Below are 121896 nucleotides of genomic sequence, written 5' to 3'. Positions count from 1 at the left end.
TGCTGAGGATTACATTACAAGCCTTGGTAATGCCACAACCCTGACAGGGAAACTGGGTGAGATTTCAGTTTCATTCTTTGTCAGTAAGATAGGTTTTTCTTGGAAGAGATTTTTCCACCATTGGAAGCAGAGGCTTTCCTCTGTGTGGAATCACAAGAAATAAAACAAAGGTTAAAGGGCGGGGAGGCTTTAACTCCTCTGCCTTAAATGTTTCCTGGAAAAACGTTTCTGATTAACTCTATTTCAGCTACATCAAATGCCAGTGCTACATGATTCTGAGCATCACTGAAGCATGAACAGCACCAACCCTTGTGGCTGCCAGTAAGCATAAAGGGGAAGTGTTCGTTAGCCTTTGGCAGACCTGCCCCATTCAATCCACTGGTTGAGAATTAGCAGTGAAGGTGCCTTTTGGACAGATTACAAGGAGGCATGTAAAAGTTTCAGTGCTTGAAATTGCTCTTTCAAGGAAATTCCCTTTTGAAAAAGAAATCTGGAAGCGTGATACATAACATGATAAGCGCCCCAGACATTGGCCTAAAACGTAAACAGATCGACTAGCCTAAGGCTTAAGTGGTAAGTCAGCTTAGATGTGTTGGGAATGTTTTCATGCCTCAGATGCTGCAGCCCAGCTAGGAGCATCCTTAGGCAGTGAGAGAGATCTGCGCTCCCCTCCCCTCCCCTCCCCACCCCTGCCGCCATTGCCTTCTCGGACGAGGAATCTACAGTGTTCATGTAATTCCATGACACAGTCAGTGATAGATCTGATAATTTATTTGGATTTGGGAAGGGCGTTTGTTTTTAATCAGCCCTACTGCTTTCTTTTCCAAACAACTGGTTGATAAAATTGCATTGTTTTTCCTGCTTAGCCCTCACTACTGTTTGTGAAGCAGCAGCAGAAGTTGGACCCTATAAGGCAAAAATGTATGGCCAATAAAAACCCAGATGGGCTCCTCAGCATCCTTCCTCCCTGCTGACAAGCACCTCATTGCCCTGGCACCTGGTTTCCGAGCATCCGGTCAGGCGGAGACACACACTATGGAAGCAAACATGGGCAGACAAGGGAGGGAAGAGAGCATCCTAGGAGGCTGATTTTGTTGCTGTAGTATAGCCAGTGAAGTCAACTAACAGAACTTGATTCACAGATTTTTGTTTTTAAAAGAATCCAAGCAGAGATCAGGAAAAAAAAGGCCCTTTAATTATTCTTTGCTGGCAAGAACAGGCCAGCAGCTGCAGGCTGGAGCTGGTCTGCTCGTGGCCAATAATTGGCAATCGCTGACAGAAAAGCTGGCTGGCCTGGCTGGCCTGTTCTTTGCCGGCAAGCAAGGAACAAGATGTGCTTTGGCCGTATCTGAGCATGCACCATGATGTCACTGTGCCAGCCCTGCCCTGCTGCAGGGTCACAAAGCAGGCATATAAAGTGGGTGCTTGCATACCTTATCCTGCTTTGCTAGGGACACCCCTGGCAGATGAAGAAAGTGCTGCAGGGTTATGGAGGGATTGTGGAATGGAAATATGGGTGGTGTAAGAATGTCATTATGTATCAGCCCTGGATTCCTTTTTTAAGTATGGCCTTCTTTTGAGAAGTACTCCTGTTCCAAAGCAACAGTTCAGTTCAATAGAAATGTTCAGTGTACAGAATATATTGGCAAACTTTGCACCAATTTTAATGGCTGGACCTTTTTTTAAGATCCCTTCCAGTTCTACAACCAAGACAGTGCCCATACAGAAATCCACAGGGCAACGTGGACAGCAAAAAACTATTCTGACATTTTGATTCATCTTGGCTAGGACAGTTAAACTAATGAGAAATGCCAGTAGGAACTGAACGTTCTTAGCTCTAAGAAACAGTTCAGTCCCCGCCATCAACTGTTCTCAGTGACTGCCCTGGGTTGGCCCTCAACAAGAAAAGATGCTGTAGGAGGATTTTTGTGAGACATATCAGGAGCTGAGTTTAACTCAAACAAGATTTTACCATTTAGGTAAGACCAACCAGGAGCAACAAGATAAACATGTGCTGACACTGTCTTGCAACTAAAAAAGTACAGTATTGATCAGTTATTCTCCATGTAGAATGGTGGAAGTGTACTTTGCAAGATTAAATCACCATCTAGGAAACAGGTATGGTTGAATGACTGTTAGAATGTAGAGCTTCCAGTTTTCCCCATCTATCCACAATACATGAGTGTGACATTGTCCCAGGATGACTGGAATTCTAGGTACATTTATCTGGGAGTAAGCATCGCTGAAAACAATAGGACTTCTGAGTAAATATGTATGGGATTTTACTAGCGGATGCCCCAGTGAAGTTTGCACCGTGGCAATTAGCTCTAGGGAACTCCAGAAGCATCTGAATTGCAATACTGAATCTTAGAGCCTTGGCCAGGCAAAAGGGAAAGCCCGCCCCAAGAAGCAAATTTAATTGAGCTATTGTGCAGCTAAGGGGAAAATGCATGGCAATTTTTCTGAAAGTTTATAAAGAAAGCATATATTATTTGATAGAAATAGATAGATGATGATTAGATAGATGATAGATGATAAAGAATACTTTGCCCATGTCTATGTGTACATGTAGATAGAAATACAGTAGATGTAGATGTACTGTAGATGTAGATGTAAATATAGTTTTGATGAAGTTTGTCTTTGGGCCCAGAAATACACTGTGCTCAGGTATCTAAAGTATGGAAATAACAGGATCAAGTGATCAGTAAATGAAAGGAAGAGAGCTTTTTAGAAGGAATCCCACATGGGTGTTCTGGTATCAGAATTAAAGGGGAATGTCCACTTTCACTTGCCTAAGGAACTACTTATGAGCTGGTTCTCTAGGTGTGGCCATTTTTCATTATTATTGTGTGACTTACCCTCAATCTCTTCGGCATTCACATTTTGTAACTGACATAAAGATAGTTAGCTGGGCAATCTTTCATGTAAACAGTTAAAATCAAGCAGTTCTTTAATAGGACAAGATGAATCAATGGTACAGCAAAACATGTGGGAGAGGGCAGGATGCACCTTAATCCTGTCATCCTTTTTCTTTTTCTCTGCACACCCTGCACTTGCGGATCTAAACAATGGTTGCTAGTACATGTCTCATGCTGCTGCATTTGAAAGAAAAGGAGGAAATAATTTGAGTAAGGAAAGTGCATCTAAAAGGTAGCATCTGAAGTGAGTGAAAATTCTGTCGACAGGCAATTAGTGTGTTACTCATCCAGCACATAGAAAAGGAACAGATAAATGGTTGGTTTACTGCTCACAATTCCAGATGATTTTTGAACAAGTTTAAAAGCCCAAGGCCTCGTGCAGATTCTTGGAGGATCCCACTACGTACCTGTTTTATTTTGAGAAGTACTATTTACTTCTTCTCTGTACTTGTGTTCTTTAACTTGCTATAGGTCCTTGAGAAGATTCCTTAATCTATGGCTACTAAGTTTGCTGAAGAGCCTTTCATAAGGAGCTTTGCCAAAGGCTTTAAAGTCCAAGTAAACATGGAACTCATTCCGAAGAGTGAGCTGGCACTTTTCTGGCATTCCTCTAATTTATTTGAAATTGGAGCAAATGCACTTTCGAGGAGAGGCAATGCTGGGGTTTATAGGTACTGTTTTTCTATTTGTTTGCAGAAATTTCACAAATTGCTTTTAAGAAATCTTGGGTGGTCATCAGACTTAGTGGTTTGGAATGCAATAAATTCTGCAAATGCCTGATGATTGTAATTTTCACAAAAATCTTTAGATATTCACTGCTTGTATAGTGCCACAACAAGCTGGTGTATTACATTACTCCCTTATCAACATTTATTTCTTTATAGCATTTATAGGCTGTCCCAATTACATTGCCAAAGAAAGAAAGTCTGGGGGGAAAAAATTAATTGCTAGTCAAAGGACCAAGACATCACGCAGGGTTCCATCAACCAATCTAATCAAGGGCATGGGGATAGAATGAGGTTTTAAGAGCTTGTTTAAATAGGGCCATGGTGGGAGCCATGTAAATCTTGGGGGGAATGATATTCCAGAGGGCAATGCCGTGATGGGGAAGGCCTGCTTCTTGGATCCCACCAGGTAACCTTGTTTAATTGATGGGACTCAACAACACTGTCAGAGCATATGGGATGAGCAGCAAGTACAGGGGTAGGCACTTTCCACAAATAGCCAGGCCATATGAAACTTTATAGGTGATAACCAGTACCTTGAAGCCTACTGGCAGCCAACATAGTTCATGAAGAGGTGTTATGTGGTCATTCTTTGGCATCCCATCCTACTACATTCTGGATCAGCTGCAGCTTCTGAGTGATCGTCAAGGGCAGCACCATGTAGAGTACATTGCGTTAGTCCAATTGTGAGGGGTTCTCAGTCTAGGTATGGGTGCAACTGACACACTAGTTGAATTTGTACAAAGGCCTTCCTAGCCACAGCTGCCAACCATGTTAGCACTGCTGGGGCAGTTTTTGACCTTCTCATACAGCACAGTAGTTTCTAAGATTCCTATGTCCCGCTGTATACAATCTCCTTTTTTGGACAGAAGGTAATATCTGAACAACAGGGTTATAAACTGTCAGGTATTTATTGGAATAAAAATAAATTTATTTTTACAATTCCCATACAGTAAGTAGCCATGTACAAAAATACCACTGTTTCATTAAATGCAGGTACAGAGGATTATTATTTCTTTTTTTAGAAGAAAAGTGCACAACTTCAGTTGATCAGGTTTTGAAGAAGGAATCAGGCTGGTCTGCATTTTTATCTGTAAAGCCAGAAATGTAAGGAAAAGGCTTGCTACACAAAATCTGAGTAGATGCAGATATATACGGTGATAATTTGCACATGTACAGAAAGTGAGACAGATGTTTGGCTACAGTAATATTTACCTTAAAATGAGCCTAATTTACTTCAAATGCATTTCAAAACTATACCCTATATGACAGAGGAAAGGAAATGACCCTCACAGTATGAATGTTGAATAGGTTGACTCAAGATTAAAATACTGGAAATGAGAGCACAGAATAGGACAAAGCCGCCCTTATATCCCATGATTATCAAGTTGAGGCAAGCGAGGGAATATGCATGCTTGCTTCAGCCATTTTTTTTTTTTTTAACTGAACTGGCCCTTGACCCATGTAGACCACTCCAGACCAGCAGTTTGATTTCTCCAACTGTCTCCTTGCGTTAGGCAATGCGTCTTCAATACTAGAGAATGAAACCAGCTGAAATTTAGCACTGAGGCATGGACTGCAACAACCAAGGCACCCCGAGAACTGTTGTTCTGTGTGAAGGTACTCCAGAAATCTCCAATAATTCAAAGAACCCCTTCATAACCATTTGCAGCAGTACTATATGCAGAGTTGTTTAGACAAGTAGTAAGCAATGACAGTTAGACGAGATCTACAAGGTTTACACTAATTATTTGGATGTGACCAGTAATACAGGATGATTTGGAAGGGCCTAGCTCATGTTTTTTTCATAATATGCTGGCATCCCCAGTTCAAGATGTCAGAGGTATCACATTGAGGAAGTTTTTTGTTGACTCTGGAAAGCTTGGAAAAAGATTCTGGGTCAGGGAAACAATTTATCTGGGAAACAATACAAGATCTTATTTTTTTCTTAATGGTTTTCTCAATGTGGTTTAATATGCATAAGGTACATAGGATACTGTTTTAAATCAAGTCTGACCCATTGGCTTTTCTAGCTCAATATTATCTATACTGTTTGGCAACAGGTGATCAGGGTGTCAGACTGGAGTTGTTTCCAGTTCTGCCTGGAAGCAGAAAAACAAAGTATACATTATCAATGTATTGTCGAAGGCTTTCACGCCCGGCATACGATGGCTGGTGTGAGTCTTCCGGGCTGTGTGGCCATGTTCTGGAAGTTTTGTTTCCTAACGTTTCGCCAGCACCTGTGACCGGCATCTTCAGAGAGCAGAAGCACAGACAGGAGCACAGAGGCACAGAGAGAACTGCTCCTGTCTGTGCTCCTGCACTCTGAAGATGCTGGTCACAGGTGCTGGCGAAACGTTAGGAAACAAAACTTCCAGAACACGGCCACACAGCCCGGAAGACAGCCATATACATTATCAACTTAATTAAAAATTATGAAAGCATATACTTGACCATTGTGCCAAAGTACAGAGACACCATCTTTCTTTCTGGGACAATGATAACCTTCCTCTCTTTTTTCTTCTCCTTCAGTGATATAATCCCATTATTATACATAGAAGAGTTACAGAGGGCAATTAGTTTTGCACTTATAGTAAGAGGGAGAAAGACAAAGAATGTTACTTCTAATTACAATAAAAGTACTAATGGTGGGCAACTCAGTGATTTGGCTTAAGCTTCAGGGTTGCCAATATTAACTTGAGTTACTTCAGTTTAACATGTAGTTGTTTTACTGTATATTGGGCCATTCCTTGTGTTAAAATATCCCATAGAAGAGCATGGATTAGTGGTTTGTACCCTGAGATCAGTACTGATATATAGTCTGATGGTTTCTTTGATTGGTACTATAATGCAGTACATGAGATGTTCACACAAGTTTCCAGCATTTTAGAACTGTAGTGCTGTTCATAATTGCATCCATGTATTTTCCATATTCATTATTTTCAGAAATTCCTGAGTGGCAATTATGTCTAACTGATGTACTTAAAACAATCACAAGTGCTTCCAGATGGACTACTGCTATTAAAAAGCATTTGAACAGTTATTCCACCTTTCTCTCCTTAACAGTTTTTTTAGTAAGAAAAAAAGAAGAAATTGTAGAGAAGTAGGTGAGGGTTGCAAACAGAAGACAAAATCATCATCTGGATCTCCTGAAAGATTCTGTTAGACAAAGAAGCATCTGGAAGCACTGAAGTTGCTTATGCTATCGTAAAGCATGTCCAAAATACTAGTTTGAGACACAATTTCATCAGATACAATAAAAAAGATTAATACCATAATTTAGTTGTGTGACTTTAAAGATATAATTTCTACACTGAACTGTTTTGCAAACGATTTCCCCTGACTGGAAACATTTTGTACATTATTTTCCTGAATATATGCATTTTTGTGAAATATTTTCAATAACATTTATACTTATTGATAACCAGTTTTTCAAAATATAGGGATTACACATTTCAAGGAATATTTGTTGGAATTTACATATTTGTACACATTTGCATATTCATTGGAAAATGTATAATTATATTAGTTTGCATTAAAACAACCAACATTAATTTCTTCTCCATTCCTATTTGACATGCTTTGCAATGAAAAACTTTAGAATATGTACTAGAATGAATGGCTAAAAATTCTGTAAGATTTGTCCCCGGTTTTTCTAATCTTGGAATGCCAATCATGGATGCAATGTTGCCAAGGTGGAAGTGGGGAAATTCTGCTCCAAATCTCCATATCACATCATATTAATCATATATCATATCATATCATATCATATCATGATGAGGTTCCTCGATCTCAGAATTCTTTGCAGCCAGTCAAATTATTTGAATTAAAAACGAAAAAGTTTAAGCTGCACAGATAATGGTACAGAACATCTGATTATGCAGATGGGTGAGGGGTAAGGAAAACAAAACCAAAACCAAAACCAAACTAAGTAACCAGTTTATACATTTGAGCTGTAGATCCCTGGTAATTTATCCATAAAAACTTTAGCATCCATAATAACTTCAGAATGATACAGTATTCAGATTAAAACACCAGGAAGCCAAACCTGATATAAAAAGAATATCACATCCAGTAAAATTCCAAGACAAAAAATAAACATATGAGAACTTAATGTTCTTTCAAAAGATAGGTCTTAGCAGAAGGGGAAATTTGAATAGTACCTTTTCTTCTTTTCTAGAAAGCATTGTCCCCTTTTTTTCTGCTAAAAGCTGCACACAAAAGTTATATGGGAGTGGAATGTTACCTTTTTAAAAACAGTACAATTATGACCCTTGCTATTATATACTGATCCCAGCTACCATTAGGTTCTGTTTACAGAGCAGAGAGATATGCGTATCTGCAGACCAGTCCAAAGCCTGCAGTGTTTTAATCTTATTGGAGTTGACAAATGGTATGCTTAGATTTGTATCAGGTCCTCTTTCATAAAACATAAATATGGGTACAGGCTCCAAAGGTAAAAATGAGGAGGATGGAATAAAACCACTTGTCCCTTTTCCTTCAGGAGATTCTCTGATTTTCTTGGAACCCATTGATATTGATTTCACTTATTTGTTTATAAAAAGCTTGTTACAAATTCTTGTTACCCCAGGCAGCTGGGGTAACAAGACATTGCTTTTTCATTTGAGATAAAGATCCTATGTGAAGATTCCTAAATGGGGTATTTTTCACAGATTTCCAGCAACTCTCAGGAAGTCTCAAGTTCAGCTTTCAGAAATTGAGGCTGAACCTCAAAAGGAACATCACATTGTTTAAGCAGTTTGTAATAACAATGAACATTAGAGGTCAGTTTCTTGGTATCTTGAGTGGAGCTTGAAAAAGAAAGTATGAGAGAGATCATTATTTGTTCACCATCCACAAAACACTGGAGAATCTCTTTGGGGCACTTTTACTTGCTTTGAAGGCATTGACTCAGCCTCTACGTCTTCATGCCTTCTGAGTATGATAGCTAGAGATTATGAGTTGAAATCCCAAATTTTTGAAGAACATCAGACTGATTTTGATTATAAACATAATCTCTTGCAGTAAAGACTTCATCACAGCAAAGGGAACAAACTGCAATATATCACCTTTAACCTCCTGAAAAAAAACCTCTCCATCCTATGACACTATAATTAAAAAGCACAATAAGTATAAAAATGGGGTTATCTATAGCAGAATTAGACAGAAGGTACCATGGGATCTACTGGTAGATCTCTTGTAGACCTGCAATAGACAGGTGAGTGTTTCTAATTTCCAAATATTAACAGCAGCAATGTGACTTTGTTCCACCTGAATTATTTTTTGTTTGAAAGGACTGTGAGCTCAGCATTCTTCTGGTACTAGGCTCAGAATGTACTAAACACAGGCACACATCAAACACCCTTGTGTTTTAGTTCCAATACCAGGTTCTCCACTGATCCAAATCTGGGTCTACTTTTTAAGAAAAAAAGGTGGGAATTTCTAATAACGAGAAAGCATACATATTAGCAGCATTTTTAATAATGTTTTCAAAATTCTACAAAAAGCCTTGTATAATAAAAACAGAAATGGGGCAAAATGAATACTTGAATATATAAGAAGAACTGCTGCCTTCTAATTGCTTTCAGTTCAATGATTTATAGTTTAGCTTTTCACTTCTGATGCTCATGCTGAAGTCTTGCATCTTCTTTTTTCCTTGGATTCTTACCTTCACCAGTAATATGCAGATGCTTACAGGGAGTAATTGACACAAATATGTGATGGGTGTTGGCTCTTTCAATTGTTAATACAGAGCAGAGTTTCTCAATCTTGGCAACTTTAAGATATGTGGACTTCAACTCCCAGAATTCCCCAGCCAGCCAGGCTGGCTGGGGAATTCTGGGAGTTGAAGTCCACATATCTAAAAGTTGCCAAGATTGAGAAACACTGATATAGAGAGACTAACAATAAGTTGCTTGTCTTGTGAATCCAACATGCAATTATGATGGTGCTGGTCAGGTTACAGGTCGAATTAATGTTTTGAGGGTAAATCTTACCCTTCAGGGACATCTGATAATTATTTAGTAAACATAAAAGTTTTCAATTAAACAAAACTAAGACTCATTTTAAAAAGAGAGGAAGGCAGATTGAAAAATAGATGTTTTTCTCCTCTCCAAAATCAAGACTGTAGCAGAAGCCTTTTCCAATTTTATAGAGGTATAGTGGAGAAACAGTGGGTCTATGTGCATGTTCCATTTACATTATGCACACACAGCTAACTTTAACAATGCAAAAGATTTAATTCCACAGGATTAAAGCAATAAATGGAAGGCAAAGCCTGTGCAATATTGAAAATGACACACTAATCAACAGAAGGGGGATTAATGACTGTAACAACTAATGTGATTGCAGCTTCAGAAGGCCAACCATATCTAGGCTTTGAGCAAGCAGACGTGAGTGAAGTTGAACATCAGAATATATGGTTTAATGCAATAAAGTGACATGCATTTGAGCAGCTTCAGTCCTCTGCTTAAATCATTTGAAGCAGCTTATATGCAGAACAGCCGCTGCTCTTAATCCACAGTAGTAAAAAGTCCAAAACCCAGTAAAGACACCTGAGTTTTCTTTTAAGCAACTGGGGGGAGGATCGGAATCTAAGAAAAGCTCTGGCACCTTAGTGCCTTACCAGTTTAGTGTGGAAATTAAAATGAGAAAGGCAACTGCTTTAGGGAGATGTACTTCTCCTGGCATGGGTGGAGGACATGATGGGATTCTATATTTCTGCTGGGAAATTTGCAGAGATGCCAATCCAGTTTAGCAACCATGGATAATGATACTATAGATAACGAGACCTTGAAAAAATATACTTTCTGAATACACAAAAGTTTGCCCATCATCTTGCATATGCATAAAGTTTTTAAAAATTTCAGGAATGTGAAAGCTGTTACCACTGAAGTCTGGTCTCTTTTTAACAACTACAGATACATGAAACCACAGGTAATGGAACCATGAGTAACAAGGGCCATCTGTGCATTTGTGCAGGTCAGATTCATTCCAACACATGAATACTAAAACTACTTATTGCCTAGCACTGAATAAAGTTTATTTTAGTAACTCAAAAGGGCAACTTCAATCTTTACTGCTGGTCTCACTGCTATAAACAATGGTAAGCATAATATCTTCCACTTTAGCAGGTGCACAGGGAATCTTTTGTGGGTCTGAGTGGAGCTAGATTGAAGCTTGATGAAATACCCGAGAAAGGCAGAAAGTATTTTGACAGAAAAATAATGTCATTGCCCAGAAGCCTTGTCTTATAACAGCCAAATTAGCCTACAAAGTTCTGTTATATTGCTGAGCTGTTGGTATGCCTGGATACATGCTTGGCAGATGTAGATATATACAGCCGCCTTTGAGTCAAGTTCAACTCCTAATGACTTCATGGACACATCCTTCTTTGCAACAATATGGAAATGGTTTGCAATTGCCTTCACCCAGAAAATTTCTGACTTCCTGGTCCAGTTCACAACCCTGGTAGTCTCCTGTTCAAGTACTAATCAAATTAAACCCAACACATCCTTTCAAGGTCAGCCAAAGTCAGATAGGTACTAAGCCAGACAGAATACAGAACAGAAAATTGAGGCATGCACGCAGTCCATAGCTAACTCACATCTGTGTCAAAATGAAGGGCTAGGCAGGGGTACAAAAGAGCAGAGGGAATCTTCTGTATCAGGAATAGGCAACCTGGCACCCCCCAGTGGTATGGACTAACATTTACCAGTCCCAGTCAATGTAGCCAATAGGATGGAATCGTTAATAAAAATATCAAGAGGATACCAGATTGCCTACCTTCCCTGACATACAAGCATTTTGATCATGCAAGGCCAAGCTATATTGTTCCAGAATGTTTTCAGAGAGGAGAGCACAACTTCTCCACTCTAAGTTTTAGTCTCAATAAAATTTAGTATAGTCATAATTTCTGGTTAGAACCATAGTAGTTTCTATACATGGGTATGAAGCAGAATAACATTTTTCTCTTTTGCTGTTTCCAAGACTGGGGTTGGTTTTTATATTGAACTGATCATGCAGTTTGCTTATTTCAACTAACAGGCATCCTGGCAGAGGATTGAGCATTCAAGACGTGGATTAAAAAGCAACAACAAATCAAACACAAATATTGCTTTTCAGCTTTCATATGTTTGCATTCCCCAGAACTTCAGGAAAAGCTATTTTATCTTCATAAATATTCTGAGTTACAAAAGAGAAATGCATTTGCATGCAAAGAAGAAGAGAAAAATACCTGAACTCATCTGAATGCTGTCTCAGTTCAGGTCTACCTCTAATAATAATAATCTATGCAAAGGATAATAGATTGCAAGACACACATTCTAGATTAGTGTGCACTGAAGAGTGGCCTATTGCCACTTTTCAGCTGCCTCCTGCATTTCAATGTTTATTTCTGTATTTGAGATAAAAGATTGGAGTTGCCAAATGAACTAGTAATACCCATTTTCGTTTTAGACTCTAAGCCTTCAGACTGAATGTGCTGCAGCTGGTCTTGTTGTTGTTATTAACAATGGATACAGTGAATTTTCCTGCAAACACAAGCTTTGTACAAAGGGGAGGGAATCACATAAGCCTTTATTTTCTCCCCAGATGGCCTTTGATGGCACATATTCACAGAATGCAGCCATTATTTTCCACAGGAGATCCATACATCCTTCCAATATGAATATCTGGATTTCCTTTCCAGAAAACCTAAGCACTGTATATTAATTAAAATAATATTAAGATTCCCTGTAAAGATGTGTGTGGAATATCAGCTGGGTTCTTACATCATACTAAGCCACAGTTGTGGTTTACTGAATAAAACATAATTAGCTTTGCCCAAATGCTAAACCACAGATCATGGTTTCCAAACCACATAACACATTAAGCAAAACCTTAACACAGCAATAGCTAATTGTTAGCTAGGGAATTACTGAAACAACAGCTGTGGGAGATAAATTAGCTTCTTCCTTGCATTGAGGTTTGGGTCAGGTGGACACATCTTTTCCTCCACCCTATCAGCTGCTTCCTTAGCACAGTATCTCATATGATCTGTCTCTTAATTGTATTTGGGTAAGGCCAAATGCTTGGTTTCTGGACTGTAGGAGATTTACAGAGACAAGCTGGAGACTCTGGATGTGTTGCACCATTCTGCACAGGACATTTTTATGCTCTGTAGGGGATTTGGGGTAGCAACTCAAGCTGCGGAAAGGCTTTTTTCTTAGAGAAAAGGAAGAGGGATAGGAAAAGGAAAACAATTGGTCCAAGGTTCAAAGGGTTGTTTTTGGCTAATCTGTTACCAACATTGTTCTGCAGATGTAATTTTGCACCCTGCCAACTACATCAATCTGCAGTCTGAAACAGAGAGGGGTAAGAAGAATGCATCCTATCCTATGACCCCTAGAGCAGAGTCTTACCTAGGGTTGCCAGAAGATCAGTCCTGGCTTTTCTTGTACTCTTCTACTTGATGTGTAGAAATTGACAGATGAAGCTTTTCACATCTTCGAGAGAAAACATTATCCCCTACCAATATCTGCATGTCTATCATGTTACTGTGAAAGGCAGAGGGCCACTGAATTGTTGGAGAGTCAGCAGCCCTATTTTGAACTAACTGATCCCAAGATGATACATTTCTCTTTTGCCTGCCAATTTGCCTTCCCCATCATTCCTCTTCTTCATTGTCTTCCCCCCTCCCCCGGTCTCCTTTTCATGCCCTTTCCTGTATCTCCCAGATGCACTGCAATGTCTTTGCAGATTCAGAATATGGCTCAGGGTTCCAGCTGCACCATCCATACCATGTTCAAATATCTTTAACACTTCTTAAGATTTAAGAAGGCAGTGAGTAGGTCCTCCACTGGGTTACGTATCTGGTACATAAGTGGACTGGGTTCACACATTGCACTAAATCATGGCTGCCATTTTTTTTACAATGCTGTCTGAAAAAGCCAAATTGTGCCAAGCCATAAACCATGATTTACATACTATAAAACCTTGCACAACATATTAAACTAAAATCAAAGAAAACCACACTATGACTTAGCATGATTTGTGAACCCAGCTGAAGTACACACACACACACACACACACACCATAAAACTATAGTTGACTTCTCTCCTTTTCGCAGAACATTAAAAGCACACTATATGATTCTATCTGAACTACAATGTGCCAGCTCTGATTTGACTATGCTACATGGAACAATCAGATAAATATTCTAACTGCCTGCTTACTATGTTTACTATTTATGAGAACTCCAAGTCAACCAAATCTAGATGAATAGTGGGAAATTGAGGACAGACAAAAATAAATCCTTCTTCATGCGGTGCATAGTTATATTGGCATGCCTTTCCACAAAATGGAGAAAGTACAGTTGTGTGAAGTTTTGACTTCAACAGAGATTTGCATAAAGCACCATTGGAAAGCAAAGTGGTCCTGACGGTTCTAAGAGTGAAGCGACCATGTTGGTTCACCTCACTGTACTTTGTTACCACCTCTCAGCAATCTCCTACAGAGCTTTTGCTGTGGTAGAAGGCTGAAAGGAGTTCCTTGTGTGAGTACTACAGGAGAAGGCTGAAAGAAGCCTTCTCCTACAGCACTGTCCAAGGGCTTCCTGATATGGCAGTTTCAGTGAATGCTGTGACTGATTATAGTGTACACCAAAAGCAGTCACTTGGCACACACTGAATGAAGGTTTTCCAGGCTGGGACATTTTGGCAAACACTGAAGCTGTCCGGCCTGGTGTGTTCTCTTGATGATCTGCCAGAAGCTTTTGGCGTATGGTTTCGAGGAGGTAAGTGATGTCTTCTCTGCAATCCTTGCCAAAGGAAGAGGCAAGCAATCCTGAGAATGTGGTACTTGCCTTGTCCAAACTACTTGCCAGAACCTCATCCACTGAAGTCTTCCAGGCCAGGCAGCTCTGGGGCATACTGTGGACAATCCCAAAACTGCCCAACCTGGGAATTCTCCAGCTGGCACTAGGAGAGAAGTCTGAGAAGAATCTTCTCCTGCAACACTGGCCTATGTGGTTTGAGGCCACTCAAATTGTTTTGTTGAGGCAAATCAGATCATGATTCACTTCAGCTATAGTGTGAACTTAGTTTCATTGAAAATATTTCATATTTTCATGAAATTTTCATGAAAATATTTCATAGTATGAACGGTTTCACTAACGTGAACCTAAGTCTCATCACCTAGGCCTTGTAGAAAAGGGATCAGACAAGCTGATAAGACAAATAAGGCTTTCAGGAGCTACTAATTATGCTGGCTATATCCTGCCTCCAAGATCAAAGGCTTTATGCCACCTAATACTTGCTGTTGGGAATATGACCAGGAGGGTGAGGTGGGTTGGGCTGAGAGAGAGTGACTGGCCCAAAGTCATCCAGCCAGCCTTTTTTATTTATTTTTATGATTGTATACCATTTGCTTCTGCATTCTCTATGAATTTTTATATCACAAGATTCCCTTGTTAATTTTGTTAGTTTCTCAATGTTTGAGCATTAGGTATATTGAGATGTGATTAAAAAATCTATCATGGCTAGGATCAAAATGGCAACCCCATGATGGTTTCCTTTTTCTGCTAGTAAGGTAAACAGATAAAAAAAAAAGTGAGATGAGGATATTGGCAATAGCCATAATGATCAGTAGGATGACCACATTTGATTAAACAATTAATATGGGGAAATAGGAAGCAGCAACCTATTTAGTCAGACCACTGGACTATTTAGTGCAATGTTTTCTGTAGCAAATCTCCAGAGATTCAAGCCAACTCAAACTTATGCTATAGATTGGAACTGGAATCCTTTGCATGCAAAACTGTTATTTAACATTGAGCTATGGTTCTCCCTTTAATAGTAATCAACTATAATTAACTGGGCAGTAGATTTTTAAAAATATACTACTTTTAATGTAGGCATACGTAAAATCTACAGAGGGCGAGTGGCACCTTAAAAGAGGGGTCCCTCATTCCCTTCCCAGGATATAAGTTAATGCCTTCTCCAGCATATGTGTGCATCTTCTCAAACAGGGCTTGGGCACATCCGTATTTTGTCAGATGACATATCCTATCAGCAACAGCCATGGTGGCCAATGGGAAGGGTTGATTAGAAAATCCAACTACATCTGGATTATTCATATTGCATAGACTCAATAAGAAGTTAACTGGTTAATGCAATTAATCAATTACTATTTTTTCAATCGGATGGCAATCAAAAGTGTCATAATGATGTGTGTACAGACACAGGAAGGAGAATGACACATGGCTGCTGCTACTTTTGGGTGGCAAGTCAAGTTTTCACATCTTCTTATATCATTCTTTTCATTTTTGTGCTCAACACAGACTATTTTGCAACAAAGACATAGTCAAATAAAGAGCAGGATTGGTTGAAAACACTGATTTCAGGACATTTTTGATATACATACATATATAAAAAAATCATATATACAATATAAATATAGTCATATATTTTAAAAATGTATTTTAGCTCTAAATATGAATACTTCATTTCTCTAGCCTGAGCATACATCGGATAATGGTGGTCATTTAACCAAATTTCCAGTTTAAACAGGCCCCTTAGCCATCACCATGATTCTGGAAGGACTTACACAAACAAGATAAAGATCTGCAGGGGAAAGCCACTGGGAAAATGCAATCCATCACCTTAGCTGCATCGCAGGCATGGAGAACTTAAGTTGGCGGTGGGCGATTATATCTCAACATTAAGTTGAAGGAGTGTGCAAAGTTGTTGGTGAGCTTGCAACTGTGTGTCTCCTCCACTAGAGGGAGCAGAAAGGCAAGGAGCAGCAGCAGCAGCAGCAGCAGCTGGAGGGGTAAAGCTGCACAGCACACACGACGTAGGAAGGAACATGCACCTGCGGGTCGACCCTGAAATATAGAAGTCACAGGCATTAATGAAAGCTAATACAAATCTGAACTGAATCAGGCTTTTCCCAAGTAGTGGAAACATAAAATAATAAGGGAATTCGCCAAGGCCAAGCTCAGCAATTTGGCTGGCTTTCTGGTAGATGTCTGAGCATGCACTGCTTTGTGGGGTGTTGAGACAGGAGTGAGAAATACGGTACCCAAAGGCCCCAAGGGAGCTATCATCTTCCAACATGCCACAGCACCCACAATCCACTAAATATAACCATCATTATTACTAGTATTACTATTTAAAGATTTAAATTTCAAATAATCCCAAATATGTTCTACAAGCATGGCAACATCTTGTGTCATCTTGTACTAGGTCTTGTGAAATTTCAGGACTCTCATGTGAGATTTCATTGCTGAAATCTTGTGAGATTTGTTTTGGTTTTGGTTTTGTTTGTTTGTTTTGCAAGAGTTCCAGATCTGAGAAAGTTGAAGAAATCCTGAAAAAAGATTTTGAAGAGCACAGCATCATAGCACTAATCTTGATATCTTGAAAAGGTCCTTCCTTGATTCAGCCAACTTTGACAACTTCTTCCCTGTCTCCAGTCTCTCCTTTTTAGTGAAGATTGTTGAGAAGGTGGTGAGGAATCAACTATAGAGGCTGCTATACCTGTATTCCTGCCAGTAAGCATTCAGTGCAGCCTCAGCCATGGGATAAAAATAGCACTGGGCACTTTGGCTGATCATTTTTATCAGAATATAGATGGGCAAGTGTCTTGGTTCTACTAGTCTGTTTAGCAGCATTTTATAATATTGAGTGTTGTATCTTTTTGGACCATCTGCAAGAGTTGGAAGTTGGGGCACCCTTTTATGGTGGTTTTGCTCCCACCTGAGTAGATGGTTCTAGTTGGTAATAATTAAGGGGAAGAACTCTAACGTTTGGTTATTCCAGTATAGAGTTCTTTGGGGCTCTGTGCTCTCTGCCATTTATATGAAATCACTGGAAGATATCTGTTGGTTTGGAGTGAAGTGTACTTTGCCACTCCAGGCTGTGCCATAGATGCTGAGTAAACCCTGAACTGAAGGTGTCAGGACCTGAATGGGATGAAACAAGCTCAAATTATACCCTTCCAAGACAAAGTTGCTTGGACAGCATCAGGGCAATGTGATAACATCAGTCCTAGCACTCTCCCCTGAAGAAGTTAGTTCATGACTTGGTGGTTCTCTTGGCCTCAGGTTCCTGTGCAGGCAGCAGTTCAAAGCTATGCCAGGGAAGCCCTTGTTCAGGTGATGCACCAGTTATGATCCTCCCTAGTCCATGACACCCCAGGGATAGTGACTTATACTTCAATTGGGCTACAGCAAGGTACTGTATGTTAGGGTGCTGTTGAAGATGACTCGGCACCTGCAGCTGGGCAGAATATAGTAACTAAAATGCTGGAGGGCTAAGCCCATCTCTGCAAAATAACACAAATTCTCAAATTGCTGTATAGGCTCCAAGTAAACATCTGAGTCCAATTCAAAGTGCTGGTTATCACCTTTGAAATCCTTTATGGTGTAGCTCTGGGTTATATCAGGCACAGCCTTGCCAGAATTGAATGTGCCAGTCTAGTCTGAACATCAAGAAAAGGTCTGCAAACAATTCTTCACCCATGAAAAGTGCATGGGGGATGGGCTAGGTGGCCAACTTTCTCCATCATAGCATGCACTTTCTAGAACATGCTTCTTTGGGAGGTATGTTTGACCCCTCCCTCCTCACATTTCACAAGACAGTTAAAACCATATTATTCCACTGTCTGTTCATCTCAAATTATGAGCATTTCTTTTGGACATGTATCGCTGTTTTTATTTGACTATTACTATTTCTATTTTGATTTCTTTGCTGCCCAGAGTCTTAATTAATTGGGGTGGCCTATAAATACTGTAAAGAACAAAATAAACAAACATCAGTCCTTTTCTTCTCTGCCCCAATTTGATTAACTGCTATCTCTTCAACAGATGCAATTTCCCCTTAAAAACACTGCACATCAGATGCATTAATCATAGGTAGTTGGCCATGTACATTTATAAGACATTTGATTTTTAACCAACTTTCCAACAATTACTGAATAAGGCAATCTGTTTTTAAAAATTATGTTGGATAGTATCTTCTGTGCAAATAAGCAAAGCTTCTGTAATGGCCTAGTCCACGCCCTTTAGAAAAGAAATAGTGAACATAAAAGGCAAACATTTCTGGGTGCCTAAAACCTCTTTCCAGGAGCCAAAAGCCTGGATCAACTCAACATTAGCTTGCCAGCCATTCAATCTCTAAGAAAACATTCTGTATTATGAAAGAACTTTTCCAGACAATTTTTCTCCCTTGAGGGAAAACACAGGATATTTTAAGCATTCATTTTGTGATTGCCAAGCACTAGCTACAATTTTTCCAAAATGTTTTCATGCCAAGCAGGAACTTGATGTCTCTTGGACAAACTGACTCATCAAAGTGCAAGTTTCACACTCTTTACTCCTAGCAGAAATGTTTCTTACTTGTATGCATTTCCTGCATTTGAGGAATCTACCATGTTGGCTTGTTCAGCATCTGAAGCACGCCATTGTCTTTCTCAGCTTAATCATAGGAGGACATCAGAAAGTTCCCCCATTATAAATAATCATCTTTTTTTCATTAATTCTTGTACAATCTTACATTTTTCCAGCTACCAGGGAATTAAAAAAAGGAAGTAGAACAGATGATTAAATCTGAGTTCGATTCAGTACCCTTAATGGCTATGTCTGCTGCTCAGCAATGCCTCATTATAAGGACAAGTGAAAAAAATGTGGACCAAAATCAAAACATGGCCTGTCCCACAAGCATGATTTTGCTCACACAACAGCAGAGCTGCAAAGAATAAACCATCACAATGACATGTAGTAACACCTTACACACATTGAATACAATGGTATCACAACAGGTTGCCTTGGAAGCTACGTTTGCCATTTCAGAAGCACTGAAGAGCTAAGAGCGAATCTAATGTGCTCTGCCCCCCATTTGGTTGCTTTACCAAACTCTTCCCTGGAGGTGAAATTCTGCAGCTTGCTTGTCACAGAATAGTATCAAGGGGACAGCAGGCGAGACAGTGGCCACATTTGCACAATCATATCTCAAATTAAATGAGGTTATATGAATCATTTGGCTGGTGCATGCATTTCTTTTGTAAACCAGCTGAGAAGGCTTCCATTAATTATAATTTCTCATTTTGCCTGAAAAACTTAGTGAACTGTTTTGGAATAAATCAAGCAAGGTTGATATTATGGCTAACTCTCTTAGTTTTTCGATTCAGAGGAAATGGGATGTGATAGTTAACAAGCTTCCTGAATTGTTCACTTGTGGGTACAAATGGAGGATTGAAGTGGCTGTATGCATAGTAAAAGGTTAATTCAAATCTAGACTTATTAAGCCAGGATGCAATTGCCCAAATGTTATAATGTAAGTTTTCTTGGTATTTTTCAAAGGTATGACATTTCCGAGTTAAGAACAAAAGAGATCCTCCAATCTCAATTTGCTATTTGACTTTATCAAGAATAGGCAGAAGGCAATATGAAAGGGCTAACTTGATTAGGCAACAGAGGCCATTTTCAACTGGATGCTGTCCGCCCCACTGAAGATATCTATACGATACTTAATGCTTAGATTCTCACATCATAGTAAGCCACAATTTTGTTAATTATTTTTTCTTGAGTAAGCCACAAGGAGCCTCTGAGAGCTAAAAAGGCAATCTGAAGAGCCCCAAAACTAAATATATTTTGAATTCCTTTTTAAAAGGCTGAAATCCTAAGACGTGTTGGTGCTCTTGCAGAAAATCTGAATCCATATTAAAAAGCTGAAATCTCATGTACATGAGATTTTCATGTTCTAATGTGTCATTTCAGGGTTGAGATCAATAAAATCTCATCATTTGAAAAGATTGCTGATAGCAGGCATAAACCATGTTGTAGCTAGGAGCCCTGCGTAAACCTAATCAGCATCTATACATTCTAACAAGACTGATCTACAGAAAGCAATACAGAAGAGGCTGGCAGAAAGCTTATTCCAGCCATGATTGGTTAGATATGCTTTGGAAGTGTTTGATTTTGTTTTCAAAATGCTGCTAGACCAGGTGAAGGAGAGGAAGTAATTTCTAAAAACCTTCAACTAAATAAATCTTGCCCCTAAACCAAGAGGTACATTCGAAAAATGTGAAGGCCAGGACTCAAAATGGACAAATTCTTCATAATTTCTTATTTTATTTTTTTAATTTTTATTTAAACATTTCATTATACTTTGCAAGTGTGTGTGTGTGTGTACTTCTGATGGCAAAATTTCCCAACTAAAGTTGCAGGTTTTCTTCTTCATCAATAGAGGGTAGAAAAATATCTACTTCTGCTTCATTGACTATGCAAAAGTCTTTGATTGTGTGGATCACAACAAACTGTGGCAAATTCTTAAAGAGATGGGAGTACCAGACCACCTTACCTGTCTCCTGAGAAATCTGTATGCGGGCCAAGAAGCAACAGTTAGAACCGGTCATGGAACAACCGATTGGTTCAAAATAGGGAAAGGTGTACGACAAGGCTGTATACTGTCACCCTGCTTATTTAACCTATATGCAGAGTACATCATGAGAAATGCCAGGCTGGAAGAATCACAAGCTGGAATTAAGATTGCAGGGAGAATCATCAACAACCTCAGATATGCGGACGATACCACCCTAATGGCAGAAAGTGAAGAAGAACTAAAGAGCCTCTTGATGAGGGTGAAAGAGGAGAGTGCAAAAGCTGGCTTGAAACTCAACATTAAAAAAACTAAGATCATGGCATCTGGACCCATCAATTCCTGGCAAATAGAAGGGGTAGAAATGGAAGCAGTAACAGACTTCATTTATTTGGGCTCCAAGATCACCGCAGACGGAGACTGCAGCCATGAAATTAAAAGATGCTTGCTCCTTGGGAGGAAAGCTATGGCAAGCCTAGATAGCATATTAAAAAGCAGAGACGTTACCTTGCCGACAAAGATCCGCATAGTCAAAGCTATGGTTTTTCCAGTAGTAATGTATGGCTGTGAGAGCTGGACCATAAAAAGGCCGAGCGCCGAAGAATTGATGCCTTTGAACTGTGGTGCTGGAGAAGACTCTTGAGAGTCCCCTGGACTGCTAGGAGGTCAAACCAGTCAATCTTAAAGGAAATCAACCCTGATTGCTCATTGGAAGGATCGATAATGAAGCTCAAGCTCAGATATTTTGGTCACCTAATGCGAAGAGAGATCTCTTTGGAGAAGACCCTGATGCTGGGAAAGATTGAAGGCAAAAGGAGAAGAGGACGGCAGAGGATGAGATGGTTAGATAGCATCACTGAAGCAATGAGCATGAAACTGAGCAAACTCAGGGAGGCAGTGAAGGACAGGAAGGCCTGGCGCAATATGGTTCATGGGGTCACGAAGAGTCGGATATGACTTAACGACTAAACAACAACAACAACAGGTCTTTACAGAAGAGACACAGTCTCTCCCCCCCCCCCCGTAGTCAAAGAGCTGTGTTAGTCTATGGTGGTAAAAAAGGAGACTGGCAGCACCTTTTCCAACTAACAAATTTGATTAAAAGGCATAAGCTTTCATAGCTGTAGTATCTTCTCTTATTGCATTTGATGAAGGAAGTTGCAGATCATGAAAACCTATGGAGAGAGAGGGATCAAAGGGGCTCCAAAGGGAAAAGGCTTTCCAGGATCCTATTAAACCTGAAGTCAGTCTTGATTTCAACTAAGAACTCTTAAGGCAGTCTTCCAGCCCTGTTTCCAAATAACAAGAGTGATAAAATAAAACAAAGGTCCTGTGAGGTAATAGTAAGAGACCCTTCTACTTGCGCTACTCAAAGATCACTGTACTAATTCTATAAATGGATAGACAAGTTTCAGGAGTTGGCCTACTAGCCTCTTGGACTATAGCTATAAATAACATCTTCCAACTTCACTGCGAAATGATAACGCTACTGCTTTTTTAAATATCTTGTTGTAATACAGCTTATGGCTGAAATAAGCAAAGATGAATGTCCAAAATAAAATGGGCTTCTATGGGATGGCTATGCTAAAAGACAAGGAATATTTCCAAAGTGTACACCAGCTTCTCATGACCTAGTGTCCTCCTTACGTGTTGAGAGCACATTTACATGACTTTTGGGATTCTGAAAACTATAGTCACAAACATCTGACAGGCATTAGGATGAAGGACATTGGTTCATAAGAAGTTGAAGAAACAGAAGTTAAAAAAAAAAATCTGTCCATTTCAAGTTGGCAGTTTTGCTTAGATAGTGTAGGGAAAAGGTTCCAACTGTGTGTGGGTGGGTGGGTGGGGAATTCCAAGATCAAAGGGTTATAATACTTGCTCTCAGGTAAAATTCTCAGCTGAGAAATGAAATATTCCCATGCTTTAAAAGGTTACTGCTATTTTGGGTGCATTGCCCTTCCTATGTTTCTTTGACTCGATGAAATTTCAGAAAGAGTGGGTCTTAATTTTAAACAGAGTCTGGGAAACTTCAACTAGCATGTAAAGCATCTGAATCAAAGTTGTCTTAATCTTGAAGCATAAGAGGCAGATGCTCATAGGATGACCTATCTATTGAACACTGGATTCTTTGATGTACCCGGTAATAATCTTTTGTGTCTTCTTTGCAACACCATCCTGAATCTCACTGTGGTTTTACAAAGTAATGACCTTTATGTCCTTGACAACTGGACATGAATTTTCCTAGCCTTAAATGAATGAATAAGGAAGCTAGTTTCTTAACTGGTTTGCTCCTGTGACCATTGAGAAATAAACACCAAATGGTTAAGCTGTTAGTGGTAGAATTTTGTCAAATTACCATGAAAGACCAGAAATCGTTTGGAGTGGGTGGCTATACTAAATGCAAATGAGGATCATGAGGCAAGGAGCAAAATCAGAAAACAAGGCATATGAATTAAGGGTCTGAATTTGTATCATCAATATATCTACAATTGTAAGTTGTAAATTGAACCAGACAAATTCAATCAGCAGATAGAAGCTATGGAATACAAAATCCAGCAACCTTGGGACAGGAACAGAAGACAACTGTATTGGTTATGAAGGAGTGCTTTCTTTAGGAATCTAACACATGATTAATAGTTAAGTGGCAACAGCTACCTATAGAATTTCCATGACTGCCAGCTGTGCTCTCTGGCTGGCACATAATGTCCAAGTTGCCAGTTCATGAAAGAGCTGCTATCCTTTGGGTAGATCTAAATAAGCAACTTCCTTTTCTTCAGCACTGTGATGGGGAAGGTTATACCTGGCCCCACTTTTAATATTAAACTTAATTTTAAGATCCTGATTTTATTTTTGATTGGGTTGATTTTACAGTGTTGTTTTATATTCCTTAAAACTTTGTTATATATTTTGTATTTTGATTTATTGTTGTAAGTTCCTTTGAGTCCTCAGATAAACTGAAAGGTAAGGTATATATTTAATAATCAATTAATAAACATAATTGCCTATGGAAGAGTAGGTTGTATTTCCTCTGGACAGTATTATGAGCACAAAAGAAAGATGTAAAAGGGAATGGCCCCCAATCAAGGAGGAAGTAGTCACCAAAGGGGGTGAGCTGTTTTTCAAGATATTTCTGTATTAGTGTCTCCCCATTTCAAATTATCCTGGATCTTAGCAAGGTAAACAGCACTTCTTACTGAAGTTTCAAGATGATTAGAGACTGGGACTTTTCACATTGTGGGGAAAGCCCTGAGTTAAGCCAGAACAGACAGACATAAATAATGGAAATGTTAATTCAATTTATATCCCTTCTTTTTATTCAAACAAGTATGCAGGGTGGTAAAATCCACAAGAACAGATTTTCTATGCCTACAATCTTCTTTCATGATCAACCTGCATAGAATTAAATGTAGTATGAGTCTAATCTGTCACTGATTTTTAATACAGTTTGTGAGTTCCAGATTGATTTTCAGTCTTATTCCCAAACATGGCCATTATGAGATCTATATATCTCTATACTTCCACCTACTTGCACAGAAAGGCAGAATATAAACAGAAATGTTCTTTCTACTTCTATTTTGCCTTCAGGATATAATTTTCTGGCACATCTCTGCTATCCTGAGGCTAGACCTACAGAAAAAGTCTTTACAAATTTAGCATTCCTGCAGTACTTGGCCTCCTACCCTCTCCCCTGGTTTTTGCCAGATCATCAGCAGAGCCTGTTATCTTGTTTTAATGACTTGGCCGGCTGCCATGAAAATGTCTAGGCTGTCACAACTTCAGCACTGTGATTCCTCTGCAGGATCTAGGAGTAGGAAGCACACATGCTTATTACAAATTGAGACTCAATCAAAATGTTACTTTCTTAGTTTATAGAAGTGAGCATAAAACTGCAGTAACTGAAGCCAAGAGCTTCTTTTGAAGGCCAGTGAAAGCAGCATGTCCAGATGCAAAGACAGGCATGATCTTTCAGCCCATGACCAGGGGGGAAGATAGATGCAATATAACAAGGGCTTTCAGGATCACAGAAAGCTGCTTTATACCAAGTCATGTCTTTAATCTGCATAGATCAGAGTTGTCTACAACAGCCTCTGCAACCTGGCATTCTTCAGAAGCATTGGGAATGCTAACTCCCAGAATTTTCAGCTATCACCTTCTGGCTATACCGGCTGTGTATTCTAAAAATTGCAGATTCAACACATCCAGAGGACATTGGCTGGGGAAGACTGGTCTTCATTAACCTTCCTTAATTCCTGTCTCTAGATACACCAGAACACAATTCCTGTGGGTAAAGAACATCATTCAAATCTGCCATGAAGTTCACTAAAATGCCAAGAAAAGGGACCTCTCAGCTAATTGCTCTCAAAAGATTGCTGAGAATGCAATGAGATTAAATACAATAAGATGTATAACAAAATGTTACAATGGATAACTGATTCTCCTATAAAATCAGTACAGTCCCTTAGGTAGCAAAAGCATGCTAGTGGTACTGTCATGGTTCTACAAGTACTCTGCGCTAACCTTCCACTAAACTGTAATTCCTGCAACCCCAACTAACATGGCCAATGATACGGGGTGCTGGGAATTATATTCAGCCACATTTGAATGGTCACAGATTCCCCATCATTGCCGTATTTCTTACTTTTCAAGAGGAGAAGAAACCCCAGCTAAGTGACAAAGTCTCTGCTTTGAATGCAGCAGATATTTGGAACTGTTCTGAATGTATGACAAAGCCTACTACATTTCTCACCACTCTTGGGGTATTTTTACATGGACGCCTGAACTGAATACCTATTAGATAAAGAAGGGCTGTACTAATATTACTCCTGGACAGCTGGACTAATTTCAGTGATAACACAACATCTAAATAAGATAAAATTGCACATCATTCCTTTCAATCTACATTGTGAGATGACATCCTGTAGCATCTCAAAGAAAACCAGTTAGGCAACCATGAATTTAATAAATCCTAATTATTGCTACAGTAAAGAACTTTAATAAGTTTGTACATTGCACAAAGCAAAGCAAAGCAAACTTCTGAAACCCATAAATACCCTTTCATTTTTTACTGATGCTAAGTACACTTTGGCAATATTTTCCACAACAGGGTAAACCTTGAAGAAACATTTATCTTCATTATTTTTATATTTGTGTTCGCAATGCTCTGAAGTATGCAAGGAGCGAATGAACTATTGATCACTGTCAATTTACAGAAAAACTACAGGATCCAGAATCTTCAATTTCTCATTTTAATCTTCTAATCTCTTGTTTATGATAACATTACATTACTGTACATTTCTAATTTGAAATCCTATTCTCTGTACCCCATTTATTCAGGCATGATTGTTACAGTCAGGACTGATCACCAAATCTTTCCTCTAGGTTATGTTTGTACAACATGCTAATCTATAATTAATTAAACCATTATTTATCAATTAATTCAATTGCCTGGCTTAGCACTGTACCCTGACCCCCCTGAACCATGCACCAACCAACTGCTGAATTGGCACAGCCCACTGATTTACAAACTACCCAACTGTATTTTATACCAGTGTATTGTACAAACCCTCTCTTAGAATTTCAGCCTATATACACAAGCCACTGGATTTGCTCAGTGGAAGTTATTTCTGACTAAAGATGCATAGGACTGCATTGCATTTGGCCATTTCTATTTTTTAAAAATCCTGGTTATCTGTTAGTGGATGTGACTATCACCTCTCAGTCAGAACCACAAATCCAAATAAAATACATAAATCTTACAATAAATAATGAAAAATGGCCTTGATAGGTTCTTTGAACTATGATTTGGTGCCCCTTTCATAAGACTTTTGTCTCAATATCTGGCAGTCTTTCCAACCAGAATTAAATAAAGCAGGTTTTTCCCCCATGCTAGAGACATAAGGCCTGACATTATCTAAGGCTTGTTTAGAATGTTGAAATAAGCAAGCCCCTCTTGAGTCCCTTGTAAGTTGATTAAGATTGAAATTCTATACCTCCTTACCTGGGAATAAGCCCTACAGAATTCCAAGACTCACTTCTGAAAATAAATAATAATATATACCAACTGCACAGTTTGCAACCCATGTTCCCCATTTCTCAGATGTTCCTAGAAGATCCCCCACCCCCAAACAAACAAAAGTAATAGAAATATTCATTCTATCTTAATATGGATGCTGAGTAAGATCAAACTGCATACATTTCCTGGTTCCTCTGTGATACATTGAGGTTTTGTAACAGATACTCAGAGATTTCTCAGTAGATGGCAAGTCATTATGGAAAAAGTTATTTGAAGGCAAGGCATCTAAAGCCCACTGGCTTACATGTATCCATTTTATGATTCTTGGGACAAGTGTGAAAGAAATCTCCCTAGACTTGAACTTCCCTTTGGGAAGGTTGCTAGCAATCCTACAAAAACAATGAATTCTAGGAATGTATGCTCTCTATTCATTTTTATACCTTACTAGATTTATAACCTCTCTATTGCATTTCTTTCTTGTATTTTTTCCATAACAACTTTGAGATTTATGTTCCATATGTGGCATTGCTTCCTTGTATTGTTCCCCACATCGAACAACCCTTTGGGTATTTGGGCTCAGAGACAGTCCAAAGTCACCCAGTAGGCTTCTTGGCTGAAGGTATACTAGAGTCTTGGGCTCCCAATCCTAGTCTAACATCTGAACTGTCAGACCACACATTGGAAAAGCCACTGGAAAACAATTGGGGTGGGGGAGGGGGAAATAGCCATATGGAAAACTCATTATGTAATGCCTATAATTGGATATTGAGATATTTGACTAGAGGTTGTGACTGGATGGTTAAGATCAATGTTGCTGCTCCTATGTGTTCTTTTAGAGATGAAAGTATTAAAGCATGATAAATTGAGTGACTAGAAAATAAAGCCCCTTCATGGATCACTGCCTTGTCGTGGCGAAGGGGCTTGCGTAACTCAGTGAAGCCATGAGCTATACCGTGCAGGGCCACCCAAGACGGACAGGTCATGACAGAGAGTTCTGACAAAATGTGGTCCACTGGAGAAGGAAATGGCAACCCACTCCAGTATCCTTGCCAAGAAAACCCCATGGACAATGTTAAAAGGCTAAAAGATATGATGCCGGAAGATGAGCCCCTCAGGTCGGAAGGTGTCCAATATGCTACTGGGGAAGAGCGGAGGGCATTTCCAAGTAGCTCCAGAAAGAGTGAAGCGGCTGGGCCAAAGCCGAAAGGACGTTCAGCTGTGGATGTATCTGGAAGCGAAAAGAAGGTCCGATGCTGTAAAGAACAATATTGTATAGGTACCTGGAATGTAAGATCTATGAACCAAGGCAAGCTGGATGTGGTCAAACATGAGATGACAAGATTGAACGTCGACATCTTGGGAATCAGCGAACTGAAATGGACGGGAATGGGTGAATTTAATTCGGTGAACATTATATCTACTACTGTGGGCAAGAAACCCTTAGAAGAAATGGAGTTGCACTCATAGTGAATAAGAGAGTGGGAAAGGCAGTAATGGGGTACAACCTCAAAAACGACAGAATGATCTCAGTGCGTATCCAAGGCAAACCATTCAATATCACAGTCATCCAAGTCTATGCCCCAAATCCACTGATGCTGAAGAAGCTGAAGTTGACCGCTTCTATGAAGACCTACAACACCTTCTAGAACTAGCACCAAAAAGATGTCCTTTTCATCATAGGGGGATTGGAATGCTAAAGTAGGAAGTCAAGGAGTAATCGGAATAACAGGCAAATTTGGCCTTGGAGTACAAAATGAAGCAGGGCAAAGGCTAATAGAGTTCTGTCAAGAGAACAAGCTAGTCATAGCAAACACTCTTTTCCAACAACACAAGAGACGACTCTACACATGGACATCACCAGATGGTCAATGCCGAAACCAGATTGATTATATACTTTGCAGCCAAAGATGGAGAAGCTCTATACAGACAGCAAAAACAAGACCAGGAGCTGACTGTGGCTCAGATCATGAGCTTCTTACTGCAAAATTTAGGCTTAAATTGAAGAATGTAGGGAAAACCACTAGACCACTCAGGTATGACTTAGATCATATTCCTTGTGAGTACACAGTGAAGGTGATGAATAGATTTAGAGGATTAGATTTGGTAGACAGAGTGCCTGAAGAACTATGGACGGAGGTCCGTAACATTGTACAGGAGGCAGCAACTAAAACCATCCCAAAGAAAAAGAAATGCAAGAAAGCAAAATGGCTGTCTGATGAGGCTTTACAAATAGCTGTGGAAAGAAGGAATGCGAAAAGCAAGGGTGAAAGGGAAAGATATAAGCAACTGAATGCAGATTTCCAGAGAATAGCCAGGAGAGATAAGAAGGCCTTCTTAAATGAACAATGCAAAGAAATTGAGGAAAACAATAGAATGGGGAAGACTAGAGATCTCTTCAAGAAAATTGGAGATATGAAAGGAACGTTTAGTGCAAAGATGGGCATGATAAAGGACAAAAAGGCAGGGACCTAACAGAAGCAGAAGAGATTAAGAAGAGGTGGCAAGAATACACAGAAGAACTATACAAGAAAGATCTTAATGTCCCTGATGTCCACGCTGGTGTGATCACTGACCTTGAGCCAGATATCCTAGAGAGTGAAGTCAAGTGGGCCTTAGGAAGCATTGCTAACAACAAAGCTAGTGGAGATGACAGGATTCCAGCTGAGTTATTTAAAATACTAAAAGATGATGGTGTTAAAGTGCTGCACTCAATATGCCAGCAAGTTTGGAAAACGCAACAGTGGCCACTGGATTGGAAAAGGTCAGTTTACGTTCCAATTCCAAAGAAGGGCAACGCCAAAGAATGCTCAAACTATCGCACAATTGCACTCATTTCACATGCTAGCAAGGTTATGCTCAAAATCCTACAAGCTAGGCTTCAGCAATATATGAACCGAGAACCACCGGATGTACAAGCTGGGTTTCGAAGAGGCAGAGGAACTAGAGATCAAATCGCCAACATTCGCTGGATCATGGAGAAAGCACGAGAGTTCCAGAAAAATATCTACTTCTGCTTCATTGACTATGCAAAAGCCTTTGATTGTGTGGATCACAACAAACTGTGGCAAATTCTTAAAGAGATGGGAATACCAGACCACCTTACCTGTCTCCTGAGAAATCTGTATGCGGGCCAAGAAGCAACAGTTAGAACCGGTCATGGAACAACCGATTGGTTCAAAATAGGGAAAGGTGTACAACAAGGCTGTATACTGTCACCCTGCTTATTTAACCTATATGCAGAGTACATCATGAGAAATGCCAGGCTGGAAGAATCACAAGCCGGAATTAAGATTGCAGGGAGAATCATCAACAACCTCAGATATGCGGACGATACCACCCTAATGGCAGAAAGTGAAGAAGAACTAAAGAGCCTCTTGATGAGGGTGAAAGAGGAGAGTGCAAAAGCTGGCTTGAAACTCAACATTAAAAAAACTAAGATCATGGCATCTGGACCCATCAATTCCTGGCAAATAGAAGGGTAGAAATGAAAGCAGTAACAGACTTCATTTATTTGGGCTCCAAGATCACCGCAGACGGAGACTGCAGCCATGAAATTAAAAGACGCTTGCTCCTTGGGAGGAAAGCTATGGCAAGCCTAGATAGCATATTAAAAAGCAGAGACGTCACCTTGCCGACAAAGATCCGCATAGTCAAAGCTATGGTTTTTCCAGTAGTAATGTATGGCTGTGAGAGCTGGACCATAAAAAAGGCCGAGCGCCGAAGAATTGATGCCTTTGAACTGTGGTGCTGGAGAAGACTCTTGAGAGTCCCCTGGACTGCTAGGAGGTCAAACCAGTCAATCTTAAAGGAAATCAACCCTGATTGCTCATTGGAAGGATCGATAATGAAGCTCAAGCTCAGATATTTTGGCCACCTAATGCGAAGAGAGATCTCTTTGGAGAAGACCCTGATGCTGGGAAAGATTGAAGGCAAAAGGAGAAGAGGACGGCAGAGGATGAGATGGTTAGATAGCATCACTGAAGCAATGAGCATGAAACTGAGCAAACTCAGGGAGGCAGTGAAGAACAGGAAGGCCTGGCGCAATATGGTTCATGGGGTCACGAAGAGTCGGACACGACTTAACGACTAAACAACAAGAAAATAAAGACAGAAAACTCTGTTTGAATCAGCAAAGACAGGCAGTATGATGCGAAAGGGCACCAACGTAAAATATCCATTTTACTTCAGCATTGCTAGCTACTAATATGTACTTTAGCAATATTTTTCTAAACAGGTAATGTTTTCCACATAACAGGTAACTTGTGACAGACCCACAGCATGCTTTCAAATATAAACATTAGCCCCCCAAATTTGACTGCCTCTGGCTTAACTAGTTAGAGATTGCAGTGGTCTGAACAGTTTTTCTCCATGTGATGCCTTCCAGATCTATCCGACTTCACAACTGTGGCACCATCTTGGGATATCTAGACTGCAAAGTCCTATGAACTGACTAGTCTATAAGGCAATTCCCTACTTACACCCGACAGGCTGAAAACTCCTCAAATGATTAAATACTACTAAATAATATGATCTACCACAAAGCATGTTAAACTGGAGCAGTTATGACCACAGCAGACACAGAGGGTGAAGCAGGACATAAAGTTACTGAAATATTACACTGACCAGTTGGCTGAATCCAAGCCAACGTGGAGGCTTTGAAGGTTAAAGTATTAGGATTACATGGCCGATCTACTGAGAACTAGAAGTTATTAACTGCTTATCTGAATATTCTTCAGGCAAGCTGCCTGTTAAAGTCTAATTTAGTTCCTCTGCTATCCACAACATAAACTTTTGGGAACAAAGAGATAAAGGCCTGATGCAGGTCTATTGCCTAAGAAAAGCCAAACTTGCACTACAGTTTATATGTACTTAATCTTAAACAAGCAAACAAACAAACAAACACCTTCCATAGCTCTAGGCAAACTATTCTTCTGACTTTATCAGGAACAACTCTCTTTTTCAACTCTGGAAACACTGATCAAGAAATGTATGCATTAACTGTAATTATGAGCAAAAAGATATAGGCACCTAACTTATGGTTTAAAGAAATAATTCAACAGTTACATCCCTTCTTCCTTTTTCTTGTTGACAAAAACAGACTTACCTTTCTGAATGGGGTTGGTTCTTTGAAAGAGCTTGTCATCTGTTTAAAAAGATACAATTTTAAAAGCATTAATCAAGAAGGTTCCTGGTATGATTTAAAATGCAATTCACAGGATGAATGCTGTTTTAAAAACTGTCTTCATTTGGACAGCTTAAAGGAGCAGGCAATTTCTATTTAATGAGTTTTGTAGTACCCGTACCACTTAAATTCTAACTGGATTTTGTTTCCTAACAATTTAAGTAAGACATCAGCTTAAGGCAGAAATAACCTAGGTATTACTGACCCCTATTGATATGATATTACTTTGCAGGAGGCAAGCTGGTTAAAAAATATAGATCCATAAAAAAATGCAAAATGTTAAGTTTTCCTGGTATCATCTTATTAAGCATCCTTTTTTTGAAAATATGTTTCATTCAAACATTTGGGTACCGAGAAGAACAAAACACACACTGCCTAATAAAATAAGTTCTACTTTCTATATATAAGAAAGCAAAGATTAAACCAGACCAGCCAAAGGCTAAACTGGCTGAGAATCCCAAGATTACAGTTCCAACAATCTGGGCAGTGCTGGGTCTAAGGACACTAGAGTAGACAATACACGCATTGCATAGAATATATACTCTGTATCTCTTTTTCCTGTCTTTCCAAATGACCTGTACTATATAAAATAAAAAGGCATGGTAATATACAATAATTTCTATAGTTTTACAAGGAGCAGCCAATGGAATAGATTTAATATACTAAGGTAGAAATGTTATGCAAATCACATTCAATCATAGATGGAAAGCTGTGTCCCTCCAAGTAATGCAAATTATAGCTCTTAATATCCTTCACAATTGCCTGTGCCAGCTAGGACTGCTGAGTGCTACAGTATTAACAATATCTGGAAGGATTTGTATTCTCCACCCTTTTACTGGAAAGTATGTACGCTGCTGTCTTTGATGGCAGTCAAGTAATGTGTACTCATAACACTAAACAGTAAAAATAAGAATAACTTTTTTGGGGCAGAGGACATGGTAGATTTGTTTATAGAGAAGCTATTTGCTGTTCTACTATCTTAAAACTGCTAAGGATTTTGCATAAGCATTATGAGATGAAATGTTCTATATTCTCTGTAATATTTGATCCTGGACAATATTTTTGAGTGGATTGACCAGATTTCTATTAAACATAGCTATGTATCTTCTCTTATTTATATTCATGTTTAATGTTGTTCTGTTGGGCAGAAGGCAGTATACACAGATCATAAGACCTACCAATGTGTTGTTAGAGTTATTCAGTTTGGATTTGTAGAGCATCCATTGGAAGCGCAATTCCTCTAGTTCATCCCAGTTCCGGCCAGCTGGTTGAAGATGCAGAAGCTCTTCAAAGTGATACTGACCTTCAGGAACCCTAAGCTGAAGCTCCTGTAGGGAAAAGAGATATCAATGTTGAGGGCTTGACAGAGTGAATGAATAGAGCCCTACAAACTTTGAAAATGGTATAGGAATTTGTATTTATGGGTAGCTTCCAGTATCAGTACATATTGGAGGTGTTTCAGAAATATCTTCAAGCAGAAAAATGTGTAACAGGATTATCATTTCCACAAATATGTTAAAGCATAAAAAATATAATATGATGTTATTCCCTGACTTGGTACTTCATGTTTAGTATTTATCAGACATTCAATTACCTTAAAAATATAGAGTGCAAGGTGCCCTTGGATCCATATTAATCAGAGGATCAGATCTAAAAATGAGCCATGTCCACTTTAGGCTGGTCGCTTAGCTATGCAATTTTTAGGAAAGAAAAATCTGATCACAGATTCATAGGTCTATTTGGATTATTATAAAGTACTTGACTAGAAAAATTATTGTAAACTGTAGCCAATACAAAATATAGCACTATTTTTTTTTCTCCAGCAAGGCACTTTGTAGACCATCAGTTCAGCCATCAATAGACACACAGAGATAAACCATATTTACACACCATTCAAAAGAGACAATAAAAAAGTTAAGAAGGAAACAAAAATACCAGAACACATCCTCTCCAGCAGCCAATACCCAGATAAGCAGGGATTAAGACCAGACAAACAATCACGCAGAAAACAATGCCCTGATCAAGGAAGTACCTAGGAGAAAACCACCCACCCACCAACACTGGCAGGGCATGCTTCTGTACATAAACAGGGAGCAAAGCCCACACTCATTCACACTGATGATCTTACCTAGTCAGGTAATGAAACGTCTGCAAGCAAACAACCAAGCCCACAGACCACCAAGGATTCCACTTTGTAGACCACTTCACACAATTCTTGGAATATCCTTACTGGCCTCCAATTTGTTTTTGGGAAATTTGCACACCATTTAACAAAGCTTTTTCACCTTTAAAGTCCTAAATCAGAGTTGGGGAACTTGTGTCTCTGATTGTTGCTAGAGTATAACTGCAAGCAAGCCCACCTGCATGACTGGACATTGAAGCTCGGTAACAACTCAAGAGAGATGGCTTCAAGATCTCTCTCCACACCGTGCCCTCCTTGTTTTCTTCTGTTTGTGGAAGTTTCACTAATCAGAGTTTTTTAATGATGCTATTGAAAACAATTTAACATTTGCTTGCAGAAGATCCCAGTTCAGTTATGGCATTTTTAAGGAGAGATAGGAAAGACTCCTGCATAGAACTCTGGAAATGTACTGCTAACCAGTTTAGTAGTCAAAACTGAATTAGATGAAAGAATTGCATAACTGGGTATAAAATAACCTTGTACATTCTTATCCCTTTGTTACAGACTCAGTCAGGATGGCTTCATAAGCACATCTAACAACATGGTACCAAATTTGATGTGAGGTTAATATGGAATGCTGGGTTCAACAAACCTTTAGCTTGCTATATCTTGCCTTGACTTCTTCATTGCTGGATGAATTCATGGCAAGAATTTTAGATAGCTTGTTGTTTTCTCTTTGCAACCATTGTTCAAAGTTCTTAATAAGTTGGAGCTCATTAGTATCTTCACCCTTAGCCACTTTCCCCTGAATTATAGAAAACAAAGAAAAAGACATAACGTAAATGCAAACAAGAAAATAAAACCTCCCTTTTACATATATATGAAAGTAAATGATTTTTCTTGAATAAATAAGATAAAGGGGTTATTTCACACTGAATGATAGATTGAGTAGGGGAGAAGTGACAGATTTTTCATAAAGATTTCAAGTACCATCTTAGTGCATATACACAATTGAACTGCCAAATAACTATAAATAAATAATTTGCTCTAGTTACTTCTGAGACTACAATGTTTAAACCAGGGATAAGCAACCTGTGGCACATCAGATGTAACAACAACAACAACAACAACACCTAGTTAGCTGCTGCAAGAAGATCGCACAGACTGACGACAACCAACAGCATGACAAAGTAGCAACAATGGTGCATTGGAATATCTGCAAGAAATACCATTTGCCTGTAAGCAAGAACTGGTGGATACACAAAATGGACAAAGTGATAGAAAATGAAGAAGCTCAAGTGCTCTGGGATGTTAGAATTCAAACAGACAAGCACCTGCCACACAACACACAACTGATAAGAAAGACAAAAAAGTCTGGATGGTGGACATTGCAATACCTGGAGAGAGCAGAATAGAAGAGAAAGAGCTGGAGAAAACCACAAAATACAAAGACCTGCAAATAGAAGAAGAACTATGGCAAAACAAAGCAAAGATAGTAACAATAGTAATAGGCACCTTGGGCGCAATCTCAAAACATCTGGAGCACCATTTGAACACCATCGGCATTGACAAAATCACCACTGGTCAGTTGCAAAAGGCAGCTTTACTTGGAAAGCCTAATCCCGCGACAATACCTTTAACATTATTAAAGAACAACATCTGCCTATCCCAAGTCCTTGGGAAGGTCTTGATAGATGGACAAAAATGCCAAATCCAGTCTAAACATCTAGCTGACTGTGCGACCAACCATAATGTATCAAATATATGTGTTGCCGGACTCCTGGTGAATCTGGCCAGTTTACAATTGTTAAAACATTTAAAAACAAGGAACAATACAAAAAACACAAAAACAGCACAAGGCAAAAAACAATGATGGCAAAGGGGGACAACAGAAAGGGGCAAAACAACACAAAGGAAGAAAGGGGCATCAGCCATCCTCTCCAAAGGCCTGGGCAAAGAGCCAGGTCTTTAAGGCCCTTTGAAATACCAGTAGGGTGGGAGCCGTTCGAATTTCTTGGGGAACCTCATTCCAGAGGGCAGGCGCTGCTACAGAGAATGTGTGCCTCTGGGGTCCAGAGAGATAGCATTACTTAATCAGTGGAACCCGGAGCGTCCTAACCCTGCCAGATCAAACTGAATGGGCAGATACTATGGGAGACAGACGGCTCCTCAAGTAATTAGACCCTATGCCATGTAAACATAAGCCATGCTTTCTATGAATACTGGGAGTTACAATTCAGTAAATCTGGTGTGCCAGAAATTAAAATTAATGAATTTAATTACCCCTGGTTAGAATTAATTTTTTTTCTAAGTTTGGTCTGTCAACCTTTGATTTTTCTTGATGAGTACAAAATTAGGTTTGAGACTTATTTTTTAAATTCATGCTGGTTGGTAATGTCAAGTGATGGAAAATAAGATTTTTCCAGTTTAGCAAGATTGATTGAAAAGGAATAGAATACGGTTACAGAAATCTTAGCAATTGGATTCCTTTAGAACCCAATTCTTCTGTCAGCTAGTTGAGGTAGGAACTTTTTCAGTGTTTTACTAATGGACTCTGTAAAAGGGTAAAGAGGGTAATGGTTTGCCTGATCACAAAGAAATGTCAGTAAGTGAGTCTCTCTCAGGCTCTGGACAGACCATTCTGAGTGTTGTAGCCCCTGCACATCTGGAGTCCACTAGCTGAGGAAAGCTGGCCTGAACTAAATGCAGATGTGAAATTAGTATCCATGAACCAGCCAATAACCTGAAATTCTGCAGGTTGGAAAACTCGTTCAGACTGATGTAGAGCAGAAATGATACAGAGCGTTTGGGAGATTTGGGCTAAAAATTCATTTTTTTCCCTAAAATTGCTAATTTCTTTATTTTTACTAAATATCTCATTTATTTTGTGGTTCATTGGGAAAAAAAATACTTCCTTCATGTGTAAACATTTAATTTGCTGCAGTTCTTACAATAAGTGACAAATACAAATGGTTAAAGTAATGAAAACACATTTGTGACCTTTTAGCAATTACTTCATTTTAAACTAAACAAACATTTAATGAAATAGGCATTGCTTGTTTACATTTTCATTTGTTCTAAAATGAATGCATTCACACCCAATTTAGGAGAGAAGCTTAAAATAATTTAAGGAGCTGGAAAGAACAAAACTTTCAGCATTCAAAATATTTTACATCTGAGAATGGACTTTGTTTCCAAGGTCAAGACTGTCTACAACGAGGAGACAAAATGGTGGGTGTAAAACATGAATCAAAGTCCTGTCCCTTTCTATGTGCATTGACATTGTAAGCATGTACAACGGTGGCAAAGATGCTCAAGGAACATTTATCTCATCTTTCTAGAGTAACACCAAGACCCCGAAGAAATCAGAAGCCCTATCATTTGGGAAATTCCACAGGAGCATGGAGACAGACTATTCTAATGTGTCTCCCATCTTTACATGCTGAGAGGCTGTGTTCATCAGTTCAAATCTCATCATAAAGTGGTCAGACTATGACAAAAGGATGATGGCTAATGTCTCCACTTTCATATGACTCTCTTCACTCCTTGGTGCAAAATCCAAGTGAAAAGGATGTCCTACTTTATGTTGGGTCAGTAACACTTTTCCTATTAACCTAAAATGGCAGACTTAAAAGCCCCTAACAACAACAACAATTTTTAAAATTTATATACCGCCCAAGTCCCAGCGACTCTGGGCAGTAACTTATTGAAATGGTCCCACAGTTGTTATGGAAGCTGTGAAATCCTGAGCCAGTACTGATAAGGCAGCTTATATCTTGATACTGAAGTCCCAAAGGATCACCTTCCCAGGATATTTTGACAAAGAAAACACAGGACTCATCCAATCCTGTTTCTATTCAGGAAGCTGGCAAAATATATTTCATATGGCGTTTGGAAATGCTACCAATTAAATAACTGCTGCAGTTTTGTAACTTTTCTGTGATTATTAGAGATAATTATGTTAGTAGGGTGAGATATTTATTTTTAGGCAGTGTACTTTTACTATAGAATGTGTGGTAGAAATGCGGATGAAGGAAAGCAAATTGTTCTATTCATGCATGGCATCAACCAGTTCATCTAGGACACACTAACATCATACATGCATAGTGTTCTAGGATACTCCTGCAGATATCATGGGAAGGTCTTTCCAATTAAACCTTTATATAGTAAAATTATTTCATTATGCCTATATGGTTTTCTCACCCATGAGTGGTTGGAAACATCCCCTTTCACCTGCCTGTTGCCCACACAGGTTATCTTCTTACCCACATCAACTGCTGTCCTATTTAGATGGAAAGAGACTAAAATTAGCAAAACAGCAACTGAAGAGGGAGAATTCTTAATTAACACACAACATTTGTAAATATACTGACTCTGGGTTTTGCTTCACGTATATCACTAAGCCAGGATTTTTAACCATGGTTTACTGAACAATTCATAGTGGTCTCACATAACAGTAAACTACAAAGGGTGGGACCATTTAGGTTAGCCAAAAAGAAACAAACCATTAACAAACCATTATGACCAGATTGTGTTTCAATCTGCACGAGAACCCAAATCAAGAGTAGATTTCACAACTTACTGTATAGTGTAATGTGTTTTTATGTGTCTGCCCTTCAGATAGTCTACTTGTGCTGTGATCAGCTCATGGCCTGACTACTACAACACATTCTACATAGGGCTGTCCTTGAAGACCAACCAGAAGCTTCAGCTGGTCCAGAATGCAGCAGGGCAGGCATGCTTCTGTACACCCATGTAACACCTCTGCTCTGCGAATTGCATTGGTTTTTGGTTTGCTTCTGGATGTCATTCAAGATGCTGGTTCTTACTTATACCAGGGCATGGAATGGAGACAGTCTTGGTCATGCTAGCAGATTACTTCTGTTGGGATCTGAATGGAGATAATGCACCTGCCCTGAGTCTGTCAGATCCCTCTGCAGCTTTCAATACCATCAATCATGGTATCCTTCTGGACTGGCTTCAAGGGTTGGGAGCTAGGGACACTTTTTTTACAGTGGTTCTGCTCCTTCCTCAGTGGCCAGTTCCAGTCAATGGTGGTGGGAGAGGAGAGATTGACTGGGTGGCTGCTTCCTTGTGGGATGCCACAGGGATCGGTCCTCTCCCCACTATTGTTCAATAGCTACAAGAAATCACTGGGTGAGGTTATCTGTCAGTTCAGGAGATGACACTCATCTCTACATCTCTATCCAGGCTGTACTGGAGAGGCTGCTTAGGTCCTGTTCTGGTGTCTGGAGGTTCTGAAGTTCTGGATGGGAGAGAACAAGCTTAAACTGAATCCTAGCAAGACAGAGTTACTGTTTGTTCATCAGGGTGCTCAGATGGCTCCAGTGATGACTCTTGATGGGAAAGTACTAATTCTGAAGGAGCAGGCCCATGACTTTGATAGTCCTCTTAGTTCCTCTAGATCAGCAGGTGGAAGCTATGGCTGTCCCAAGCTTCACCCTGTATGCTAGTTACAGTTATACCATGGGTGAGAAGACCTGGCTGCCCTCAACACTAGTTAGACTATTGCAATAGCTCTACATACCATTATTTAATTATCATTTGGAAGTATCAGTTGGTCACAACTGCAGTGGCCTCTGCATTATCTGGGCAAAGTATATTATACCCATGGTACAGGCTGTGCACTGGCTCCCTATAGGCCTCCAGGTGCAATTTAACATGCTGTTGTTATAACTTATAAAGTTGTTTATGGCTTGGTACCAGGTTATTTGCAGGACAGCATTCACCCGCTAGAACTGGCCCAACATATTTGTTCTTGCTGGGAAATGCAGCTGGTGGTTCCCCACTTTGGGACATGCGGGGGACTGAGCCACAAAGGGGTTCCTTTTTGGTAGCAATGCCAGCCCTCTGGAATGGTCTCCCACTGGGTTTTAGATTAGCCCTGACCTTAGTGCCTTCCATAAGCAGTTGAAAACAAAGCTCTTCTAGAGAATATTTGGGCTTGATGCCTCTTTGTTTGTACTGTTTTGGATTCTTTTTGATCTGTTTGATTTCTGGTTGATGTGTTTTCTGTTCCTGGATTTTATTAATTGTGATGTTTTAATGTTTGTATTCTTGAAAATGCTGAGAGTCCAATAGGAGTGCAGCAGGATAGAAATGTAATAAATAAATAATAAAAAAGGTGCTAGACCAGTGTTTCTCAACCTTGGCAACTTTAAGATGCGTGGACTTCAACTCCAGAATTCCCCAGCCAGCATGCTGCCTGGGGAATTCTGGGAGTTGAAGTCCACACGTCTTAAAGTTGCCAAGGTTGAGAAACACCGTGCTAGACTGTAGCCTGCATTTAGTAAAGCCACAATCTGGAAAAAAAACCTGCACACAACTTTTAAATATTGAACAAGTAGGAAATGACAATATACTCATTCCTATTCCTATTTCATTCCCCCCCCCCGCCCGCACAATCCTTTTGTCTGCTCTTTTCACCAGCCAGCTATAGGGTTAGCCTCAAAAAAAGCCCTGAAATGAAAGTGCAAGAACCTCTTACCTTGACATCAGGTTTTCAAGGAACTCGAATGAGTCCTTCAGCTTCTTCACCTCAGCCTGGATATTCACAGCTCCCTCTGAAGAAGTCTCTTTTACAACCAAATGCCCATGGGCTTCAATGAGATGTAACTGGATCTCTCTACCTGGAAACTCAGTTTGCAATCTCTAAAAGGCACAAGACACAAACACATCAATGTACATGATACACTTCTGTAGAACTGACATTTAGGATCATTATTCTACTTGCATACTGTATTTAGCTCTGATTCAGTTTAAATTTTGTTAACATGTATGGCATCTGTTTCACTAATATAAATGAAAGAAAAAGTACACATCTGGAGCAAGAACTTTGTCATTTACTAAGAAAAGCCTCCAAATACTATTCATGGAATCTTATCCACTGATGACAATATTATAAATGAATACCTAAAAACTATATGTCTAAGAACAGAATACTCTTCTGATCAGGCCAAGATCCCCTTTAAACGAGGAATGGAGAATGTACTATCTTAGGGCTACAAATGACTTTTGGCCTAATTCCCAAGAGTCTTTGAAGTAATAACTTCAAGCTTCTGGTAAGAGTTTGTATCTTTGCAGCCTGCCACAATATGCAATTTTGTCAGATCATTAAAGTCCTTCATAGAAAAATGTATGACATTTTGTTTCCCTTGGTGATATCAGATGTGCTGTCAAGAAGTCAACCAGCAAGAAATGGAAGGTAACGAACTACCTATAATATGGCTTCTGAGCAATGATATTCAAGACCATATCGTTTCTAAATCTGGAGATCCCATGTAATTATTTATACTGTCGTGTGAGTTACATATGAATTAGACCTCCACAATACAGGCATATATAAATTTCTCTTGCTTTTAGGTGTTCATACAGCCTTTGAAAAACAGTGTAATGCAAAATAAATACAGTGGTACCTCGGGATACGAACTTAATACGTTCCATGACTCTGGGCGTATCCCGAGTTGGTCGTAACCCGAAGGAAATTTCCCCATAGGGTTCAATGTAAATCCGGTTAATCCGTTCCGCCCTCCGAATTTGGTCGCACCCCGAGGCAAATATCCCCATAAGGTTCAATGTAAATACGGTTAATCTGTTCCGCCCTCCGCCCGAATTTGGTCGCACCCCGAAGCAAATTTTCCCATAAGGTTCAATGTAATTACCGTTAATCCGTTCTGGTGTCCGTGGACCACACGTCAGGGGCGGGAAAATGGCCGGGCGCCGCACAGCGCGGCACGAAAACGGCCGGGCACCGCGCTGTGCGGTGGGAAAACGGCCGGGCGCTGCGCGGCGCCGCGGGAAAACAGCCGCGGACCACATGTCAGGGGCGCAAAAATGGCCGCGGACCACGTGTCAGGGGTGGAAAAATGGCCGCGGACCACGTGTCAGGGCGGAAAAATGACCGTACCCCGAGGCGGAGTTCGCACATCGAGGTAAAGTTTTGCGGCCGGAGCTGGTCGTAACCCGAAAAGTTCGTTAGTAGAGGCGTTCGTATCCTGAGGTACCACTGTAGTACTTTCTAAGAACAACAATAACACTGGCCTCTTGCTTTTCTGATCCCTAGACCCTGTGAAATTTAAGCTTCAGCTGAATCCTCATATTTCTGCCCACTGTAAAGCTCACTAATAACCTTACAAGAGAAGAAAGCTTCTTCACCTCCAAGTCCAAAATTGCAGTGTGACTTTTGGCATCGCAGTAAGATTCCAGTTTCTGTTTGGTCACTGTAAGCCACTGTCGGAGATCTGATACTTTGTCATTAAAAGCCCAGTGTTTCTGAATGTGTTGCTTACTTTGTGCAATCATGATCTAAAAAGAACCACAAGAAGAACCATCACTATTAATAAGGGAACACCATTGGAATTCCTTCTTTGGATCAAAAAGCAGGTAGAACGTTTCCTTGCAAGCTCCAAAATGCACTTTATGTATCTCCAAAATGAAGATTCCAAGACAAAGGCAGGATATTACAAGTGGCTTATAGCATCTTCTAGAGTCATTCAGACACAGTTGTGCTGATATTAATGACAATTTTATCATCTCAACAACTCTAGAGGATGCTATAAATCATCAGAAGAGAGATACAGATAATCCTCGCTTACTGACCACTTGTTCAACGACTGTTCAAAGTTACGATGGAGCTGAAAAAAGAGACTTACAACTGGTCTTCGAAGTTGCAGCCATTGCAGCATCCCTGAGGTCACATGATCATGATTTGGACACTTGGCAACCACTGCACATTTACAATGGTCGCAGCATCCCATGATTATGTGATAGCCATTTGTGACCTTCACAGCTGACTTCCGACAAACAAAATCAGTGGAGAAGCTGGCAGGAAGTCGCAAGTGGTGGTCACGTGATGTCACACTTAAGTCAGGCATGGCCATGTGATTTTTCATTTATGACCATGTCACTTAGCAATGGAGTTGCCAGTCCCAAGTGGCAGTAAGTGAGGATTACCTGTAATTGTATGTTTCCTTAGGTGCAAATCCTAATGAACCTAATACAAATTCCATTAAAGTAGGCATGAATAGGACTGTACTGCACATTTTATGAGTTCCAGGCTTATACTCTATCCTGATTTTGTAAATTATTTTGCTATTAATAAAATAAGTTTCTCAAACAGAAAAAAAAAGCCCAAAGTAATATGTTGAAGTGAATGAATATTTGACATAATTTTGTCTTAACTAGCAAAAGACCTTCAGAGTTGCAGATCTGAATTTGACCACATAGTGGTGCTCCATGAATAAAAATGCCTTATGCATCTCTTTCTGATGAAGTATTATGCAGCCAAAGAAATATTTCTACAAATATATTATTAATGCTTAATTTTTTCTGTGCTCCTACATTCATTTTTTTAATTACTCAGAACCAAATAACTCCAATTGTCATCTGTGCTTTACGAGTGCATACAGATTCCTTTACACTTTTATCAAAAGGCAACTTGGCTTGATAAAAGTAGCTCAGATTTACTCATCCTTTGCAAGTGAAACTCTCCTGGAAGTGGTATGATGATGTCAATAACATTAAGGCTTGCTGTACCATTAGACAGAACAATCATTTCACAGGGCATATGTTACATAACATGTAATAAACGTAAATGTACTACATAGGCTGCTATTTCTTCCCACTACTGCCTTGTTGCCTTCATTATGATGGAGAAAATAGCCCTACTGCAAATACCAATGTAAGCTCTATCAGTAGTGTTATAAGGATTAGCATAAATCCAGTCAATGTTTTCTCCCATTTAGGCCAATAATCTGATCTCTTGGAGAATGGCCCCAAGATTCAACTTTATTTGGAACATGTCTGAAAAATGACTAAAAGAAGACCTGGATCTCCATAACAATAATGTCTACATGATGATTGGTGGAGGGGTGAGGGCCAGCAGAGATGGACCATTTTACTGACTTGTGTTTGCCAAAGAACACTACATGGGTTGTTATTATTATTACTGTTATTATCATGAAAATAGGGACATGTTACCCCACATTTTCTTCTGCTTGTTTGGAATCCCAAAAGAAGAAGTAGAAACCCTGTCATAAAGGTCCATTATGAGCAATAAGAAAAGCTGCAGTTTGTATGGGCTGATGAACAAGTTTTTCTGCTTTGCTCTTGTCTAAGAAGGATGAGAAACAGTTGCTGCAACAGTGCAAAATCAGGCAGTTTAGAAAGAAGCAGGAAAAATCTCCTTCAAGTTGAGTTCAGCTCCTGATGGCTTCTTGGACCCATCTATGTAGTCATCTTAGCAACAGTATTGAAGTGATTTGTCACTGTCTTCTTCTGGGATGTCTGGAATTCCCTGAATGTCTCCCATTTAAGTACTAACCAGGCCTGACTCTGCTTAGCTTCTGAGCCCAGAAAAGGTTGGCTAGGTGCTGCCATCTCTTGAGAATCCTTCACCAAAATCTGAGTTACCTCCAATGATCTCTTAAGTATTTGACAGTCAGAAGAACACTGTTTTATTTTATGCATCTGTGCTGGATCTGATGGAACAAGTTTCTCTATTTCTTCCATTTGGACTGCACATTCCTCCAGGTCTCCTTGGATGCTCTGTAGAGGAAAATTATATTTTGAATAAGGTTCCATGCATGATGCTGTTGAAGGAATCATTGCATACTTGAAAACATCTTAAAAGCACCTAAGAACCTCTCTGAAAATGCATGTTGTTTTGTCTCAAAGGGATCAGATTCAGCAGGTTAATCTACAAGTGAAAGTTAGTGCTAACCCCGCTAACCCATATCGTTAATAGAACTGCCAAAAAAATGAATCAACTACCACCTAGATTCAAAGCATATACCCTGCAACAGAGCCCACTGGAATAAATTTGCAATGGCACTTGTCAAGACAGGTTCAGACACATGAACTGTGGTGTCTAGGAATTGGCAACACAGGTGAGGAGTAGCAAATGAAAATTATTTTGGAGGAAATGTTTATTCCTTTAATATATGTCTTACTTTTTCATCCCACCTTTTGCTAATTAACTCAAATCAGTACACATAGCTCCTCTTTTCTTTAAATCTCACAACAGACTGAGCGTCTAAAGAATATCCAAGCAAGCTTTGTCACTGAGAATTTAGGGATGTGCACCTATTTAGTTCCAAAGTGGAAAAAGCACTACAGTGGAGGAATGGACATGCTTCCTGTACCAGTTGGTACCTCCTTACAGGAGCCACACCTTTTCCTGGCTCACATGGCAGCCATACAGTTTCAAGAAAACATATTAAAGAGACATTAAGGAGGTGTAAGTATCACTGCTCTAAGTCTAGTGCTCCAAAAATGACAGCATAGGGTGATACTCATGACATCCATAGCTGGGTGTGCCTGTTGACGACACACTTTGGAAAGGAATTCTTCTGGATGGTTCTTGGTGCTGCTTACCTCTAGCCTTTGCAGCCGGGCTTCTTTACCCACCAGATCAGGCAGCAGTTCTTTTTCTGCATTTAGCTTGGATCTGATAGCAGACAATTCCATCTGCAGAAGCTTGAAGGATGCATCGAAGTCTTTATGCTGTGATACCAAAGCCTAGCCAGAGAGAAAAAGTTGATTTTCATGCCAGTCCCGATAGCATGAAAGCCTTCTGCCAGCTCACAATACAGACTTGTGAGTACATCAGAATGAAAATAAAGATCTGTCTGAGGTAAAAACTGAATGATGTATTAATCACTGTAACTGATGGTATATTAATCACTGCACTATTAAATCACAATTATCTTTCTTACCAGGTGACTTTTAGAAGGAACCTACCTGTAACCTGCTTCTCCTCTGGAGTAGCCCTTTGTGCAGGTTTTCTAATTCCTTTGTAGCATCGCTAACTTCCACCAAGAGTAACTTTGCTCTCTCCTCTTTGAAAATATTATTCAGGAAATCTTTTTTCAACTGGATTTTCAGGAGCTGTTCCTTAAGGTGGGAGCTTTCAGCCAGAAAGATCTATAAGGGAGAATATTTGACTGTTATGCATTTATGTCAACCATTTTTATATTGCTACTTTGAAAATATTTCCCCCAAAGCAGATAGCATATCAGGAATAATTAGAATAATAATTTTAAAAATCCCAAAGTCAATTACAACTCAGAAATACTATTAAATAAATATATCAGCATATAATTTATATCATCATATAAATGTATCAGCATATAAATGAACCTATCAGAATAATGCAAGCAATACTAGATGGAAGCTGAAAATTGCACCATGAAGAAGCAGGACAGAAAGAGTATCAATGCTTTTGAACATTGCTTTTGGAGAATACTACGGACAGTCAAGAAAACAAATAAATGGATCACTGAACCTAGAATTTTCACTTGAACACAAATGACCAGGCTCAAATTAACCTTCTTCAAATACATTAGGCAAAAACTAGTTCTCTGGAGAAGGCTGAAATGCTGGGAAAGTGGAAGAGGATGAGGTAGATGGACTCAGTTACAGTGACAGTGGGTGCATCATTGGAAGACCTGAAGGACCAGGTTAGGAACAGATCATAATAGATAAAATATATCTAGAAGGTAATGTTTATGTGGTTACTAAAAGTCAACACTGGCAATCAATCAATCAATCCCAACATAAAACTAAATAAATATACCAGCATATAAAACTGTACAAAACTATACAGATGCCATTGGGAAAAGTTTCTAAAGCTCATCTAAACATGGGAAAAGGGGAGGATCAGTGGATGTACCTGGAAAGAGCATTTCACAGCTGCAGCTCTGCTACCAAAAAAGCCTTGTCTTTTGTATTTGTCAGATGAACCAGAGAGCAAGCCTCAGATGCAGAATTCAGAGCTTTATATGTGAACAAGTAATATTTCAGAGAATGGTCTTAGCTATGAAAGGCTTCAGATAAGCTCCTACAACTATTTTCCAACCATATTCTAAGGAAACCCTCGGTTTCCTGGTATGCTTTGAGGATCTGCAAGGTTCCAGGAGTTATGGGACACTGAGACTTCAACTTAGGGAGAAATAAAAAAGAAAATCTGAGGTGGGAAGGAAGACAAAGTAGAGGAATTGCCTTGCTCCAACTCTTAAGAGGTGAGAGTTAACATCTTAAGCATTTGGCAGTAAAGGGGGATTTGGGGTGAATGCATGTTGAACTTTTTCCACTATGCTCTATTCTGATATGTTCTGCTCTAGGCTAAAGATACACTGTGAAGTTTTGCAGATTCCACTTATATGTATAATACATCTTTATGCCTGTCTATATATAAATACTGTATCTCTCTGCATGTACTTACATTGACACTTACATATACACATACACATATTTCTAACATGCCATCATTCAGTCTCTAGTGAGACTAATAAATAAATAAGATAACAGAGTAAGGCTATACCAATAGGGGTCACATGATTTCCAGGACATGAAGACTAGTATATGTCTTCATTTTTTTCTTCATATGTTTATTCCAATGCACAGCGCTAAATTGCTAAACTTGTTGGAGACTATTATGATGAAGGCTAAATCAGCCTTGTAATCAAATATTGGATAGCTGAGTTCTTACTGATCATTATTTGACCAAAATGAGGAAAAATGATGTATGTGAATGTTCATGATATACAAGTTCTCCTGACATTGTGATAGTCATTGTATAGGCTAATAATAAATGTTCCCACTAGTAATACAGAAGAGTTTTACATTCTTAAAAGAATATCCTGATGTCTTATGTGTTGGTCTGTGAACATGTTGATTTTAAGATTCCAAATGTTACAGATTCTTCGTCACCTCAATCTGACGCAGGAACGCATCTGTCAAGGCAGGATCAGAAACATGGGCTGTGGTGTCCAGAAGCCGCTGAGCTGATGGTTTCCACAGCTGAAACTCCCTCAGGGGGTTTTGGAAGCGCTGCCTCAACTCAGTTTCCGTCTCCGTGCTCATTTTAAACATCTTCCCCTTCAGACTGCAAAAATAAACAGACAAAACTATGACGTTTAAGCCTTTGCAGGAGGGAGAAGCAAATCCCAAATTGGATTGAAAAGGACGAACAGCCTGTCCATGTACTCTGCTTTCTTAACACAAAGCAGCTCTGTTTCTGCTTCACATATTCTCCTGGCTTCTTCTTTCCACAGCTGCCTTTGCCAATCAGATGATCCACAAAACTTTTTTTAGATGCCCAGATGCATTTTCTTTGCACCTGCTGCAGGGAATTATAAGAAGCCAGCTCTGCAGCTTGGATTCCCCAATAGCCTCTTAAGGATCAGCTTTGGGATCCACACATCCATCATCTATTACAGGACTAGAGCAGAAAGATAGCAGACACACTAAAGGAAAAAATAAATAACCATAGGCTGGGGACTTCCCTTAACAGTGAAGATCATAGTGCTTTTGGTGATATTTATTCATGCAACTTTATATCACTTCAATCACAGAGGTGACCTAAGATATTTACAATTCAAGACATACACCACAGAAATAAAGTAAATCAATATAATCATCATAGTAATATTACATAATGTATTTACAGATATCTATTAAAAAATATACACACTAAGTATCTAGAGAGGTCCAGTTTAGCAGCAGTCTCCATTCTGGGATCCTCTGGATAGCTAGTTTGCACAGTGCATCATCTTGGGTACTGAACTAACCCATTTAGTGAGTTATTGCAATATACCGAATCATAAACTTACCAATGAGTATGCACAATAAGGCATCAAGGGATCGAGGTAAAAACTTAGCAAGCTCAGCAGCTGGAGCAAGTGAAGCCACAAGATTAAGTGTGTTTATTGTACAGTACCCCCTTTCTGCAGATTATATTGTCTGCATGTACAAAATATTGGACTTAGTAAGTATGAGGCTGGGATGATAGGTCTTTCTTTCCCCGTTCTGACTCTTAAAAAAAGGGTAGCCATGAAGCAGAAAGTTCAGTTTTACTGATTTGTAGGAGTCAACAGATGTGCTTTGTGGAAAGATTCTCATCCTGTTAATTTTAGTACTAACAACATGTGAAAATGTTTTTAGAATTAACTAACCATACCTGAATCTGTGTGGTGCTGAATACCTAAAAATGACAAGCATACTTCCAAGGACAGAACTGGTTGATCAGCCTTGTTAGTTTTCCTGGTCATGATCCAAGGGATTCCCTGATAACTAATAATAATCTTTCTTTTCCCCTTCCTCCAAAATATCATCATACTTCTAGAATGTCTTTTTATTTTTGTGGGCTAAAGCCAATCAAGATGTGTTCCAGCCTTTGTTTCCTTTGTTGCTAATTCTATAAATATATTCTTTCAGGACTAGCAATTTGACATTCACCCACCTACTCTTTGGCCAGCCCCATATTTTTAACAAAGCAGAAGTGATTGTCTCAAAGGCCTAAAATACTGTCCTTTCTACCCAAATCTTTTCAGAGAGAGAAGCTCAGACTACTATTTCTCTAGAAGTCTCTCTAGGTCCAGCAAGTTAGGATTTTTCGCAGACAGAGCTATGGTTGCTCCAGAAGGCCAGGCCATGGTACCTTTAGTCTAGAAGGTAAGCAGGACATCTAAGATAGAAGTGAATCATTTATATCGCAAAGGCATGTAATAGCAGTGAAATCCCTGCCAAAGAAGGCCAGGAAAACAGATTCCAGAATATTGGAGCATCAGAGTGGGCTGGAGTCATCCAAGGTTGTTTTTTTAAAAAATTATTATTATATTGAAACTGAGGTTCAGGCTATCTCCACTCTCCAGATACTCTCTAGACTGGTCCAATACACAGGTGTCTGGTACAAATGAAGTTGACGAAAAAATAACAAAGCATGCCTTGTGACATCATAACACAATTCTTTTGTACCAGTGTTGTGACATTTAATTCAAGGAAATAAGTCACATGGTTTATATTGTGATGTCACAATGAATGTTTCATCATTTGCCTCCTTCCCCCCCCCCCCCAATCCCTGCAGATACAAATGATCCAATGGGACCTTTAGGAAAGGTTCTTTTGAACCCTTTTGTTTTTAATGGTAAATTACAGCTTTACCATACTATTACTCCAACCACCCTCTGTGTGTGCACGTTTGCCTTTTTCCCTTTTTGAGTTTGTATTTCAAACTGAATGATTCATTTTCCTCAACTAATATAATTTGTTGTATTTTTGTGAGTTCCCAAAGAAATTACTTGAATGTTTGATTCTGGGTGCTATGTGAACGTTCATAAAAACTTGTTAAACTACAAAATGTTGTTTTGTGTATGGTAACAGAGTTCAATTAACAAAAAACACAATTCTGGATACTGTTTAAAGATTCTTTAGTAATTGTGTATTAAGAAGTGGTTTAAAGTTTGCCTAAGCATATCTGATAAGTGTTTTGTGTGAACTCTGATGACATGTCGCATTCTGTTTGTGTATTAGTTTAAGAAATACAAATGTTGTTGATTCATTTTTAAATTGGAACAAAATGAATTTAATTCTCTTCCTACTTGGTCTGCAGGTGTCTGGCTCCTTCTACCAACTGACTGAAAAAGAAAAACCTGTTTTTGCTTGCTGAAAATTCCAACCTGCTTGTGTCTCTGGCTCACAACCTGAGGCACAGCTTATTTCTAATTTCAGTCTCCAGCTTGAAGGGACCTGGCAGGCAGTAATGGCCAATACAAATAGTTTTTTAGAAAAGAAACATGAAACTTTCCTTAGGAAACATATTTTGTTTTCCATTAAACAAGACAACAGAAAAGGGATTATCCTACTTGGCATGCCACAATGTTCTCATGACAGTCGTTATCCTGTAAGGAAGGCTTATGTTTAACATAATTTTGGAGGAGCACAAGTCCTTTGATTACTACCTTCACTGTTGTTTCTTCTGTCTCTTCATAATCATTAGTGAGGTTATCATTTCCTACAATGAAGCAATGCTTCTTTGGAAGATGATACCGACGATCTGTCATCTCTACTGTGGCAAATGTTCAAACTTTCCATTCTTACTTTTCCTCATTGGCAAGAATCCCAGACTTGCTTTCTTAAATCTGAATTGCTGTTTCTCCTGCAGTAACTAATTTAATTAACAGAAAGCCTTTTTAGCTTACCAACACACACTATACTTGTCATAAGAAAGCCAATTTTTAGACACAAACAAAATTGGTCTGTGCCTTAACCAGCTGTTGACAACCCTTTTTCCAGATCTAAAAAAGGTTATGCACATAATTTCTTGATTCTTTTTAATTTGGAAGTAAAAATATTTTACCAAAACTAAGAGAGAGAGAGAGACAGAGAGAGAGAGGTGGGAATAGGACTACCCAGAAAAACATGTAGGGGAAGAAATCAGCAAAAACACATGGAGAAAAAGCCTTCTTATCACTGGTGTTGCTACCTGCACAACATTTGGCTCCAAGGAAATAACAGAACACCTCTAATAATATGAACATATATAGACAGGTGCAGCACAACAAACAGTAAGTTAATGCCTTATATAGCCAGTGAAACAACTATGTTGCTGTACTTCCAAAGAATCTTCCCATCTCTAGACTTCCAAAAAAGCAGAAGGGAAATGCAAAGTTGACTAGAAGGACTCCTCCCCTCCCCTCTCTTCATTGTCCCATCTATCATCTGTAACAGGAAAGCAGTGCAAGCAGGAAGCAGGTATAAATACAGTATGCCTTACATTTCTCAGAAGGTTATTCAAGATGGCTCAGTATTATCAATGCTGATTAATTTTCTAGAGTTTGGGGCAGAGTTTCATTTTGTAGAGTACAACTGGTAGTTGCACAACTGTAGTTTTTCCTAATCAAAAGCTACTGGTAAGGAAAAGCTGTAAGACCAACCATGAGTAAGATCTCAAAGTTGGAATAAATCAACATTCTCTCTAGATAACATCATGGATGGGACCACCACCATTTCAGGAAAAAGTCGTAATGCTACAATACAGCTTTTGATGCAGAGATTCTGGACTCAACACCTGGTCTCTCCAGGTAAGGCTGAGAAAATTTTTGTCTGAAACTCTGGAGAGCTACCACCAGTTACTGGAGAGTACAGAGCTAGATGACCAAAGAACTGATTTCATAAAAGGTGGTTTTGTATGTTCACAGATTAGCCTGAACAATCAATGCCACTATCTGCCCAGAAGAGACAGAAAGCACATCCTAGGAAGGTTTCTGCATACCAAATGTCTCTAGATGACACAAAAGCCTAAACCACATTATACAATTCTTTCGAGTAGATAGAATATTTTCAATGTTAAGTTTGTTTGGTTTTTTTTTAGAAAAAGCTGCAATGTAATGATAGAGCACCAGATTTAATTTTTTAGGAGGATGTGGGAAAGACATTTATTTGAAAACCCAGATGGAGTGGGCATTTTGAAAGCAGGTGCAAGTTTCTTTACATTTCACCTGCCCAAATTCCCTTCCTGACAGGATTACTATGGCATGATTACACTGAAAAATACCTCATTATTTTCCAATCAAATGTACCATGTGGCACCTACATTCTAACTCTTACATGGATGTTATTTCATATTGTTCCATCTGGAAATTGAGAATCATTTAAACTGAGCAACTTATCGCCAGGGCTGGGAGATATTTGACATGCTTCTACAAACCTCTCTTTGCTGTGGTGTGGGAAAAAAAGTCCAACCTGCATGGCAACCAACTACATTTGAGCCAGTGTTCCCCAGTGGTATGTCCAGATTATGACTGGAAAATCCAGGTTTAAATCCCCATCCAACCATGAGTGAAGTTGGGCCAGTTATTACCTCTCAGCCTGTCTTCACAGGGTTATTGTGAGACTAACTGTTGCAAGAAGTGAGGGGAATTTATAAATGCCAAGCTTTGAAAGGAAAAAAAGTTAAGTCTCCTTTCAGTTGAGCTCAAGTCCTGATGATTTTTTGGCAACAGTACAGATGTAATTTGCCATTGCCTTCTTTCAGGATGGTGTTTTTTTCAAATTCCAAGTCTCGCCTACCATCCTGGCTTTTCCTGGTGGTCTCCTACTAAAGCACAAATCAAGCCCAACCCTTCCTACATTTTCTAGATTAGCCACGTTTCCACCTAGCTGAAATAAAATAAAGCCCCCTTTGCATAACTCCTGCTGACTTCACGGACATATTCATGAATTTCTTTTAATTATAATATAGAAGCTTCAGGTCCCGGCCCAGCTTTCAACCCTGCTATTTTTCTGGTGATCTTCCATCCAAGAACTAATCATCCCTATCTAGCTTTGTAGGTGACAAAATGAATGTTGAAACATCACAATGCAAGATCCACCCTTTCTTTCTTTCTTTCTTTCTTTCTTTCTTTCTTTCTTTCTTTCTTTCTTTCTTTCTTTCTTTCTTTCTTTCTTTCTTTCTTCCTTCCTTCCTTCCTTCCTTCCTTCCTTCCTTCCTTCCTTCCTTCCTTCCTTCCTTCCTTCCTTCCTTCCTTCCTTCCATCCTTCCTTCCATCCTTCCTTCCTTCCTTCCTCCCTCCCTCCCTCCCCCTCTCTCTCTCTCTCTCGATGTCAAACATACATACTGAAAGGGTAGAGTTTGCATTACACCAGTACAAAACTGGTTTCATCATTTTGACAACATTGTCAGGTTCTGTGTATGCCTCTGCCCATCTTTGGTAATTTTATCCTTCTGCCACATTAACAATGCAATTTGACTTTTAGATAATGTGGTGTGGGGGTAGGGAGATACACTCAAAGGTTTAGAGGCATGCATTTGTCTCTGAGGCACCCTTGCTTTAAAGAACCCTTTGTTGGCAGTGAGATAATAGAAATAATCAGATTTATACTTCTTTATTTTGAAACAAACTGATCTAAATCAGTCCTTTCATTGAAATGTATTTCTGGAGCTACCTAATCCCCTGGTGTCATTTATTTTGAATTGCTGCCACTCCCTTCAGCAAAATACCTTTGATATTCTCGTATAGCATGGATCACACTCTCAGAAAGAGGCTGCAAGTTTTGTGAAAACTTGAACAACTCCTTCAGTTGAATCTTCAGTCTCTCAACCTTTGATTCTTCTGCTGTAAGAGTTGTCTTTGTTGCCTTAAACACAAAACAATTGTCAAGAAATATTTATATATTAAATAAATTGCCTGTGTGTATATAGCTGTGAATTTTTTTATTGGAACAAAATCTACAATTAAATTCAAACTCCAAACAGCTTATAAAAATAAAAATATAAGCCAGAACATAACATATATACTTCACAATAAAAGCAAACTTATAGTAGCAACCCCCCCCCCCCCGCCAAAACTTCTCATGGAACTTCTGGGGCAGGCATGGCAAACTAAGCATGTCTCTGAAAGAGCAGAGATGATGACCACGGCAAAGACTGAAGAACTGGTGAATAAATCAGTTCTTTGGATCCCTCCAGACAAGGAGAGGACAGGAGATTACCCACATGTGCTCTGGATGGTTGATCCTCATGAGGAGACCACAAGACAGCAGTCTCCCATGGGTTTGAGTGCTGGGAGATGAAGGGATCAAGCCATCATGTTCACAACAACAGTGGAGCCTTTAAAAGGACACTGGGTTCACTAACCTCACTTTCTAATCACTTTTGGAAACCATTGCCTATTTAAATTTGCCTATTGCCTATTTAAACAGTGACAAAAGGATATATATATGTTTGAATGGCAAGGGAAAAAACACAAGTTAAATATAAGGTGTTACAAGATGCAAAGGAAACTGGATTTACTTGATTTGAAATTGTATTTTGCAGCTTGTTGTTTGGTTTGGATGAAGGAGTGGGTGTTGCTGAGAAATAGAGGACTTTTAAAGTTACAAGGACATGATCTGAGATTTGGGTGGCATGGATATTTGTGGTATGATAAAGTCAAGATTAATGTAGATTTTAAAAATCACTATGTTAGACATGCCACATTGAGAATATGGAATAGATACAAATCCAGGTTGTGCCCCAAATCACCTTTGTGGCTCTCAGCACAAGAAGCATTTTATAGATGAGAAATAATAGGTAAACACAAATGGCTAACTTATTGTGAGATACTAGAATTCTGTCAAGGGGAATACAAAATAAAATCAAGAGAACAATTGGTGGCAGAGGGTTCTCTTATTTACAATTATTAGAAAGATACAAAAGTAGACAACACAATTTATGATTTTGAACACTGTAAGACTAAGTTTGAAAAAGAATTGTGTACAAATGATGAACATGTAATTGCTAAAATGTACAATCTTTTATTGAAATTTGAAACAGAAGAAGAACAAGTTAAAGAATGTTAAAGTGAGCTAAAATTTTGGTTATAATATACAGATGGAACAATGGGAAAATATGTGGCTGAAAGGATTAAAATTTACACTATGTTATAATCTTAAGAGTATTTTTATAAAATGATATACTGTTGGTATATGTCATCAGAGAAATTCTCTAGGCACTTCAGGCACTTCAAATTTATGTTGGAAATGTGAACAACAAGAAGGGACATTTTATCATGTTTGGTAGACATGTAAAAAAGCTAGAAAATTCTGGATTCAAATACATACACTGATTCAGTGGATTTTAAAGATAAACATACAATTGAGACCAGAGGTTTTTCTTTTGGGATTGATGGACCAGCATCTGGAAAAAAGTTATGGAACTTTGCTTTTGTACATAACTGCAGTGAGATTATTGTATGCACAAAGATGGAAAGATTCAGTACTACCCACAATTGAGGAATTGTTGGTGAAGATAATGGAGCTTGCTGAGATAGCTAAATTGACTTCTTTGATCAGAGAAAAGACAATAGCTACATTTATTGCTGACTGGAAACCCCCATAGATTTTTTGCATGAAACAGAAAAAAAAGGAACTTATGATTTATGGTTTTGATGATTAGACAGGATAGATTATAGAAAGAAAAGAGTTATGTTGTAACTATAGTGTAAGTAAGAGGTAAATTTATAATTGTATTTTATAACTGCTATAAAAAAGATTGGGAGCTACTTCTTTGTATCTTTTTTCTTTATTTTCTATTTTTCTTTTTCTTACTTTCCTTTCTTGCACTTTCAGCTTTCTCTTTGATTTCTTTCTTTTTCTTCTCTTTTTCTTACTTTATATTAGCTTGTAGTAGTTTTTTTATTTTCCTTTTAAAAAAATCTTTAATAAAAATTATATGAAAAAAAGAAAAAAAAAGGGAGTTGCCTATTTAACTATCTTAAGGCTATTAGAGACCTTTGGAACAACAAGTTTGAAAAGCCACATGGTGAGTTTACCTTCATTCTTGAACAAGAGAAAAATTAACGATAAGTTTAGGAATTTAAAGAATTGGAAATAAATGGCAAAAAGCTAAATAAGTCTTTGATCTAAGAAAGTTATACACAAATTAAGAATCCAGACAAATTTGGAACATTGAGACTTTTACTATAAGACTTTGGAAATAATTATATTAAATAAAGAGCTTTTCATGGGAACTAAATTGTTTTGTCTACCTTAAGTCATAACAGAGATTGAAGACTTTATGATTTCAGAAATTGGACACTAGAGGGGACCAAAGATTCCAGGGAGAAAAAGCAAAGGAAAAAAGTGTAAACTTGCCTTTGGTTTTCAGTTAGTATGGGGATTTACAAAGTGACACAAAACATTTTAACATTGAAATACTCCAGGAGATTTTTGAAGAATGGGGCCAGAAATTAGTAGCTACAAAGTCAGTAATGTCAGCAGTGATGTCTGCTCCTATGAATGTCTGCTTCTATGGATAGACTATATCCAAAAGATGTTAATGAAGGAACGGCAGATGTGAAACAAAGTTTGCCTGATGCAGAAATATTAGAACCAGAAATACTGGATAATAAAAAAGTGTGGATTATAAGATAGAGAGGCAGCTAAAGTGGAAACACAAATGACAAGCCACGAGAACAACCCGGATAAGGACTTTCTACTGGATATACAAAAGAAGTTTAACCAAGTTTTGAAAATCAAAGTGGAAATACAAATGATAAGCCTAGCGAATGACCTGGATAGTGACTTTTTACTGTATTTACAAAAGGGGTTTGCTTAAGTCTTGAAGAAGCCTTTGGGATGGGAAAAAGAAAAATTGAAGAGGGACCAAATCCTATCACAATATCTGAATAAATTAAAGATCAAGATTGTCAGTAGTGAAAGGAAGGTTGGCTATATAAATTTGGTTTGTTTGACCGTGGTTAAAATAAGACTTGTTTCTACAAAGCTCTGGTAACCTTTTACAGATTTTTTGCTCATACTAGAACTGAAAAGTTGATGATTTATGGATTTGTATATAGATAAGGGATGGATGGAAGAAGAGATATTTGTTTGTAACCTTATAGGGGGTGAAGAGTTATTAAGTTTGCTTAAAATTAGAAGTAACTTCTTTATACATTTCTTTTCTTTATCTTACTTTCTTCTTTTTTTGCACTTTTTATTCTATCTCTCCTTTTTTCTCTGAGTTTAGTTTGTATTTGCTTTTACTATTGTAATTAAAATCTTCAATAAAAATCATACATACACACCCCATTTAAGAGGAAACAAAGAAAATGGTGTCTTTCATTATTTCATAAATTAACTACAGATAAAAGTGACTTCTCTTATTTCCACCAACCCTACACATTTATACAAAATGTAGGAAACAAGAAAAAGGACCTAAAATAGCCTGATGACGACACAGGTTTCTTAGTGGCAACAGAACAGAGTATCTACTGGAAAACCAGTGGATGCCAGTTCCAATGGAATGGAACAGCTTGGAAAAGGGCAGAGCTGGTCCCAACCCATTAAAAATGTTGCCATGTAGAATGTTCCTATTCGTTATCAGTCCCAACCATTTATTTTAATATAATTGCATCTGCATAGATGGGCAGTTTAATTTCATTGCAAATTAGTTACGTGACCTCTGCCTTTGTTCCTTCTTGGTTGCTGACCAATAAATACTAACCATGTACTGTCTCCACAAAGAGATTAAGTCCTCATCGCTTCTCATGGTATCATCCTTTTCAAAATGGTTCCCTAGTCTTTGTAGGCCTTTACGGAATTCTTGAACCTCGGCTTCTAGCAGCCTGGCCTGGGTGTGATAGGTATTTTCAGACTGAAGGCTCTTCAGCAGTTTCTCTTCTTCCTCCACACTCACCAGCTTCAGCTTCTCCAGGACTTTTTTCAGATCCTCAAGCTCAGCCTTCATCTTTTCTGCTCCCAGGGGAGAGGTGTTTTGCATTACATCTACAGACTGCACTTCCAGATGTTTGAATTTCTTTTCTCCACTCCTTACATCTTTTATAATGTCCTGCAGGAGAAAAGAGCTGCAGAGTAAGTGATTTCCCAATCTCATAAAGACAGACATGTTGGGAATACTGGTACTGAGGCAGCAGCACTGAAGTAATGCAAGTGAAATAAATCCACTATGCATTACTACCTATGGACACAAGAAAAGGCTAGTGTGCATTGTGCCCAGGCACCCAGATTCTTCTGATGGCAATTTTTTTGAATCCACCAGACCCGGGCTGGATCAGGCAACAGTAGTTCTTAGATTCATGCCACATCTATGTTGGGGAGCAACAGTATGCATCTTCTCCCCTTACTAGCTCAGCGTCTGATATTACTACACATCTGCGTGGGACTGTCATGCTCAGAGAATGGAGCACCTCAAAATGCTTGGTCCATTCATCAAAACAAAACATAACTTGAGGTCACATAAATACCCAAAAGTCACATAAAATATTTGACTGCTAGCAATTCAGCAGGATTTAGGACTTGGTAACAACAATTCTTTACTTCTGAATCCTTGTAATATCCTTCTGACAGAAATGGCAACTTTCCCATGGTAACCTAATAAATAGGGTCAAACATAGTTTAGGAATCTAGACCTTCCATACATATACAATGATCCTACTCAATACATACAATCCATGAACTGTATTTATCATCAAATGTGGCTATACCCATGCGGTGTTTATCACCAATATATACAAAACACATGTCTGTATTGAGCTTGCAGACCCAACCAGCCATACTGGCTTCTAGTCTTCCTGGATTAGTGTCCTGAATGTAAAACTTGGTTTTCTCCTCCTCTTTGCATTTGTTCAAGGAACCTTGGATTAAATATCATATGAAGAAGCAAATCTGCTGTATCTCAAAGCCTGCTTTAACTGCAGAGAAACCACACCCTCTGTTCTTAAAAAGCACTTTGTCCAACAACTTATGGCTCAGAATGTTGCTTTTTCTGTTCTAAGTGTGCTTCTGAATAGTTCCAAAAAAATCTTACAAGATTGGGACAGCAGGTATACAGTGCAAAAAAGATTCCAGAAATATCTTCAATTAAGTCCTACATTTTGGCCTTATGATAACAGAGCTTCAGCCTCTGAAGGCAGGGCAAAACTTCTAAATTCTAGTAAACTGGATTTCAAGGCTGCAGTAAAACTTGACAATTTAAAAAAACACAAATGTAAAATCAATTCAAATCTAATTTTACATTTCATATTATGCATCTATCATTCTTGAATATGCTCTTGAAAATGGATGTAAAGGAATTTTGCAATGCATTTCCAGTAATAATCAGTGTGGATGTTATCCATTCTTTTGATTTTGCTGTAGCAGAATTATTACCATCAAAGTCTAGTAGCTTTCAACTTCTACTCAGAAAACTGTAAATAAAAATACTTAAAAACCTACTGGAAACAGTGTGCACATAAAGTAGCACTATTCTTTAAAAATAAAACTAACTATGGGGGAATGTACATTTAGAAATCTTGTGTCATTTTTTATAAAAATGGGGGGGGGGAATATTATATGGCAGTGCTGCCCTGTTAATACAAACAGTGAAGGGAGCAGGACTTCAGAAAGTCACACATATCTACCTGTGGGAAAATGATAGGTGTACTTCAGGGGAGTCAAAAAAGTCAAGATGGTGGTCACAATGGCTCAACTGAACTCATCTTGATTTTTTTGAAAACAGTTCCTCCACAGAGGGTCCTGGAAGTTTACAAAATAGAACTACAACTTCTGAGCAAAACAACACATTCATAACATAAAAATACTTAATCAAATACCTGTAATGCTTTAATTCTATTTTCTGCTGGCAGTTTTGATTCTTGATTAAGGCAGCAGTTTAATCTTTCTGTTAGCTGGGTCAGCCATAGCTGAAACTGGTCAACACTGATCTTATATCGCTCATGTTCTGTTGTTATCTTTTCAAGTAACACCACTCTTCTCTGAAACAAGAAAAATATCCAAAGGGGGAAACTGAAATATTTTGGATTTTTATAAACTCAGAGCACAAAGAGCTGTTCTCTCATGTCACTTGGTTGTTTTCAGGAATCTGGAACAGTTTGTCTTCAGGGTAAGAACAACATATCCCAAGTGCAAGTGAACTGTAATTATTTAGAATTTAATTAAATGAATACAATATTATAAAGACTTTCATTTCCTTTTCAAGGAAGGAAAGACAGAGCAGGAAGAAAGGTTTAGTAAGGCAACTTCTCATTAATGACAACATTTCAAATATTATATTGAAAAAAATACTGTTAGGAAATAATGTAGAAAACTAAGAAAAAATACAGTTTGATATGCATTATCTTTGTGGGATTTTCAATTTTATGTTTTCACTAGGGGGCCCATGTGGGCTATTCAAATTTCTTAATTCCCCCCCCCCCATGGAAAATATAAGGGAAACTGTACAGGCAGTTCCCTCAAGGCAAGTGTGCAAATCTGCAAGCTGGCACTAGTGTAGTTCCAGAGTTAGCTAACACTCCTGATTAGTTGGGTCATTTTCTTCTAAAGGCAAAAGAGAGAAAGGCTGGATGAGACCAAGGACGTACCAAATATTCAGCAGGCTGTTTTCCACAGTGGCAACTTACTGATGAGCCAGTAAGGCAATGACTCTCCTTCACTGCTTCCCAGCTATACTGCCTCGGAATATGGAGGTTCCATTCAGATCTCGGTATTATCAGGACTACAAGCTGGGGTAGATTTAACTTTTTCTGAATTAGTCTCCTCTCCTTACAACAGTATTACAACCAGTAGCCACCACCTTGTTCAAGACAACTCCAGGTAGGGGTGTTCATGGGGAGTGTCAAAAAAGTCAAGATGGCAGCCACAACCGCATGACTGAAGCCACTGTTTTGACTTTTTTGACACCCTCCTGTGAATGCCCCCAATTGCTTGTGACTGCTGAGGAATTAACCTTTTTTTTTCTGCCATGAGTTAGATAAAAATGCTCTTTCCATAATCTGCAATTAGCCTCAGGAGAGAGGCTTCCACAGGGAGTAATGGGCACTCCCTTTCCCACCTCAGGGCATTTTTTTCGGGGGGGGGGAGGATGTTTTCGCTGCAACTGACAGGAGAAAGAACAGCTGGGAACTTCTCCATCTCACAAGGAGGGCTCTAGTCCTGGAGAAGGGATTTCACAGAGCCCTTTGGAGTTGGGCGGCTTATAAGGTCAGACAGACAAATACAATAAATAAATAGCAATGGCTGTTCAAAGTTTTGGAACCTCTGCGTGTGCACTGCTAACATGAAAAGGCATTCTGCCTTTTGACCTTCAGACATGCACAACTAGTTCGCATTGGTGCCCCCACCCCATCAAGCAATGCAGGATCCCTGCAAGTGATGGACGAACCATCCATTAGTAGAGCTGAAAAGAAAAAGGAAAGCAGAATTATTTCCAAAAAGAAGAATGGAATACGATACGGCAGAAAATGAAGACATGATCTGGAAGCTGCAGTGCTGTGGCCATTACATTCATCCCCTGCTCTTGTTCATGGCTTTAATCAGCACATAATCCCGCAAACTTGTCAAATACTTTTGAAATTTCATAGAGTTAAGCCAGTACTATTCTGACATTGTGTGTGTGCGTGCGTGTATGTATGTATGCATGTACATGTGTATGTATGCATGTATATATGTGTGTGTGTATATAAATAAAAAATCTTTATCATGCAAAGGATTTTTTAAAAATACAATAACGTGCAATAGTAAATCGCACAAAATTAGGGTATTTTTAAAACTCCCCTACCCCATTACTTTTTTCTTGGTACATTTTACTTATTTTCAAATACTAGATCATAGTTCAGACAGGGAGACTAAACTCTGATGTGTTAATGAATTTTAGCAGAAAAATAACTGCTTGTAACTTGCTTGCTCATTTTTTTTCTTTGTTTCAAACATTTTCCACTCCCCCCTTCTTTTCTAGTCTATTTCTTTGTTTATAAGGATAACTTACTTACCTTTCTAATTTCAGAATAAAAGTAAAATAAAAAAGGTAAAAGTACAAAAATAAAATGTAACAAGGTTTAAATTAAAGCCAAGAGACTAAATTTTGGTGTTTCTTACTACCAATGATCATTACTGAAAAACTGAGGCTTTTGAAAATGCATTTAAACATTGCTCAGAAGAATAGGGACTATGACATTTTTTCCAGGAACCACCCCAAACAGTGCCCTACAGTGAGAAGATTATTATGAACCTATAAATTAGAATTAATATATCATAACATTGTCTTGTTGCCTTGGTGCCTTGTGCATCAGGAACACAACCTTCTTTGGAACACAATGTACAATAAGAGCCTTGAAAAACCAAAGGGTAAAGCTCTATAAGTGTTCTTCAAGTGTAACCAATGCAACAATTAGACAAAAAATAAATTTCTATTAGTAAATGAACATTTTCTTTCCGGTCATACTTGCCTCCGGTCCAGCAGGAAGGGCACGTTATGGACCCTGTCGGCTAAAGAATTTCAACTGGCGGGTCTAGGAGAGCCTTTTCTGTCATTGCCCCTGCCCTGTGGAACATCTTGCCCCCGGAGGTGAGATTGGCCCCGACTCTTCTGGCCTTCTGGAAGAGTGTTAAGACCTGGCTCTGCCAATTAGCATAGGGATCACATGGAGGTTTGCAGCACTGGGGGTGGTTGGTGGTTTGAAGACGCTTTCTCTGCCTTTTAACTTGTATAATTTTACATAGATTTTTATTGTTTTTTATCGCTTTTTTACTTGTAAGCTGCCTAGAGTCACTTGTACAGTGAGATGGGCAACATATAAATTTGATTAGTAAAATAAAATAAATACCTTTAAAAACATACAGATTATAACTGTGCTTCTCTTTATTTGCTTTCACAGGTGACTTCTATTTGGGCCAGGGTTGCCTTGGTAACTTTATTATGTTCATGATATAAAATATGAAAAGATGTTCCATATAAATGTCCCTATGACTGGAAGATTTAGGGAATTAAATGGGAGGGAAAGTTTAAAATTAAACCTAACTAAGACAGATGTGGTATTCCAATCTGATTTGGGAGCTTTAGAAATTATTTGTAAAAAGGAACAAGAGGCTCAGATGCATGTTATTAATTATGGTTGTGTTTCACTCTGAAACATGAAAAAATCAAAATAAACAGGTGAGATAGACCAATAATGAGATTCTGTATAAGATAATGTCATGTATTCAAAAATTGCAGTATGTTTAAAGTGTTCCTGAACTTTGAGAAATGTTGGAATAGGGTTTTCTACTCACTATGGCCGTGAATAACCCCACCCATTCCTTAATTGATGGCCTCAATAAAAAATGTAAGAACTAAACTTAACAGTTAAACCAGATCCAAATTGAAGGGTTATGGCGAAAGCTTTCCACTAAACTAGACTGTGCAAATACTGAAATACCACTGATCTTTCAACTAAATCTGGAATGAGAGGAGAGGATCCCCAGTAATTACTGTAGCAATGAATGATCACCCAATCATTTAGGCTATGCCTGGCTGAAGACGGAATGAGAAAAGAGTTGGAACAAAGCTATAGAAATATTTCAGTAGTGTAGTTGACAAAACTGAGAAGAATGGAGGCAGAATAGTGAAAACACTCTTTAGTACTAGGTGGAAGAATGTGTGTTACTCCTAGCAGGTAACTAATTGAAGCATTAAAACTGCTCAGTTTATGAGAGGAAAGGCCATTATTTACAAAAGGCCTAAAATACTTCATAAGCATGAGTAAAGGACACATAGAAAATAGGTAGAATGCTTCAAAAAGAAAAAAAAGTGCCACATCTATCCAGATCAAATTTGCCTGCCGCAACCCTAAACCCACTGACTGATTTCTCTGGCTCAGCACAATGTGTAAAGTTGTGATTTGTAAATTATGTGCGAACCCAGCCATTGTGGCTTATTCAACCATCAGGGCTAAAAAATAAGGATGGCATAGCGTGGGATCTCTGCCACCATCTGCAATCCCTGACCAAAACAAAAGGGGGTTTGCTGATTTGTGCAGCTGTTAGGCAAATTAAATATAGGGGACAGGAAATGGAGTAGAGGACACCCACTGCAACATCTGCTTTGCTTTTCAATTCTGCCTTCACTCTGAATTTTTCTCACCTCTGCTTCATTCCTGATTTCTTCATATTCCTCCTTCATCTTTTTCTGGACATCTTCATCAACACTTGCATCTCCAATCCGGTTATACAGAGACATGGCTTCCTCCAGCAGCCGTTCCAGCAAGGTTGACTGATTCTGAACATCCTTCAGTAGAACCTGAGCATGGCTAAGCTGCCATTGCTTCTCCTTTAAGCCAAGCTGCAACTCTATGTCAGGTTCCAGGGTCACCTTCATATTGTGAAGCCAGGTGTAAAATTCATCCTGGGCCTTCAAGTATTCACTCCAGTGCAGCCACACCCACTCAATGCGGCTGTTGGAACAAAAAAAGATAGCTAGATACATTAACTCTGCCTTCTCCAACATTAAAGAGAATTGTGCTGGATATAACTCCCATCATCTCCAGAGAGTATGACCATTAGTAGGTGATAGTTTAACATATCCAGAGGGTACTAAGCTAGAAAGCCTACAAAATATAAACGGTACTTGCCAAAAAATCCCAAGATGTGGCATTCCTCTGAGGTCCCCAACCTGTTCCATGCAAATGTTGCCCCCATGGTTGCCTTCCAGCACTAGCACATATACTTTTCCCTCATATTATTGTTCTTTCAACTTTTTTAAAGAGGTACTCTGAATGAGCTTAGCTTTAGTCATCACATTAATCCATGATCTGATGCTATGCAAAAGAGCCTTGAAGGATACTTGGGCATCTTTTTCCCTTGCTACAATTTTCTTCTTCCTTTTCTGATGGGCAGTACACTACAGTTTTGGAATTGGGAAAATATGGTTTGTTATTCCTCTGCATACCAGAACTGAAGGTATTCATAGTTCACTAAGAGATGACATGTTTTGCATGGAGAAGGGCCTTGGATCACTCCTAGGCATCCCACTCCACTCCTAGTACTGGAAAAATTCCTGCCTGAAAATCTACAGAACTGTGGCTAATAATAAAACATATAACATATGAAAAAATAAATAAAATCACAAACACTCACATTAATTTCATAAAGTCATAATAAATAATACTGCCATACACCTCCCAGTATTTAATTATCACATCCCTAATTACCAAATGCCTGCTTGAATAGCCATATTTTTTACAATTTTATAAATATTGGTAGTTACAATATTGGGCTAATGCACCAATGGTTCTTTAGATCCCTATACTGATTCATGCTGCAATATCACAACTGATTTATTTAGCTTCTTCTATCATACAGAATGGTAGAAAAAACTGGGTAGGCACCTCCATTTGCTAAATGAAGCCCAGGAGGATGCCACGGAGTTAAATGCTCACTTTTCTGTTGCATATATCTCTTTTACAAGATAATCTAGGCCCATAATTTGGGCACCTGAAAACAGATATTTGAGCCACTCGAAATGATCCAAACTCTGATTTATTATGATGTGATGTTTTCTCTGGATAAATTCTCTAGGGTTAGCAACAGCCAGTGACTTAGCTGCTCTGTATGACATAAGCACTGAAATCTTTGGAAAAGACTGCTGAGCCCATGAGGACAATTAGAACCTTAAAAATACAGCAGCCAATGAGGGAGGGATAGAGCCAAACTACTGGTGCCCGTTTCCCCTCACCTACAAAACATTAGAGTTCTTCACTCACATATACTAAGAGTACAAAGATAGTTCTAATATTTGTGATTGGTGGAAATATAAGACAGTTGGTTGACATATGGCATAATTCATAATTCTAGGATGGTATTAAGCTTGTGTCTTGTTGGTTGAGAAATATGGGAGTTGTAGTATAGTATATCCAAAGATACTCGGTCATAAAATGTTGGTCTAGGAAGCAATATTGATCTCTCGAGATTCCATTTCATTTGCCACGATTGCTTGCTACCCACCCACCCAGTTAGAGTAGATACTTTTTTCATGGGCAAACTAGAAAACCAATCAGAATCTGGAATCTCCAGAAAGTGGTGGCAAAGGTGGACAAATTTGTCATTTTCAGTCTGGTTTAAGAGCCCTGCTCAGATTTAAAGGACACTGGTTGTAAACCTGCTTGGGAATCTTACCTGTGACAATGAGTAATGTATATGGCTGTTTCTTCCCACATGGCCTTAACATCCTTTAGCCTGGATAATATTTCATGTTTTTGTTCCTCACTGATACACTGAAGCAGAGCATCAGCCTTCATTAGGACCAAATCCATTTTCAATCGCCCTTCAGGTTCCAAAGCACAAATTTTCTATTAGGAAGAATTGTACACTAAAATTAAAACATGAATATATTATTTAATGGATTTTTTGCAGAAATATATTTAAAAAGAAGAAAACCAGATCTGTACTCCTTTAATACTGGAAAATTAAGGACTATAAAATATTGGTTGCTTAATTCAGAATAAAAAGAAGGAAATGCACTGAGTGAGTGGATGGGAAAGGAAGAAAATTGGGGTAAAAGAGTCTGTATCATAATAGGGTTAATTCAATCTTCCCTTCTTGTGCTTTAAAATAATTTATGCATAGGGACATTTTAACTGACACATTTAATTTAATATAAATCGTGTGTGTCTGTATTATCTGTAGTAGTTTTCCCACTAAATAAAGTTGGGCTAGAATTATGCTATTAGGGGCACATTTTAACTGAAAGTCACATCAACTGATTTAATTAAGTTAATGAACTGCAAACTAATCTTCTAGCAAGGGGGACATATAAGCATAATCAGACTTCCACATTTATAGAGTAATTTTGTGCATTTTGCTCTGAAAAATACTGGGCAGGGGACAAAGAGCTGCTAGGATAGATGCAAGTGTGCATGTCAAAGAAAGTGTGTGTGTGTGTGTGTGTGTGTGTGTGTGTGTTGGGGGGTCTGTTCAGATTAGATGATACCACTGAGATTACACATCTTGAAATATTGACTTTCTTCTTTCCTCCCCATTCTTTTTTCCTTTTGGTGTTGTGCTTGTGTGATCCTGAAAGCAGGTGCTACCTTATTTTCAGTATTTCTATAACACCAAGTCTTCACCCCCAACAATCAATTATCATTCTAAAGCCATTCAGCAGACTCAGCTTCCATAGGACTGGTGGTTTTTTGGTGGTTGACAGGCAAACACTGCTTTGTCTTTAGGTGTTTTATCTGCTAAAGATCTTTTTTATTTTGTTGTCACTCTGGGAATTCCCTTGCAAGGGTGGTTTGACAGTGTAGTAAGATGTGGAGAGGTATGGTGGATAGTGTTGGTATAAACTAATTTTAGTTTTTTTTTCTTTTTCTTATCTTCTGCCTTAATTTCTTGACTTTTACTTTCTTACTCCTTTTCCACACTCTTTTCTGCACTTTTCTGTTGCTAACTATAAGGTATAATAGCACAATAGATATGCATGTATGAGGTTTCCCTGAGCCTATGCCCACCTTTCTCTTGTGTATGGATGAAAGCTGCTGTTTTAGTTCCAGAAGAATCCACATTCATTGGAGGATGAATTGCTGCTAGTATATAGGAGAAATTTACCAAGTTCTATTCATCTCCAGTATGTCTTATTCTTATTTATGTGTTATAGACTACTTGAAAGAGGGATTATATATCCAAACAGATACTGTAACCAGCTATTTACAGTATGTATAAAAATGAAGAATAATGGATTAGATTAAGGTCCCTTCAATAAAAAGAATTTCCCATCAAGACTGTAGGCTCATGACTTCTGGTGGGAATTAATTGTGGTTTAATCATCTTTGATGAACTGGAGCTGGCACCACAGCAGAGATTGGCACCCAGAAGCCAGCGCTGGATGCCATAGTTCGTCCAGATGAAGGAGAGAGCATGAAATAACCCATCGGATCTCCGGACAGCTGCTCCCGATGAGTTAACTGCAAAAACGGAAGCTTTTGCAGTTTGCTCACAAGTTGAGCGACTGGGAGATGTGGGATTCCATCTATGTGGTGCAGCCAGCTTGGACATTAGAACCAGTCAATCCCCATTTCTTAATCACATTTGGATTTAATTATTCTTCAACCTGAGGGTTTTTTTTACTACAGATAAGTACCTCCCTTAGTGATTTTCAATTTTGGGAGGGGATTATAAATTTAAAAGAAGATTTAAAGTCTTAAAGTTGAAAGAGTATTTGACAAAAAAGCATAATAAGGGATGATATAAGAAAGTTAAAAACAGATGAAGGGGAAGGCTACTTTAATTTTTTTTTTTTAATGAAACTGCATTATGAAAATCCTAACTGAATTAAAATTGTCTCAGACCGTTTGTGGGAATGCTGTTTGACTATTTGTCACCGGAAAAATTGTTTAAAATGTATAAAGGTACTTCAAATTTATGTTGAAAATGTGAGCAACAAGAGGGGACTTTTTATCATGCTTGGTGGACATGTAAAAAAGCTTAAAAAAATTGGATCTAAATACATACATTAATTCAGAAGATTTTAAAGATTTATATACAACTGAAACCAGAAATGTTTCTTCTAGAACTGACTGACAAAAAGTTGGAAAACACTCATAGAACTTTGTTTTTATATATGACAACAGGAGCAAGACTTTTATATGCACAATGGTGGAAAGATTTGGTGTTACCCACAATGGAAGAGTGGATGGTGACGATGATGGAGCTTGCTCAGATGGCTAAATTGACAGCCTTGATTAGAGAAAAGGTACTGATTAATGTCAATTGGAAACCCCTTTTGGACTTTTTGCATGAAACAGAAAAAAATGAAATTATGATATATGGGTCTGATGATAGAAAAAAATGGAAGTTATGTTGTAACCACAGAGTAACAGTTCAATTTAATTTGTACCTATAACTGTTGTGAAAGAAAATTGGAAGTCATTTCTTTATATTTTTTTCCTTTCTTTTCTTTCTGCACTTTTGGCATCATCCTCCCTCCCTCCCTCCCTCCCTTTTTTCTTTCCATTGTCTTAAGTATTAGTTTCTATTAGTTTTTATCTTTTTTGCTTAAACATTTAATAAAGTTGTTATAAAGACTGTACACTCATCAGGTTTATCTACTTTTCTGCAATAGCTCTGCAGCAGCACCCAGCGTGGGGCACCAGGGATATTCAAAGAGGTAGTTCAAAAAGATGGTGGCCACAACCATGTGATGAAAGCCATGCCCATTTTTAAGTACCTCACACGTACAGCACAGGTTCAGAAGAGATCAGGACTTGATGCATAGTCATGGCTACCACCTTGATGTTTTTGACACTTCCTATGGATGCCCCTGTGGAGCACAGCTCCTCTGGTTGAAGGAAACTTTTGGAAACTCTTGCTGCTATATACAGGTCAGGGATGGGGTGGAACCTGTGGCCCTTATAATTATACCCATGACTGAAGTATAATTCCTAGGAGCCCAAACAGGGATAACCACAGATGACAAACACTGGGGAAATGTAGTTTAGCCACGTTTGGCGAACTACCCACCCACCCACTCAGTGGGCCTTAGTAAATGTAATGGGTTTTTAAAATTTCCTTCTTTCAGTTCTATCTGTGAAAAGAGTGCTGAATATAGTTCCACTCCCATAATTCCCCAGCTAGATTTCCAATGGGCACAATTTTAGGAAAGGCTATTATTTGAGAGGTTTAACATGGTATGACTCCACAGCTCCACATAACAAGCATCATTTATGATCGCCTACAGTGTATCAAATCATAACTGATGGCTCTGTAGGTATGCTGTTTCTGCATGCTGATTCACAAATCCTGATGAATGTGGAAAAAATCTACACCCATTAATGCCTACAGTGCAGCGCAACCTGTGAGCCTAATTCTTATCCAAAAATGCAGAGTAAGAAGAGGCTTTGGGAGTAAGTAGTTGGTGTATCAAGATGTCATTCCACAAATGGCAAGAGTCTGTAATGACATGATAATGTTTGAAACAAGTACATAAGCTGTGACATTTGCATTATGATGTCAGCATAAGCATGTCATTATTTGTCCCTCCCTTGCCCCCCCTGTCAATATTCAAGGTAATGGCTACTAGTCAGGATGTTTCCTTACTACCTCTAGGACTAGAGTCAAGGAACCTTTCTTCCAATGCATATAGCAAGTCTGGGGCCCCTAAAACATATTATTATTGTACTTCTGTTGCATTTGTTAATTATTCTATTACCTTTTATTGTTGTTACCTGGATATTGCTTAGGGTCTGTCTGGCCTGGAGTGGCAGATAAACCTCATAAACAAACATAATAAATAAATACATAAATAAATAAACGAGGCTAGAGACAAAGGGTTATAGTCCATCTACTTTTTTTTCCATTCTACCATCCCTGTCCAAATCTGGGGAATCATACTTGCTATTTACTTTTGTAAGAAAACATCTACACAATTGTTACCAGAGAAAGAAATTTTTAACAGGTTAGTTGACCAGCCAGAGAGCACCATGCTCTGTGAAATGATACCACTTTTTCCAGGTATCTAAAAACTAGGAAATGTTCACCTCGAGAGGGCATTGTTTTGATGCCACCATTGTGAAGGCTTTGCATCTCAGTCATGAGGAGTATCTGAAGCAAGATTTCAGAAGACACCTTCATATAATAACAACAGCTATAAAAATATTGCCTCTGCAAACATGGCTGAAAGGGAGGGACTATTTTCTTTTACCTCTGTATCCCTGAGTCTGGCCTCCAAGGCAGACCGAGGCCCCTTAGTATTGTCATTGATCCGCAGTCTCTCCTGGATGGTCTTCATCCAATCTACTGCTTTCTCCACACTGCTGTCAAATTCATTCTGGGGCTGCTGGATCATTGCATTAGAAGAGACTGGGCAGAGAGAAATGAACATAAAATAATTTTAAACAGGGATAGTGGTAGGGTGTAATGTCTCCCTAGCTCAGAAGTGCTTTAGACAATTCAGAAGGAGGACATTCTGATTCTAATGCTCATCTCTATATCATCCAAAATAAAAAGTTTGCAATTTCTTCCAAGAACAAATACACAAACTCCCTTAATGTGAGCACAGGTTGTTTACCTCCATTGCAAGGAAAATGTGAACATTTTTTAAACAGAAAATCTAGAAGAGCAATTATGTCTGAAGGCCCAACAGCAGCTTCAAGGCTTACAAACATATAGCACTTTGTCCCATGTTTGGTGTACAAGAACCTAGTGTTAGGTGGAGAGACTAAAGCCAGTGACACTGTCACTTAAATTATTCGAAGTGTGATCCTATACTGTATGTGTTTATCAATAAATAAGTCCATGTAAATGGATATAGATTTGAAACTTTAGATCTGATTTTCAGATTGTAGATAAGGATTTACATGATCAAATGCATGACCAAATACATGTCCCCCAAATCATTACAACAAAGCAACAACAACATTAGCATATCAGAAAGCAAGGTGAGATAGAATATCTTCCAAGATATGGATGGTAAACTAAAAATTATTAGGCTTGGAGAGCATCTTCAAGGCACCAGCCACCCCCCAGGGTTAGTTATATTTCTTCTTGCCCCATGTGAGTGGGCAGAGCCACATGTTCAGTTTGTTCCATAAAACCGGGAGGGTGGGGGGCCACCTCACCTCTGGGGGGAGAATATTCCATAGGGTGGGAGCAACAGCAGAGAAGGCTCTCCTCCTGGACCCCACCAGCCGACATTCTCTCGCCAATGGGATCTGCAATATACCCTGTCTGCCTGACTGGGTGGGACAGGTCAATGTGATGATGGTGAGACGGTCCCTCAGGTAACCTGGACCTATGCCATGTAGGGCTTTAAAGGTGATAACCAACTCCTTTAATTGGACCCAGAAGCAAACTGACACCCAATGCAAGCTCCCGCAGCAAAGGTGTTACATGTGCCATCCTTGGGGAACTCAAAATTGCCTATGTGGCCACATTTTGAACCAGCTGTAGCTTCCAGCGCAAAACTGTGCTGCCCACTCCCAACTCCCCAAGTCGATGCAAAAGGATACCATGGTCGATGGTATTGAAAGCTGCTGAGAGGTCAAGAAGACCACGGGTAGATGCACTACCCCCATCCTGCTCCCTCCAGAGATCATCCATGAGTGCGACCAATGTTGTTTCTGTTCCATATCTGGGCCTGAAACCTGACTGAAAAGGGTCCAGATGATCATGATTTCATCCAAGATCCTCTGGAGCTGTAATGCTATCACCTTCTCGACTATCTTCCCTAAAAAGGGGAAGTGAGAGACTGGATGAAAATTGTCCAATACAGTGGGATCCAATGATGGTTTCTTGAAGAAGGGATGCACCAGCGCCTCGTTAAAGACGTCTGGAAACTCTCCCTCACTCAAGGATGAATTCACCATCACCTGGACCCATGCACCCGTCACCTCCCGAGCAGCCTTAACCAGCCAGAAGGAGTATGGATCTAATTGACAAGTGGTGGCATTGACAGTCTGGAGAGGACCCTGTCCACTTCCTCGGATTCAACAGGATCAAACTTTTCCCAGGTAACAGGGTAAGTCCGTCCCCTGGGCATCTCGACAAGCCATGACCCATGTGTGGTATCCAACTGGAAACGAATCTGAGCAATTTTATCCTCCAGATGTCCAGAAAAATGTTTAGGTACCATCAGCAGCATCACCTCCAAAACTTTCACCACCATATTAAAGGGAATTGAATTATATTAGCTCACACCTACAATTTGAAGCCTATGGGAAAACTGAACCTTTGTTTCAATCCACTATTCACAGACCAAAAACTTATCCCATTGATCAGTAACCCATATGACTAATTCTTAAGTGGTCCAACTGTATGCACTGATTTACATGAGTAGAATGTAGCTACTCTAAAGACTGTGTGATACTAATATCAGTGCTTAGTATTTTTAGACTGGTATAAAGATTAGGAGCACACAAAAATTACTGAAACATGAAAATTGTGTATTGGAGTAGAATATCAAAAACAACTCACACTCTCCACTGCTCATATACATGTGCCAAAACTGAGTAGGTTGTATATGGATAGAGCCATCAGGCAATTTAATCATTAGATGGAATTGGACATATAGTAGTTGTAGCTGTCAGCCTTGCGCGGTAGCCCAGAAAGGAAGCATGCCCAGATGAACTAATTCTACTTTATTGTAAGGTTACATTAACAGAATCCTGCAAGTCTGAAAGTAAATTTCTCCCCCGTTATCTTTACAGCCCAAGAAACTAAGGAGGGTCCCTTCTGAGATATTTGCCCTGCTCACATTCTTTTTGCAGGCTAAGCTGCCTCTTATCTGACCATTGCCCTGGCTGTGGTTTTCCCCATCTCCCAAGGTCATTCCCACATACCATTACAGTATCTAGTAAAGTTAGTAATTTCTTGGTTCTGTTTGTTCTTCTTGGAGAAAAGCAATTAAGTTCTTGTCTAGTTCCTTGATTGGTATATCCTCTATGCTTACCATAATAGGTTGAGATTTTGTGCTAGTATAAAGTGATTCTATTTATGGAAGGTGGGGGATCTGATCATAGATTCTCACCTGCCACTTAAGTAAAAATCACTGTTAGATTGTTCTGAAAGTCCCATTAGCCTCAGTAGGTGAAATGCTGGGTCTGCTATGAGTGGGAAGAATTGATGATAGTTGGGCACTCTGTCTTATGAGATCACAAATACTTTATGCTGAGATAAAATATGTTTGTGTCATCTTAATCAAGATCATCATCACTGAAGCAACATGTGAATTTTGAAAGCCATTATTTTTTGTTGCCACTCCTCATTCTTTCCTTAACTCATAGCACAAATATCCTCAGGCATGTAACACTGAAACTTGGCACAAAGATGAAGCTTCCTTTACAGCAGGCAGAGTTCATCTAGGGACTGGGCATGTTTCTTCACAGTGAAGAATAAAGATAGTATTTTGTGGTGACAATTTAGTGTGCATGAAAGAAGCCACTACCTGCCCCCCCAACTCCCAAAAAATAGCAGCATGGGTGGAAGTTGTTGGTCAGGACTTTGAAGTACTTCAGATCATTCTGAAAAGGTACTTCAAAGTACAGAAGTGTCTGAATGCATAATCTGTTTTCGCAGGGTCTTGTGGCAGCAGCCTCGGAATCCCAGGAAAAAGTGCAGCTACCTTAAAGAGTTGTAGACAAAACACCTTTCTGGAATTAAATCTGAAATAATGTAAACCTCATTGTAAAACTCTTTTGCAAGGAAATTGTAGAATACTATATACATATTTAGAGTACCATGCTTAGCCTTTCCAATTCTTCCTCCCTGATTTGCTGAAGAATAACTTCCATAATTCCACACTGGCTAGAGATGATGGGCTTTGTCTGGAGAGGGAAAATTCTCTGCACTGTTGAAAGGAGAAGGCTTCTCTGATTAAAAATATGTTTCTGATTGTCTAATTCTTTATCTCTTGACACTGTCTATTTAAAAATGTAATAAATTTTCAACTTTGGTGGCTGTGAGGATCAGGGATGGGAAAAATGGGAAAGGTTGAAAATTCAAAATGCTGCAAGCTATATTTCTAACTGTCCCAGTTATAATCACTTTATTATATATATGACTTTTCATTTGTTTGTTCGTTCATATTTGGTTTCATTGGTGCTTTAGTGAAAATTACTTTCAAAAAAATCACAAGTGATTTTTACATGGTTCTGTTTAAAAAATCAAGCTGTATTCAGTATATTGTTCAGTTATTTAAAAGATACAAAGTAAATTCCCTAGATATATACATATATACAACATTTGTTGTTCCAATATTCATTGGATTAGAATAGGATTCAAGTATAGGGCTAGATGAAAATGAGGAATTAAATCTCATAATATCCCAAGTGGTGACAGAGAAAATGTTGCTAATGTTGTTGAAGTTTTCAATTCATAGCAACATTTTAAGATGTGCTGATGCTGGCAGGACAGCAGTATACAGTATGTAGTTTATTGTGAAGAATGGATATTTCTTAAAATAAGCAAAAACAACTGTGCAAAAGGATGCTTCTGTTAACTTGGTTATACAGGTTGGGTATATTAGGAGAACAAATAAGTTGAATGCATTTGGATAGGGTAAGAAGCATGTGTGGTAGAACAAGCAGAGATCAGATGAAGAATAAATAGGTGATGAATGAATGTGGACTGGATACAAAAGTGAGTGGTCAGTATGAAAATTGAGGTGATTTGGGCATATCAAGAGAATGAATGAGAATCAAACCAGAAAACAAATATATGAAGGAAGAATGAATGGATTGAGAGGAAAGGGAAGACTAAGAAAGTCATGATTGGTTGATGTTGATGAAATCCTCAAAGGGAAGGAGATGAGAAATTTAAAAAGTAAAAGGCAGTGGTTGAACCAGAAAAGGATGGTTTGCAAGGATTAAAAGGTACGAAGAGATATAGGTAGATTCAGCTATATTTCTTTTTTTTTTATTTTATGCCTTTATTTTATTTTAGGTCACTATTCCATATTCCCTTTATGCTTTGCATAAAGTTGTTTCTATCAAAAAAGCATGATAGATAGATAGATAGATAGATAGATAGATAGATAGATAGATAGATAGATAGATAGATAAAAAAGCTGTGTTTCCCTTTGTCAGCAACACATGATTACTTTCAGTGTTTACTATGAGACTTTAAAATCTTTACCATTTTAAAAAATCCCTTGGGCATTTTTTTTTTTTTTTTTTGTGGGCCAGGTGATAGGGAACAGTCAGCATGGACTACCATCCCATTTACTTTTATGTCTCTGATTTTGGGAAAAAAAGGGGGGGTAAGGGGCTCATTCTAAGCTCTGTTATTTCTTATGGCTGGAACATAGAAAAGTGTTCAAATTTTGTTTCATTCATGTTTTGTTCTTTTGGGATGCAGAGAAACTCAAATCATTCAAAAGGAAGATTTCAAGCAGAGTTGTATGTTCATTTATTTTTAAAAACATTTTTTTTTAATGTTCCTATTCCTAAAAAAAAGAAGCTATAAACCATGGTTCACCTATACATTTGGTAATTCATACTGCATCTTTATTTAATCTGATTTCTCGAAGCATTCACCATTCATTTTCTGAAATATAATTTTGATCCAAGTATTTCATATAGGCTCCTAAATGACTTCAACATGTCTTGGATTATCATATTTCCAACAATTGACTGCCATCCAAGACAAATTGAAATTGCTCCCCATTACAGACTATTGCTTTCCAGTTATCAGAATACTTTTCCCCTTTGGGAAATGAACAGAGTTCAGAATTAATGTCTGAGAAGTATAGTAAAAATATACTGGAATATTTCATATTTTATTTAAAAGTGATACAGTAGCACTGAAGTGATTGCAGGTCAAGGTCTGTCTCAAATCCACGTTCTAAAATAATGCTAATGATTATTGGTATACAAGATAAAGAAAGGCAGGAGCCAAGATATGATTTCCTTGTGATGAGGCAGCATGAATAATTCAGGAATGTCACTCATTCATACTGGAGGTGCCACTGAAATTAGCCCATTGACAAATAAGGCAGTGGGTTCGTAAGTGTTCAAAAGGAATATATGATTTTAAATGGCTTGACAAAGAGTTGCGAGCTTCCAGGAGGTATGGATTAATGCTGAAGTAGAAAGGAAACCAGAGACAAGGGGAAAAAGAAAATAGAATTAACAGCTTACAGAAGGGGCCCAACTCCTTTTTGGACTGGTGAGCACACCTGAAGTTGTCACAAAATGGCTATAAATAGCACTCCATCATGACATCCAAATGACAGGTATTGTGAGTCACTGTGTAAATGCTGCAATTATGTAATTGCATCATGATGTCTGAGGTAAATATATAAATTATGACATTCATGCAATGTTGTTGTGATGCACATATGATGCATTTGCCCCTCTCTCTCCTTGCTTAGACACTCATGGCTACTATGGTAGTAGATGGCCAGTAACAAAACACATATTTATTGGAACGCAAATTGACAAAGTTGTTCCCCATGCATCTGATCTACCCTCCTAAGATGCTTCTTATCACAGAATTCCATTTTAACTCTGAAATTCTACAGATAGTTCCTCCACAGCTCAACACACTCCCAGAATTGCAGCCAAAATGTTCCATGTTACCTGACCTTTGACCTTTCAGGTTGCAATCTTGTTTGTTAATATGGCCAAACCATGCTACTAACTTCTCCTTACCTCTACAAAATAAGAATTGCATTATGTGACTACAATAATATAGAAAACTCCTCATATTTGTATTTTTTGTGACCAGTGTTTACTTGTTCCTTGCAAATTCACTGGTGTATATCTTCTAATGTTAAGAATTTACAAAGCCAATAATATTAATATCAACCCAATACTGCAACTCAAATGTACATGATATAAGTCATAAAGCTTGGCCTGAATGTGGAAACTCTGAATATTTTCTCTATGCAGTTCACAATGACATGAAGAAACTAAGAATGAACCTGCCTTCTTCTGGACCATGCCAGTTTTTAAATTTATTCAGTCATAGATCTGTTCTGTCCAATTTCAGTATCATTCTGGATTTAAAAAGCATGAAAAATTGCATCCATGTTTATATGCAATTTCTTCTTAGACAGGTATTTTATACACATCTTTCACATACATACAGAAACTGTAAGTATTTGGGAAAGATGACTTACAGGCTGTTTGTATGTGACTTTATGTGTGTGTACTTACAAATATTGCATACATTTGTAAATCATCTAGCCCAAATATATTCAATTTTGTAAGCAATTTTCCCAAATACCAATGTTTTTCTTCACAGTTTTTGAGTGGAGAGGATGCAATCGAAAGTAGAACAGTGTTCCAAACGACTATTAATCTTGGAGATATAAATTACAATTTGCTTTAAAATCATCTAGTACCCCACAAGAAATATTCTATATCTTTTTATTATCCCATGGCAATATTCATCCTTCAGTCCTTTCCTGCACCCCTATCTCTTGATTTTATTTTCTGAACTGTGGAAAGTGTTGCTTATACATTTATTTTATAAAGCTTAAAACAAACCTCACTTAGATTAGAAATAAAGAATTCTATAGCAAAGCTCAACTGTGTTTAGAGTTGGACATTAATCATCAGCCCTGTTAAAAGGAAGTTTGCCATGACAAGTGAAATTCACATGCAAAAGTGTCATATCAATATTGGAAGCAATAAGAATAGGTTCAAAGTATATAATCCTTGCTATTTTGTTATAGGACAAGGTTCATTAACATTCTCTGACCAAAACTGTTCTGAACATTAACCTTTTGCAATAATCCCAAAGCTACAAACTTCTAGAGTGGGTTACGGTGCAAAACAGCACTGACAAAAACAAACACCAGTTATGCAAAAACTCGCCTGACCAAGTAGATAAGACAGCTACTGACAGCTTCATCTCTGTGTGGCTTCTTCAGAAACAAAATCAACAACCTTCATATTGCTGATATATTTAGAACTATAGCATATATATTTGGGGAACCGAATAGAATAGGCTATTTCCTTATGACTCACTTTTGCCCGCACTTTTGCAATTTTCCATAAAGTACTGTACTCCCACTCTGCCTGTGCATGTGTGTGTGTATGCCCAGGAATGTGCTGGATTGGAAACACAGCAAACATCTGTTTTCAATTCCAGAAGCAGTTCCTTTGCCATCTAGTGGGCACATTCAGTTCTGCAAGGAGGCGACTCCATGCTTTGTCCTGTAATCCGATTACATTGGCCCATTGTTGCTAGCAGTGCTTGGACCAAGGTCCCTTCCAACCCTATGATACTATGTCTTCTGCCAAGAGACGTAGCACTCACATCCAGCATACAGTTGGACTGCCCGGCTAACAGTAAGCACTAACAGAAGTATTCATCTATGTTGCTATTACATTTAAAAGCAACTGAACAGAAACCAAGAAAGCTCCATTGCAAACTAGTGTAGGAACTTAGATGGGGTTGCACATCTTTTTAAACCTTAAAAGGTTTGCCCATACTGACTTTGGGCGTTGTCCCTGACTTAGCCTGGGTAAACCAGCTGCAGACGTGCCAGGCGAAGCAGAAGCAAAGTCAGAGAGCTGTCAAAACCTGCTCCGTGCTTTGCTCCTTGCTTTGCCTGGGCAAGCCCATGATCGATAGTGGCAGTTCCCCCAAGCCTGACAACCCCTGTTGTATCTACATTAAAACAGAATAATTAAAAGTGGTATATTTATATTTTGCCCAGTCTAAATCCCATTGAAATCAGAGTTTCATTCATGGGTGGTTGCACAAATTCATTATTTATTTTAGCAGGTCACACTAAGTTTCAGAAGCACATAGAACATGCCATGGATGTAAAGGCCTTCTCCCCTGCTGTTTCCTTGCAACTGGCATTCGGAAGCCTGCTGCTTCTGATCCTGGAGACAGGTGGGTCCTATACTTCAGGGAAGCCCTTAAAGCAAAGCTAAATATGATTCAGCTGCTGCTGAATGGAAAAGCCTATGGGGTAGTGATGAGGCTGAGTGTCTGCCATACAGGAAACAGCAGCCTACAAGCTTATGTTACCCCCAATACAAGATCTTGTACTGATGTCAAGTCAGGTTGGTGATGATACAGATAAGCACTCTTCCTCCCAAAGGAAATTAATTATTTGGGAAATCAAATGCGGATAGCCCACATAAGGTAGAAATAGGGATACGGTAGCAGTATGGGACTACAAAAATCTGGATGACCATTAAATAGCAGGAAGTAGGTCTGGAAATAGAGCTGACTATTCACATCTGTCCAGCTATGCTAATCCTTGGCAGTAGGTCTGAGAAGAGATAATATAAAGCCTAGTTGTCCAGGCTTTCTCACACAACACACTTGTCCAGATGAGTTAAAGTGCCAGTAGTTACATTTGCACAATATTCTTAGCTAGTTTTCTGATCACCCTAGTATTCTTTTTGTTGTATGAATCTGACCCATTTGGTTAGTTTTTGACTGAACATACTGTACAAACCCAGGAAATTCAACTAATTAAAATAGCCAGGTTAAATGTGCTGGATGAATTCACACAGTATTTCATTCAATGGTTCCTTTTTATGGACATTAATTCTAAGACACATATTTTTCACCTCCTTTTTAATACTGTCCGCTGATTCCTATTCTAAGGGTCTCTGCTTGATTCAATAATTTCAAATATTAAAACTGTATCAACTTTGATAGGGCTCCAAAGAGTTTTGTCAAGATTTTTGCTCTTTAAATCTTATTCACCATTTAAAGAGCATATTCCTGACACTCAGTGCATACTTCAGACTGTAGTACTTCAGACAAGTCAGACTGTAATTTATACCTTCCCTGTCATCAATAGTATGAGAAAAACCAAACAAGCATATCTCTTTAATCTATGAAACCAACGCCTTTCAGATTTTGTCTTAGTCAGTTTTTCTGTTTCACTACAGGAACTGATCTAGCATCACTTTCAGATGGCAATTTTCAACAGGAAACCAGAATGAGGCTCCAGTTCATACTGGAAACTAAATTCATATTTTACCTAGCTGTTTGTTCTCAAAATAAAAATTGTCAGCTTAATCATGTTCTCTAAGAAGTGTAAGTCTCTTGTTGTTTAGTTTGAGAAGAAGCCCAGAAAATTAGAGTAAAATTCTGAAGTGTGTAGATTGAGATCAGCCTTCCCCAACCTGGCACACCCCAAATGTGTTAGGTTACATCTTCCATAACCTCAGGATTTTGTATGTTGCCTGGGAATTATAGGAATTGTACTTTTAAAACATCTGCAGATTACTACATTAAGTATGGTTGATCTTGGTATTTTGAATTCTTAATCTGAAGTGTATACTGTTCATCATCCCCAGCATGACTTGATTTATGCAAATTATATATTGCACATCATTTGCATGATGTCTTGATAAGCATGATGTCAACACAGCTTGCACCGGATGCCTAAGCAAGAGGGGTGAAGAATTCCTGCAGTCCTTATGGTCCTTAGGTATATTTCTATTTGAAACAGCAGAAATTACGCTGCCCCACATATGGGCTTAGGAAAGTTTGCATGTAAGTTCCCCAAGCCTTCTTGGCTTTCTTACAGAATTGACTACCTCTAGAAAAAACATTGTCCACTGAACATACTAGGATAATTCATTGAGAATTCATCTAGCCCAGTTATTTATCTGTAGTACCTAATTAGATGATGCCCTTACCTACTGTTATAAAAGCAATTTGCAATGCTAATTTGATCTTTGCAGAGTATGACTATGCCAACACTCTCTGGCAGATGTTGTCCAGAAAACAGCAAGTAATCAATTGGAGGGTCTGGAATATTCTTTTCCTACCAGCAATTATTACTTGTCGAGGTCATGGCCGAGTTAAAGATCTGAAACCAGAGGCTTCCAGTTAATGCTATGCAATGTGATGCTATTCTATGAACTTGGGAACAATTTTGGGGATTGTTGTTTATATTTGTCTGTTTTTAGAAAGAGATTGGCATTAAAATCTGTTGTGAACACCAGGATTCCACCTAGAAATCAATGAAACAATGATAAAGTGCATTTGAGCATATACAGTGGGTCTTTCCTCTGGGTGATGAAGGGGAGTCGTCATGAATCACTGAACCATCCACAGTGGCAAGCCATAATGGGTGGGAACTTACATCACACTAAATTGAAAAATATTATCTAACTAGTTTCATACACCTGCTGCTGAAGTCTTGGAAAACCAGAGTTCTGCTGAATTCTAGCTACCCATGTAATCTGAATGCATTCAGTGTATATGTATCTCACACGTTGATTGTTTTGTGCCAAACACTGTGTAAAATCTAACTCTCACTTCTTAAGCTTCACAATATTGTTGGCAACATATAACAAAAAACCTTTTAACGAAGAAAAACTTGTCAAAGAAGGGCATGTTGTAAGCATCTTTCCTCACATTAACCTGCCATTACTTCAGTGTGGACCAGTTATACACAACTTTTTCTAGGTGCAAAGTTGCACTCGGCCTTTGAGTAGCATGCCAGGGACCATACTCTAAAACAGTGTGTGGCACCAGGACAAAAACTAAATTTGATTTATTTCATGTAAGTTTTAATTTAGTTAAAATTAAATAGAGTTGGTTCAGTTATTCTCCATTTGTGTATTTTTACTCTTCTTAGGCATTACATTTTGGTAACCAATTTTTTTGGAAAGCTCTTTTGATTTCTGTAAACTGTAGCCAAGGCTTTGGGGACTGTAGCTGTCCTGGAGAATTAGAACATTGTTTTTCTAAAGGCCCTTCTCCATGGTTCTTCACTGAAGTGGCCAGAATAATATTTAAGATGCCTGGAAGAAGGGCAAAGTTCTTCACTTTAGCTAGTCTCTACTGACTGTTCTTCCACTCTGACTTTGTCTGAGTCTATCCATCCCAAGGTCACAAATCTTTGTATCAAAATTCCATGAAACAGTTTATTTCAATCTTGTTTATGGGGACTATATTTATAAAATATTACTAACTGCCTGCTTGAACTTAATTCTTTTCATTAATTCAGTAATCAAAGAAGTTGTAACTTTTAATTGATTTATCCAGTAAATTATACTAAGCTTTAGTTGATTAATGGGGATAACTGAATTATGACATAATGCATAAAGCGTACATTTGGATTTGTTTGTTTCAATAAGTTTTATGCTTTTAGATGCTGAGGATATTGAAACAGAAAAGCAGAATAAAATGGTTTTGGTCAGTATTGATCAGTAGTTGCACATACACGTAATACAGTGAGCTGAAATTAAATCTACACATATGTTCAAGGTTTTCCGAATAAATATCCTCATAAACACTACCCAAATTGCAGGGCTTATATAATTAGACATTTATGCATTTCAGATCATCCAGAAGGATGATCTCCTTAAGACTCTGCTCCCATGGGTTAGAAAGCAGGACTTCTTAGCTGGGGTCCCTACTCTGTTGAATACACTGCCCTGAAGATCTGCTTGGCACCCTTGCTCCTGGCTTCCAGGAAGCCTATGAAGACTTGCAGATCCTTCCAAGACAGCAAATTCATCAAAAGTCAACAATTTCACCAAGGGGGGCAGACATCAACACCCATAAAAAAGGGGCCAGCTTTGATCACGTGACTGGTATCTTTCCTTTTCTGAATTACCTCTCTGGACACCCCTGGCAACAGCATACAAATCTACAAAAGATTTCCAGCACCAGACACACTTGCTTCCAACTCTGCTTTTTTTCTTATCACATCCCATATCACATGGAATATAATGACTTGCAGATCCATTTTACACTAATCCACATGTATCAAGACATCTACACATGAATTCTAAATCTCCATGAAGAAGTCAGCCTTCCCTTTCATTGCTGCAGGTGGTGAGAGTTACTAGCTTGAATTACCAGCAAATTATTATAGGACAATTATGTTTTCCTAGAATTATGTTTAATTAAATAAAAGAACAGATATTTATGTTTTATACAAGGTCCAGGGAGGCTTACAAAAGACTAAAAGAAACTTCCATGAAATATAAAGAGGGAAGACAAAAGCGTTCTTTTGTCACTGAACTCTGGTGGAAGGATAGGATGCTGGATGAAAGAGGCTCTGATAGGAGGAAATGGATGCCAACCTATTGCTTTTTAATTCCCAAGTGCCCCCAAATTCTTTGTCTTGTCAACTGTGCAATTCAATATTGTTAGATCTTGGAAAACCTACTCCTTTATCTATAGCAGTGTTTTTCAACCTTGGCCACTTTAAAATGTGTGGACTTCAACTCCCAGAATTCCCTAGCCAGCATGCTGACTAGGGAATTCTGGGAGTTGAAGTCTACACATCTTAAGGTGGCCAAGGTTGAAAAACACTGATCTATAGAAACATCGTTAAGTCTAATCAGCAAGGGACTGTTTTAAAGTTTGGGTTGCATGAAGTCCTAACAAGACCCCACCCTCAGGTGATACAAGCACAAACAGCTTGCTTTAATTCCCTTCTAAGTCAATCAGAAGATAAGAGAACTCAGAGCTAAAGAACAGCCCATTCAGGGAAAGAAAATTTCAAATGCCAAATGTCAAAAGCACTTTGGGAATATGGGAGGACTGCCTCTCCTGCACACCTAGTTTGGAAGGAACTCACCACATTAACTCCTTAATTCCAGTTCAGCTGAACCTCATTAAAGCTGTATAAGTGAAAATTTACTTGGGGGGAAAAAACATGATCAAAGGTGTTTGCTTTGGTTGTAGAAAACACCACCTTTTCTATGCAGAGCAATTAAAACCTAAACACTATGTTTTGCAACATATGGGCGAAGCTAAGTGATCAAAGACTACATTTGCTATAGGCACAATCATCAGTACAGTATTGCGAAATTCACTAATGAAAGAAAAAGTACTTTGCCATTATGTAAAATAAGCCAGAAGTGCCCATCATTAAATGGGGCTAGGCTGTTTATTCGAGTTCATTTCTCCATGAGTCACTACCTTCCTTATTATGCAAGCTGATGGCTTCCTTGCAAAATGCAGTTTAATTTGTTGGTCTCAATATGGGATTCAACAAATAATAAAGAGGCCAGATTTATCCTTTCAAAGCTATGATTCATTTTGCAAGGCATAGTCTGTCACTGGGATGGAACTCAGGGTCTTCTTAATAGTGTTACACCTACAAAGATTTTATTGAAAAGTATCTTACCTAAATTAGGAGATGAAATGTGTAGGCTGGCCTGTCAGACATCTCCAATCTGTAGCCTTCCAGAGGTCTTAGACTGCAATTCTTGTCAGTTCCATTCAACAAAGGATGATGGTAATTGTATTCCAACATGTCTGGAGGCTATTGGATTATCAAACACCTACTTAGAAAGATAAGAGTTGTCTTGTCCAGTGTTGAAGAGTTTGGGTTGAATTCTTGTCCCAGAATCTCTTTGGCATATTTCCCAGCACTTAATTTTGGATAAGTAGTAAAGAATGTCTTTACTGTGTTGAAAATCTCCCATACTTCTTTGTTTTTTTATTTGTTTATAAATAACAGAGAACATGTGTATTTTACTTAAGGATCTAGAACATGTGTATTTTGTTCAAGGATCTATACGTCATATGTAAAGTAATTTTATGTTTTAAAAAAATGATAGGCCATTTCGTACTCCTTAATTTCTGCAGTTCTAGTTGCAGCATGAAATCCCAGTTCAGTCTCCAGTACTTCCTACTTCCAAGTACTAAACATTGCTTTTTTTTTCTGCCTCCAATATCTAACCTTTTTTTCTCTCTTCATACTTTTTACTACTTTAATTGTCCTGCAGAGATTAGAATTCTAAAGAATCTCAGACATCTCATGACTTGACATTTTGATCATCCTCATTAAAAATATATTACTCTTTTTTTCTATATTAACCCTAACACAATTTAGTTTGCTGAAATATGATACACTGGCCCTGTTTTTCACTTACTGCTTTTAAAAGGAAATAGGCTTAATAAATCAGATTTACTTACAAGAAAATGCCATCACTCCAAAAGATAAAAACAAATCAGAAAATTCTTTCCAAACCTTCTCTAGTTAAACTGTCGATACATTCCTTGAGACCCCCAGATGGTAAGAAAAAAGAAAGAAAAAAGTGGAGCCACCTTCAAAAAATATTTACAACCACTGATATGTAACTGAATGTAGTCCCAATCAGTCTACCATCCAAGCACTGACTAGACAAAGATCAACTTATATTATTCATTCATTCATTCAATTTGTAAGCCACCCATCTCAAATTCTCTGGGCAGCAAACTTTAGTAAGATTGCTACAACTGATGCTCTTAGACCAGCAATTAACATTCTCAATTGCCATTCCCATCATCACCTCTGAGCCTGCAGACTATTTCCTGCGTTAATGACTTGTCCACTCCTTGGCATGAAGGCCCCCAAACTGTCAGTATTGCACTGGTCTGCATTTAATTTCCCAAGAAATCCTTTTTCTGTCCTATAGCCTTTTGGGTCAGTCTCACCTGGGAATGAGCAAGAAACTCATCCAGAACAAATAGGTTCTTCAAAGATAGGTTCAAAGGATATGTTTCATTTCATTCCTTTCATTTCTCCTTGACAGAAAACAAATAATTGTATATTCTCTTTCTCTCTCTTTGCTTGCCAATGGGACTGACAAACTGTATTCAACACTCTGGCCCTGTGTTGAATTGCACAGCTTTTGATTTGATCCCAGTCAAACAGATTGTTTCCTGAAGTGGTGAATCAAGAGCTGATTGTTGCAAATGGTGCCTATTCCTAGATTTAACAGTCTGGTGGAAGATCAGCATGAAAGGGAGAAAGGGGTTTTCCCTCTGGGAAGGGAGTTCCAGATTTTAGTTACAACAACCAGAGACTTTAGTTTGGTCCATATTTTACATACAACCACATTAACAGTGAATATTTTTCAAGATCAGTACTTCCGCCATGAAAACATAACCTTGAGATCTGCAGACTTGCACAGCAAAAGAGAAACAAGCCCATTTTTTCGAAAGTGTGCAGCAAGGTAAGCTGAACTGTGGCAAATATCTTTGGCATCCAGATCCATTTTGCAAGAACCACACAGGCAACTGTTTCAATCGTCTCTCTTAATGCCAAAATATTTGTGTCTAATAGAGAGAAGATGGGGATTTCACATGCTCAGTAAGAAATCAACATGTCCCAAACTTGCCACACTGCTGTATAAAACAAGGGTTTTGGCAGCAGATGAAACACAGATGGGCTCAAAGAGAAGGCTGTACAAGGTAGTAAAAGAGGTAGCTATAGTACTTCATAAATGGAAGGTGCACAACAAGGTTTTTTTGACATTGAAGATTAATTTTAAAAAGACTGCAGGTGAAGCTGTCTTTTTAAAAAGCCAAGAAATATGCAGAGTATATTTTTGAATTCCAGAGAAAGAAAATAAGAAAAAAAAAAAGAGTGGGTAAAGGAATTAAGGGTGTATCTGTAAAAAGGGTGTTTTTTAAAATGTTTCAGCTTATGTGAAAGAGGTATCTACCCTTTCTTCACTGCTGAGTCCATCAGTCCTTTGGTGTACAAAAAACCCACTAGCATGAAATGTACTGTCCTCATTGCCAATCCTTCTCCTACCTGAATTGCCCGTTTCAAGCCGCTGTGGTCACCTGAATTCCCCCATGATAATGGATGAGAGAGCATGACAGATCTTATACACCTTGGGTAAGATAAGGAGGAAACCACTATTTTACCACTGGTACAGCTGAGAATGATTTATGCCTGTTTCACTCAGACAACATCATGGGGACACAAAATAAAATAGAGCAGGGCATCTTTGTATTGTGGTTAAATGCGAACGGGAAAATGCCTTAAGAGCACAAAATCCTAGATTCACAGAATTGGAAGGAGATATTTAGACCATCAGGTCCAACCTCCTGCCTGCTCAGTGCAGAAATCCAAATCAGAGCATATAGCTGGCAATCTAGTTTTTGCTTGAACACATCCAATGAATGAAAGCCACTACTTCTCTGATAATTCATTCCACTGTTGAACTGCTCTGTTAGGAATTTCCTCCTTCACCAAAGAACTTGACCCAGTGATCTTGTCTTAAACTTCACAGACTGCATTCTGACCCTATTCTTATCTCTCTTCTTTAGAAACACTGGAAGTTGTCTTATATTAATTTTGGCCCTTCATTCATTTTGCCTGTAAAAGGCTGTGCATAATGCCTGTCTGTTATTCATTAAAACAGCCAGCCTTTTTTAAGACTTCCAGATCTTGAAAAACGATGCAGCTGCTTTAAGAAATTGACTTATTAATGTGACTCTTAAAGGGTTTTTGAGTGTCATGCTTGGGGGCTACACTCCAAAAGTGCATTGGATTTGGACAAAAAGAAAAAGTGGGGTAGAATAAGCAGCATATTCTACACATAATATGATCACCCCCTTGTAGTTAATAATTCCTCTTTATATCATATTACGAATTCCAACATAGTGGCAGTTTTTGGGAGGTCCTGGGACTGTAATCAGGTGTGACTCTGGGGCCAGAGCAGTTCTCAAGAGTTTCAGGCAGGAGTTTTTCCCATCCTCATACTGAAACTTTGCCCAGAGATATCCCAACATACTTTGCTATCCACCCTGATGTGGATGGTTTTTCTTTCCTCTTTCTCTCAAGTTTCCCCTCTATCTATAAGGGCTCTTACAGGCTATCCCAACTTGGCATTCATCCTATCTTCCTACCCCCATCTTCAGCCATCCATAGCATTGCTTCTGAACCTGGCCAACTTCTAGCTGACTTATACATCTATACGAGATCAGGTTTGAGCAGTAGCAGTCAAAATCTTTGGCTTTCTGTACTGCTGCAGATTTGAATGGCTAAAGCTAGAGCCCTGTTGATGTACCTCTGGAAACAAGGATGTGCAGTAATGAAATTGCCCATATCCCTCCTTCTCTTAATAGCTTTCCAGAGCTAGGCCCAGGATGTGGGAGCTAGGCCTGCAAACTTTGGGGATTGTGATGGTGTGATACATGAGTCAGTAGAAGAGGGAAGAAAACTTAAAACAGAAAAGAAGAAAATGACTGAGAGCTGAATCTCCAAAAGACATCAAGAACATTGGCAGAAGAGAAGAGTAATGTTAGAAAAGGCAGCCCAAAATATCATTGGTAAAGCAAGGCTCAAAGCACCGGCCTCCCCAGTCCAGGAGAACATGCAGACATATGTTTTTTTCTCTGTGTGTCCTTTCACATGGTTGCCTAATAAAAAAATATTACTGGAATCTTGTTACTTCTGATTCATTGTAACTCTCAAGTGCAATGCCTCTCCATTATTCATTAAAACAGCCAGCCTTTTTTTTTTCCTTCCAGGAGATCTTGAAAAAAGATGTAGCTGCTTTAAGAAATTGACTTATTAATGTGACTCTTAAAGTAAGTGCATCATTATTTTAGTCTTGCACAGAAAAAGTGAGGCTGCTTTAATGGAAAGCAGAGGGGGTGTTGTGTTTGTACAAAATTTAAAGTGCTTCTTCCAAACCATTTGTGAAGCTTGTAATCCCCCTTCATTATGCTGCCAAAATTCAGCAATATAATATGCCACTGGAATTCAGCCCACAGATTGCTTAGTTCTGAATTAAACAAAAGTTGGGTAGGACCATAACAAGGAAGTGGGTAAAGCCAAAACTAAATCTGATTTGATTCAATTAGAATTAAATTACTTAAATACCTATAATATGATGCTTTGTCTGGGATGTAATATTTGTTCCATTTTGTAACACTGCAAATTACCCTGTGGCAGCTATCTTTGGAGGAACTCTTGGCCACAACTAAAGTTTTTCAGGAGAAAATGTAGCCCTGGTCTCTCAGTACATACACATCTTCTTTCCTTAATAACACAGAATAGATTCACATTACCAAGAAGTTCATGAAAAACAAAGTAGGAAATCTGTTTTCACAATTAGCAAACATAAAAAGGCTGTTTGCTTCCACATGGCATAAAAGCAAAGGAAGAACAAGGGAGCTTTGGCACACATGATTTGGAGCTTGCCAATGACAAACAGTTTATTCCACCCAGTCTTATTCCTTTAGGCAATCAAATACAGTTTTGTTCCCAGCCTTTCTCCTAGAAGCTCCTCCCTTTCTGGAAAGAACAAATGTTTACCCCTTGCATATACAGAGTCCAACAACAGTCAGTTAAAGCATGTGGGCAGGATTCCCTGCAAAACTGTGCCAGCAACACATGTCTACAATGTGAAAAGCATTTTGTGCCCAGCTTTAATTACACCCAAGGGAGCAGCTCTTTTGCAAATTAACTCTTCAAGTTAACTCTTCAACTCTCTCAAAATCAAGACTAGTCCAGAGTGCTGATGGATTAATAATCAATGCATTATATGTGAAGAAAAAGCCAGAAAGTTACACTAATGTAATGGATGCAATGTATTTTCCTTTCCTCTTGGAGAGATTTATTAATGACTTAATAAAAGAAGACAAATCAGCGAAGTTTATGTTTCAGTAAGACATCGAATTCCATTTTAAATGCCAGTGTACTTCGACTTTTCCTTAACAAGAATTACAATACTGCATTTCAAAGTGTCAAAAATGCTTTATGTACCTGATCGCAATAATATTTACAAAAGAGTGTGTGATCAATAGGGGGCAGAGAAGAAGGCAAAACCAATTTAAAACAGCACAGTACTAAATTTAAGAAGTTTAAGGTTCTTAAAATTGGGCCTTAAATAATTGTATCTAGTGCAGTTTAAATAACATTAGGCTGCAATCCTATGTGCTCTTAGCTGGGAGTAAGTGCCACTGAGTACAATGGGACTGGCTTTTAAAAAATGATGCATAATATCACCTCGAATCCCTTTTATCACTTTGATTACCAGAACATGGAACCGGTTTACTTCTTGAGTTGCAACTCAGGTGAAAAAATAGTGCCTGCACTATATTTCTGATACCTCATGAGCTGCAGAAATGTATTGTTGCTTTTTCAGAGTTTTTCTTTTGGCAGAAGGGGTTAATACATCATATTACTACTAATTACAGATTTGCCTCAGCAGGGCAGCACCCAGTTGATCTTGGATGATCTCAGAAGCAGGGTTGTCCTGGGTTAGTACTTGGATGGAGGACCACCTGTAAATTCTGGTGCTAGACCACTCCAAAGCTACGGCTGGTCCAGAATGCACCAGGTCAGGGACCTTTCAGGCATGAATGTAACACTTTTACTCTGAGAGCTGCACCGGTTGCCAGGTGGCTTCTGGGTGGAATTCAAGGTGCTGGCTGTCACCTTTAAAGCCCTTCATGGTTCAGCACGGTTCATATTTGTGAAATCACCTTTTCCATGTAACATCTGCCTGTCCAATAAAATGTAGCAGAGCAGACTCACTAGATGTCCCCTCAGTTAGAGACTGTCACCTTTAGGGGCACCTTTTCAGTTGTTGCTCCCCCCCCCTCACGAATAGCACTCTGCCAATGTGTGATTGCCACCTTCCCTTCTGGCTTTTAGGAAGCTGGTGAAAAGCTGATTCTTCCATCAAACCAGGGAAACTGGTTTATTGCAACCGACTCTTGTAACTGGTTGGGAGAATGGGTTGCTTTTTATTATTATTAAAGCTTTTACTCACTGCTCAGTCAGCAGATTACAGTGGCCTATAGGCCTTGCAAATAACTACATAAATAAATAAAATTCATATCTATAGTATGGTGCTTTACAGCTGTAAAGAAATTAATCCTTAGTACAACTGACCTAGAACCAACTTGGATTAGTTTACCACTCTAATATACCACATATCAGTATAATTCCTGCAGAAGGCAACTGCCCAGTACAAATGGGCTACATATATCATGGGTGCACACCAAATCTCTTGCTAATTTCAACTGATTCTAGTTTATCAATCAGTTGCACTTTTAAATGTGCAGACATATATGACCCTCTTCCAAAGAGTTAAGGCTTAGAGACAAAAGCCTTGCATAATGTCAAGCAGCTTTCTTCAACCTGGAGCCCCGCAAATGTGTTCAGTTACAATATCCAGCACTCCCAGTTATTACAATCAGTGGTCACGCCAATGGAAGATGGCTGGGAGATGTAGTTTAAAAACACTTAAAGGATTTGCAACTTAGCGTCTAACTCTCTGTTCTTGCTTTTTTCATAATATGCCAAGGACCATCCTTGGTGACAGTGTCAAAATATTCCACTTCACTGGTAAATAGTGAATTGGGAGGAGAAATTTTGCCAGATATTCTTTGGGAACATTGAGAGAACTGTCCAACCTCTTTGATGAGAAGAGAGATTCTCCCAAACTTCTTTTCCAATAAATCTTATGTTAATTAAGACTGAAATACACTATTATGTAGCTATACCAGGAAGATAAACAGTTTGTAAAAAAGTAAGCAAAGTTATAATAAGATTATATCTGAATCTAAGGATGCTCCTAAAAAGCCCTGGCCTAAGTGGGAAAAAAAAAATCATTTTATGGGCCGGGATAAATACTTTTCAACAGTTCAAGAGAAGCTACAGTACGTAAACCTTCTCAGAAGATTGACCAGAAATGTATTTTCTCCAAAATGCCAGCCCAGCTCTAAAATATACATTCAGTAAAAAGTATAGTATCAACTAGGCCTCCGTTAATTAATTCAACAAAGCTACAATATAAACAGACAAGTACTCAATTGCACAACCCACCCTCCACTTCTGTTCTGCACTAGCGCGCCTCCTGCTCCACAACCAGTGTTTTCCCTTATTATAGGCACACCCACTTAGTGAAGCCACGGCTTTTTGGGGGGGGCGGGGGGATATTTTAGGCACACCCACTTCGCGTAGCCAAAACTGGCGGGCATCTACGCATCAGATTCCGCAAAGCCTCTCTCGGCCTTCGTCCACGCGCCTTTTCACCGCGCGCCAATACCGCAGTCTAACTCTGCGCAGTTACACGACAAAACAGAGATTGGCAAACATGCATATAATTGAATTTTAATTAACATAGTAAAACAATTATCTTAAAAGCGATGGGGGGGGGGTTCTTGTAGCCAATGCGGCCAATTATGCCTTCACTAAGGAACCGAGCCAATTCAAATACCGTAGGATTCATATCAGAGGAAACAAACACGCCCACCGACATCATCGCGCGCGAGGCATTTTGAGGATACAGTAATTATTTCAGCTAATGAGATGGAAATGAAAGCGGCAAAGACAACTACTGCAATGATAACAATATGCATAAAGTGACTTTTCCAGAATACCAAGCAGGAACACGAGGCATTGCTGGAACTGAGCAGTCTGAAAAGTAAAAGGCTGGGGAGGGGGAAGTTTGCCCGGCAGCGACCCCCGAGCCGGAGTCCCGTGCCTGCCCTTAAACGACAGCCCGGCGCCCCGCGCGCGTCACACGCCCGGACCCGACTTGTGCTTTCACTCCTTGTCCCCGCAGGAGACCGACTCTGCGAAAGGAAGCAAAGTTTGCTTCTCTCCGCCAATGGAAGCAGCCCACCGCTCACCGGAGCTGGCGAGAAGCTGGCAGCGACAGTGCCACCCAAGGCGGGATGCCGTCCAGCGCGAAAGTGACTGACAAGCCGGCAAGTCGGGACCGACGCAAGCCGCCCGTCCCGCTGCCCGCCCCCACCTCATCCCCGCCCGCCGCACGACTTGGTCGCCCGCGCGCGCGACCTGCCGCTCACCTCCCCAGGAAGCGCCTCGAAACAGCCCCTCCGCCAAGACCGACCTGCAGCGGGAGGGCTCCAGGACCCGGAGCTGCGGCGCGTTTGAGTCAATGGCGCTGGCAGGACTCCTCCCTCTCGGCCTTCCCCGTCCCTTGCCCTCTTCCTGCTGCTTGCGGGGAGCCGCTTGACTCGTCTTTTCGCCGCAGAGGGCTGCGCAGAAATGATTCGGGGAGGGGAGGGAGGGGAGGCCCGAGAGAGGGAGGACCGCGGTTGCCGCTCTGCGCGCCCCTGGCAGAGATCCGCTAGCTGCGATTCTCGGAAGCGGACCGGCTTCCTCTGATCTCTCGTCCCCTGCCTGGGCCGGCGAGCGACAGCGCTTGCAAACGGCGCATTTACGTAACCGAATCGGAAACCGTTCAGAGACCGAACTAGGCTTACGCAACGGCCCAGCCCTGAGAGGCCACGGCGGGCGAAGTTGTGGAAATTAGACCCAGCCGCCTTCCCCAGTGAAGATCGCTTACTGTCATCTAGGCTGGCCCCGGACTCTCATTTGCTCGCGGCCGCGGTCTCTTCCCCTCCGCCGGGGCAGCGACGTCGTTTCCTACTCCCGCCACGGTCTGTGGCTGTCGGCGCGATCAAGTTCCCCGGGGCAAAGGTTCAGTCACAAGAACCGGAGAGAAGGGTCCGCTGACTTGCCGTCTTTGGGTCGCGTTAGCGCGTTTTTCCACTTCGGCTGACAACGCCGGTTAAAGGGATCGTATGGAAGGACTCGCCGCTCCCATCTCCACGCGCCGTTGGAAACCTGTTCATTTTAGCGGTGGCGGGGGCAGAAATGTGCCGATGCACGTGATGAGCACATAAAGAGCTGTATATGATGAAAAGGGAGACGGCAACTCGGAAAGGTGGCGGAAAGCGTGGCGTTCAAGAGCCGGGCGCCTGGGGGAAGTAACTTGGTGCGGTTGCTGTTGCTATAAGAGGGAAAACTGATGGCAAGAAACGCGAGAAACACACATTCAAAAGCACATCCTTGTAATATTTCCAGTAATTCGGGTAAAAAAGCCAAAACTAATTAGCACTGTGGAGAGCCAGTTTGATGTAGTGGTTAAGGCACCAGGATAGGAACCGGGAAACCGTGAGTTCTAGTCCCGTGGAAGCCAGATGGGTGACTTTGGGCCAGCCCCTCTCTCTCAGCCCTAGGAAGAAGGCAAGGGCAAACCACCTCCAAAATCTTGCCAAGAAAAGTGCGTAGAATTGTTCAGGTGGTCACGGGTTGCAATGCTGACTGGGGCACCCTCCCCCCCACCCCCTGCAAATGGTACTATGAAATATTTACTGATCTCACATGAGATATTATGTTTTTGAAATCAAAAAACAAACCCATCTCTACAGAATAGTGACCATGAGTTTCTAAAGAAGTTTTTTTTAACAAGTCAATAACATTTATAAAAAATGTTAATACAGTTTCATCAGAGGAAAGCAATATACCTTTCAAACGGTCACTCATGCCCTTGTTATCTCCCAGATAGACTACTGCAATGCGCTTTACATGGGGCTACCCTTGAAGAGTATCCAGAAACTTCAGCTGGTCCAGAACACAGCCGCGCGAGCTATTTTTGGGGTCTGAAGAAGGACCCATATAACACCATTGCTCTGTGAGCTGCATTGGGTACCGGTTTGCTTCTGGGTCTAATTCAAGGTGTTGGTTATCACCTTTAAGGCCCTACATGGCATGGGGCCAGGTTACCTGAGGGACTGCCTCTCCCCCACAATTTCAACCTGTCCCACCCAATCACACAGAGAGGGCATGCTCCGGACCCCCTCGGCAAAAGAACTCTGACTAGCGGGGTCCAGAAGGCGGGCCTTCTCTGCTATAGCCCCCGCCCTTTGGAACATCTTGTCCCCAGAGGTGAGACAGGCCCCCTCACTCCCGGGCCTTTCGGAGGGACTTGAAGACCTGGCTCTGCCATCTGGCCTGGGGTGGGGAGGGAGGTCATCAGATGTGAGGTTGGCTAGCCCCCTAGAGGCCTGGTGTTGCTACCATCGGCCTCCTGGATTTTTTTCCCTTTTATTTCTGTAAACGTGTGCTGTTGTAAATTTTAACTGTATATTTATTGTTTTAATATGTTGTGAGCCGCCCAGAGTCCCCCATTGGGGGGAGATGGGCGGGGACAAGTTTAATAAATAAATAAATAAATAAATAAATAAATAAAATATACCAAAAAAGAAATTAAACTCTATAAAACTATGGTATCCATAGCACTATGTAACCCAGGTAATAGGTGCTATTAAAATTCCAGATTTATATGCATTAACTATGAAAGATGTTACATTCTCAGAGGTTCATATCCTTTTGAATTATATCCCTATCACATGGAAATTGACATCTGCTGAAAGAAAGTAGATTCTCCATGCTCTGCTTTTAGCAAAAATACTTCTTCTTCACCATTGGTTGAAGGTTAAACATATGAGCCTAACTACTCAATGGTTTGCAGTATTGATATCATTAACATACAAAAAAATTGCTTATTGACATAGTTTAGCTATGGATTTTATAACAACATATGACTACCATTTATTGAAATATTTATGGACACGAATTCATATGCCCTGTATGTTGTTTCTTTTTTCCTAGTTTTCTTTTGCTTTCTTGTTTTATAACTTTGAGTACAGGTTTTTTTTTTATTGTTAATCATAAAAGCAAAAGAAAGTCCATGTTTACTGTTTGGATATTAAAAGTACAGGGCACATAGTGGTGAGTAATAAAGAACAGCAAACTCTGCAGTTCTAGATAACTTGGCTTCTCTAGTGTATCCACAATTCTCAACAGCCTTAGCAAAGTACAATTCCTTCCCAAGGCAGTCCGTAACGACTCCAATGAAAGAAAATTAGGGTAAGTTACTAGAATAGACTGCAATCCTATTCATGTCTACCAAGAAGCATGAATAAATAGTGGTCTGGATTCAAAAGGGAAAAGGTGTTTCAGAGCACCCCATAGGCTGACAGCTACTTAAAGCAGCTGCATTTTTGCCTCGGATTGCACAGCTGCCCTCTGCGGCTGCAGCACAAATCCTGGAAAAGATGCATTTGGCTTAAGAGTTGCTACCAGCTGCATACTGTATGCACTCATGCACCAAAGCACCTTTTCCTGAAGGTGTTTTGGATTCCTATCTTCAAATCAAAATACCGCACACCATAATGCATAGGAATATATACTATAGGATTGTAGCTTGGTTCTCTCAGACAGCAAACACCATATCGTCAAATCAATGATTCAAATTAAATTCTAAATGTTTTTATGATCCATGCTTATTCTGTGACTTATGATGGAGTGAATGAGAAGAAAGGAACTTCGTGAAGAGGTTTTCTTTTTGTCTTTTTCATCTAGCTTCAGTCTGAGTTGAAGGTGTAATTAAGGAACCAATGAATCTAATTAACATATCTAGCTCACACTGTTCCAGAATCTTAGGAAGAGTGGCAGCTAAAATTATATATTCAAAGCATCTATCCACTTAAATTAATAAAATCAGTTATTAATGCTAAACCACTTCATGGCTGTTGGTGTAAAACCCCAGTTATTGCATGCATCTCAAGCCACATTAAGTTTTCAAAAGATGCTTTAGTAGGATTCTCAACAATGGGGTCCTCCATATTTTTGTGGTGTTTAAGCTCTGTACGGTTTCTTTGAAAAATGGATTTAGTATCCAGGTTTGTGCTTCATCTATGGTCAAAGGAAAATGCACACTGCCTGCTATATAACCAAATTACTGCTATTGCTGGCCCCTGTGCTATCTGTGTCAGTTATCATTATATGATAAAGAAGATCGGATGAAGCAGCTCCAACAATTTGTAAAAAGGGATAGCTCTATTCAAGGAAGTGTTGGCACTGTGAGCCATGAGTTTCAGTGGGAGGGAGCTAAAGAGCATCTAATTTGCCCAATGGGAGACAAACATGAGATGCAGACTCTAGGGCAGTGTTTCTCAACCTTGGCAACTTTAAGATGCGTGGACTTCAACTCCCAGAATTCCCCAGCCATTTCAATTCTGGGACCTGAAGTCCTTGCATCTTAAAGTTGCCAGAGTTGAAAAACACTGCCCCAGGGAAACATGTCACAAGCAGTAAATGACATACACATCTGACTTTCCATAGGACTCCCCTCTGTCTGCCATCAGCCAACTTTAATCCCATGCAGCAGCTGTCTGTCCCTTAAATAGTTTGATGGTTACAAATGGAACAGTGCACATAAATAAAATACTCCATTATCCTCCAACACATCATTCCATAATCTATATTCTTTAAAGAAGTAAACATTGGCTATGCTAAATTCAAATTTGATCCTGCAGTGTGTTTCAGGTCTCCCATGCTAATTTTAATTTAACAGAGGGGTGCAAGACATGTTGAGAGACAGTGACCCAGTCATCTAAGGGGATTCCTGAGACTCAAAGACTGGCCATTTAATATCCTTGCCTTCAATTTGTTTGTTTGTTTGTTCGTTGGTTTATGCATACCATTTATAGGCTGCATTACTCCAATTATTCTGGGCGGCTTACAATTATTATTTAAAAAAAAAAGTACAAAAGACAAAAAAGCACCTCAAAAACAACATATAACCCACCCACCCCCAAACCCCCATCCAGCAGGGGCTGAACCTTCACTCTGTACCAAAGCCTGGGATAAAAGCCAGGTCTTTAATATCTTCCTGGACATCATCAGGGTGGGAGCCATCCTGATCTCTATACAAATCATTACACTGTACTAGCTGCCTAAAGCTGCAATGGCAACAGGAAAGATGCAAAGGCCTCCTGCCAAAACCAAAATTCTCTGCCAACCAATTTTTGGAGGAAATAGAAGCAACATTAGACCACGCTGCCACCACCAATCCTCTTACGTAGTTGTACGTATTCTGTATATTAACCTGTGCAGAGAAGAAAACAATTGCTTAATGACCCAATTTTATGGGTAAGTCTAAATGTTTGCAAGGAAAACTAATTGCATTCTAATAGTGTTTTGCCCTCCTCTGGTCAAAAAAATTCTTCAGGTGAACCTATGGAAATGCTGGGCAACTAATGCCAATCCCAGGGCCAGATGCATTCACCTTTCAGGATGGATTTGGTCACTGGGTGGGAGTTTAGAAAGAGGGAAGCATTGATTTGACCAGAGAAAACAGGATGCAGCATTGCCACGGTGATTGGTTTCACACAACATATCAAGCCCAGATCAACTAAACCACATTACACATGTTATATAAACCCAGTCATTATGGTTTTAGTTTATAGATTTGGTGCTGTAACTTGGCCAATTATGATTCATCCTATCAAGTATGGTTAACTGAACTCTGGCTTGTACACTATGCCTAATGGATTGAAGAGAAGTGCAAAGAACAATCCTTTTTTTGCTCCAGATAAGCAGGACCCCGTCGGTCAAGATGGCAAGGAAGCAGGAGAAGCTTCCTGAGAGCGGAAATAAGTAACAACACAACTGCACTGGCAGGTAGCAGATATACTTTGCTGGAGGGATTTGTACCAAGACAGGACAGTTTACTACTAGATTCATGCAGTTATAGATCATACATGGCACAGAAAGTTGGACTGTATCAGGATCAGGGATGAACATCTTCCGTGTTGCATGTAACTCTTGGCATTGACTTTGTATTCCAAAAAACTTCAGATTATACCCAGACATAAGTTTTGGCTGAGAAGTTTTTCCTTTCCTTCACCCAGAAATATAGTTAATTCATCCAGACCAATAATGTCACAGGGATTTTTAGGACCACCTCTCTCCCATTGTTTCTACTTGTCCCACCAGATCTAGCAGAGAGGGCATGCTCTGGGTCCCCTCCATTAAAAGGTGTAATCTTGTTAGACCCTGGAGTTGTGTCTTCTCTGCAGCAGCGTCTGCCCTGTGGAACAGCACCCCCCCCCCGGAAATCCATATGGCCCTGACCCTGTTGCCCTCTTGCAAGACTCTGAAGACCTGGCTATTTCCACAGGCCTTTGGGCCAGGAAGTTAAGCAAGCTCTGCTGTTGAAGTGGTTTTCATGGTTGGGATTTATTGTTTTTACCTCAGGTATCATTGGGTATTGATTGCAGTTATTGTTTTAATTTTAATATGCTACCCAGAGTAACTTTTGTGAGATGGCAGCCATATAAATGAGAAAGGAAGGAAGGAAGGAAGGAAGGAAGGAAGGAAGGAAGGAAGGAAGGAAGGAAGGAAGGAAGGAAGGAAGGAAGGAAGGAAGGAAGGAAGGAAGGAAGGAAGGAAGGAAGGAGAAAGAGAAAGAAAGAAAGAAAGAAAGAAAGAAAGAAAGAAAGAAAGAAAGAAAGAAAGAAAGAAAGAAAGAAAGAAACTTCAGGCCTGCCGATTCTAGTGATATTGTTGTATCACTGGCTACTCCTTCAGCAGCTTCTGGATACCTTTTTTATGGTTGTGCATTTCCCAACCACAAAATCTTATCTGTCTCAGGCAATTTCAGGAGGAAGTAAGGAGAATACTTGAGACTGTTAACCTCGTTTCCTGTTTGTTAGACCCTTATCCTTTGTTGCTTGTGAAGGCAACTCAGGAAGTGGCAGATGGTTGGATCCACGCAGTACTGCTGGCCTTTCTGAGAGATGGGGAGGTTCTGCTGGCCTCAAAGAAGGCAGTGATACATCCACTCCTCAAGAGACCATCACTGGACCCAACCATCCTGGACAATTTTCATCCAGTTTTCAGTTTTCTCTTTTTAGGCAAGGTTGGTGAGAAGATGGTCAGGTTGCAGTTACAGAGGACCCTGGGTGATGTATTATCTAGATCCTTTTCAGTCCAGTTTCAGGTCTGGACATAGTATGGAGAGGGTATTAGTCATGCTCATCAATGACCTATGATGGAGCTGGGATAGAGATAATGCTACTAACCTGGCCCTCATCGATTTCTCAATAGTTTTTGGTACTATTGTCCATGGTATCTTTCTGGACCAGCTATAGGAAGCAGGAATGGAGGCACAATGTTATGGTAGTTCTCTTTTCTCTGCAGCCGGTTCTAGTCAATGTTGGTGGAAGACAGAAGTTAAGCCTGAAACTCCTGATCTGTGGGACACATTGGGGCTTGACAATCTCTTCCCTCCTGCTTCTCTACATGAGGTTTCGGGGGTGAGGGGGAGGTGTCATCTGTCAGTTTGGGCTCAGGAATCATCACAGTTTTAGCTTATGCACCAGCTGCATCTGTTCCTGGATCAGGAGGTCCTCCTCATGGTCTTTTATGTCTCAATCACCTTGCAGGTGAACTATTGCAATGTGCTCTACATGGGGCTGTTCTTGAAGACCATTAAGAAGCTACAGCTGGTCCAGAACACAGCAGCATGAGCAGTGATGGGCAAGCCTTGCTATGTCTATATCACACTCCTGCTACGTGAGCTGAACTGAATATCAGTTGGCTTCCAGGGGCAGTTCCAGGTGCTGGTTGTCACCTATACATGTCCTATGGCATAGGACATAGCTATTTGGGGGACTGCTCTTTCTTTGCCTGCCCATCCTATATGCTCCAACAGAGTGGACTTGCTTCAGGTCCCATCAATTAATGTGAGTTAGCAGGATCCAGGCACGGGACTTCTCGGTCACTGACTCTACCCTTGGAACAGCATCCCCTAGAGAATTGTACCTCCCCACCCCCCACACTTTGCCTGCCTTTAAGCACTATTTTAAAATGTGGCATTTCCCCCAGGACTTTGGTTGGATGATTAGGTGGGTCCCTTTAAGCTGGAGGGGGATGTGGAAGGATGGCTCTGTTTCCTCAGATGGTTGTTGTTTTGTCTGCATTGCTATTTATATGCAATGTTATTCTTTTACTTTTGTGAAGCTGCCCAGACTTGTTTTGGAACTGAGTGGGCTAGAAATTAGTTAATTAAATAAACAAATAAATTTGCATACCCAATTTAATTCTAATAGGTTTCACTATTCAACTGAGTAATCATACTACTGACCAACTTATAAGTGGAATGATAAGTGAATCAGAACATAACCAACTAATTATTTACAGTAGAGTCTCAGCAGATTTCATGCCTTAGGTTTACAATTAAGGGAAGAATGAAAAGGTGCAGTATATTTTGCATTCTTTGTTTTATCTTTATGGGCCTGCTGGTGGATGCATTATCATCTCCCACTGGCAGACTTCCCTGGAACAATTTCATGCATTTCCTGTGATAAGATGCCCAAGAGAATGGATGAAAATGACTAAACAATAGCTGGCAGGCAAATGTAAGGATTGTTTGGGTACAATGTAATTTTTAGAAGCAGGACAGTAGTTTTTAAAATAGCCACTTTTTATTACAGTTTTTTCATCTATCTTCAGATATAATTTTTATTAGTTTAGCAAGACATTCACACCAAATCCTACAGATTTTCATACGTTTAGCAAGACATTCTCTCCCTTCCTTACTCTCTGTTCTTCCCACTCTTCCTTCCTCACAGTAGATGGGAATTCAGCCTACTACTTCAAACCTAAAACTGAAAATGAGGAAAATTCACTACTAATGATAAATTTAAGGTAATACCTTCACAGGCACTCACACTCAGGGAATTAATAGGATTTGAAGTTAATATTTTAATTGGCTATTGCAATGAAACTGGTCCCAGAATGAGTCTGGTCACCAAACCACCTACTGCTGAAGGAACTTCATTTCCATGATACTGTCAAGTTGTGAAAAATGCCATAATAGCATGCAACAGATACTTATGAAGTAACAGATACCAGAGGTACACTATCCTGTTTTCAGATGCTAGAGGAGATGAAAATGATGAGGCTGTGTGGTCTGTTAGTATTTGAATTAGTATTTTTTGGTACAAGCAAGAGGACTTCTGAGAAAACTGGTAAAATATCTTAGACTTGTTTGTTCTTGAAATAATTTTCCAGGCCTTTTATTTTTCTTTCTTCTCTTTTTTTTTGGGGGGGGCCTCTTGTATTTCAATGTTATAATTTGCTGAATAATAACTGTTTCTTTCTGTAAATAATTTAAGGAAGGAAGGGAAGGAAGGACAGAGGGAGGGAGTGGAGAGGCCCTCCCTGAATTCCAGCAGTGATTCTAGAATTGAAATGAATGGGGATAGAAAAATACTAGCAGTTAATTAATATCACCCATTACAGCAGGAATGGGGGCAGGAATGGGGAAGTTCTTCTCTTAAGAGCTGTATTCCTTCATGTACAATGTGTTGGGGGAAGGCAGGTGCCAGGGAAGGGAGGGGCTAAAGCAATCCCATTGTCTTTCTTTTGGCCAGTCCCTCTTTCCTTTCTATTACCTTCTTTTCCCCCTTTTGCTCTCTGTCTGCTGCTGACACCCTCTCTCTTTTCCACATCACAGGCTGCTAGAGAAGGTGCAGCTGGCTTTCTAGAACAGATGGTTTGTGAAAAGATCTTGAAATTAAGTCAAGCATTGAAGGGCCAGTAGCCATTCACACTTGCACTAGGATGTGGGATCTGTGAGTTATTCAGGTAGTGCTGAATAAATGTAAATATTAAAATAACTCCTGCATATTATCTCTGAATGATTGTATAGATTGTATAGCATGCTGGCTGAGGAGTTCTAGCTGTTGAAGTCCACACATCTTCAAGTTGGCAAGGTTAAGAAATGCTGGTATAGAGCATTTCCATTAAGAGGAAACCGGCACAGGGCTACACATACATTTGGAGTCTGCAACTTCCAAAGGAAATATTTATTTCCATTTCGTTCTGTATTCACTGCTAAAAATAAATGGGATTGTTAGGAAAAATGGAATGACATTTGGTGAGAGAAGCAACTTTATTCAGTTTAATTGCTTCAGAGAAATGGCTTCTTAAGTATTACAAACTAAACATCATCAGTTCCAATCTCATCCATCACACGTGTAGCCTCTAGATGACTACCTACTAATCCATCTTAAATAAGGGTGTTTAAAACATTACCAATATAGGAATCTGTTTTTAACCTTTCTTCCCCAAGAAAACTATTTCTTGTAGGGATTCAATTAGCAATTTTTTCCCCCATATAGGCATATTCTAAAGCAGGGTCCTCCCCCACTCAACTGGTTGCCCTCCAGATGCTTTTAACTACAGCCTCTTCATCTCCAGCTAGTACCACTGTTGCGAATGGTATTTTATGGGTATCTTGCTTATCTTATGGGTCCTTCTGCCTTTTCTCTGAATTCATCCCCCCCTTTAAGTAGGGTGCTGTGGTTGCTTCAAGAGGAGGATGATCTGGGAATGATGACAGCTTGTGGCCAGTCCCCCTGCCTGTCATGCTACAACAATCTGTTGATCTCCTGTTGTATAGGGCAAGTAAAGAGTTGTAGGAGCATCTGTCATGGTATGAGTGTTCTCCCACCACTGCTTCCTGGCCCAAATGCCTCACTGAGTGCATCATCAAAGTGAGGGGCTGGCAACATGGTCATTCTGGTTCACAGAAACTACATCTGAGGACCCATTCAGGGTGGGGCATTGGGGTTAAGAAAAGAGGATGGGAGGAATGATGATGCTGTGGGGGTAAGGTGGCAGAGGGGTAGGCAGGGGTTGGCAAGCACAGCTGCCAGAAGCAGGAAGCAGATTTTCTTGGGCTGCTCTCCCGTGCTCTACAGGACTTCCCCAGGAAGTAGAGAGATTGGTTTGATCACTCAAAGCCAGACGTTCTGATAGTGCCAAGGTCTTGTGCTCACTAGATATTTAACATCTCATCACTCTGTTGTGTACTTTTCTAATCCAATCAAAGAAATGAATAAATTATCTAATTCTATTAGTTATTCACAAAAGATTCCTTATGGCAACATGAAATGATAAGAAATGCAATATGAAGAAGAAAATTAATTATTTAAGCCACAGTGAGAGGAAGATTCTCCATTGCCTGCTAAGGGAGGTATCCCCTTCAGACATTTTTTTATAAAACACAATTCATTGGGAAAAAAGTTACTTGAACTGCCATTAAATCTCTGTCTCATAAACAAGTACACATATAAAACTTCCATCTGAATACCAGAATTGTATTGTGCACAGAATTATTACATACACAGTTAAGGCACAATTCTGTTTAATTGACCACATTCCCCAATTCAAGTAAGCCCTCAATTTTGTGGACCATTTGAGGGGAAAGTGTGTTTGTTAAATTCAAAAGTTCATTAAATCCAAATTTATGTAACTGATGCAGTTTGCATCATTTGTGTCAATTTGCACTGATCCATCAAAATGATGAAACGTGTCAATTTTTACAATACATTATACAAATGTATAAATTGTCCAGGCAGACTTTGGAAACAATGGATGTCTGTTCTGCTGGGGTTGGAGCCCAAATGCAAATTTGGTCCATTGCATCCAAAGCCTGTTCAATGGAGGTTTGATAAATTGAGGTTTTGACTGTAGAGGCCACAGTGACCATTAGCTCTGCACTGCAGGACCTTTAAAGTGGATTACTGAACAACCCAAGCATGAGATAAACACCTAAGTTTAGCACAACTGAATTTTATTAAATATAATATTTATAGTAATTTTTCCTATTCATACTCCCACGAGGTCTTCCCTCAAGCTATGATACATTACTTCAGTGGACAGAGTTTTGGCAGGAGACCCTTGGCCTCAAAACGTTTTCCTGGTACTGGTCAGTTTAGCTGTCCCCCGACAGCTGCTCTTAGTCGGGATTGTGCAGTGCTTCAAATTCAATGTACAAGTGGCTCTTTGGAGTGCACGCAAGATGAACGTAACATCTGCTTGCAACAACTGTACTGAGAGCAGCGTTTCTTTCTCAGGATCATGCAACTGTCTTGGGTAGATGCCATGCAGTACTGGGAAATACTGCTTTAAGGAGTTGCAGATAAGTGCTGTGTTCATACCCCGACATGCTCTGCTTCTTATCACAACTCTTTTGTAACTTTCAGCAAATGCATTACCTATAGACAAGCCATTCTCTTGGAGATCTTAGTGTTCCTATTATCTTTTTCTTGGCACCTAGAGTCTTTTTATTTATTTACTCAAATTATATAGCCGCCCATCTCAGTTTTACATGACTCTAGGCAGTCTTCCTATTGATTCCGATTTTCAGCTTTCCACTGGCCCCGTTTCTCTACACAGTTCATTTGAAACTCTATGACTTCAATCTTGTTCCACTCCTGTAAATGTTGGCATTCATCCCCCATTCATGCTCTATGATAAATACTTTGCATTTAAATTGCCTATAAATAATCAGAATAGGAACAATCAATTTAAGTGTTATAGCAATAACAATCCAACGTAACTGTGGTTACAGAAATTGGAATCAACAGAATGCCAGGCCTGTGTGACACAAAGAGATTTGGTTCAACAATTCAGAGTTGTGGAGGCAAAGATGTACTTTCTTTTGTTGAAAAGGACATGCAATTTGCCTCAGTTTGGATGGTGTGGCATCACTGTGAGTCAGCACTGCAGAGAATACTTCTTTCAGTCTTCTCCCCCAGTGCTTCCACGCTGAGTGGCTTTTGTATTTTAAAGTCAAAGATATTGTGTCTTTCCCTGCTCTAGAATCTAAACAAGAACTACCCATTTTCCTCAGATTCAGGCTTTGATATCAATAATCCACAGAGGAGCTATTTTATAACTTCCCACATGGTTCCACCATAAATTCAACTGTTCAGACTCACAGAATAAAACCATTCCCATTATTACACATGTCAATTATGGCAAGGTCAGCCAAGATAAACTAAGATTTAAAAACTAATGTGGGATTTGCATGTAGGATGTTGAGGGCATTCATACTCTACATGCTAGTATAATTAGGCTTAAGGTAAAGCCAAGATAAATTGTTAGGCTGATGAAACCCTTCTTCATTGAAGGAAGTAGGATCTCTACAAATACATGCAAGAATGAATTCTAAAATCCAAAGTTAATGTGGGATACATTTTAAGTATTTGGTCTGTAACTATAATTTAAAACTTAACACTGCCCTGTACTTACTACACATATTTAGTATAGATATCATGATCTGATTTTCCTTTTCATTCTTGTTTGTTGAACAAGCAATAGTGACCCACTTCATATATAATACTAAGCCATAAGCCATGCTTTACAAGCATAAATAACTGATATATATGTCAGAGTAAACCAAAACTCAACATACCATATCATATTTTTGCAGGACTTGTAAATCCAATCATTAATAATTAAATTGATTAGGACTTCTGAAGAAGTTGTAGAGTCATGCAGCAGATGGAACTTAACAAATTGGTTTTGGTTATAGAAGAAAATTATTAGAAGGGCCTAATTTCTAGCTCTACTTTTCCAAGATCCCCATATTCCACAAATGAGTTGATTTTAGATGCTCCGAAGGCTTGACAGTGGGGAACCCCCCCCCCATGTCTCAGCATACTTTAGACCAGTGTTTCTCAACCTTAGCAACTTTAAGATTTGTGGACTTCAACTCCCAGAATTCCCCAGCCAGCCTTGCTGGCTGGGGAATTCTGGGAGTTGAAGTCCACAAATCTTAAAGCTGCTACGGTTGAGAAGCACTGCTTTAGATTTTGAACGCTGTTTTTGTTGATTTAATTCTGATGCCCTATTCCCATGCTTTTAGGCTTATGTTCAGTTGTATCTGTTTACATTTTATGATTCTATCTTTTCTCTGTATATTATGCAGAAAAGTTGCTATCAGGTGGTATTGGAAACTGTAAACAAAAACATTCAGAACAAATAGCTCTATGCAAGCTTCCCCGAAGCTTCTAATTCCTAGCACTCGACAGCCAAACAATTTCCCCATTCTCCTCCTTGCTACGGAAGCGAGAACTTGAAGAATTGCTGTTTGGTGGGTGTTCTGAATTGTCCTGGAATGCAGTGGCCCCTGGCGGCTACATTAACAATTACAGATTATTTATTTAGCCGTGTCATCTCACGTTTCTCCATCATGAACTTGATAGTTTACATGAGGAACCTAGGTAGCAAGCCATCTGGCTCGCACGTCACAGTAAAATAAAGTTTGCTTAGCTATCATTTGTTGAATAAACCACAACCGGCTGGATTCAGAAAGAATTATCTTTTTAGGATCAAAGTACACATGACTGTTTGTTTATTTTCTCATTGCTGTGCTAGAATTTATATAAATGGCTATTTCTTGCTTTTGTCCCCTTTTTCTCTTGCAGTTCTAATGTTACATAATCTGTTAATTCATTTAGCAGTCTGTACAATTTGGTTTTCTCCATGTTAAAATAATAAAAATTTACAAAGAGTTACAAAAATGGATTCTTTTTACAGTTTTGCATTTTATTGACTTTTGATCATTAAAAAAATAGTACTTTTATACTTTTTGTAAATGTCAGTTTATTTTAGTCAGCAATCAGATCAATCTTGTTATTGTAATAATAGATGTAAACTCTTTCAACTGTGGGCAAGCTCTGAACAATACATTCCAGTTGTGCAAGAGAACAGTTATATTTACTGCCATCACTATCACAATTCATTTTGTTCTTGTGAGCGGTGTGCAAGGGGAGTGAAGCAATTTGCTCTTAAAGAAAAGCATAGCATATAGTGCAAATTCAGCCATGGTTGTTTATAAATCAAAGTTTACAGATTAGCATTTTGAAGGAATCCAGCCTATTTAATATATGAACCCAGTCCCTCTGTAATTTATTTTTTTAATGAAGGTTTATGATAGAATATGAATTAAAGGAAGACAGGATGCATTTTACAGTATCTGTCTTCAGTTGTGCTTCAAATATATTCCTAGTGTCTAGAAGAAAATAACAGTGGCTGCAAAGCCCTGGATATACTAATTAGCTGATTATCACCAAGTGAAGAGGAATGCATAGAAGGTACAATTGCATGCAAAACTTTAAGAAACCCTTGTCAAACTCTATGTTTCTTTTTGAAAAAATAATTTTATTAAATATTATACTACGCAGATAAAACTAATACAAACTACAAAATATGAAGATACATAAAAAAAGAAAAAGAAAATAAAAATAATTAAAAAGTTCAGAAAAAGAAGAAAAGAGAAAGAAGACAAAGATAAAGGAAGATAACCTCCCCCTTCATTGCAGCAAGTATAGATATCTTTAACAACTTATATAACCATCTCTTAAAATACAACAAACCATCTCTTCATCCCATATCCCACCCCATTCTCTATAACCAAACTTTTAAGGCCTCATCACTTAATCCTAATTTGAGGTCTGGTTTGCGTATGACCAACGTGTCTAGAAATGGAAGTTGGCTGTCCACTTCTTTTTCCATGGTGAATTGTATATTGGGGTGGACGCTGTTTAGGTGGTTCAGGAACTTCTCTAGGTCTTCTTCATCCTGACTCCAAATTGCGAAGGTGTCATCCACAAATCGGAACCAGACTGTTGGGTAACGGGTGTAGTTTCTAAAGCCTGTTTTTCAAAATTAGGACACAAAGTCTACAGAAAACCCAACCACACAGACCAGTACCTACACAAAAACTCCAACCACCACCCACGTCAGAAAAGAGGCATTATCAAAACCCTCATGGATCGTGCCAATCGGATCTGCGAAACCCAATTCCTAAACTCTGAACTTAACCACCTTAACTGGGTCCTACAAGCGAATGGCTACTCCAAGAATGAAATAAAAAGAGCCATCAAACCAAGAAAACAACATGCGACTGAAGAAGAAAAACAGCCACCCACCAACAAAGTATTTCTGCCCTACATCAAAGGGGTCACAGACCGCATGGGAAAACTGATGGAAAAACACAATTTCCAAACAATCTTCAGACCCACCAGAAAAGTACAAGAAATGCTAAAATCAGCAAAAGATAAAAGGGATCCCCTCACCGCCGCAGGAGTATACCGCATACCATGCAGTTGCGGGCAAGTATACATTGGGACCACAAAACGCAGCATCCATACCAGGATAAAAGAACACGAAAGACACTGCAGACTACAGCAACCAGAAAAATCTGCAGTAGCTGAACATGCTCTCAAGCACACTGGACACAAAATCCTATTTGAAAACACGGAGATACTGGACAACACCAACAGCCACTATACCAGGCTATACCGGGAAGCCATTGAGATTCACAAACACCAGCACAGTTTCAATAAAAAAGAGGAGAGTCTAAAAATCAACAAAACCTGGCTACCAATCCTGAAAAATACAGCCTGCAAAAGGTCAACGAACTCAGCTCAACCACCAGGACGTGTGAACAGTTCACACAATGAACTTGCTAATCACCCCCAGCAGCCCCTCGTTAACAATTCAATAGAAGAAAAAACCCTGCCTAATCCCCAGGAAGATACACACAGATTCTGACACCAAAACAAGCAGACACTCAGTAACCCACACATCCCCCCAATCCCCCCCTTTCCCGTCCCCAGATCTCTATAAATACCCACAAAAGGGTCACATCACCCTGGGCACAGAGAGAACTGCTCCTGTCTGTGCTCCTGCACTCTGAAGATGCCAGTCACAGGTGCTGGCGAAACATTAGGAAACAAAACTTCAAGACCACGGCCACACAGCCCGGAAGACCCACACCAGCCATTGTATGCCGGCCGTGAAAGCCTTCGACAATACAACTTTACATTCCTTCCCTTTTCTCCCTACAGTCTTTGATGTCTTCAGATAATGTCCTAACATCTCTTTTCTTTTCATATTCTCTTTATCTCTTCTCACAAAATCATTAAGAACTTCAAGAAATCCTTTTTGTAAATCCAGTTTAAAGAGATTATCTATGTCACTTTTCTGGTTCAGTATTTGTATGTCTTTTCTAGCCGATTTCATTTGTATATGCAGAATTTCATTTTTTTGTATATCCAATATTTCATCTTTTTCCATCACTTTCTTATAGCCTGTCATTTTTAAATCCACATTCAGATCAATTTCTGTCTTTTCTGATGAAACTTGTTCCCCTTACATCATTCATATCAATAATAGCAGATAACTTTATAATTACATTCTGAGCCCACTGTTCCTAGATCTCCCTTAATGTATCCATTGATGCATTTATTTCCTTCTAATGCGATCTAGTGTCCAACCTTCAAAATCACAATAAATTCTTATCAGTTGTTTCCAAATATAAACATACAGGTTTATATATGAGATATACAGGAACTTTAAATAAATATTATCACATATACATGTGGATAAGCCCATCCATGGTTAAGCTGAACCCAATTTTTTGGTTGTATTTTGGCATCTAAAATTCTCAGCTTATCCCCAGGTATACACGGTAATACAATAAGCAACTAACAAATCATAACAGATCTTACTCTCTACTCAATGGTGAGCGATTTGCCAAGCGTTCCATTTATTCTCATGCATACTTTTTCCCCACTCTTACTGTATTCAGCAACAAACCTTCAATTTCCTGTTTGTACAAAACATCCCATAATTCAAGGCTATTCTTTTTATTATATGCTTTCTCTAAATTGCCATTTAAAATCAGGTTCCTTGCATTTTCTCTGTGTGGGAACCAATGTGTAGTATTTAATACAAATAAATTAATCAAATGAACAGTATTAATCAGATAAACAGGACATATATGGTGATTATAAGTTTCTTTAATAGTCTTTCATCAGCTGGCTTTATAGGGTACCATTTCATAGGCTAATTTACTATTCCAGCTTGGGTTCAGTTGAATTTATTGTGTTTGTTTTATTACTGTAAGCTGCCTTGATATTTTCTCATGACTGATTGGGAACAGAAAAGTTATTCAGACTTTAATATCAAAAGAAGGATACAGTTAAAGCAAAAGAGAATTACAGTGAATCAGTTGCTCAAAGATATCATTACTGTTGCTCAATTCAAAATTAATAATCAACATTTATTCTTGGGGTATTCCTAACATCTCTCCTCTTTCACAATTTCTCTCCAAGTAGTGTGGCTGAGGGTGATTTTAATTCTAGGTTTTGTATAATGCAGGGGAGTTTGATGTACATAAAAATAGGTCGGGCTTGGTCAGCCTGGTTACGGCTCCCATCTTGTCATGTTTTTGGACACCACCTCGCCTGCCCATGGATACCTCTGATACACCATCTGATATTATATCTATATATCTACATATCACACATACACACACACACTGAATTCTGATTAAACTTTCCAAAGTGAGAGAGAAAAAAGGTAAGCAGCCCTAGCAAAAGGCTAATAATTGAAATAACTATTTCACAATAATAATATTTAAAAGATTGTAAGCTAACTGAACACACTTGATCAAATTTTTGTATTTTTTATTGTACAGTAATCTTAATTTTGAATAATAATGCCTGATGACAAACAGTAGATGGTGCTGCTGAGCTGAAAAATGAATGCCTGGTTATGACTGCCCTGGAGAAGCTGTGCTGCGTGTATTTGAATAGGGAACAGTGTGTTTTCCTCAAATCTATTTTTAGCAGTATACTAGCCAAAGCAATGGCAAATCTCGCAGAGACCAATTGCTCTATCTTCTATAAAAACAAGCTTCAATGATAATGCAGAAAAGGAAAACACATCCCTATGAAGAAAAACTCCATGGGCATTTTCTCCAAAATAAATCTTAAGTCTGCCTTGCAGAATTGTTAAGAAAAGCCACTGTATTCTCCTCCCTATGCCCTGCCACCAGAATGCTAACACTATTCGAATTGCAGCTCCAGAAACATCAGTACTTTGCATCTTTTATCCAGTAGGAGCAATAGAGATACAAGCTAGGAATTCCCTGTTTTTCTTCTTTCCCTGATTTGAAAACTGATATTTTTAGATTTCCCCTTCACATTTCTTCCTATTAGAAGGATAAAGTGGTGTCTTCCATCTTCTTTACCCTACCACGAGGAGAACAATCTCTGAGAGGCAGGCTTTGTATTAGAGCTTGTAATTTCCTTAATAAGGTTTATTTGTCCTTTTGGACTTTAAAGGTCTGTCTCTCTAGATACTCTTAGCAGGCTCGCGTCTACTTTCTGTTCTGCTAAAGGCTGATCAGCATGAATGACCTGAAGGATTCCAGCCAGGCTTACCTCAAATATTTACCTACAATAATATGACTAGGACTACCATATCTGGGCTGAAAAGACTAGAGGCCATTAAATGGCAGCAAAGAGGTACAGAAAACTTTAACTTTTTGCTGTCATCTAGCAGGTCATCTGGAATTTGTAGTCTGGAATCATCATCATCATCATCATCATCACCACCATCATCTAGTCCTAACATTATATGCAGACTAAGAGTGGCCTAGCTTTGTTATCTAGTTGTTGCTGAACTTCAGCTCCCAGCATCTCTCACCATTAGCTATAGTAGCTGGGGCTGTTGGGGGCTTCAGTTTAGCAACATTCGAGAGCCCACAGATATTCCACTATTGATAGAGGCATATGTAAAAAGTCCTTGTGCCTCTTCCATATTACAAAGAAAAAGGACTGAAGGATCTGGGCACATGCATTGATGCGAGACAAGAGGGAGGTTTGTGATGTGCTTTAGAATCTGAATGGTTCGGTACATTTGAGAGGGTTGGTGAATAAATATGAGGATTGAGGAGGGACTGGATGATATTCTGGGGCCAGTGTAACCATTGGCAGCAGTTACAAAATTTGACAGTGGTAATGGTAGAGACTAGAACGAACAGAGCCTCCAAGGCAGCTAGGGACGAGGGGCCCTGGAATAGGGACCAGGCTCCAGGAGCAGTTGGGACCATTAGAAATGGTCTGGGAACTGGAGAAGATGCCAGAAGTAATGCTGTCTTGCCAGTCCTGTGGATCAGCTATTCAGAGGCAACAACAGCAAGGCCACTGCTCAGCTGTTGTGCAATGGCACATATTTGCCAGGAGCTGCCATCAGTGACCAGTCAGCTGCTAAACTCTCGGTTGCTAGTGGCAGGGGTCGTTGTGGCACCAAGAACTTGTACAGCAGTGGCAGGTACCTATTTCACAGCAGCAATGGTTCCTATGGTTTCTTCTATTGACTGCTTGGTGTTGGTCATCCAGATATGCCTGGTCTCAGTGTGTTGGAAGACTAGGGTGATTAGGTGCTATGAGTAAGTTGTGGGAGGAGCAGGATTGGCCCAAAAGCTGAATTAGGTGCCAGCCTGAGTCCTGCAACTTCTGAATCCAACACTCCAGGCAGTGTCCATCTTGCCTCCCTCACATTATGTCATCAGGACCTCAAGGAAGTGGATTATCAGCTGTCTGTTTCAACTACCAGTACTGTAACGCCTTTCATTTTGTCTATATCTTTGGCATCAGAACAATATGACATTGAGAAGATTGTGACTTTTAATCTGCTACTTTGAAGAATTGTGGTGGATATTCTTTTCAGACTGGATTTGACTGAAGTAGAAGGTATTTGTTTTTCCCATAGGTATGAGACTCTGTGTGTGTATGTGTGCTGCAATCATTCTAGTCTGTATTTGGTGTAGAAAAGGTGCTTATTAATTCTAAGTCCCGGTAAGAATGGATATGGAACTGGGGTGGTGGGGAGGGTAAGTGTTGTATAGGAGGAGGAGCAACTGGCTTGACTGGATCTGTGCTGTCACTGAATACATAAGCAGGAGTAAGCCAAGGATTTTGACAAGCTAGCTGGCCTAAGAGTGGCTTACCGTCTGGGAGTTAAATAGGATCCTTGGACTTGGGGAGAGATGGCAGCTAGTTTGATGGGGGTTGGAAGGGGCAGGCAGTAATATCTCACTGATGATGATTCTTCCTAAGTGTGATTCTCAAAAAGTTGTCTTTAGCAAGATTGAGATGAATGCGTTGGTGCTAATAAGAATTCTAGCAGCTAAACTTTCTACAATTTAGAACCAATATATTCCAATGTACATTAGGGTGGAATTGTTTTGATTTTCTAAGAGCCTTCCCATGATCCATAGGGGACAGTTTTTGCTACTGATAATAGAAAAGCTTGCATTTGGTTGTTTACATACAGTAATGGTCTCATGAATCTCTGTGTCTGTGGGTCAAATATCATAGGCTGTCTTTAAATCTACTAGCCTAAAAACCAACAAGAGTGCAAATAATTACATTGAAATACATTAACAGATTGCACAGCCAACATGACATAGTTAGCAGAGGACACCTTCCAGCCTCAGCTTTCTATAAAAACACTGGAATACTTAAAATACCAATGAATTGTAAATACAAGGAATGCCCTGCTTCGGAACTCTGGCAGCCAAATGCTGAACTAGAATCTAGTAATTAAGTAAAGCTTGGCCTGTGGTGTAGTGAAGCAATATGTGCATCCTTGGCTCTTCTTTAGAATCACTGAATTGGAGGAGGCCATTCGCATAACAGCCTGTGGAGCCCTAACCCCTGGGATCTCCCCTGTAAGCCAGAAAATGGATCTTCCTTAGAAAAGAGAAAATGGCAAAGGCCTCAAAACAGTAACTTGTCTACATTGTGGTAGAAAAATCATTTATTCCCAAAGCTAGCAGGTTACAGTGAGTTATTAGTTTCCTGCACCCAAATAGGCAAGAATAAGCATTTCAGGATTACATAGGTCCTATACTGGATGTTCTTTCAAAGCAAGTGCATATCGAGAGTAAGCCTGCATTTCAGCTGATGCCATTATCCGATAAGGAACAAAGATGTCCTTTGAAGGAGTCCTTCAAAGCATGAAGATGCTACAGGTTCATTCTTGGGGAATATACGAGGACAACCTTGATATGCAGGAGGTACAAGTTAACAGTTTTTCCACACCCCTGCAAACTTTTGTTCTGTCACTTAGCAATCCCTAAAACTGCTCAATATACAAGGAATCTATTCATACTGACTACTTGGCCATAGAACTTTGGCTGCATTTTCAAGCACATGTGGATCACGCCTAAGATTTTTGATTAATAGGACACTATTTTACTTCTTTGTCACAACTCTTTTCTCATTGTTGTGCTTCTCATTCTGAAGTTGTGGGAAGGAAACCTTCCTCCCGCTGTACTGTCTTCCTCCCTCCATACAGTCTTCCCACAGTAGTCAGGCCAAAAGTTTAAAAATTACAATTAGAATGGGCTCAGCACAAAGATTAAAATGCAGCAGGAAGCACCAGTCTATCTGGGTGAATATTCCTTCCAGGCTGAGCTGGCCTGGAGGTCTCCTTGACTAAATTAGAAATGGTCCTTTCCCCAAGAAAATTGCCATTTCAACCAGCAATGCTAAACAGGTGGAAACCGCAACTCAGCAGGGTGCCCGACTGCAGAGAGCTCCCATCCGGAACACTGGCTACGTGCACCTTCTCAGAATTCCTAAAGGGCGCACTTTTGCAGGACAAAAGCAAGGTTTTTCTTTAAAAAGGGCTTTTGGGGAAGACTCAGTGGGGCTGCCTCCAAGGGCTGACTGTACATTGCACTCTCGGAAATAAACCTCAGATTCAGGCAACTGCCTGCATATTTTATTCCCAGCTTGGAAATGAACCTGGTAAGATTTCTTTCTAACAATGGCAATAATCTCACTTTTCTCATAAGCTTCCTTTTTTTTTCCTTCCCCATTTTTATCCCATTCTGATTGTTATTCTCCCCTTGTCCAGTTCACACTGGCTGCTAAAGACGTTGTTTTTGCACATCTTTGAGGTGTCTTTTAGGCTGTAGAAATTACTCTTGGTTCGGTAACTCAAATTGGGTCATCAGCGATGCAGAATCTTGACATTTGTTCATATGTATATAAATTGGAAGCACAGAGAAATAGCTAACACCTCTGTTGTGGAAGCACTTGCTTTATTTTGCATCACATTTTGGAGGAAACAGGGAAAGCAGTATTAACAAAGAGTTCAGTATCTCCTTCTGAGGATTTTACACATAAACATAATAAAATTAGCTATTTTTCTATTTTACTTCTTATTTTTAAAGGTATTTTCTATATACCTTTAATATTTTCTTTAAGGTGATCATCAGTTTTACCCCATTAAGTTCTGCTGGGTCACTAAATTCTGTCATACAACATGTTCCTCATGAAGGTAAAAATATAAATGCAAGTTTGGGAATTTGGACAGGAAAGAGTTGATTGGGTTTGAATGATTGCAAATGTTCTCTGAAAATCTATTGCAAAATTGGTCCAAGATGGCTATGAGTGGATTGCAGATGACGCATTAATCTTTTTGCCCTCCAAGTTAGGAAGCAGGGGGCAAGAGAACCAATACGTTGCAATTCCAAGTGTGAACAGATTGCAAGAGAGAGAAATCTGTATATTTTTCTAAAGAAACTCAAATAGTGCACAAAATCATAAATCTCTCATGACTCATTTTAAAGAAAACTAAACCTAAATAAGTGAAGTTTCTCTGGAATTTCTCACCATCTGGAGCAGTGAGCAAGTACTGTACATAAAAGCTAAAATAGGCACACACAAGCCCTAAAATAGGCATATCACAGAGGAAGGAAGGAAGGAAGGAAGGAAGGAAGGAAGGAAGGAAGGAAGGAAGGAAGGAAGGAAGGAAGGAAGGAAGGAAGGAAGAGCAGCAATAAGACCCCATGGTCAGAAGATGAGGTTTGTAAGTGTGAATCATATAAAAACTGCAGGTGGCTTGGCATAAAAGAGGAATGTTAGAGATAAGGGGAGTATTAGGGATGCAGGAAATTGGAGGCTTGACCGAGAGGCGACCTTCACTTAATTAGCAAAGCTAGAGGCTTGATCGAGAGGTAACCTTTGCTTAATTAGCATAGCAAAACACACACCCCAAAGGCGGGAATTTTAGAAAACATAGAACATGCTAAGCTTATTATGGGATGCTAATATGTAACATGGAATCAGGTGTGTCTGTGCAACATTGTAACCAATTATACCTATTTTCTCATCTCAATGCAACCAATTATGTTTATTCCCTTTTTTCCCCAACAAGTATAAAAATAGATGTAAAAGTTTGCTGGGGGCTTCTCTCCCTATAGCGAGTCGGAGTCCTTTTTCTTGAAGCGCTTCAATAAAAACAGGAACAGCCAATTCTTGTCTTCGGCGTCTTATTGGGCAGAACCCGGGGGAAAGGGGTTCCGCACTTTGCAGCGGAAGGAAGGAAGGAAGGAAGGAAGGAAGGAAGGAAGGAAGGAAGGAAGGAAGGAAGGAAGGGAAAAAAATCAGAAAAATGTCTTGCCCACATGTAAGATGTGGCCCCACCTACTCTTTGATTCATCCCCTCACAAATATTATGCATAGCCTTTGGTCATTGAAAATCTGCCCATTTTGTGTGGGCCTGAAGAGAAGATAGGGATATCCGGCCATTGTAGGAACAATGTATCTTATCTCTAATTGTTTTTCAACCCAAAGGAATGCCTTGCCTTAATAAAGAATTCTTGGTATTGACCTGTCTCCCCTGGAGCAAGATGAAATGATCTCCCTCTCTGGTGTTGGATGAACTCTGTGACGGAGGTGAAGAAAGAGTGAGGAAGGGAGAAAGAGAAGGCTGAGTTATGAAAAATTATTCAAACTGCTGAGGATATGAAGGTTGTTTTATGTTAAAGAAAAAAAGTTAGCTGCGAGGAGTGCAAGATTAAAGGCTTTAATGTTCTCTGTACAAACATCAAACAATTGGATACCTGGCCTAATGAAACAAGCAAAACCTGCCTTAAAGTAAAACTCTGGCTCCATCTTCTCCAGTGAACTCTGCAACAGTTTTCCTAATTTAGGGGTGTAGTCCCAACTGCTGGAACCATAGTTCCTATGCTGGGTGGAAATTCTGCGAGTTATACTCAGAAGCAGCATAACCAGTAATATACCCAGAGTCTTAAGCCTCCTTACATTATTTTGTTCCCACACTCTGTGTGAAAATAATTAATAATCCGTCCAAATTTCTCCAAAACCTTGCAAGATATTGGCATTTATGAGCTCTTGTATAATATCTCACAAAAACTTGCCTGATCATGCTGAAATTCTTGTGAGATATTATGTAAACACACTGAAGCCTGACTGATTTGGCTGGCCTTGCACGAACTCTTGCAGATTTTTTTATGAGATAGCAGATATTTAGAGCTGGTCTCCTAGGCTATCAAATGAAATAATGGGGCTGATAGAGATATGCTATCCATCAGCAATGCCCTGTTGCTCTCCACACAGAGCAAATCAATCAGTCCTTCTGCAAAAGAAGAAAGGGAGAGAAATCTGACCTCAGAAATGGAAGGCCTTCCTCAACCAAAGTCCATTATTATCATCCTCACTTAGGAGATTTAACCTTATTTCTCAAGAACATATTGATCAGCTCACTAGTACAAGAATGCTTTTGTCACAACAGACAACTGTTTTATAAGTGGTTGCTGCCTATGAGTATAACTCCCAGTTTCCCCCCCTAATTATTCCACCCGTCCTGTAGCTATAGGCACGGTATTCCTTCATCTGAGTATATTCATTCCAAATTTATGTCAAAATAGTGTTTAAGTTGACAAAAGATACTTTGCTGGTTTTGTGTAACTCAGAGGTCTGTGCAGTCAATTCTGCATATACTATTTATTTCTTCACAGCAGGAAGTTAACATTTTAGAGTTGAATGTTTGCTAATACAGGTTTAGAGCAACTGAAGATACTTCCCTACAGCTACCAGTCTTGGTCTCTTACCCCCTGTAGTAGCTTTGTGACACTGGACAAAGTTCCTGCGCTGTGATCCATCATCTCATGTTTCCCAATTTCTGGGTGGCAGCAAAATTGATGCAAAGGGTGCCAATGGGGATTTGTTTGTTTGGGGTTTCTTTAGATTTTTTAAAAAGAAAAATCATGTTCAGAAGTACATAAAAGATCTCTTTTTTCCATTTTGTGAAAGCATTGCCAGTGAGGCAATCTGAAAAGATTTAGAGACATAATCATACCCAGAGGAGAAAAAAATAATTTGATTACTAGTCTGAATCTCAGACTTTATCATTATGGTATGGGTTCTGCTGAAATTGCTCTGCTATTATGATTGGGGTTGGCTCCCACCAGTTTTAACTTCAAAAAAGAGTTCTGCTAAAGGTGGGGAAGGAGGAATGTCTCTTCCTGATACAGGAGCCCAAGCTACACTCAGAAAGCTTCATGAATAGCAATTTAGTGCAATTGGTGTCCAGCAGAAGTGGGAACAATATGTGGTGATTTGTATCTCATAAATCTAAACCACAGAACTCTTAGCTATGCAACCCTTAGGCTTGGAAAAATACGGTCCATTTTTTCTCAGCCATTCTCATTTTTTCTCCTTAAGGGAGAACAACTGTTGGAGAAATTCTCATAGGTATGGAACAAAGTTCTTGCATGTAGCTTATTGATGAGGTGACAAAGGGATAACTGTGACTCCTGGAAGGAACTGAGATCATTAGTCTTCTCCAAGAATATCTGCAACTGAACAGAGCTTCTCAATAAGACCCAGCAGTATTCCTGATTAGGTGACAATTAGCAAAATCAGCTGAATTTGGGGATGGTTTCTTCAGAGGTGGGTGAATCATTGCCTCCATTAAGGCCAGTGGCACTACTCCATCACATAAGGATGTGTTCAGTAGTCCCCGGATGCAACAATTAATTCCCCTCAGCCATCTCAAATAAGCAAAAAATTGCAGAGGTCAAGTGAATATGTGATAGGCTGCACAGCTACAACCTTATTGTTTACTTTCTCAGGTCATGAAAACTATCACAGCAGGTTGCTGAAGGTCCAGCAATGGGTTTTCTGAGTTTGGCTACCTCTAAGATTTATGCTGGACTGCTACATGTGGCTGCAATGGAAGCCACAAACTAAGCTTTCTTTGTATCCTTCACTACCATGCAGTAGCTGTAACTGAGCACATTAAGGCATATCTAATTAGCCTCAAGGTAAGCCTTACACCACATATAGTCTAGTCATGTTTTGGCTTAGTTCATCACCTGGTGCTCCACGGAAAACCAGGAAGATGCACATGCTCCCCAGAACGAGAGAGGGCACTTACGGAGTCTGTAGATGCAGAATTGGCTGTCTCCATCTAACATGAGTCCCCAACCCTAAAGGCTGAGCCTTAGATTAGCACTGAATAGTGCTCACAGGAAACTTAATGGGAAATTATTTGATAGTTGCCATATGATTTTTCATTATGTTTCAAGACAAGCATGACTAACATGTTTTTATCAAGAGTTCAAGTGCACTTTGGAACACTTGACACAGAGTATCCTCTTCACTGACTGACTGAAACAAGCCCCCTCTAATTCTGTTTTTTCATCCAAGTTTCAGTAAATTAGGTCAAGAAGTCCACAGAAATGAAACAAGCTGTGTTTACTGAAATTATTGCTTTTGTTTGCCAGCTTCTGAGTGGAAGATGCTTTATGCTATTCTACATGGGATTTGGGCACTTAGAGATGCCTCTTCTACACATTAGGTACTCAGAGATGAGGTTCTCTACCATGTTCCTCCAACCACCTGAATTTAGGTGGATGGTGACCAGAGAATGGTCCTTTTTAGTCATGGCATCCAATTTCTGGATTGCCCTTTCCAGGGCACCTTAGCTGGCATCAACTGCATAGTATTTTTGGACCAGGTGAAGATATTTTGAGTGTTTCTTTCAAGAAAGAACATGCATCAACTGATGGGGCCCCATTTGTTCTACTACAGTAAATGCTTATGCTGAGATTTATTTATTTATTTATTTACTGTTGCGTATTCATGGGGTGTTTATCACTTCCCTGGACATTGGCAATCTTACTGAACAATGATTTAAAAATCCAAATAAATCTATATTTAAATAAAAATATTACAAACTCCAGAATCCACAGATAGAATTTTGACTAATTTGTAGTGAGCTATCAAATATTCCTTATTCCCAGCTTCTTAAACAATAGATAAACATTTTGCTCAACAAAATGACTTCTATCTGATTACTGAAATGAAGAGAGCTTGGGAAGCTAATAATGTTTTTTGTGTGAAAGGACTATAAAATCAATTAAGTTCTGCTTCTGTATCTACCTGCCTGCATTCTCCCTACGTCCTGCAAAAGTTACTATTTTGAGTAAAAGACAGATAATGGCACTTTCTGGGGTAAATAGCCATTGTGGAAATATAACTTTTGCATAGAAAGAAAAATCAATCCTCCGCTCTTTGATCCACATGCTATTTCTTAAAAAATAAAACAGAATTGTGTCACCCAATTAAAGATTAATTATAATCTCTTATAAACAAACCCATCTATTTCACTATTGTACTATGAGAACGATGAAAACATAATGCTGTATGCCTTTTATATATCACCTTATATGATGAAGCTACTGAAGATATTACTAGCAGTAATATTGTTAATATTTCTGAAAGGCATGGTTTGGGGAAAATTGTTGAAAAGGGGAAATATTGTTTGATCCCACAAAAAGTGTCAGGGAAAACTGAGAGGTGCTTTGGCTGTTTGGTTGAAAGTTACATGTAGAACAGAAATACCAACATGTTAATCACCTTGGTCTAAAACACAAAAGGCCCTGTTCCTATCTGCCCTATCTAAAAATTACTCATTGGAGTAGTCTATGCTCCAGATATGCTCCAACTTTGACAATCTCAAACTTGACTTTCTTCCAACTTATTTAATTAGCAGAAACAGAAAATTAGTAGAACCGGAAAAGCAATTCAGTTGTATGGACTTCCCCTGTCAGTGTACACCTTTGCTAATGAGACCCAGTGCTTGCAAGTCACCACATACTTGATCTCATATGGCATTATTACCCTGTAAACTGGATGCACTCTCCAGTGATCATAATAATGGGAGTGCATTCGACCAAATGTGAGATCAGTGCTGCT

At 39.3% G+C, this 121896-nt stretch overlaps 1 protein-coding gene across 4 annotated transcripts; it reads right to left on the bottom strand.

Moving 5' to 3' along the window:
* Window positions 1-4535: 4535 nt before the first annotated feature.
* SYNE3 (spectrin repeat containing nuclear envelope family member 3) lies at window positions 4536-94200 on the bottom strand. Of its 4 annotated transcripts, none has more exons than XM_025177664.2 (18): window positions 93873-94200; window positions 71072-71229; window positions 66550-66722; window positions 64520-64829; window positions 60216-60377; window positions 58109-58453; window positions 54125-54261; window positions 48055-48229; window positions 46084-46266; window positions 45718-45861; window positions 44755-44889; window positions 42499-42648; window positions 40832-40995; window positions 38527-38605; window positions 34976-35128; window positions 33380-33529; window positions 32124-32162; window positions 4536-16508 (listed from the first exon to the last, which is right to left on the bottom strand). In XM_025177664.2, exons 2-18 carry the CDS (start codon window positions 71213-71215, stop codon window positions 16311-16313), a joined length of 2841 nt encoding a protein of 946 aa, XP_025033432.1. In that variant the 5' UTR covers window positions 71216-71229; window positions 93873-94200; the 3' UTR covers window positions 4536-16310. The 4 variants fall into 4 exon arrangements, with proteins under 4 accessions (XP_025033432.1, XP_088006006.1, XP_088006004.1 ...); XM_088149880.1 differs by having other exon boundaries at window positions 58301-58453; XM_088149878.1 differs by having other exon boundaries at window positions 93414-93888.
* Window positions 94201-121896: the final 27696 nt, after the last annotated feature.

The sequence above is a fragment of the Python bivittatus genome, unplaced genomic scaffold (genome assembly GCF_059951505.1).
Source record: "Python bivittatus isolate LINGU-HERP-01145 unplaced genomic scaffold, Pbiv_v1 ctg000580_np1212, whole genome shotgun sequence".
In the NCBI taxonomy this organism is placed as follows: domain Eukaryota; kingdom Metazoa; phylum Chordata; class Lepidosauria; order Squamata; family Pythonidae; genus Python; species Python bivittatus.
Note: the sequence above shows the minus strand (reverse complement) of the source record. Positions and strands in the feature narration are given on the sequence as shown.

What these genes read in the sequence shown, in the direction of transcription:
- SYNE3 (XM_025177664.2), bottom strand. Translation starts at nt 71,215, where the DNA reads ATGATCCAGCAGCCCCAGAATGAATTTGACAGCAGTGTGGAGAAAGCA. An exon ending in CGTTCCTGCGTCAGATTGAG is followed by an intron (nt 46,267 to 48,054) that starts GTGACGAAGAAT and finishes TCTCCCTTATAG; the next exon opens with ATCTTTCTGGCTGAAAGCTC. An exon ending in CCCGGCTGCAAAGGCTAGAG is followed by an intron (nt 44,890 to 45,717) that starts GTAAGCAGCACC and finishes TTTCCTCTACAG; the next exon opens with AGCATCCAAGGAGACCTGGA.